The following is a 144,179-nucleotide window of genomic DNA, read 5'->3' as shown; positions in this document are numbered from 1 at the left end:
TCACGTTATTTCTAAACATTCAAAATAACAGTTCACATGTATACAAGAACATATCAAGATGCCGTTAATCTTACACATTTGAAAACATACATTAGTAGTACATTGTTAACTTCTATTCTTTTCAAAGCAAGTGCCAATTCTTTCTACATTGAAATAATACTACATTTCAAAAAGTCTTTCAGACTAAAACTTCTTTCTTGTTAGAATGTTTTAAATAAAATTTATACAATAACTTTTTACAATATTTAAGTCTTTATACAACGCTATTATACATCAACTTTAGTTTTACGCGCGAGTAATTGAAAAACATAATAAGAAAATCGGTCACAACTCATTTCTCGCCCTTTTGGCGATAAAGGTAGACCTCGCATGAGGTAAAACTTCTTCAAATCTGCCACTTGCAGTAAGAATGAAAGATTAACTTAAGTTTGTAAAGTAACACAAAATTTTACTTATCTTTGTAATATTCAGACATCCTTTTCTGGGCCCAGTCTTTAAAGGTGCTGCAGACCGTTGCTTGGTTGATCCTCCTTCTTGTACGGGCTCGCCCTTCAGTGCTTTCCTCTGGAAGCTTCCGTTTTTCACCACTACGGCCACCCTTGAACATCTTCCTTCTGTCCTCTGCTTGTGGTCTTGGCCGTTTGAAGGCAGCTGGTCTTGGTGGAACCGGGAAACTTCTGTCGTGATCCTGCTTGGACCTCGTTGTTGGCCGTTCCAATTTTTCTTGTACTTTTTCCTCCGCCGCTGATGGCCCTTCCGCAGTTCGGCGACTTTTGCTGCGGAGAGTTCTGTCGGATGAGTCAATCTTCCGTTTCACAGCCGGGTTATAGTTGCCGTCCTTTCTCCCGGTCTTTTCCACATACGTCGTCCTTCTCCCTTCTTCATTCTGGGGGTGTTCGTGAACTCTGTTTTTTGGACGGTGGAACGGCTTCTTTTTCTTTGTACCTTCAATTTTTCCGCGGGGCAATTTTCTTTTCACTTGCTTCTGTCTCTCATTGGCTTGCCCTTGTACTTGTCGTTTTCCCACCTCTGGAACTTGTACCTGCGGTGTCTGCCGTCCCGGATCCTGCAAAAGATCTGAAAAGATTTGCATTTTATTACGGTCATAGAATGGTTTTATCTGGTCAATGTTTGCGGAACAGGTTTCACCATTTCTTGCCTTTAATACTACAACAGCGTGAGTTATTTTTTCTATAACATATGGTCCTTCAAAGCGTGGGAAAAATTTGGCAGTTTTATCTTCTGGTGCTGAAGAAAGTGAATGCTTAATTTTTAGTACTTCATCCCCTACTTTATAAGTTACTCCCCGTCGTTTCAAGTCATAATACAATTTTTGTTTTCTTTGTGCTACTTCTGTATTCTTTTTTGCTTCTTTTATTAGTTTTTCTATATCACCCATTTTAAATTCTGGGGCTCTTTGTTGCACATAAAATAGTTTATCTAACGGTGTTATAATCTTTCTGCCTAGAAATAACTCAGCAGGAGTTTTTCCCGTTGTATCATGTTTTGCGGTCCTAAGGGCGAAAGCAAATTCATTGACATAGTTATCCCAGCTTTTATGAAAATTTTTAACATAACTACGGATAATTTTCACTATATTTCTGTTGACCCGTTCCGCTATATTTGATTGCGGCCGATACGGGACCATTTTTAAATGACGTATGCCCAGTTTTTGGCACATGTCTTCAAATATATTACTTACAAATTGAGGACCATTATCCGATATAACTTTTAGGGGCGCCCCGTATTTTAAAATATATTTATTTAAAATAGAATCGGTAACTAATTTCGCGGAGGCTCGTTTTAAGGGAACAATTTCGGTCCATTTACTAAAATGATCAACTATAACAAGGAGATAGCGACTTTTGTTTAACTGACTTTTTGGGAAAGGGCCCAATAAATCGATGCCGATTATTTCATTTGGAAATTCGGATTTAATACTATTTAGAAACCCGGCCGGGCGGAAATTAATATAATTAACGGCTTGACATGTTGGGCAGGACTGGACATACGCCCTTGTTAACTTTTGCAGTTCAGGAAAGTAGACTGCCTCGCGTACGCGTTGAGTAGTTTTTCGAATACCAGCATGAGAAGCTAAAGGGCTGTCATGGAGCTCTTGCAGGATATTTAATCTAAGACTAGCTGGGATAACAGGTCGAAATTCGTTGTTGGAATTCGTAGTTTTTGTATAAAATAATAGACCATCTATTAGTTCGTAATGGGCCGCCCTATTTCTTATCGCCACAATATCTTGGTGGCTAAAATTTTCAGGATCCTTCAAATACTCATAAATACTTCCAAACTCAGGATCCTTACCCAGTTCGGTTATTACAGTTTCTCGGGAATTTATTGTACACGCTGTCAGCATTGCAACTTTTACGGTATTACCCTGTTCGTCTAATTTAATTCGTGACAGGGCATCTGCTACGATATTTTCCTTTCCGGGGGTATGCTTGATTACCAGATTATATTCTTGCAGCTTGAGTGCCCATCTTATTAACCTTGGGGATAAATTTTTTCCAGAGTACAATCTAGTTACCGCCGCATGATCAGAATATACTGTTATCGGCGCCTTTCCAAAATAGACTCGGAACTTTTGCACTGCTAACAGAACTGCAAGTGCCTCTCTCTCGGTCGCGGAATAGTTTCTTTGTGTTTGATTTAAAGTTCGGCTAAAAAATGCTACTGGCTGCTGATTTTGCGAAAGTACCGCTCCTACCGCATAATCCGAAGCATCCGCTGAAATTTCTAAATTTTCATCCTTTTCAGGAAATTTCAACACAGGGGCTTGCGTTAATGCTTGTTTTAATTTTTCGAAAGCACTATTGGCTTCGGCCGTCCACGAGAATCTTGCCTTTTTCCTTTTTAATTTTAACAATGGCTCAGCGATAGCCGCAAAATCTTTTATAAAGGACCTATAATATGAACAAAGTCCTAGAAAAGAAGAGAGCTTCTTTGCCGTGTTTGGAGTCGGATACTTTTGTACAGCGATTATTTTTGATTCATCTGTCTCGATCCCTTTTTGCGATATTTTGTAACCTAAATATTTTAATTCAGGGGCTGCAAATTTGCATTTTTCGACATTAACTTTTAGACCGGCCTCATTTAATAAAGAAAACACCTGTCTTAAATCCTGTACATGTTGGTCTAGATTATCACTAGTAATAATGATATCGTCTAAATAGATAAATGTGGACTTTCCGAGAACAGGTCTTAACACAATGTCCATGCATCGCTGAAATGTTGCTGGGGCGCCTGAAAGGCCAAACGGCATTCGCAAAAATGCATAAGTGCCAGACTTGGTTATAAAAGCAGTCTTAGGCACGTCCTCAGGCCTGATCCCTATTTGAAAATAACCATTCGTTAAGTCTAAAGTTGTCATAAATTTGGTTGATTTTATGTTCCTTAAAATTTCTTCTATAATCGGTAACGGATATACCGGATATTTCGTTATGGAATTTAATTTACGGTAATCAATAGCGAATCTCCACCTTTTTGGATGCTCCAAAGGATAATCATTATTTTTCTTACATAAAACCACCGGACTAGCATAACTACTTGAGATAGGCGTTACGATCTTTTTACGTAGCATATCGGTAATATGCCATTCTATAATTTTTTCCTTATTCTTATCATACCGGTATGGTTTTTGACGGACCGGCAATGCATCTCCGGTGTCAATACTATGGTTAGTAACCTGGGTAAATCCTGGAATATCACTAAATAAGGAAGCAAATTCACTTACCACTTGTCGGATTCTATCTTGCTCGTCATTAGGCAGGTGGTCGAGATTTACCCTTGGCGGTTCAACCTTTTCTACACGCACTGGTTTCATCGTCAACTTAAGAGACGCTTCATTAAAATCCAGTGTAGCTTGTGCGTCTGAAAGAAAGTCTATTCCTAGTATTAAGTGTGCTTGCAAATTCTTTACTATAAAAAACATCACCTTTACTTGTTCGTCCTTGATACGGATGTACAAAGGTACTTTACCTACGCACTTACATTGTTCTCCTTGCGCCGCTAATACTGTTGTATTATCCGCATTATATATGCGGTATTTGCGAAAATACTTTCTAAAAAAGACTTCTGCCACACAGGAACACTGCGCGCCGGTATCCAGGAGTGCGGTGGCCGGGATATTATTTACCAAGACTTCAATCTTCGGAAGAGTTAAATTTTTCACCATTACTGTATTTAACTTGTAGGAAGAGGGGTTTTCGTGGCCTTCGGATTTCCGCACCCTCTCGTCAGCAGAAATCCGTTTTAGTTTAAATTATTTTTTCTTTCGGTGCTTTCCTTCTTTCTCCACTGGCCTTGAGACTTTTTTTCTGGGTTGCTATTGAACTGTCGACGTTCGCCGGCTGTTTTTGAATGCTCGGGTTTCCTTGCCCACTGATTCGCTTTTTCTCCGTAGCCATGTGCTTGAGTTTGCTGTAGTCTTGGCGTACCAAATTGGTTTCGCTGTTGATATTGGCGTCTTCTTTCGACGTCCGCCGTTCTTCTACTTTCAAACTGGATTGCTAGCTCAAATAATTTTTCCAGTGTAGTCGGATTTCTCAATTCAATAAAGTCTTGCACTTGGGGTAGTAACCTCGGCAAAATCACTTGAATTATTTCAGGATCCGGACGGTTTCCATACAAGAGCTTGAAAACGTGAATTTTTCTTAAAATAAAGCTCGAGAGGTTTTCGATTCTTTGTTGATATATACTGAAAAGTTCTGTTTCTAATTTCGCACGATCCCTTACAACAGGGAAGGCTTTTAGTAGGGCAGTCTTGAAATTTTCGTAGGTATAAGTGGGACTTCCTGCTTGACCCAAGAGACTTCTGCCGATACATTTGAACCAGTTAAGCGCTTGGCCCCTCAAAGCGCTGGTAGCTAAGGTAACTTTTTGAAACTCGTGCACGGGGTAGAGCATGAAGTGGTCATCCAATTTTTCCAAAAAACTGGTTACCTGTGAGTTTCCATTAAACGTTGCTTCTGGTTTCATCGAAGCGCGCATGGTCTGGACAATATACCCAAATCCTTCCAGGGCGGCAGCTGGCATTTCTGGATTCTGAGCTGTTTCTGCAGGCAGCACAGGTTCTTCTTGAAACTCGGCCATGGTTATTCTTCGTCGGGCGCCACTATCAGGTTCAATGTTTCTTCTAACCTTCTTCGGAAACATACAATGACCTGACTAGAACAGAGAGCTTACTAAAGCTATGTTCACTAATTGTAGTAAGTAGACAGGATACAGACGAAGGGTATACAAAACCCTTTATTTTTTCTTTATATACAATGACTTCCGTACTTCGGAATACAATGACCCTCCACTCGGGGTCTAACATAAAAGATATCAAAATAAAACTAAAACTCTAATTTAACTTTAGAATAAGATTGGCCTTATAATAACAGAAAGCGTATGTAGCACAGAGACTGTGAACACTACAATACGTTTAATTTATCAAGAGGATTAAAACCTCTGGCCTGGAAGGCAAAGTAGCAACTGCGTAACTTCTAAGGTAAGCGGCCTGCTTCGAACTCACGGCTTCCTCTCCTCTGCTTGGCAAAAAGGCCACACTTAAATACTTGGCGTTCGCCAGACAACTTTGCATAAACTCCTTCACGCTTATAATTCTGGCCGGAAGTAGAAAATAAGAAGTGATAGTAAAGATTTAAAATAAAATAAACGTTAGTAAAACTTAAGATCCTTACATCATGACAGTTTTTGTCTCGAGCCAAGATAGGATTTCCTTCAGGATCCGTGACGTATAATTTGTAATGAGGATGTTGGGGGTCGGTCGGGTATCGTTCTTTCCCCGATGCGTCTACTCGATAAACAGACATGCTTAGTTCTCGTCGCCTGCTCCTTCCTTCCTCCCACTCGAGACCCGTTGAGATGAAGGTATGAGGTTGATATCTATAAAATGGGTTGATCCTTTCAAACTATTCCATTGTTTAAAGACGCGTGGGTTAGGAAAAAAAAATATTAATAAAAGCAAATATCTGAACGGTTCAACACAACGGGTGAATGGAAAAAAGGAATAGTTCTCTCTATCCAGTCACAGGATGGTTTCTTCTTCTAGAACGGCTCACACTCAACTGAAGCGAAACTCGGAACTCGAAATGTTTAAATAGATCATAGAGTCCATTCCAGAAAGAATCCGGAGATGTCTTGTCCAGCCAAGTTGACTGGGAAAAAAATTTCTGAGTTCAAAAAAAAAAAAAAAACTTTTCGTTAATTTTTATCATGTCTTATAGACATGATAAAAATTAACTGTCCCCTCTTTTTGTCTGGGAATGTTGTCTCTCCGTTTCTAAAAATAGACCAGAACCCATTCTTGGAATTTTATTCTTTTTAGAAAGGATGAGTGATGGTCTATTTTTAGAAACGGTGAGACAACATTCCCAGACAAAAGGGGAAGGTAGTTAATTTTTATCATGTCTAAAGACATGATAAAAATTAACAAAAAGTTTTTTTTTTTTTTTCAGAGTTACAGAAATTTTTTCCAGCCCACTCGATCGACAAGACGTCCCCATTTTTTATTTAAGAATGGATTCTTGTTTATTTGTGTAAGCATTCCGAGTTTCGTTTTAGATGAGTCTATGTTGTTGAAGAGGAAACATGGGTACCCTCATTTTTTTTTCCTATCTGATTTCTAAGATGAATTCAGTGAGTTCACCTTGAACTTTTCAAATTTTGTTTGTTTACTTTTAGCCTAGAGGTCGACGGATAAATCATTCTGATTTTTTATATATTTTTTTTTTGTGTCCCTCTCTCTCTCTAAGAAACCTATCTCGTTCCAAGTCTTCTCGAAGTGCTATTGGTTCGTTTCGAGACGAGGTCATTTCACATCCCCCCTCCTCAAAAAGTATATGTATATAAATTAAAGGAAGTGATTTTCTATACACACACTTCACCTTTTTGAGTGGTGTTACGATGAGCCTATCCAGTAGAGAACGTCTTAGGGAAAGAATGCGTGAACAGAAACGACGCTGGCGAAGCAATTCAGCTAATCAAGAGCGAGAACGAATACTTCAAAGGGAACGTTATGCTGTTCTTAAAAAGAACTCCCGACCGCGAAAGAAACATCTTCCTCCCAAGCAGTGGGAAAGCTATACGAATTTGCAGTATAAGGATATGTGGTCCGAAGAAGCCTATCAAAAATGTATTCGACAATGTAATAAAGAGCAATACAATTTCCTGATCTACGTTCTCGTTCGTTTGTACACCTATTACGCGTTACCTGAATCGAAACGTCCCCCTCCTCTGGATATTATTGTGCAAGGATCTGCCGGAACGGGTAAATCTTTCCTGATCCAAGCTTTATACCAAACTCTGATTCGAACGCCTCTTTTTAGCGAAGCGTGCTCGGTTCTCAAACTCGCACTTAGTGCTCAAGGAGCGGTTTACATTACGGGAGATACTTTGCATCATGCCCTGCGTCTTCAAATGAACGGGACTTTTGTTCGACCTCTGACCCAAGAGACTTTAGACTATTACAGACCCCTGTATGCTCCTTTACGGATGGTGATTTTGGATGACGTTTCCACAATCGGATCCAATTTATTTTCGCGCCTCGACCAGCAACTTCGACAATTGTGTCATGTGCCGGATAAACCGTTCGGGAATGTGCATATGATTAAATTCGGAGATTTGCAGCAGCTCCAACCGATTCGCGACACGCCCATTTTTTATTCTGAAGGGTGGTGGACGCCTCAATCCACGCTCTACTATGAACTAGTCGAATGTATGCGATTCTCTCTGGATTACGAGGAGAGACTCGATCGTTTAACGAGAAATCACTTTTTAGAACCGGACGATGTGGCATTTTTCCAGTCCAGCGTTCGCAGTTTCGACGAAATTCCTCGCGAAGCTATTATTCTCTGTTTTTCGAGCAAGGATGCAGAGAAATATAATATGAAACGTCTCCAATCCCGAGGGACGTACTGTTCGTGTCTGGCTCGAGACGTGATTTATTCCGAGAGCGAAAAATTGCGGAAGAGGATGATGAAACGGAGTCAACATTTACATCGATCTCAGATGGCGAATCTCGAAACCCTCCTCCATTTACAAAGAGGAGCGCGATATCAATTGACTAAAACGTTCGACAGATCCAAAGGATGGATGAATGGAGCGATTGGAACACTACACCAAATAGACCAGGATGAAGACGGAGTTGTGACGCGAGTCTGGCTGCAATTTTCGAATAGTCTAGCTCCTATCGATCGCGTCTCCATTCGTATTGACACCTGTTCGACAAAACCACTCGCATTTTATCGCGAACAGTTTCCTTTCATGTTAGCCGAAGCGATTACGGCTCATAAAGTCCAAGGAGCCACCTTTCCGTCGATCGCAATTTACATGCACGGACCTTTTAATCGATTTCAGCAATATGTCGCTTTTTCTCGAGTGACTCAACCCCAGGGATTGTATATTCTGGACCAGTTTCGTCCCCGCATGAAATTGGCGAGCTAGCAAAAATACGAGGAGGAACTGGAGCGATTGCAAAACATGTCCCGGATTCCGTATGATATATCGGCTCGAGAAGAGAACCAAGATCCGTACGAGTTTCTCATGAACCTTCTTCAATGTGGGAATCGTCTTTCCTTCCATCTTTCCAATAGAAATATCTCCCAAGAAAAAGAAATCGTCAAACTAGAAGAAAAACCTTCTTTCCATGTAAAACCTGTTATAAAATGTCAATCTTAAATCTTTTTTAAAAAATTCAATAAAAAGAAATATTCTCCATCAAAAGCCCTCCATTCTTTCAAAGCTTCACAAAACGCTCAAGAATGTCCACACAATGGGAAGAGAAAAATCGATCTCAACGGTCCACACAACATGTTGACTCCTCAAAATATGTCTCTCCCAAGTGACAGGATGCTTCTTCTTCAACGGCTGACACTCATCTAAATCCAAACTGGGAATGCTTAAATAGATAAGCGAGAGTTTATTCTAAAAAAAAAATGGCGCTGTCTTGTCAATGGAGAATCGAGTCGGCTGGGAAAAAATTTTGAGAACCGGAAAAAAAAAAACTTTTGGTTAATTTTTATCATGTCTAAAGACATGATAAAAATTAACGAAAAGTTTTTTTTTTTTTTTTTTTTATAGAGTTAGAAAATTTTTTTTCCTGGCTCTCAAAATATTTTCCCAGCCGACTCGATTCTCCAATTGACGACAAAGCGTCATTTTTTTAAGAATGGATTCTCGTTTATCTATTTAAACATTTCGAGTGTCACTTCAGATGAATGTCAGACGTTGAGGAAGAAAAACACAGATTCCCATTTTCTCATTTCCTTCAGAGAGAGAAAGGCCTAGATTTTCGAGACTCGATGACTTTTCAAGCATTTTTTGTTTAAGCTATTCGACTTCATATTTGTCTGACGTTCAAGAGTATGATCTCTCGTGGATGGATCTCTTCCACCTCATTCTCTTTCCACTCGATTTAGAAGGGGAAGGGGAGATTTTTCTTCCTCATGGAGGATGTCTCCTGAATACCGTTCAAAGAGTCTATGGAGAAATTATATGGTCAGAGTCACGGATTTCCAGGCAATCTGCTTCTCAGCTAAAAAAAAGGATCTCTCTTTCCCAGTCTGTCTTCGATTGCCTCGTTAACTGTGAAACCCATCGCTTTTCCGATTTTATGGTTCTCCCAGTATAATCAGACAGTCGGTCACAAAAGTATTCGAACACCGGTACCTTATGAGAAAATGACAAGATGGCGTTTTTTTTTCTCTTTCTCTCTGTGTGTCGTGTTATTCCATCCTAGATTTTCTTCTCCCCCATCTTGGAAAAAACTGGAAAAAATTCGTTACGATCTCTTTTTGAATGGGGAGATGCCATTTTGAGAAAAAGCTGACGACCCTATCTTGGAGAATGAACATGACCGCTCTACACACCCTTTTACTCTCTCTCTCTCTCTTTTTGAATTGGGAAGCCATTTTGGGAAAAAGCAGACGACCCTATCTTGGAGAATGGAAATGAACGCCTCTCCCTCTCTCTTTGAAATGGGAAGCCATTTTGGGACCCTCTATTCTTGGGGAGGGAGAAAACTGAAGTCTGCATTTCGCTGTCTCTGAATGCGGAAAGCCCTTTTGGGAAAAGCGGACCCTCTTCTTCTGATCTTGGAGAACTGGAAATGAACGCTCTACACGATCTCTCTTTGAATTCAGAAGGTATTTTGGGACCTTCTAATGTTGGAAAACTGAAATGAACGCTCTACACCTTCTCTCTCTCTCTCTCTCTCTTTCTCTGAAATGAAATTTCAGAGAATGCCATTTGAAAACTCCCTAACTTTGGAAAAAAACAGAAATGAACGCTCTACACCATCTCTCTTTGAAAATGGGGGGGTGTCATTTTGAGACCTCCCTCCCCTAAACTTGAAAAAAAAAACTGAAATGAATGCTCTACACTTTCGCTCTTTGGACATGGGTAACCCTTTGGGGACCCTCTCCTCTTGGTAGGAAAAAAAAAGAACTGAAGTGAAGGCTCTACACAATCTCTCTTGGAATGGGATCCATATTTCGGGAAACGTGGATCACCTCATGCTGGAAAACTGAAGTTAACCACCAACATTGGACTCTATATAATATTTTATTTTTAAATTGACATCATGACGCTCCTCCAATTTGCTATTAAAAAAATTGTTTTTTTTGTTTTGGTTTTTATCCCATTTCCGATGTGATTTCAGAAATGCAATTCCATAACAGTTCAATTTCATTCGAGGTTAAATGATCTAAACAGTCTTTTACCCACCCATCCGTATGATTATTTTCTTCTCCTTCCTGTTGCACCAAATTTTGTAAGTCCATATAATCATTCCATACGGGAAGGGCTGGATCCTCACAAGGCTGTCTTGAAACACTTGGAGTCTCTTTGGGATGAGTGGAGGGATCTAGGATGTCTGGACCCGGCTGCAATTCTACCTCCATGATTTCTGGACCCGTTGGAACTTGTTTACCCGGCTGAAATTCTACCTCCATGATTTCTGGACCCGTTGGAACTTGTGAACCCGGCTGTGATTCTGCCTCCATGATTTCTGGACCTGTTGGAACTTGTGGACCCGGCTGACATTCTACCTCTACGATGTCGGGACTTTTTGAAGCTTGTGGACCCGTCTGACATTCTACCTCTACGATGTCGGGACAGGTTGGAGGAGAAGAAGAAGAAGAGGATACTAGAAGAGGTTCTGTCTGTGAGGAGTCCGAAAGAGGTTGCCTGTTTGAACAAGTCGGGGAAGAAGAAGAAGAAGAAGAAGCTTCTGGATTCTGAAGCGGATCTTGCACGCCAGGTAGGTTCCGGTAAGTCGACCGTTTTTTAAGAGGTAATTTTTTTTCTTCCTCCTCATCTTCAATTGTGATGACTTCAATTTCATTCCGTTGCCGGGTCGATTTTGTTTCGGGAAATAACGTTTTGGTCCAGCTCCTCTTATCATCTAAGGAAGGGATGGGTAAAGGTGGCGGAGGGTTTTCTTCTTCTTTTTCTTGAAACATCATCAGAGATTGGAAAGTAATCTCCTCTTTCAATTGTTTCCAAAGCGAGTACGAGCACCGATCGACGAGAAAGAGACTCTTCTGGGTTGTGACGATGAGATATTGCGTTTTCCGGGGAACGACATAGTTTTGAAAAGGTCTTAGAATATATTTCATCCTGTCGCTGACTTTAAAACTTCTTTCCTTCAGATTGGGGGACGATGATTCGTAATAGGCGAGAGGAGCGGCTGTGGTTTGAACAATATGAACTTCGTCCTCAGCCGTCGTTCTCACTCCAAACGTAAAATATCGTTTCGTGAGAAAAATATTCTTCCACCGAAAACTCGTGCGCGGATCTGTATATCGCCGGTCTGTTTGAATGGGCCGTCTCAAAGCTCGATCCATCCGATTCCAAGAGAAGGGAGATTCCTCTTTCGTTTGTTGCGATTCGAATAAATTTCTGTATATATTCTGAACGAGCAGGTTGGAGGATTCGACATCTTGGTTGAAAGAAACGATCGCTTGATGAGGTGGTAAATGCGAAATAAATGTCGCACAATGACACGCCAAAAAAATTTTCAAGTTGGAGATTTGCTTTAGCGTCTTCAAATCCTCCCCGTTCGAAATCCGTTGAGTTGGAAAAACGTCTAATAGCGACATGGCTCCCAATGGAAAAGAAATGATCTCGCCCAGTACTCTCGTCTTTTTATATATCTATATAGACACACACAGACACACATAGAGGCTCTATGACGTCCGTTCTATTTGTTTTTTTTTGTTTCTCTCTCTCTTCTTTCCAAGAAATCTTATCTCCATGACCTCTTTTTCTTTTCTTAAAAAGATGAATGTGTGTGGGAATGAGGAAGTGAAAGTAATAATTTAATAAACAAAAAATTATCCAACTATGACCTTCTTTTTTTTTCAAAGTCAACCTTTCCAATCCAAGGACGTCCAGAGATAGAGGAAGCAGGGAGAGAGGAGGAGGAGGGAAGGGAAGGTCACACTCTCTTTCTCTCTATAAATAAAAGGGGAGAGCCCCAAAGTCGTATTTTTGTCCAAGTGGATCATGAGGAGGCATCCCCAGCTCACTACGTGTATTCCTTTCAAATATAAATATGTTGATCTTTCCTTTTATATCATCCAAGGAGTCGTTTACCTGAAAGCCTCCGATTTTTCAAAATGTCCGGGTTATTATACCGTGGGGAGTTATCAAAAGATGCGGGACGAATTTTTGTCCGACGAAAACGTGTTGATGGCTCGTGACATTCCACCTTTGAATGCACAAATTTTGTTAATGAAACGAGCCAAATATTTTTACACGTCCCACTTTCTAACCGTCTCGCAAATGAATAGGATTATGGATCGTCTTGAGAAGACAAAAGGGATTCTCGTTCATTTTAGTGAATGGTTGCATAAATGTTTGCACGAACCTCTCTCGATCGAGAAGACTGGGAAGAATACCTATTATATTCTTCTCGAGGACTCTCCTCCTTCGTCTCATCATAGAGAGGCCTCGACTTTTGAAAAAATCTTCGAGCAAGAAAAAATAGAATGGTGGAACAACTACCCCATCCCTCTCCCCGAGCATCAAGAGGAGCCTGTTCAGAAGAAAAAGAAAAAACCTTTCCAAAAGCCTATCCTCATCCTCCTCGATAATGATGGGGATGAGGAGAAGCCTGTTCAGATTCCTCTCAGTTTGTCAAAACCCGTCGATGATGAAAAACCTCTCCCTTCCTCAAAACCCCTTGAGGAAGAGAGACCCCTCAAGAAGGAGAAATCTCTCCCATTGTCAAACCTCCTCGAAGATGAAAAACCTCTCCATTTATCAAGACCCCTCGAGAAGGAGGGACCTCTTCCTTTATCAAACCCCCTCGAAGATGAAAAACCTCTCCATTTTTCAAGACCCCTCGAAAATGAGGGACCTCTCGATTTGTCAAAACCGCTCGAGGATAAGCGAACCAAAACTTCTCTCTCTTTCGAAGAGGAGGGACCTCTCAATTTGTCAAGACCCCTCAAGAATAAGGGAACCGAAAATCCTCTCCCTTTCTCAAGACTTCTCGAGGAGGAGGAGGAGGAGGAGGAGGAGGAGAGACCGCTCCATGTCTCAAGACAGGACCCCCCTCTATCTCTTGAGGATCCGAGGGAAACGATTCCTATTGAAAAACCATCTATCGACGATCCCCAGAAAAGGGCTTCGGAGGAGATTAGACTTCCATGTAGAAAACGAATCTGCCACAATAATAATAATAATAATAATAATAATAATAATAATAATAATAATAATATACCCCCTTCTCAACAACAGAATCCTACAACATTTGCAGATAAATGCATTCAAACCAATCCCTTTATAGTAACCCTTTTGATTGGAGAACCCGTGCATTAGCCTCGAAAAATAAAATGAGATTCTAGACTGTTTCTATGACCAGAATGTTAAGCCAATAGAAAGGTCTAGCTCAGAATTTTTCTTTTTAAAAGAAAATAAATAAATAATCCAAAGACTATTCGTAAATATAAAGGGTAAAGTCTTGAGTCGGCTGGAAAAAAATTTTCAGAGCTGAAAAAAATTCTACAACTCAAAAAAAAAAAAAAAAAAAAAAAAAAAAAAAAAAAAAAACCTTTTTGTTAATTTTTATCATGTCTTAGACATGATAAAAATTAACGACCCCCTTCCCTTTTCGTCTGGGAATGTTGTCTCACTCTTTTGAAAAACAAATCGTGATTCATTCATGGAATGATTGCCATTAGAGAAAGGATGAGTCATGGTCTATTTTTAGAAAGGGTGAGACATCCTTCCCAGACAAAAAGGGAGGGTCATTAATTTTTATCATGTCTAAGACATGATAAAAATTAACCAAAAGTTTTTTTTTTTTTTTTTTTTTTTTTTTTTTTTCATTAGAGAATTTTTATCTCAGCTCTGAGAAATTTTTTTTCTCCCAGCCGATTCGAGACTTTACCCATTTGTTTTTAAGAATGATTTCTCCCTGATCTATTATTTCAAAATTCCAAGTTTCGCTTCAGAACCATCTGTGCTGTTGAAGAAGTAACATGATATATGTATTTTTTTTAATGAGTTCTGTCAAGATTGAATTGTGCAGGATCGACCTTGCGAATTTCTTCTCTGTGTCTTTAAATAATAATGATACCGAACCGCTTTTTGTAGAGCGCAATGGAAAAAACCTTTTGTATGGTTAGGACAATTCATGTGTTCGATCCCATTGTATTTGAGAATCTCTTGCGTCGATCCCGAAATGCAATAAATGGATCTTTGCAACCATTTCTCTAAAAACTGCCGTTTCATTTCTCCTCGCACCCAAATCATGGAAAAGGGTTCCGTCAACATCATTAACACCCATGGAAAATAACTGTACGGAATTTCTCCTTCGTACCACGACAAGCCGTGATAATAATCACTCGCCCACACAGCGGTTCGTTTTTCTTTCTCGGTGAGCATTTGCCATGGAAACGGGGGTTTAAAAACAAATACCCCTCGAGAAGTACCGTCCAATGTGACGTAAGCCAATTCTTTAACAATAAAGGCTCCTTGAGAATCGTAGAAACCTTCAAAGTCGAGCACGAGTTCCATGTTTTTTATTTCTTTTTCTTTCCAAGGTGACCTTTATTATTATGATGATGGATGTGTATTGAGATACGCACGATATTATTCAAAAAACAAATATATATACGAATGTGACCTTTCCCAGAATTCATACGACCTGTCACGTGCAACCTTCTCTCTCTCTCTCTCTCTATAAAAGAGGAGACGGCGAGAGAACGTTATCCATTTTTTCCTTCAGGACACACAGCGAGAGAGAGAGAGAATTTTGTTTTCTTTTTTTCCTCAATTGAAGAAGATGGACATTTTGAGTGCCAAACCTCTCAAAGATTCCTACATTGTTCTGGACATGGAATACTTTCACTGTTATGATCCAAAGACGGGAGATATATGTTTCATCTTGAAAGAACTGGGCTACATCACTTGCGATTTAACCTTATGCATATCCATGATTTTTCTCCCTCCTGTCCATTACGATGACTTATCGTCCCGCAATCAAGCTGTGGTCAACCAGACTACAAATAACCGACACGGCCTGCAATGGACCGAGGGTCGTCTTTCCTACGAGCATCTTCCTACGATCCTGAAAATACTGACCGAAAATGTGGAGGTGATCTACGTCAATGGATACGATAAAGCCGAATTTTTCAGCAAGCTCTGCCAGCGATCCGTTTACGAGTTTTACATCCCAGGGAAAACCGAGTGGCGGAACAAGTCGAAATGCACGCGACACCAATATTTCCAAAAGATGATTCATTGTGCCGAGAACAAGGTGAGAAATTTTCGATACCATTTGATGGAGGGTAGTTACGTTTTCCGGAAATTACATTTTTACCCCTCCGAAAGCAAAGCTGTCGAAGACGAAGAGGAGGCGGAAGAATCTCCCCAGGAGAACTCGTGCGACGATGAGGAGGAGGAGGATGAGGAGGAGGAGGATGAACTTTCTAATAATAATAATAAATGTCTAAGTTGGGATGCTTTAGAGACCCAAGAATATTGGTCTCAACCCTTATCTCACCTAGACCTGAAAGAGGATCCTCAAGTGTACTCTTTGTGGTCCTCTTCTAAAATTTGGTCTTGGAGAGAACCCTTGAATGTTCATCAATGAAATGGTATGTAAATCCCTAGAGAAAAAAAAATAGGAAAAAAAAGTTCCTTTTTTTTGTAATATGTTGATTTCTTTCCAATCCCATTTCTTTTCTATAACTCCAGCCCAATCGACGAGAAGAAGACGAATTACACAAGTTACACAAGACGAATATTCCAAGTTACACAAGACGTAGAAAGATTTCACAAGGATTTATAAATCACACGCTCCCACATGATATATGTATAGAGAGAAAAAGACCCTCTGTTCTCTAGCCAATACGTCAAGACTTCCCTAAACTAAGAGAGATGATGAGTACCGAGGAAACCTTAGCAGAGCAAGTGGAAAGACTTTCAAAGAGATTAGAAGAGTTAAGACGGGATAGATTTACAGTTCCGCCGACTAAAGAGGAAATTATCATCGATTTCAACAAACCGCTGTACTTTCATCCCCTACCCCAAAGAATGAGACGAGTGGACTCGCCGTTGAACAGTTCCAATGAGAAACAAAATGTCACTTATTTGAATAGCCAATTTCAACACATGAATATTTCATAAGTATTTTTTTTTGTTTTTTTTCCCTAAAGCGTAGGGAGATCGGATCAGTAGTTTTTCCCTTTTCATCGTCGAAAAAGATTGGGAGGAAAAATCTTTCTCAGCTCTCTCAGAAAAATTTTTCAGCCTTAAAGAAAAAAAAAAAACTTTTTGTTAATTTTTATCATGTCTTAGACATGATAAAAATTAACTCTACCCCCCTTTTGTCTGGGAATGTTGTCTCACACTTTCTAAAAATAGACCATCACTCCTCCTTTCCTAAAGAATAGAATTCCAAGAATGGGATCTGATCTATTTTTAGAAACGGTGAGACCCTATTTCCAGACAAAAGGCGGGTAGAGTTAATTTTTATCATGTCTAAAGTTCAGGGTCCATCCATCTTCTTATGTGAAACGGTGACCCTGACGAGATCGAGATAAACAAGTCCTGTGAGTTGTTTTGTAATCTTGACGTGATCCAAGAAAGACTTTTTATTATTTTTTTTGAAATAGGCGGGGGGTGGGGAGAGAAAATGTTCTCACGACCCTCAGATATCTTATCATAAATATATTTTTTATTAAAGTGTTTCTTTCATTCCGATCCTTTTAAGAGGTTGGAATGACCCTGACATTTAGATGGGGTCGCGATCCCGACAGATGTCGCGCGAGTATAAAAGTGTGTATCCTCCGCGAGATTTCTTCAGAGAACAGAAGAAGACGTGAACTGAGCTGGTAAGTCCCTTTGGTCCTATGAATATGGTTTAATCATAACTTCATTTAAAAACACCTTTGAAACTTTGAAACTTCTTAACCCTTTGAAAAGAAAAATGTCTCTTTCAAGACGACGACTCTAAAACGTTTTATTGTTTTTTCCCCCTTTCCAGATCTTCCCTGTTATACATATATACCTTTTCGATTCTCTTTTTTGCTCCTGTTTGTGGAAGACATCACCGTATTCATCGCCATGGCGTGTTCAGAAAACTTTATCGTGCTCGATCTAGAGGGTTTCCAGTCCTACAACCACAAGAAGGGTGAATTTACCTACGTTTTAAAAGAATTGGGCTATGCGACAAAAGATTTTTTGACCGTGGGATCGTTGACGTTTGCTCCTCCTCACCCCTTCCACCAACTGAATGAAAAAAACCAAAAGACGAATGCCTGGCTGACGAGAAACCGGCACGGACTTCGTTGGAACGAGGGTCATATTCCCTACAACCATTTAGGACGCATTCTCCAATCGCTCACTCACAGCTTCTCCACGATTTATGTGGTGGGATGTCAGAAAGCTAAATTCTTTGCTAAAGCCTTGGATTATCAAAAACCCGTGACGGAAATTTATGTGCCAGATGGAATCATTTGGAAGTATCGGGAAAAATGTGCCCGACATCATCAAAAGATGAAATATTTCCATTGTGCCGAAAACAAAGTGCGCAATTATCGATGGCATATTACGGAAGGAGATTTTCATATCAATCACGTCTATCCAGACGGAACGGAGAAAGAGGAGAGGATTCAGGAGGAAGCAGACAATCCTCTGCAAGCTTTTGATAAGGCCTACGATCAGTTAGAGAAGGATCCGTCCCCAAAAGCGTACGATAACCTCCTCCAGAAATGGGATAATCTGTCCTGTTTCCAAGTGATGGAACATCCGGATGAGCATACGCCTTTAAACTTGATGGGCTCTTCTTCTTTGTCGTCAACTTCCTCCAATAACTCGAGGAAGACGGAGGGTTGGGGAGACATACGTGAAAATATTCCCCATTACGATCCAGCAGCCTGTTGGGACAAACCTTCCAAAGAATCTCATGAGACCCCCAAAATATCTTCAGAGGATACAAAGACAAAATCCACTGAGTGTTGGGACAATGAACGGACGACTCATGCTCTAAAATCCACTAAGACTATGTCCACTGAGTGTTGGGACAATGAACAGACGACTCATGCTCCAAAATCTACTGAGACTATGTCCACTGAATGTTGGGACAATGAACGGACGACCCATGCTCCAAAATCGACTGAGACTATGTCCACTGAGTGTTGGGACGATGAAACCGAAAAGACGACAGAGAATTGGGATGACCGTTCTCAAAAGTATTTGAATTGATATATACATAAACTCAGGAGAAAAAAAATAAAGAAAAGATTTTTAGAAATAAGTAGGGAAAGGTTCTCCGCTTTCCCTATATTTATGGAAATGGACTGAGAAGAGAGAGAGAGAGACGAATCAGGAGACCAAAAAAAATGGGTCTTGGAAGGAATGAGTGCAAATGCATTCGACTCCTTCCGAGACCCATTTTTTTGGGTCCCTCTCTCATCCAATCTTGGAAAAGAACTTTGTCCTATTTTTCTAGGTCCCTTCAAAATAAAATGAATCTATCCATAAATTTTCTTAAAAGAAAAAAAAAACAAAAAGATCCATTACCTCTTGACGGTCCAAAGTCGAGAATCTTGGAAAAAGTTATCCACTCTCTCCATCCAGTCAAGCTTCTCTGTAGAAAATCAACAACAAAAATCAGCGTTAATTTACAAAATTTTCACAGGACTAGTTTCGATGCTTTTACCGAACCATCATCTTCAGCTGCAAAACCGCAAATGAACAAGATAGGAAATAATATTTAGATAAGATAAGAAAGCCTGGACAAGAATAAGCAAGTGGCGCCGTCTGTTGGCGAAACCAGAACTAAAACATAATTTCTCTAAAAGCCGAAGGCAAATTTGGATTGGAATTAGGATCGTTAACTAGAACAGAAAGATTTTTATGAATGTGAAATGCCTCTAGAAAATCCAGTTCTCCAATGGAAGATGTTTTTTGAATAATTTTGGCAGCAGAAAAATTGAAAGTGTGATTTTCGGACCAACAATGTTGAGCAACAGAAGACTTCTGTGTTTCCTTTTTTCTAACATATGCCTCATGTTCTTTGACGCGAAATTTTAAGGCTCTCTTAGTTTGGCCAATGTAAATTAAACCGCATTGGCAAGGAATCCTATAAATACCCCAGGAATTCATATCCGGAATGGGGTCCTTGAGTATAGAAGTTGGAATTTTATTGATGGGAGAGTAAACAACCCGAAAGTTAAATTTCTGCAAAATATGTGCAACTTTATAGCTAATTGATGGAAAGAAGGGAAGGACAACAGAATTTTTATAGACAACAGAATTTTTATAATCTCCTAAAATAAGAGTGTGGCTTTTAGTGTGTTGAGATGAGAATTTTTTAACTGCTTGATTAATAATGTTGGGTGAAAAGCCCCTGTCAATAGCTATTGCTTTTAAATAATTTAGTTCTTCATCAAGGACTAGTTTGGAGGAGCAAACTTGAAGAGCACGGAAAACATAGAAATAAAATGAAGCTAACTTTTGTTTAGTCGGATGACATGATTTAAAGTGTGGTGGAAGGCAAACCGATGAAGGTTTACGGTAAACTGTAGTAATGAAGTTGGATGTGTTACGTGTGACCAGAATGTCGAGAAACGGAAGAGAATTGCAAGTCTCAAGTTCAAAAGTGAACTGAATAGCAGGATCAATAGAATTCATTGTTGAAAGAACTCTATTTAAATCATCTTTATTACCTTCAAACAGTGTAAAAGTATCGTCTACGTAGCGGAACCATGCCGGGAAGTTTAATGTTTCAAACAATTTTGATTCATAATAATGCATGTAGATATCAGCCAGGATGGGACTGAGGGGGCTTCCCATGGCTAATCCCTCAGTTTGCTTGTAATATTTATTTTGGAAAACAAAATGTGTTTGTTTCAAACAGAGTTGAGTGAGAGAAATTAGCTCATCAATTTCGATGCAAGAGAAATGAAATTCGCGAAGTCTGGTTTCTAGACATCTTAATGCACCCTCCACTGGGACATTGGTGAATAATGATTTTACATCAAAAGAAACCATGAGTAAATTACGAGGAGAAATGTTTTTAACCTTTTTTACAAACTCTATTGAATTTTTTATGGTGTAAATGTTATTGTCTAATAGAGTGGAAAATCTAGAAACTAAATATTTAGCTAATGGATACGAGGCAGTACCTAAATTTGATACAATAGGGCGGAAAGGAATACCACTTTTTATGAATTTTGGGAAGAGCATATAATCATCTCTATTAGACAATAACATTTACACCATAAAAAATTCAATAGAGTTTGTAAAAAAGGTTAAAAACATTTCTCCTCGTAATTTACTCATGGTTTCTTTTGATGTAAAATCATTATTCACCAATGTCCCAGTGGAGGGTGCATTAAGATGTCTAGAAACCAGACTTCGCGAATTTCATTTCTCTTGCATCGAAATTGAGGAGCTAATTTCTCTCACTCAACTCTGTTTGAAACAAACACATTTTGTTTTCCAAAATAAATATTACAAGCAAACTGAGGGATTAGCCTTGGGAAGCACCCTCAGTCCCATCCTGGCTGATATCTACATGCATTATTATGAATCAAAATTGTTTGAAACTTTAAACTTCCCGGCATGGTTCCGCTACGTAGACGATACTTTTACCCTGTTTGAAGGTAATAAAGATGATTTAAATAGAGTTCTTTCAACAATGAATTCTATTGATCCTGCTATTCAGTTCACTTTTGAACTTGAGACTTGCAATTCTCTTCCGTTTCTCGACATTCTGGTCACACGTAACACATCCAACTTCATTACTACAGTTTACCGTAAACCTTCATCGGTTTGCCTTCCACCACACTTTAAATCATGTCATCCGACTAAACTATAACGTTGCGCGCCTCTAACTAGCACGCAACCAAGAGGTGACTGTGAAAGCTTGTATAAACCACAGAGTCTTATAAAGGGTTTAAGTCCCTTTTTATTCAACGTACTAATTTACAATTGCGTTCTCTTGACGCTTACAAACGGTGCCAACTCGGCAGTCAAAATAAAAATAAAAACCTGAAAAGAAATTAAAGACAATATTCTAACTACGAGGCTCTCTCAAATAACTAACTCACCGCGTTTTACAATACGGCTGCTAATTCAGCAGACTTGAAGCTCACTGGAACAATTGCAACTACTTCCCGCCAAGCACATAGGCCGCGAAGCGGGGTTTTTCAAATCTCTATAACTACCTCCGCGCTCGCTAAGTAAGAATAACTCTCTCTCACCGAACTTGTTTCCTTCTATATAAATCATACTACTTCCGCTGATAATTTGAATGCTTGCGCGTTCTACTCAAATTTACATATTCTGGCATTGGCAGTTCCAGGGGAAAGTAACGATTGACAGGAAAGATAGTTTAAACTTAAAATAAATGTTAGTTAAAATAAATATAAACCCTACATTTGCCGCTGCCAGAATTTGGAAAACTTGGAAGCAGGTCCTACAAACGACCTGTTGTAAGTTTATCTAATTCTGAACTAACTGGCGAAAGCCTCGTTTACACAAAAATAATCTTATGTAACAATTAAAATTCTGTTACTCTTTACAAAGGTTTCTTCTTACAGCAACTTTTTCTGCTCTTCATCAATCAATCTTGGTCTTTCCTTCCAGTATCTGGAAGGAATAAGTATCAGTATCTTTCTACATACATTATAATTTACACTTTCTTGACACAATAAATTTTTGTTTTTAACGTTTCGTTTTTCTTAGTTATTGCTTACTTCACATTCATTCAATTTTTCAAGCATTAATTTAACTTTACCCTGGCTCTCCACCGTGTGTGGTGTCAAACGGGAATATTCGTGTTTTAGTCTTACAACACTTCCCCTAACCATCATGATTTGTTAGAATTCAACAACCAAATAGACACACCTTACTCGACATTCTACAACTGAAAGAACTACTTTAATATTCTTAAAAATTCAAATGTAGGTGGAGAACCCTACAAAACACATTCATTCTAACTTCCCCCTCATTCATCTTTTAAACATGCAGGCTTTCGCTCTAAAGCATGACTTTACAGTTTAATACTTAAATTTTGACTTCATTGCTTTTAAGCATTCACTTTTAGCATCTACAATTTTATGCTTCTAGACTTACATAACATGCAAGTATTTACATACATTTACAAAAGTTTAATACATATGCTTTTTACAATTTACCATAAAATGAATAAGAGAAAATAAATTTTTACTTTACTCATCCTTCGCCAAGCTGGCGGCACTGAAACTAAAATTCTTATTAGTACAAGAATACGAAGTTATTTTTATCTCCGGCCAAATTTTGGCTTTAACATAACAGAATTAGTCTTTCGACCAACAGAAAATGCTTGTTTTTAGCTTTTACACTTAAAGAAAATAATACTTTTGCCTTAGCTAAATAAAGTAAAACAAAACTAAGTCTCAACCGAGACATATTGACTTTCGTCAAAACATAGAACTTCGTACTTATGCATAACATTTCGGAACAAAAGAGAAAAATATTTATAGAAGGTTTTAACTTATCTTTGAGTTTTCGATGCTTGAAACTCCGTCATCCGTTTTTGACAAAATTGATCCCAAGTTAGAGGTGTCATGGATGTCAATCTTCTCCTTGTTGATCTCCAATTGTCGTCCCCGTTGATCTTTCTTTTGCGTCCTCTACATGCTGGCCTCTTGACGGAGTAATCGTCTGGTTGTTGGCTTTTGCGTTTCTGCCTGGGACGGCTGGTCTTGACGTCCTCCGGTCTGGAGTCCTTGAATTTCTTCTGTTCCTCGTACTTCTGTGCTTCCTGTTGGCGTTTCAGTTTCCGGAACGGCGGCCTTGCTGGCACCTGACTCTGTGGCCGTGTGCGCGTTCTTCTTGATGTGTAATTCCTCCTGCCATCCTTTGTAGGTGGTGTTTTTCTTTTTACCACGGTTTCTTTACCCGGTTCATCTGTACTTTTGTTTTTCTTAAACGCCGGAGTTTGATAATCATTTTTTCTTTTTGATACCGACGTCCGGGTTGTAGAAGTGCTAGGTCTCTCTTCAGTTCTCCGTTTCTTGGGTGGTGGAATAGTTGTTGCAGTCTCTGGCCCTTCTATTTCGTTTAGACTTGAGTCCTGCAAGAAACTTTTAAGGATTTCAAAATCATTGGGATTATAGTATTTTTTCACCTGGTCGGGACTTGCTTTACAGATTTTCCCTCTCTCGTTTTTAAGATATAAAACTACTCCTTTGATTTCCTGAATTACATAGGGGCCTTCACACTTTGGAGCTAGCTTTGCCATAAAATTGTCTGGGGCACTTGATAAAGAAAATTTCCGTTTCAATACTTTATCACCAACTTTAAAATCTGCTTCACGGCGTTTTTTATCGTAATAAATTTTCTGCCTATTTCTTGCCGTATCCGAGGTTTTAAGCGCCTGATCAATTAGTTTTTGCACGTCCTTTTGTTTGAATTCCTGCTCTGTTTGTTGCACAAAGAATAATTTATCTAAAGGCGTAATTAACTTTCTGCCTAAAAATAATTCTGGAGTTTTTCCCGTAGTATCATGATGTGCCGTTCTTAAAGCATAAGCTAATTCATTTATGTAGCCATCCCAGCGCTTGTGATGTGTGCTAACGTAACTGCGAATTATTTTTACAATGTTTTTATTAACTATTTCTGCTATGTTAGCCTGTGGTCTATACGGAACCATTTTGATATGGCGTATATCAAGTCCATTGCATATGTTTTCAAATATTTGACTAATGAATTGTTTTCCGTTATCGCTAATGACTTTTATCGGTGCACCGTATTTTAAAATGTATCTGTGTAAGAATGCATCTGCGACTGTTTTGGCTGACGCGCGTTTAAGTGGAACAATTTCTATCCATTTTGAAAAATGATCTACTATTACTAAAAGAAAACGATTTTTAATTAACTCGCTCTGGGGGAAGGGACCAAGGAGATCTATGCCTAAAATTTCATTCGGAAATGTAGCGCGAATGCTATTTAAGTACCCGGCCGGGCTGTAATTAATATCATTTATTAACTGACATTGATTGCAGGACCTGACATACGCCGTTACTATTTTGTATAATTGCGGGAAATATACCGCCTCGCGTACCCTTTTTAAAGTCTTTCTGACCCCGAGGTGGCCCGCTGTTTTTTTTTCGTGCAACTCCCTCAAAATGCTTAATCGAAGCGAGGCTGGGATGACTGGCTTATACTCAAGATTTTCGTTCGTTGTTTCGTATAGAATAATAAATTATCTATTATTTCATAGTTTTTTGCTCTATTTCTTATCGCATCGATATCTGTATGTTCAAAGCCTTCGGGGTCTTTCAAATAAGCATAGATATTTCCAAATTCAGGATCAGCTTTCAGTTCAGTAATAACCGTATCTCTAGAATCTAAAATTTTTGAAGTCAACACAGCGCATTTAAGTTCATTACCTTCCTCGTCCAGTTTTATACGAGAAAGTGCGTCAGCTACATTGTTTTCCTTACCCGGTTTATATTTTATTGTGATATTATATTCTTGGAGTTTTAAAGCCCATCTTATTAACCTGGGCGTTAGGTTTTTTCCCGAGTAAAGTCTACCAACAGCCGCATGATCCGAAAAGACAGTTACTGGCGATTTGCCGAAATAAACTCGAAATTTGTGTACAGCTATTAATACGGCTAATGTTTCTCTTTCTGTAGCTGTATAATTCCTTTGTGTTTGATTCAATGTTTTACTAAAAAATGCCAGCGGATGGTTATTTTGCATAAGAACCGCACCCACCGCATAGTCTGATGCATCTGCCGCAATTTCCAGGTTTTCGTCCCCCTCAGGGAATTTTAAAACAGGGGCATTAATAAGCGCTTCTTTTAATCTTTCAAAAGCCGTGTTAGCTTCCGCTGTCCACGTAAATTTACTCTTTTTTCTTTTGATTACTAAGAGTGGTTCAACAATATTAGCGAAATCTTTTATGAAAGATCGATAGTAAGAACATAGTCCAAGGAAAGACGAAAGTTTCTTGGCGGTGTTGGGCGGTGGGAAATTCTTAATAGCTTTTATTTTTGAATCTTGCGTTTCTATACCCTTTTGCGAAATTTTATAACCGAGATATTTAAGTTCTTTAGTTGCGAACTTGCATTTTGAGGCGTTAATTGTAAGACCGGCCTCTTTTAATAATTTAAAAACTTGTTCGAGATCACTAATGTGTTGTTCCAACGTACTACTCGTTATAATTATATCATCTAGATAAATTAAAGTTGATTTTCCTAGGACAGGCTTTAGAACAATGTCCATAGCTCTCTGGAATGTTGACGGGGCCCCACACAACCCAAAAGGCATGCGTAAAAATGCACAAGTGCCCGATTTTGTTATAAACGCGGTTTTATGTATATCTTCGGGTCTCATAGTTATTTGATAGTAGCCAGACGTTAAGTCCAAAGTAGACATATATCTCGTCGATTTGATCTGTCTAATGATCTCGTCTATAACAGGCAAAGGGTAAACTGGGAATTTAGTTATGCTATTTAGTTTTCTATAATCGATAGCAAACCTCCAAGCCCTTTTATCCGAAGGAGGAAACTCGTTCTTTTTCCTACATAGTACGACTGGACTCGCGTATTCACTATTTATGGGCGTTATTATTTTATTCTTTAACATCTCCTGAATATGTTCTTCGATGATTACGTCTTTTTGTTTGTCATAGCGGTAAGGTTTAGTCCTACAAGGTTTTTCGGCATTTAATTGAATCTTGTGAGTTACAATCTGACAGTTTCCCGGCTTTTCTGAAAACAAATGAGAAAAATTACTCACCACTTGCTGTATTGCTTTACTTTCCTGGTCATTCAAATGACTAAGGTCCAATTCTGGTGTCTCCACCGGTTCCACCACCCTCTGGTCCATCTCCAGCACCACGGAACTATCTTGAAAATTTAATTTGGCCCTCGCGGCCCTTAAAAAGTCCATACCTAAAATAAGAGAGTGTTGGAGGTGTTTCACCACAAAAATTAATACTTTGAGATTTTCCTCTTTTACCTGTACGTTTAATGCTACTTTCCCGATGCAGTGACATGTTTTTCCTTGCGCCGCTATAATTTCCGTATTTCTGGTTTTAAAGAGTCTTATCCTATAAAAATTCTTTTTGAAGAACTTTTCACTCATGAAATTGCCTTCTGCCCCTGTATCGATGAGGGCTTCTACTGGTACATCGCCAACCAGGACTTGTATAATTGGTAGCTGTGAGTTTTTTACGATGACTGTATTTAGATGTCTATTTGAGGGTTTTTCTAAAACTTCCGGGGTCTGGACCCTCCCTTTCACAGGCCCCTCTAGTCGTTTAAGTCTTTCAATCTGTGTCTTCTGGGTACGCGGATGCTTATTTTCAAATTTTCTTTTTGGGCCTTGCCCTTCAAGTCTCGATGCGTTAGCTTGATAGTTCTTTCCCCCATATGAGCGATTTCCATTTCTTGATTCCTCCTTCCTTCTGGTACTTTGAGAATATGTTTCCCCTCTCGCTCTTTCCGCGATTCTGCGATTTTGAAACTTCACCGCCAATTCGAAAAGTTCCTGCAATGTGGTTGGGTTTCTAATTTCAAAGTAGTCTTGGACAGCGGGTAACAATCTTGGTAATATTATTTCAATAATCTCCGCATCGGGTTTTTTCCCATACAACATATCCGTTAGCTTGATTTTTCGTAAAATAAAGTCCGTCAATTGTGCTGTATCCCGTTGACAGAAACTATGTAGCTCGGCTTCCAGCCGTGCGCGATCTTTCACTATGGGGAAGGCCTTTACTAACGATTTTTTGAAATTTTCAAAAGTATACGTCGGGCTTCCAAATTCACCTAGAAGAAATTTGCCTATATTTTTCCACCATAGCGCGGCCTGTCCTCTTAGTGCTGATGTGGCGATAGCAACTTTTTGTCTTTCGGGCACAGGATAGAGCTGAAAGTGGTTTTCTATACCTTCTAAAAATACGGACACCGAATTTTTTCCGTCGAAATAGACGTTTGGCTTGATTGATGCTCTCAAAGTCTGGACCAGGTATCCAAATCCTTCTAACTGCGTTGTCATTTCTTGGTGTTGTCCAGCGGCTTCCATCCAGTTTTCGGCCATTTCAGTTCGATAAGTGTTCGGGCGCCAATATAACGTTGCGCGCCTCTAACTAGCACGCAACCAAGAGGTGACTGTGAAAACTTGTATAAACCACAGAGTCTTATAAAGGGTTTAAGTCCCTTTTTATTCAACGTACTAATTTACAATTGCGTTCTCTTGACGCTTACAAACGGTGCCAACTCGGCAGTCAAAATAAAAATAAAAACCTGAAAAGAAATTAAAGACAATATTCTAACTACGAGGCTCTCTCAAATAACTAACTCACCGCGTTTTACAATACGGCTGCTAATTCAGCAGACTTGAAGCTCACTGGAACAATTGCAACTACTTCCCGCCAAGCACATAGGCCGCAACGCGGGGTTTTTCAAATCTCTATAACTACCTCCGCGCTCGCTAAGTAAGAATAACTCTCTCTCACCGAACTTGTTTCCTTCTATTTAAATCATACTACTTCCGCTGATAATTTGAATGCTTGCGCGTTCTACTCAAATTTACATATTCTGGCATTGGCAGTTCCAGGGGAAAGTAAGGATTGACAGGAAAGATAGTTTAAACTTAAAATAAATGTTAGTTAAAATAAATATAAATCCTACAAAACAAAAGTTAGCTTCATTTTATTTCTATGTTTTCCGTGCTCTTCAAGTTTGCTCCTCCAAACTAGCCCTTGATGAAGAACTAAATTATTTAAAAGCAATAGCTATTGACAGGGGCTTTTCACCCAACATTATTAATCAAGCAGTTAAAAAATTCTCATCTCAACACACTAAAAGCCACACTCTTATTTTAGGAGATTATAAAAATTCTGTTGTCTATAAAAATTCTGTTGTCATTCCCTTCTTTCCATCAATTAGCTATAAAGTTGCACATATTTTGCAGAAATTTAACTTTCGGGTTGTTTACTCTCCCATCAATAAAATTCCAACTTCTATACTCAAGGACCCCATTCCGGATATGAATTCCTGGGGTATTTATAGGATTCCTTGCCAATGCGGTTTAATTTACATTGGCCAAATTAAGAGAGCCTTAAAATTTCGCGTCAAAGGACATGAGGCATATGTTAGAAAAAAGGAAACACAGAAGTCTTCTGTTGCTCAACATTGTTGGTCCGAAAATCACACTTTCAATTTTTCTGCTGCCAAAATTATTTAAAAAACATCTTCCATTGGAGAACTGGATTTTCTAGAGGCATTTCACATTCAAAAAAATCTTTCTGTTCTAGTTAACGATCCTAATTCCAATCCAAATTTGCCTTCGGCTTTTAGAGAAGTTATGTTTTAGTTCTGGTTTCGCCAACAGATGGCGCCACTTGCTTATTCTTGTCCAGGCTTTCTTATTTTATCTAAACATTATTTCCTATCTTGTTCATTTGCGGTTTTGCAGCTGAAGATGATGGTTCGGTAAAACCATTGAAACTAGTCCTGTGAAAATTTTGTAAATTAACGCTGATTTTCGTTGTTTGACTTCTGAATTAGTGATCCCATTCTTAAAGAAACGGGGATGTTTTATTCATCCAGTCGAGTGCGGAAAAATTTCTGAGAGCCGGAGAAAAATTTCTCTGGCTGAAAAAAAAAAAAAAAAAAAAAAAAAACCCTTTTAGTCTTTTTTCAAAAATTGAAGACATCAATTTTCAAATTTTCAGACTAAAAAGGGGGGTAATTTATTTTTCAGAAACTTTTCCCAGCCGACTCGATGTGAATAAAACTTTACTGTTTGTTAAGAATGTTATTTAATGGATCGATTTCAACCTATCGAGTTTCGCTTGAGTTCCGGCCGTGCTGTGGGCCCACCTGGATACAAGTTTTCGCCTTTTGAAATAGAATAAAACTTTACTGTTTTTTAAGAATGTTATTTAATGGATCGATTTCAACCTATCGAGTTTCGCTTGTGTTTTAGATGTGAATAAAACTTTACTGTTTTTTAAGAATGTTATTTAATGGATCGATTTCAACCTATCGAGTTTCGCTTGAGTTCCGGCCGTGCTGTGGGCCCACCTGGATACAAGATTTCCCCTTTTGGAATAGAATTTCCGTCAAGGTAGGCTACTTTTCCTCTTTTTGCATTTTTCATGTCATTTCATTTGTATTACAATATACTGAAAACGGGCGTTCGAAGTGATTTCTAGGCTATTTCTATACAAATGGAGCTCGATCCAAGAAAGAAATGATGTCTTTTTTTCTATTTTGTGGACTGCCAATTTGTATTGGAATATACTGAAAACGGGTGTTTGAGTCGGTTTTCAGTATATTTCAGTACAAATAGAGCTCGATCCAAGAAAGAGATGATGTCTTTTTTTTTATTTTGTGGACTGCCAATTTGTATTGGAATATACTGAAAACGGGTGTTTGAGTCGGTTTTCAGTATATTTAAATACAAATAGAGCTCGATCCAAGAAAGAAATGATGTCTTTTTTTTTTTATTTTGTGGACTGCCAATTTGTATTGGAATATACTGAAAACGGGTGTTTGAGTCGGTTTTCAGTATATTTCAATACAAATAGAGCTCGATCCAAGAAAGAAATGATGTCTTTTTTTTATTTTGTGGACTGCCAATTTGTATTGGAATATACTGAAAACGGGTGTTTGAGTCGGTTTTCAGTATATTTCAATACAAGTGGAGCTCGATCCAAGAAAAAAATGATGTCTTTTTTTTTATTTTGTGGACTGCCAATTTTGTATTGGAATATACTGAAAACGGGCGTTCACGTCGGTTTTCTGTATATTTCAATACAAATGGAGCTCGATCCAAGAATGAAATGATGCCTTTTTTTTATTTTGTGGACAACCAATTTTGTATTGGAATATACTGAAAACGGGCATTCACGTCGGTTTTCAGTATATTTCAATACAAATGGAGCTCGATCCAAGAAAAAAATGATATCTTTTTTTTATTTTGTGGACAGCCAATTTTGTATTGGAATATACTGAAAACGGGCGTTCACGTTGGTTTTCAGTATATTACAATACAAGTGGAGCTGGATCCAAGAAAAAAATGATGTCGTTTTTTTATTTTGTGGACTGCCAATTTTGTATTGGAATATACTGAAAACGGGCGTTCACGTCGGTTTTCAGTATATTACAATACAAGTGGAGCTGGATCCAAGAAAAAAATGATATCTTTTTTTTAATTTTGTGGACTGCCAATTTTGTATTGGAATATACTGAAAACGGGCGTTCACGTCGGTTTTCAGTATATTACAATACAAGTGGAGCTCGATCCAAGAATAAAATGATGTCTTTTTTTTTATTTTGTGGACTGCCAATTTCGTATTGGAATATACTGAAAACGGGCGTTCACGTCGGTTTTCAGTATATTACAATACAAGTGGTGCTCGATCCAAGAAAAAAATGATGTCTTTTTTTTATTTTGTGGACAGCCAATTTTGTATTTGAATATACTGAAAACGGGCGTTCACGTTGGTTTTCAGTATATTTCAATACAAATGGAGCTCCATCCAAGAAAAAAATGATGTCTTTTTTTTATGTTGTGGACAATCAATTTTGTATTGGAATATACTGAAAACGGGCGTTCGAGTCCTTTTTCCGACTATTTCTATACACATTCCACTATATTAAAATGACGTCATGGTTGAGTCCAAACAGAGTCGTCCCCGGACAGAGTCGTCTCCGGACAAAGTCGTCCCCGGACAATTTTATACTGAATTTGTATAGAAATATACTTAAAATGGGCTTGGAGGGGAGGACGCTTTCTAGTATATTCCTATATACATTCGGTTGCATTCAGAAACAAAAAGAATGTCTTTTTGAATGGACAGGATGATTATGGAAACCGGATCTCTCTCTCTCCCAAGATTGGATGAGAGAGTGCCTCCTATTTGTATTGCAATATACTGAAAACGGGCTTTCGAGTCAATTTCTAGACTATTTCTATACAAATGGAGCTCTATTTACGAAAAAAATGATGTCTTTTTTTTATTGTGTGGACAGCCCTATTTGTATTGCAATATACTGAAAACAAGCGTTCGAGTCGGTTTCTAAACTCTTCCTATACAAATTCCACCATCTATATAGAAATGATGTCATCGTTGAGTCTAAACAAAGTCGTCCCCGGACCTTCTTGATGACCAGACATATTGCCTTTTCAACAGCCCACATTATTCTGAACAAAAACGTGGAATACTTTTATAGAAAAGAGAAGAATTGAAAGTGAAAGTCAAAAAGCAAAATGGGATCGGCTGGGAAAAATTTCTGAGAGCCGAGAAAAAATTCTGAGTCAGAAAAAAAAAGAAAAAATATATAATATATATATTATATAATACATATATTATATAATATATATTATATAATACATATTATAAATACTTTTTGTTAATTTTTATCATGTCTACTAGACATGATAAAAATTAACTAATCCCTTTTGTCTAGGAATGTTGTCTCACCGTTTCTAAAAATAGACCATGACTCATTCTTTCTAAAGAATAGAATTCCAAGAAAAGAATGGGTTCTGGTCTATTTTTAGAAACGGTGAGACAACATTCCCAGACAAAAGGGGGTACATTGAGTCTGTGCTGTAGACCCTGAACAACCTATCGGTCACCGGTAATATATCTGGAAGGACCCAAAAAAGCTATCCACTGTCGTTGGAATTGTGTTCACTGGAGGCTATTTCTTTTTTTTCGCAATCTCGCTTTTAGTTTTCTCTGAGATTCTTTAGAAATGGGTGAAGATGGGTAGCGTGAAGCGGGGGACACCTGGATCAGGATTCCCGATTAGGGTAGAGAGGGAGGCGTGTTGCCTTTTCAACAGCCCACAGTGTTCTGAACAGGAACGTGGAATGCTTTTATAGAAAAGAGAAGAGTTGAAAGTGAAATTAACTCACCCCCTTTTGTCTGGGTATGTTGTCTCACCGTTTCTAAAAATAGACCAGAACCCAGTCTTTTCTTGGAATTCTATTCTTTAAAAGGATGAGTCATAGTCTATTTTTAGAAAGTGGGAGACAACATTCCCAGACAAAAGGAGGGGTGAGTTAATTTTTATCATGTCTAGAAGACATGATAAAAATTAACAAAAAGTTGTTTTTTTTTTTTTTACATCTCATAATTTTTTTCTGAGCTTTGAGAAATTTTTCCTTGCCGATCCCATTTCGTTTTTCGACTTTCACTTTCAATTCTTCACTTTTCCTATCCACTGTCGTTGGAATTGTGCTCACTGGAGGCTATTTCTTTTTTTGCAATCTCGCTTTTAGTCTTCTCTGAGATTCTTTAGAAATGGCTATACAAATTTCACCATCTATATAGAGATGATGTCCAAACAAAGTCGTCCCCGGACCATCTTGATGACCGAATATGTATAGAAATAGTGTGAAAATGGCCTTGAGGGCCGGTTTCTAGACGATTCCTCTACAAATTCGGCCGCATCCAGAAAAACAAGAATACATAGTTTCTTTTTGGGTGGACAGGAGATGATAAATTTCTTTTCTCTCTCTCTCTCTCTCCCAATATTGGAGGAGAGAGTGGCCCAAAAAAATGGGTCTCGGAAGGAATCGAATGCATTTTGAAATGCACTCATTCCTTCCAAGACCCATTTTTTGGTCTCCTGATTCAACTCTCCAGTCTATTCAATAGGGAAAGCGGAGAACGTTTCCCCTTCTTTAAGCGACTGGAGACCATATTGCATCATCATCATCATCATCACCATCACCATCGTCCTCTTTCTGATACTTTTCAACGAAGGCTTGATGTCTCTGGATGATTTTGGGGAGATGATGGATCCCGAATTGAGTGATGAAAAAGAGAGGATTCTTTTTCCTTTCTTGTTCGTCTTGCACAGTCTCTCGGAGGGTGATATACGTTTCCCCGTCCTCCTCAATTTTCGTCAGAGGTCTCATGAATATTTTACACATCCAAGGGAAGAGCGACTTGTTATGCAGGGATTTCGAAGCGACGAAGGCCGCTTCATTCGAAGTGAGGACAATCTGGTTCGGTTGACCCCATTCTTTGGAGTAGTTGTCCAAATCGCCTAGTCGAAGAAAATGGTGTCGATTAGGAAAAAAGACTTGGAGAACACTCGTCGTATGCGAGACGTTCGTAGGCAGGAGAGTCAAGATATCTTTGGCATTCCAGTACAGGAATCCTAGATCCACATACGCGTGCACGTAATAGTCATCGTTATATTCCAGTTTGAGCAGCATGGCTTTTGTATTTTTTTTTCCGTTCTCAAGGCGAAACACTCGTCTGATATGAACAAGAGCTCGCTGGCGATCCGTTTATATAGACTCCTCAGAGAGAGAGAGGGAGAGGGGAGGAGGAGGAACAAGGTTGGTGAATTCTAAAATAATAAAAATGATAACGAAATGAGATCGGCTGGCAAAATATTTTCAGAGCTCAGAAAAAAATTCTGAGATGTAAAAAAAAAAAAAAAAAAAAAAAAACTTTTTTTTAATTTTTATCATGTTTTCTAGACATGATAAAAATTAACTCACCCCCCTTTTGTCTGGGTATGTTGTCTCACCGTTTCTAAAAATAGACCAGAACCCAGTCTTTTCTTGGATTCTATTCTTTAAAAGGATGAGTCATGGTCTATTTTTAGAAAGTGGGAGACAACATTCCCAGACAAAAAGGGGGGGTGAGTTAATTTTTATCATGTCTAGAAGACATGATAAAATTAACAAAAAGTTTTTTTTTTTTTTTTTTTTTTTTTTTTTACATTTCAGAATTTTTTTCTGAGCTCTGAGAAATTTTTCCTAGCCGATCTCATTTCGTTTTTCGACTTTCACTTTCAACTCTTCACTTTTCTATAAAAGCATTCCACGTTTCTGTTCAGAACAGTGTCTCTCTCTACCCAAATCTGAAACCCTAGTCACGAGAGAATATGAGACTAGAAAAATAGTTTAGCTTATTGATCTAAAAAATGTCCCATGCTAGAACTCAGAATTATAATCAGAGCGGGGCTTTCCAGTATCCACTTCCAAGATTTTAGATTTGTCATGGGTGACATGTTCCCAAATTCATAAATTCTTCAATTATAGTCCCCTTCTTTGGCTAAGAAATTCTTAAAGAATATCATGATAAAGATTTAGCTATCTATATATAACATTATGTTTTCTTTTCAAAAAAAAATCCAGTCTTGTTCGAAATGGACTTTAGGCACAATTTATTGTATCCCCACCTTTCCAAGATTGGTTTGAAGAAGTGATCAAAAAAATGGGTCTGGAAGGAAAAGGGTGCATTTCGAGAAAAGAAAAGAGGACCCTCTTTTTCTCGCAATGCACCCGTTTCCTTCCAGACCCATTTCTTTTGCCTCCTCAGAACTCTCTTTCTTTTCTCCTCCCTCTCTCTCTTAAGAGGGATTGAAAGAAAGAGGCTAGATGGAAAAGTTTCTTTTTTTTTCTTTCGAGAAGATAAAAAAAAATTTGGAGGAGGAGCAAATTTTTTTTGGGTGGTGGTGGTTGATTTTTTTAGAAGGTGATAACTTTAGTGACATTTAAAGAGACCACCAGAGGATCCGTTTGAGTCTCGACGACCTTTTCTTGACGGGGGTCTGTCTGGCAATAAGCGCTGGCATATTGTTTAGGGTAAGTAGAAGAATCCGTCATGCCTGGATGAGGCGGTATGTAGCGCACTCCCAGATTAAAGAGGGTGATGAAGGGAAATTTCTCCCCCGGATAGAGCAGTCGGTAAACGGGTTGATTGGGTACAACTCGAACCAGCGGCTGAGTTAAAATGCTATACACCCAGGCCAGAAGCTGATTATTTTTAGGATTATTTTCGGCCAGATGTAACATTTCTTCGCTGGAGAGGACATATCCCTCTTGAGAACTGCCGAGACTCTCAAGATCTTTTATTTTCCTGAAGACGTGGTGTTCGTCGAAAAACACGGAGAGAATGTCCCAGGTTCTTTTACTGGAAGTATGAATCAGAGGCAAAATGTCCGTAGCGTTCCAAAACAATCTTCCGTCATCCACATAACAGCGAATGCTCACAAACTCATTATATAAGACGCGGATCATCATCTTGAGTAGAAATATGGATACGCACAGCAGTCTCTCTCTCTGGGAAATAGAGTCTGTCTTCCACTCGCCTCTCTATATATACGAGAAGACCACGTGATGGGCGACGTGACGGTTGACTTCTAGAAAAAAAAATCAACTTTGTCTACCTCTCTCTCTCTATGACCTTCTATTTTTTTCCTAAAGAACACCCCGTCACCTTTTCAAAGGTCATGGGATTGAGAGGAACGAAAGAAACAACCATCCTTTGTATACTACCTATGACCTTCTCCTAGAGACCCCTGTCATTTCTTTCTCGAAAGCTACGTGATGACAGCTTTTTTTTATTCTAGAGTTTATCAAATTTGTAGACACATGACCCCGTCACCTTCTCAAAGGCCATGTCGTATGGAATGGGACCCTTTTGGTTTTTTCTTTTGAGGAAATAAAAAATCAAACAACTTTATAATCATCTCTCTATGTCCTTTCACAAACACTCATGTTTTATCATTTTTTTTTAAATTTAGAATTCATCAACCTTGTTCCTCCTCCTCCCCTCTCCCTCTCTCTCTGAGGAGTCTATATAAACGGATCGCCAGCGAGCTCTTGTTCATATCAGACGAGTGTTTCGCCTTGAGAACGGAAAAAAAAATACAAAAGCCATGCTGCTCAAACTGGAATATAACGATGACTATTACGTGCACGCGTATGTGGATCTAGGATTCCTGTACTGGAATGCCAAAGATATCTTGACTCTCTTGCCTACGAACGTCTCGCATACGACGAGTGTTCTCCAAGTCTTTTTTCCTAATCGACACCATTTTCTTCGACTAGGCGATTTGGACAACTACTCCAAAGAATGGGGTCAACCGAACCAGATTGTCCTCACTTCGAATGAAGCGGCCTTCGTCGCTTCGAAATCCCTGCATAACAAGTCGCTCTTCCCTTGGATGTGTAAAATATTCATGAGACCTCTGACGAAAATTGAGGAGGACGGGGAAACGTATATCACCCTCCGAGAGACTGTGCAAGACGAACAAGAAAGGAAAAAGAGTCCTCTCTTTTTCATCACTCAATTCGGGATCCATCATCTCCCCAAAATCATCCAGAGACATCAAGCCTTCGTTGAAAAGTATCAGAAAGAGGACGATGGTGATGGTGATGATGATGATGATGATGCGATATGGTCTCCAGTCGCTTAAAGAAGGGGAAACGTTCTCCACTTTCCCTATTGAATAGACTGGAGAGTTGAATCAGGACACCAAAAAAATGGGTCTTGGAAGGAATGAGTGCATTTCAAAATGCATTCGATTCCTTCCGAGACCCATTTTTTTGGGCCACTCTCTCCTCCAATATTGGGAGAGAGAGAGAGAGAGAGAAAAGAAATTTATCATCTCCTGTCCACCCAAAATGAAACTATGTATTCTTGTTTTTCTGGATGCGGCCGAATTTGTAGAGGAATCGTCCAGAAACCGGCCCTCAAGCCCATTTTCACACTATTTCTATACATATTCGGTCATCAAGATGGTCCGGGGACGACTTTGTTTGGACATCATCTCTATATAGATGGTGAAATTTGTATAGCCATTTCTAAAAAATCTCAGAGAAGACTAAAAGCGAGATTGCAAAAAAAGAAATAGCCTCCAGTGAGCACAATTCCAACGACAGTGGATAGGAAAAGTGAAGAATTGAAAGTGAAAGTCGAAAAACGAAATGGGATCGGCAAGGAAAAATTTCTCAAAGCTCAGAAAAAAATTATGAGATGTAAAAAAAAAAAAAAAAAAAAAAAAAAAAAAAACTTTTTGTTAATTTTTATCATGTCTTCTAGACATGATAAAAACAACTTTTTGTTAATTTTTATCATGTCTTCTAGACATGATAAAAATTAACTCACCCCTCCTTTTGTCTGGGAATGTTGTCTCCCACTTTCTAAAAATAGACTATGACTCATCCTTTTAAAGAATAGAATTCCAAGAAAAGACTGGGTTCTGGTCTATTTTTAGAAACGGTGAGACAACATACCCAGACAAAAGGGGGTGAGTTAATTTCACTTTCAACTCTTCTCTTTTCTATAAAAGCATTCCACGTTTCTGTTCAGAACACTGTGGGCTGTTGAAAAGGCAAAACGCCTCCCTCTCTACCCTAATCGGGAATCCTGATCCAGGTGTCCCCCGCTTCACGCTACCCATCTTCACCCATTTCTAAAGAATCTCAGAGAAAACTAAAAGCGAGATTGCGAAAAAAAGAAATAGCCTCCAGTGAACACAATTCCAACGACAGTGGATAGCTTTTTGGTTTCCTTCCAGATATATTACCGGTGACCGATAGGGTGTTCAGAGTCTACAGCACAGACTCAATGTACCCCCTTTTGTCTGGGAATGTTGTCTCACCGTTTCTAAAAATAGACCAGAACCCATTCTTTTCTTGGAATTCTATTCTTTAGAAAGAATGAGTCATGGTCTATTTTTAGAAACGGTGAGACAACATTCCTAGACAAAAGGAATTAGTTAATTTTTATCATGTCTAGAAGACATGATAAAAATTAACAAAAAGTATTTATAATATATATTATATAATATATATTATATAATATATATATTATATATATTATATATTTTTTCTTTTTTTTCTGACTCAGAATTTTTTCTCGGCTCTCAGAAATTTTTCCCAGCCGATCCCATTTTGCTTTTTGACTTTCACTTTCAATTCTTCTCTTTTCTATAAAAGTAGTCCACGTTTTTGTTCAGAATAATGTGGGCTGTTGAAAAGGCAATATGTCTGGTCATCAAGATGGTCCGGGGACGACTTTGTTTAGACTCAACGATGACATCATTTCTATATAGATGGTGGAATTTGTATAGGAAGAGTTTAGAAACCGACTCGAACGCTTGTTTTCAGTATATTGCAATACAAATAGGGCTGTCCACACAATAAAAAAAAGACATCATTTTTTTCGTAAATAGAGCTCCATTTGTATAGAAATAGTCTAGAAATTGACTCGAAAGCCCGTTTTCAGTATATTGCAATACAAATAGGAGGCACTCTCTCATCCAATCTTGGGAGAGAGAGAGAGAGAGAGAGACAGAGATCCGGTTTCCATAATCATCCTGTCCATTCAAAAAGACATTCTTTTTGTTTCTGAATGCAACCGAATGTATATAGGAATATACTAGAAAGCGCCCTCCCCTCCAAGCCCATTTTAAGTATATTTCTATACAAATTCGGTATAAAATTGTCCGGGGACGACTTTGTCCGGAGACGACTCTGTCCGGGGACGACTCTGTTTGGACTCAACCATGACGTCATTTTAATATAGTGGAATGTGTATAGAAATAGTCGGAAAAAGGACTCGAACGCCCGTTTTCAGTATATTCCAATACAAAATTGATTGTCCACAACATAAAAAAGACATCATTTTTTTCTTGGATGGAGCTCCATTTGTATTGAAATATACTGAAAACCAACGTGAACGCCCGTTTTCAGTATATTCCAATACAAAATTGGCTGTCCACAAAGAAAAAAAAGACATCATTTTTTTCTTGGATGGAGCTCCATTTGTATTGAAATATACTGAAAACCAACGTGAACGCCCGTTTTCAGTATATTCCAATACAAAATTGGCTGTCCACAAAATAAAAAAAAGACATCATTTTTTTCTTGGATCGAGCTCCATTTGTATTGAAATATACTGAAAACCGACGTGAACGCCCGTTTTCAGTATATTCCAATACAAAATTGTCAGTCCACAAAATAAAAAAAAGACATCATTTCTTTCTTGGATCGAGCTCCACTTGTATTGTAATATACTGAAAACCGACTCAAACACCCGTTTTCAGTATATTCCAATACAAATTGGCTGTCCACAAAATAAAAAAAAAGACATCATTTCTTTCTTGGATCGAGCTCTATTTGTATTGAAATATACTGAAAACCGACTCAAACACCCGTTTTCAGTATATTCCAATATAAATTGGCAGTCCACAAAATAAAAAAAAGACATCATTTTTTTCTTGGATCGAGCTCTATTTGTATTGAAATATACTGAAAACCGACTCAAACACCCGTTTTCAGTATATTCCAATACAAATTGGCAGTCCACAAAAAAAAAAAAAGACATCATTTCTTTCTTGGATCGAGCTCTATTTGTATTGAAATATACTGAAACCCGACTCAAACACCCGTTTTCAGTATATTCCAATACAAATTGGCAGTCCACAAAATAAAAAAAAGACATCATTTCTTTCTTGGATCGAGCTCAATTTGTATTGAAATATACTGAAAACCGACTCAAACACCCGTTTTCAGTATATTCCAATACAAATTGGCAGTCCACAAAATAAAAAAAAGACATCATTTCTTTCTTGGATCGAGCTCCATTTGTATAGAAAATGCCTAGAAATCAGTTCGAACGCCCGTTTTCAGTATATTGTAATACAAATGAAATGACATGAAAAATGCAAAAAGAGGAAAAGTAGCCTACCTTGACGGAAATTCTATTCCAAAAGGGCAAAACTTGTATCCAGGTGGGCCCACAGCACGGCCGGAACTCAAGCGAAACTCGATAGGTTGAAATCGATCCATTAAATAACATTCTTAAAAAACAGTAAAGTTTTATTCACATCTAAAACTCAAGCGAAACTCGATAGGTTGAAATCGATCCATTAAATAACATTCTTAACAAACAGTAAAGTTTTATTCACATCGAGTCGGCTGGGAAAAGTTTCTGAAAAATAAATTACCCCCCTTTTTAGTCTGAAAATTTGAAAATTGATGTCTTCAATTTTTGAAAAATTGAAGACATCAATTTTCAGACTAAAAGGGTTTTTTTTTTTTTTTTTTTTTTTTTCAGCCAGAGAAATTTTTCTGCGGCTCTCAGAAATTTTTCCGCACTCGACTGGATGAATAAAACATCCCCGTTTCTTTAAGAATGGGATCACTGTTAACTATTTCAGCATTCGACGTTTCGCGTCCAATAATAACTGCCGGGTGTTCAAGAATGCAGATGCACCTACTAGATTTTCTGCAGAGAAGCTTGACTGGATGGAGAGAGTGGATAACGTTTTCCAAGATTCTCGACTTTGGACCGTCAAGAGGTAATGGATCTTTTTGTTTTTTTTTTCTTTTAAGAAAATTTATGGATAGATTCATTTCTTTTTGAATGGACCTAGAAAAATAGGACAAAGTTCTTTTCCAAGATTGGATGAGAGAGGGACCCAAATAAAATGGGTCTCGGAAGGAATCGAATGCATTTGCACTCATTCCTTCCAAGACCCATTTTTTTTTTGGTCTCCTGATTCGTCTCTCTCTCTCTCTTCTCAGTCCATTTCCATAAATATAGGGAAAGCGGAGAACCTTTCCCTACTTTTTCTAAAAATCTTTTCTTTATTTTTTTTTCTCCTGAGTTTATGTATATATCAATTCAAATACTTTTGAGAACGGTCATCCCAATTCTCTGTCGTCTTTTCGGTTTCATCGTCCCAACACTCAGTGGACATAGTCTCAGTCGATTTTGGAGCATGGGTCGTCCGTTCATTGTCCCAACATTCAGTGGACATAGTCTCAGTAGATTTTGGAGCATGAGTCGTCTGTTCATTGTCCTAACACTCAGTGGACATAGTCTTAGTGGATTTTAGAGCATGAGTCGTCCGTTCATTGTCCCAACACTCAGTGGATTTTGTCTTTGGATCCTCTGAAGATATTTTGGGGGTCTCATGAGATTCTTTGGAAGGTTCGTCCCAACAGGCTGCTGGATCGTAATGAGGAATATTTTCAGGTATGTCTCCCCAACCCTCCGTCTTCCTCGAGTTATTGGAGGAAGTTGACGACAAAGAAGAAGAGCCCATCAAGTTTAAAGGCGTATGCTCATCCGGATGTTCCATCACTTGGAAACAGGACAGATTATCCCATTTCTGGAGGAGGTTATCGTACGCTTTTGGGGACGGATCCATCTCTAACTGATCGTAGGCCTTATCAAAAGCTTGCAGAGGATTGTCTGCTTCCTCCTGAATCCTCTCCTCTTTCTCCGTTCCGTCTGGATAGACGTGATTGGTATGAAAATCTCCTTCCGTAATATGCCATCGATAATTGCGCACTTTGTTTTCGGCACAATGGAAATATTTCATCCTTTGATGATGTCGGGCACATTTTTCCCGATACTTCCAAATGATTCCATCTGGCACATAAATTTCCGTCACGGGTTTTTGATAATCCAAGGCTTTAGCAAAGAATTTAGCTTTCTGACATCCCACCACATAAATCGTGGAGAAGCTGTGAGTGAGCGATTGGAGAATGCGTCCTAAATGGTTGTAGGGAATTTGACCCTCGTTCCAACGAAGTCCGTGCCGGTTTCTCGTCAGCCAGGCATTCGTCTTTTGGTTTTTTTCATTCAGTTGGTGGAAGGGGTGAGGAGGAGCAAACGTCAACGATCCCACGGTCAAAAAATCTTTTGTCGCATAGCCCAATTCTTTTAAAACGTAGGTAAATTCACCCTTCTTGTGGTTGTAGGACTGGAAACCCTCTAGATCGAGCACGATAAAGTTTTCTGAACACGCCATGGCGATGAATACGGTGATGTCTTCCACAAACAGGAGCAAAAAAGAGAATCGAAAAGGTATATATGTATAACAGGGAAGATCTAGAAAGGGGGAAAAAAACAATAAAACGTTTTAGAGTCGTCGTCTTGAAAGAGACATTTTTCTTTTCAAAGGGTTAAGAAGTTTCAAAGTTTCAGAGGTCTTTTTAAATGAAGTTATGATTAAACCATATTCATAGGACCAAAGGGACTTACCAGCTCAGTTCACGTCTTCTTCTGTTCTCTGAAGAAATCTCGCGGAGGATACACACTTTTATACTCGCGCGACATCTGTCGGGATCGCGACCCCATCTAAATGTCAGGGTCATTCCAACCTCTTAAAAGGATCGGAATGAAAGAAACACTTTGATAAAAAATATATTTATGAAAAGATATCTGAGGGTCGTGAGAACATTTTCTCTCCCCACCCCCCGCCTATTTCAAAAAAAATAACAAAAAGTCTTTCTTGGATCGCGTCAAGATTACAAAACAAATCACAGGACTTGTTTATCTCGATCTCGTCAGGGTCACCGTTTCACATAAGAAGATGGATGGACCCTGAACTTTAGACATGATAAAAATTAACTCTACCCGCCTTTTGTCTGGAAATAGGGTCTCAACGTTTCTAAAAATAGACCAGATCCCATTCTTGGAATTCTATTCTTTAGGAAAGGAGGAGTGATGGTCTATTTTTAGAAAGTGTGAGACAACATTCCCAGACAAAAGGGGGGGTAGAGTTAATTTTTATCATGTCTAAGACATGATAAAAATTAACAAAAAGTTTTTTTTTTTTCTTTAAGGCTGAAAAATTTTTCTGAGAGAGCTGAGAAAGATTTTTCCTCCCAATCTTTTTCGACGATGAAAAGGGAAAAACTACTGATCCGATCTCCCTACGCTTTAGGGAAAAAAACAAAAAAATACTTATGAAATATTCATGTGTTGAAATTGGCTATTCAAATAAGTGACATTTTGTTTCTCATTGGAACTGTTCAACGGCGAGTCCACTCGTCTCATTCTTTGGGGTAGGGGATGAAAGTACAGCGGTTTGTTGAAATCGATGATAATTTCCTCTTTAGTCGGCGGAACTGTAAATCTATCCCGTCTTAACTCTTCTAATCTCTTTGAAAGTCTTTCCACTTGCTCTGCTAAGGTTTCCTCGGTACTCATCATCTCTCTTAGTTTAGGGAAGTCTTGACGTATTGGCTAGAGAACAGAGGGTCTTTTTCTCTCTATACATATATCATGTGGGAGCGTGTGATTTATAAATCCTTGTGAAATCTTTCTACGCCTTGTGTAACTTGGAAGATTCGTCTTGTGTAACTTGGAAAATTCGTCTTCTTCTCGTCGATTGGGCTGGAGTTATAGAAAAGAAATGGGATTGGAAAGAAATCAACATATTACAAAAAAAGGAACTTTTTTTTTCTATTTTTTTTTCTCTAGGGATTTACATACCATTTCATTCATGAACATTCAAGGGTTCTCTCCAAGACCAAATTTTAGAAGAGGACCACAAAGAGTACACTTGAGGATCCTCTTTCAGGTCTAGGTGAGATAAGGGTTGAGACCAATATTCTTGGGTCTCTAAAGCATCCCAACTTAGACATTTATTATTATTATTAGAAAGTTCATCCTCCTCCTCCTCATCCTCCTCATCGTCGCACGAGTTCTCCTGGGGAGATTCTTCCGCCTCCTCTTCGTCTTCGACAGCTTTGCTTTCGGAGGGGTAACAATGTAATTTCCGGAAAACGTAACTACCCTCCATCAAATGGTATGGAAAATTTCTCACCTTGTTCTCGGCACAATGAATCATCTTTTGGAAATATTGGTGTCGCTTGCATTTCGACTTGTTCCGCCACTCGGTTTTCCCTGGGATGTAAAACTCGTAAACGGATCGCTGGCAGAGCTTGCTGAAAAATTCGGCTTTATCGTATCCATTGACGTAGATCACCTCCACATTTTCGGTCAGTATTTTCAGGATCGTAGGAAGATGCTCGTAGGAAAGACGACCCTCGGTCCATTGCAGGCCGTGTCGGTTATTTGTAGTCTGGTTGACCACAGCTTGATTGCGGGACGATAAGTCATCGTAATGGACAGGAGGGAGAAAAATCATGGATCCGCATAAGGTCAAATCGCAAGTGATGTAGCCCAGTTCTTTCAAGATGAAACATATATCTCCCGTCTTTGGATCATAACAGTGAAAGTATTCCATGTCCAGAACAATGTAGGAATCTTTGAGAGGTTTGGCACTCAAAATGTCCATCTTCTTCAATTGAGGAAAAAAAGAAAACAAAATTCTCCCTCTCTCTCGCTGTGTGTCCTGAAGGAAAAAAAGGATAGCATTCTCTCGCCGTCTCCTCTTTTATAGAGAGAGAGAGAGAGAAGGTTGCACGTGACAGGTCGTATGAATTCTGGGAAAGGTCACATTCGTATATATATTTGTTTTTTGAATAATATCGTGCGTATCTCAATACACGTCCATCATCATAATAATAAAGGTCACCTTGGAAAGAAAAAGAAATATAAAACATGGAACTCGTGCTCGACTTTGAAGGTTTCTACGATTCTCAAGGAGCCTTTATTGTGAAAGAATTGGCTTACGTCACACTGGACGGTACTTCTCGAGGGGTATTTGTTTTTAAACCCCCGTTTCCATGGCAAATGCTCACCGAGAAAGAAAAACGAACCGCTGTGTGGGCGAGTGATTATTATCACGGCTTGTCGTGGTACGAAGGAGAAATTCCGTACAGTTATTTTCCATGGGTGTTAACGATGTTGACGGAACCCTTTTCCATGATTTGGGTGCGAGGAGAAATGAAACGGCAGTTTTTAGAGAAATGGTTGCAAAGATCCATTTATTGCATTTCGGGATCGACGCAAGAGATTCTCAAATACAATGGGATCGAACACATGAATTGTCCTAACCATACAAAAGGTTTTTTCCATTGCGCTCTACAAAAGGCGGTTCGGTATCATTATTATTTAAAGACACAGAGAAGAAATTCGCAAGGTCGATCCTGCACAATTCAATCTTGACAGAACTCATTAAAAAAAAATACATATATCATGTTACTTCTTCAACAGCACAGATGGTTCTGAAGCGAAACTTGGAATTTTTAAATAATAGATCAGGGAGAAATCATTCTTAAAAACAAATGGGTAAAGTCTCGAATCGGCTGGGAGAAAAAAAATTTCTCAGAGCTGAGATAAAAATTCTCTAATGAAAAAAAAAAAAAAAAAAAAAACTTTTGGTTAATTTTTATCATGTCTTAGACATGATAAAAATTAATGACCCTCCCTTTTTGTCTGGGAAGGATGTCTCACCCTTTCTAAAAATAGACCATGACTCATCCTTTCTCTAATGGCAATCATTCCATGAATGAATCACGATTTGTTTTTCAAAAGAGTGAGACAACATTCCCAGACGAAAAGGGAAGGGGGTCGTTAATTTTTATCATGTCTAAGACATGATAAAAATTAACAAAAAGGTGGTTTTTTTTTTTTTTTTTTTTTTTTTTTTTTTTTTTTTGAGTTGTAGAATTTTTCTCAGCTCTGAAAATTTTTTTCCAGCCGACTCAAGACTTTACCATTTATATTTACGAATAGTCTTTGGATTATTTATTTATTTTCTTTTAAAAAGAAAAATTCTGAGCTAGACCTATCTATTGGCTTAACATTCTGGTCATAGAAACAGTCTAGAATCTCATTTTATTTTTCGAGGCTAATGCACGGGTTCTCCAATCAAAAGGGTTACTATAAAGGGATTGGTTTGAATGCATTTATCTGCAAATGTTGTAGTATTCTGTTGTTGAGAAGGGGGTATATTATTATTATTATTATTACTATTATTATTATTATTATTATTATGATTGTGGCAGATTCGTTTTCTACATGGAAGTCTAATCTCCTCCGAAGACCTTTTCTGGGGATCGTCGATAGATGGTTTTTCAATAGGAATCGTTTCCCTCGGATCCTCAAGAGATAGAAGGGGGTCCTGTCTTGAGACATGGAGCGGTCTCTCCTCCTCCTCCTCCTCGAGAAGTCTTGAGAAAGGGAGAGGATTTTCGGTTCCCTTATTCTTGAGGGGTCTTGACAAATTGAGAGGTCCCTCCTCTTCGAAAGAGAGAGAAGTTTTGGTTCCCTTATCCTCGAGGGGTTTTGACAAATCGAGAGGTCCCTCATTTTCGAGGGGTCTTGATAAATGGAGAGGTTTTTCATCTTCGAGGGGGTTTGATAAAGGAAGAGGTCCCTCCTTCTCGAGGGATCTTGATAAATGGAGAGGTTTTTCATCTTCGAGGAGGTTTGACAATGGGAGAGATTTCTCCTTCTCGAGGGGTCTCTCTTCCTCAAGGGGTTTTGAGGAAGGGAGAGGTTTTTCATCCTCGACGGGTTTTGACAAACGGAGAGGAATCTGAACAGCCTTCTCCTCATCCCCATCATTATCGAGGAGGATGAGGATAGGCTTTTGGAAAGGTTTTTTTTCTTTTTCTTCTGAACAGGCTCCTCTTGATGCTCGGGGAGAGGGATGGGGTAGTTGTTCCACCATTCTATTTTTTCTTGCTCGAGGATTTTTTCAAAAGTCGTGGCCTCTCTATGATGAGACGAAGGAGGAGAGTGCTCGAGAAGAATATAATAGGTATTCTTCCCAGTCTTCTCGATCGAGAGAGGTTCGTGCAAACATTTATGCAACCATTCACTAAAATGAACGAGAATCCCTTTTGTCTTCTCAAGACGATCCATAATCCTATTCATTTGCGAGACGGTTAGAAAGTGGGACGTGTAAAAATATTTGGCTCGTTTCATTAACAAAATTTGTGCATCCAAAGGTGGAATGTCACGAGCCATCAACACGTTTTCGTCGGACAAAAATTCGTCCCGCATCTTTTGATAACTCCCCACGGTATAATAACCCGGACATTTTGAAAAATCGGAGGCTTTCAGGTAAACGACTCCTTGGATGATATAAAAGGAAAGATCAACATATTTATATTTGAAAGGAATACACGTAGTGAGCTGGGGATGCCTCCTCATGATCCACTTGGACAAAAATACGACTTTGGGGCTCTCCCCTTTTATTTATAGAGAGAAAAAGAGTGTGACCTTCCCTTCCCTCCTCCTCCTCTCTCCCTGCTTCCTCTATCTCTGGACGTCCTTGGATTGGAAAGGTTGACTTTGAAAAAAAAAAGAAGGTCATAGTTGGATAATTTTTTGTTTATTAAATTATTACTTTCACTTCCTCATTCCCACACACATTCATCTTTTTAAGAAAAGAAAAAGAGGTCATGGAGATAAGATTTCTTGGAAAGAAGAGAGAGAGAAACAAAAAAAAAACAAATAAAACGGACGTCATAGATCCTCTATGTGTGTCTGTGTGTGTCTATATAGATATATAAAAAGACGAGAGTACTGGGCGAGATCATTTCTTTTCCATTGGGAGCCATGTCGCTATTAGACGTTTTTCCAACTCAACGGATTTCGAACGGGGAGGATTTGAAGACGCTAAAGCAAATCTCCAACTTGAAAATTTTTTTGGCGTGTCATTGTGCGACATTTATTCCGCATTTACCACCTCATCAAGCGATCGTTTCTTTCAACCAAGATGTCGAATCCTCCAACCTGCTCGTTCAGAATATATACAGAAATTTATTCGAATCGCAACAAACGAAAGAGGAATCTCCCTTCTCTTGGAATCGGATGGATCGAGCTTTGAGACGGCCCATTCAAACAGACCGGCGATATACAGATCCGCGCACGAGTTTTCGGTGGAAGAATATTTTTCTCACGAAACGATATTTTACGTTTGGAGTGAGAACGACGGCTGAGGACGAAGTTCATATTGTTCAAACCACATCCGCTCCTCTCGCCTATTACGAATCATCGTCCCCCAATCTGAAGGAAAGAAGTTTTAAAGTCAGCGACAGGATGAAATATAAGAAATATATTCTAAGACCTTTTTTTTGAGTGTTTAACCTGTTGTTTATTGATAAGTACCACAATAAAAAATCAGAATCATAATTTAGATAACATCTTTGAAGGAATTCGAAGATATAAATTAAATTTTAAAACGACGCGGAAATGCACAAATTGTCAGTAACCAATCAGGGAGCTGATTACAGCTCGTTAATGCACAAATATTCTATAACCAATCAGAGAGCTTATTACATCACGGCTAGAATTAAAATTATTTAAAAATTCATACATAATAAAATCATTTAAAAAACGCAAAATTAAATTGTATTTTAATATTTAAGAGCCATAAATAATGTTTAAAACATTAGATTAAATTTATACATATTAAACATATTAAAACGAATTACTTTTAAAGTAAGGTGACGTCATTGATTACATCATCCACAACATAAAATTTCATAAAATATGATAAACAATAAAATTTTTATTTCAAATAAAAATGCAAAATTAAATTGATTTTTAATATTTAAAAGCCATAATTAATATTTTAAACACGGAATTTATGCACAATAAAACGCATTATTTTTTAAATAATATGACAACAAAGTATCGGTTACCATAAATAACATATCCAGCAATGGGTTTACCATAAGTTGTATTACTCGCCAAAGGAAAATCGCCAAAATCCGTGCAACCGTCTACCAAAGTAGCACCGAAATTAGAAAGCTTATGAAGTAAGCCAGCATGCCACACTCGATCGAAAGCTTTTTCAAAATCGAGGAAGCATGCCTCTACTCCGTTCTTCTTTCTTAATTCCTGGGCGATAAATTCAACTATATTTAGAATCTGATGTGTGATACTGTGTCCTTTGCGGAAACCAAATTGATGCTTGTCTATAAGATCAAGGAGTTCTAGATGACTAATTGAGCGGAGCACTAAGTACTCGCTTGAGCACCAAGTACTCGCTCGAGCACTAAGGACTCGCTTTCCCGAGTGCTTAACAAGTGTCTAGAGCCCAAACTCCCTTTTGCTCATCGCTCGGGTTTCTGAAAGACAGAGGGAAAAAGGGAATTTCGTTTAAGCCCTCACAAATGGATTTCATCCAAGCGATCACAATTGCTCATGTTCGAAGATCGCGTGCTTATGTTGCTATCGCTTGAAATGCTAACGAATATGTGCCAATGCCAATGATTTGAAAATTACGGAGTTCCTATGGTTCAAAACCATTTACCTCCTCATCAGAATTACTAAAAGCGAGCAGAAATGAGAAAAAATTTTGCATAAGTGAATTACCTGATGCACACTAGAGGGAGCCACTGGCTCAAGAAAGTTTAGGGATAGAGATGAGATAATAAAAACTTAAGAATCATAATACTTTTTAAAAGTTTTTAGGTTTTATAATTTTTTTTTTTTTTTGTATTTTATATTTTATACTTATTTTGGTTTTTATAAATTTTTTATACACAATACAACACTAAAGCAGAAAGCGGAGAGGAAAGATTTTAAGATTAATAGGCTCATTGGCATGTGGCTTGTGTAGGATAGTGCAAATAATAAATATGAACGCGTTGAAAATATTCATAGGCAGATTTTAAAAAATCTGCGGGAGATGTGACTCTATGCGAACAGATTGATAACTTTGCTTGAAGATCTTGGTTGCATGTAGAGATGGTAATAAGCAATTATATGGCAGCTCGCTGAAGAGACTTCCTTCCTTCATGGCGCGGGAGCTGGAACTGATGTTGAGAGGGCGTGTCTTGCCCTTTTAGATGGAGGGTAGATGCCGAACTCTCGGCCAATCACGGCTCTTGGTCTCTTCTGTGAGCTGCGAATAGTAGGATCATAGGCTGGCATCTGCTGAAGTGCTCGGTTATCAATCTGTTCAATTTTGAGAAATAAATTTTGACTATGTTTTTTGATAAGGTAATCAACTGGTTTAATATTAAGGTCCGAATGAATCACATCTGTACGGACGTACCAAGCTGCGTTTAGGGCCATACGTAAGGTTTTACTTTGAAAAGATTGAAGTTTTTTCACATGAGTTTTTGCAGCAGTACCCCAGATTGTACATGCATACATAAAGACAGGTCTTATTATGGAAGTATAGAGAAGGATTTTGTTTTTAATTGACAGATTGCTCTTTCGAGCTAAAAATGGGTAAAGTTGGGCTCTGGCACCTTTTGCTTTGTTGAGAACATTTTCAATGTGAAGGCGCCAGGTTAATTTTGAATCAAGTACAACTCCTAGGTACTTGTAAGAGTTTGACCAGGGAACATAGTCGTCAAAGAATTTAATATTAATGGAAGGGTACGGGAGGGGGCTACGTTTGAATATCATAGCAGCACATTTAGCAACATTAATTTTTATTTTCCAAGTGATGAGCCAGTGCTCAAGGCTAGAGAGATAACTCTGAATGTTTCGGACTAAGTTTTCCAGGCGTTTGTGTTGAGCTAGGATGGCCGTATCATCTGCATAAACGAATATGTGTTAGTGGTGCTATATTTACTTAGCTTAGTTTTCTTAAAAATAAAGTGGCTAATAACATTCAGTATAATGTGTAAGATTAATTTTGTGTAAAATTTCGTTTGTAAATTGTGCAAAAGTTTGTTTGAATTTAAATATTTCGCATATTTATATTATCTAATATGAGCAGGTGATCCCATTACAGCAGGTGACTGCATGTTGGCTAATTAATTGTTAATTACATTAATTTAAATCTTATCTCTATAATGGGTAAATGAGGGCATTATCGGACTTTTGTATTAGGAAAATAAAAAGTTTTGCTTTTCATTAGCAGCTTTGAATGTCAAAACCCTTCTTTGTATGAGATTGAAACTTTTTCAAAGCTATACAAGCATTTATTTTTATGTAATATTTTTCTTAACTTACGCTTGTTATCATCTAATTCATTCAACTAATTGACGACTGTGTAAATTGGCAAAAATTGTGTGACTAACTTTATGGCTCATAGGTAATGTTCTGTTCTTAAGTAAACAGGAAATTGAATGTGAGAAAAGAATAACCTTTATGGCTGTTATTTATATTTTTAGAGCAGGTAGGTACTTTCCTGCGAAACGACAGTTAAATAAAGCATGTTATTTAATTCCTGAAACACATGTGTGGTACATGCAAGCACGGACCAGCTGCTGTCGTCTTTATACACAAAAAAATGATTAAAAAATTGAAACTGTTTGTAAATAAGCAGATTTTGGGGTAACGTGCAGAATCGCCCACTTATTTGTTTAGCGCTTTTTACAAGAGTAAGAAGAATTGGATTTTTTCAATTTTCTTTGACTTTTTAAGTGAAAATAAGTCGATGTGTACATGGATAAAGTCAAGTGAGTGCGCAATGCCATTTTTGTGCAATTCTGGGATGTTTTTTTAGGTCGATGTGTACATGGATACCGAGTATGTGCAAGTAAGCTCTTCTGGGTAAGTGCTTGTCTGGGTAAAGTTCTGGGTTCTGTTTCATAGTAGCCCTTACCCAGAACCTTGGATGGAGTCGATCAGTTCTGCAAAATTCATAGACTTATTTTTTATATTTTTAAATATTAAGATATGTTTCATTACGGCACATGACATGAATGCTACGCTTATGTGCTCATAATGAATTTTTAATTGCTAGCTTTAATATGAAAAGAATATCACCCAAATTTTCAAGTACTATCATTCGTAGTAAACCCTCACAGCTGAAAACTTAGTTTTTTAGATCAAGCTAATGGCAATACACAAGTTTTAGTTTAACAATGGCGGTATTATTTGTAGTTAATGTGTTTTTGATAAGTTTATATGTTCATTTAACATTGAGTGATGTGCAAATTGATCCAAATGGCTATATATTGTATTGTCCCTGCATGGGTCAGTATTATAAAACTTTCATATAATAATAACTTCGCTTACCTTTTTAGTATTTCGTACGTTTGAGTGCCGGCTATTCCAGATTTTAATTTGTCATTCGAAATATAGTGAAGTTGTCGTAAAGCTATTAATTTACGAATATTTACGAACAAATGCCAGAAATTAGTGCGTAAGCCATTAGTTCACGGGCTCTACACTACTTTTTTTTAACAGTGTCCTTGTACCGAGAAAGTGCAATTCAATTATTTAAATATTCAAAAATCATAGGCTGATTGGAGTCACACAGAACACAGTTTGGGAAATCCACTACTCCAATTCTGTAGAGGTGGTCTTGCAAAGAGTCATCCAGTGAGAGTCTAAATTAACGACTATAGTACCTCACTAGTTACACATGCTTACGAAGCTTAAGCTAAAAATAATTTATTTTGGTAAATAATAAATGATAAATTGCATTTAAAATACAGTACCTCGCAAAAGTGATCGAGTACTTTTGTCATTTTTTAAATGTCAAACTATTTTAAATGCATTAATGAAAACTACATAACAGGATTTCTTAAGAAGTATATAATTTTCTTTTTGCTTTGAATATTTTCATGTTCCTATCACCTAATGAAAATTCAAATTGTAGATGAAGTAAGGCTTATGGAATTTTAGACTAGAGATTTTATATTGAAAACAATTGAAATATATGCAAACTTTAATTCTTCAAAGTTCTTGTTACAGAGGTTTGAAGTTAAGAGAATAAATACACTTTTTCAGTTTTCTCAAAAAATTTTAGACAGAATTAGAAACTATGTAAATGAATAAAAGGGCAGTAATGTTAGTGTCAAATGCATGATTACTCTCATACATATAAGTGGCACTACAGCAGTGGTAAGTATAAAAAGCAGTTTATTTATTTTTCTCTTTCCATTGTATTAGGATTTTATTCTACCTTCCATTTCATTATCTGATTAAGTCATTAACTTTGTTTTGGTTTTAAAAACTAAAAGAAAATGTTCTTCTCCTCTCCAACCTTTATTAGTTTCCTTTTAATCAATTCATGTGAAGCACCTTCAAGACACCAGTTTATTGAGTTGGAAACATTGCAAATTTTGTGATATTGCCACATAATGTGCCCTATTTCATTCAATTTTGCTTTGGTTATGCACATCAGCAATATTTAATATTTAGTGTATTTCATAAAACAGTGTAATGGAATGAGTAAATATCAGCACATAGATTATGAAACAAAATTGAAAATCTGTGGTAATAAGTGGCAAGGAAACCCTAAATTCTGATACTATCTTTCACAAATAAATATTCAAAACCTTCTCCTAAATCCTTATAAAATTTCCAGCCACCCGAAAAAATAGTTGTACCAGGCATGCGACTAAAATTTTGCCAACACATCTTTCACTGCATCATAAACCATTTCAAACCACCCACTACACAAACCAACCAGCAACTAAAACCAATACAGCAAAATCCTACGGGGAGCCATAGAAACCAATATTGCCCCCAAACTATCGCAGAACACGCAATCGCGCCAAAAAACCAGCACAGGACACATATCGCCACATTTGGTGACCTGACGTTTTATATAATAATAGTACCAAGATTTTAGTTGTTTCGTAGCATTGAATTAAGATTTTTAAGATTTATTGTATATTTTTATTTCAATTTTGGAAATATTGTAGCCATTCTGTAGTTTTTCTGATTCTGAATGGAAACGTTTTTAGGGCGATTTGGTAATCAGGCAGATCATTTCCTTGGAGCTCTAGGTTTTGCTCATGGGCTGAACAGAACTCTTGCACTTCCACCATGGGTAGAGTATAGGCCTGGATATTCAAAATCAGTATGTATGATTTGAAATATAATTATTTTTCCAGTTTTTGTAAGTATATTTTCCTATATTATTTTCTTTTTAAGTTAATCAGAAACCATCATTTTAATGTTTATTTATTAGAAAAAAACTAATATTTTTGTGAAGATAGCAAATCTATTTTGAAAACGATGAAAGTGGTTATGTGAGAAAGTTAGGAATCAAGATACATAAATTTTTCAGTAAAATTCTGGTTCTGTTCCTATAATTACTTTTCTAAATAGTTTCTTTTGGCAGTTTAACAGGGTTGCCATGCTACCTGGAAAATCGAGAAAAGTCAGGTAATTTGAAAATTGACCATTGCCCTTTCCATTGGACAATGGTCTAGAAAAGTTATTTTTGTGCCAATGTTGGAAGTGGATCATTTTCTTGGCCAATTATGTATTGCATGAGCATCATTCTAGGAGCTGGCCTAAAGCCAGTTTTCGCGGCTCAGTCAAATTGTCTTTCAGGAAGGCAAAGCATGTTTTCAGCATCTTTGTTTTCCAGTTACCTCTAGAATCCCGAGAGCATGACTCACATTTTCTTGCAAAGAACAAGAAATCTGTGCATGGTGAACGAAAGAATATTCTGGCTTTTGGTTTAGAGAGCATGTTTGTCTGGTGTCATCTCCAATTAAAAAATCTGGGAAGTGATTTTTTTAATCTTTAAAGCTTTAAAAAATCTTTTACACATTAATAAATAATTTTTTAAAGTGTATATTAACATTCTATCGCATTTGCTTGTTAAGGGGTGTTGGAACCCCCCCCCCCCAAAAAAAAATTGTAATTTCGAATTTTAGCATTTTCAAAGCAGATTTTGAGAAAAGGTACATCAAAAATGGCCAATTTAACATTGTCGGTATAGGGGTTTCTGATACCCCTTAAAATGGCAAATATTCATGTGGTGCACTTTTAAAGTTAAAAGAAATTTATAGATGCTTTTTGAATCATATTGTTGTACATTATTAAAAAAAATCAAATTTAACTATTAAGCTTTTCAGTATCATTGACAACGGCGATATATCATGGTTATTGGACTTAATTATGTAAGAAAATTGGATATTTTGTTTGGTATATACCAAAATGTTTATTTGTTCTGAATTTGATTTTTAGATAATCACATTTCAAATTTTATTTTCAAGAAACAAATATCAGGGGAACTCATGGCCAAATTCAGAAGCAAACATGTCAAGTATAATGTTTACCACCTTTTTTTACACATTTCGTGTAGTAAAAATAAGTAATCAATCATTCACCACCTTAAAATTTCTGATTTTGTTCAGCTGTTCCTCCCATTCTCGTACAAAACAAACTCATTTAATTTTTTTTTTTTTTCCTTTTTAATAAATGCCTTATTTGACATTTTGCAATAAAAATTAAGGAAGAATAATAATCAATCATCTGGGCTAACTATTTAATATATCTATATTCACCAAAATATTGTTGATTATTGTGCTTTTAATCTTTTTCATTCTGTGAGTAAATAAATAACTTTAATGTTATTCATGTCACTTGATGTGGCTTCTTCATTCTAAATTTATTTAGGTACTTTTTCATTTTGCCGGCGCAGGCGATAAAGTCGCCAGTAATGGTAAAACTGATGCCAAATGGAATATCCTTGCTGGTAACCTTTTACGCCTCATTTTCAAAACAAATCGCAGCCATTTCTTATTAGATTGATTGTTTCTTTCAATACTGGCAAACAATTACATAGAATTTTTACCAGATAGTTCAATTTTATGCCCTAAGGCTCTTCGAGGTAATTAAGTCAATTAGGATGCAATAACACCACTCACTCGAAGGTGAAAATATAGAAAAGGCAAAGTCAAGGGTTAAATTCATCAATTCTAATGAGAATGCACTAGCAAAGTAAAGCACTGTGGTTTTACGTAATTTCTGAGTAAGCTATTTGTACGAATTGAAATAATTCTTGCATTTAAACTTGTATTCCAAATTACGATTTAACCTGAAATTAATGTAGATAATTACTGCATTAGATTTTTGTAGCATAGTTTACGTGAGATGAAATCACTTGGGTTTGTGATATAAACCGGCGAATCAGGATGTTGGACCATGAAAGCATAGTAAATTCTTAGTGTTTTTACAAATTTATTGGCTTTTTACAAAATTAAAGTCTGCATGGCAATATTGGCGCAGTGAAACGGAAGAGTACCTTTATTTATTATTAGTTAAAAATATTTTAAAATTTCAAACGGTTTTCTCTGCTGTTGTATTCGTGAAACTAATTCTTGACGACATACCATCATGAAATTTAGTGCAAATATATTTTACTTACGTGTGCTGCTAAATAAATATAAAATACTTGAATTTATTTAAAAATATTCTTAAATAGATTTCTTTCTTTCCTTAGCTGTAGAATGTCTGCAAAAAAGACATTTTTTAATCCAAAGGGGGTACATTCTAATCTCAATTCTCAGTGGAATCAATGCTTACAACTTATTGAAGGAGCTCCTAGCATGGCACATTGCATATTTTGTCCAAAAAAAATGCTTATTAACATGGGAAGGAAAGCAACCACAAGCCATATAAAGAATAAAAAAAATCATTTCTATGAAGATGAGCTCTAAAATTTAAAAAAAAAAAAAAATTATACACATGAAAACAGTTCTAAACTGCAGCAATCTTGCCACCAGTTACTGTTTCTTTGTTCATGTGTTACTTTTAATGCTGTAAATGGTGCTGCTCTTCTGTTCCACAAAATGTATGATGCTTTTCTAATTAAATTGTAACTTCCATTCTAATGTGTAGAATGTAACTTTTCATGAAACTAAAATTACTCATACATATATCGTATGATTTATATTACTCATTAGTGCATGAGGCAGGTTGTGGGGGGGGGAACCACTGCAAGATATCACTTTATTATTATATAATTGAAGCTATGTTTTTTAATGAAACTAATAAACATCATGCACCTCTGGATTCTTGAGTTCATTAGTTACATTCGCATGGATATTATCATTAAACTAAACTAAATTTTTCAGTTCTTAAAGATCTATCATAATCTGGGCATTTTCAATGGAAACAGATTGCTCTTACATTCAGTTTGATATCTGATGAGGGATTTGGCAGATACAAATATTTTGCCAAGCACTGTGGCTGCATTTCTTGTTCCATGTAAATAATATAGCCTTTACTTCACATTAGAAACCTAGGATTGATTCTGGAATAGGAAAAAAGGGATGATGTAAAAATACATTTACAGTATATTCATTATATATTCATAATGAAATAAAATCAAGGTTTAAAAAGGTAAAAGACTGGGAGGGGCAGAGAAGTCAGTATATCAAATATCATGTGTATATGGCTTATATAGGGTGATTAAAAACTAGAGGAACAAACTTCTAGGAGGGCCTGGGTACATTTAGATGACTCAGAATCCCATACTAGTGCAGGGTTGAAAGTGCAATCCTGACAAGATAGGGGAGTTTTTAGATTTAGAGGCTGCCATAGGAAAACTGTTAACAGGCACCTGCAAAGGTATTAAGCTGAAAAATACGAACACATTGTGATCTCAAATTGATGTTTGAAGACTATAAACTTAAAGTAAGTCATGATTTTCCTGATAAAAATTGCCCGAGGTTTCAAAACTTTCGCACAGCATCTTGGACATTTCGAAATATGCCAAGCTAAATTCCTCATCATGACTGATCGAAATTCCCTAGTTTGGCTAAGAAATAATGTTAGTCTAAATCCACGACTTATGAGATGGGCACTAGTACTACAACCCTACAATTACACGGTCGTTCATCAAAGTGGTAAAAACCAAATGTAGACACATTAAGTCGTTCTCCGTGGCCTGATTAAATAGTTTATTTCCCTATATAGATAAAAAAATTTTTTTTGTTCTTTCCTTTCTTCCTTACTGTATATTATTGTATTATATGTAGTATAGTACAAAGTCTTTAATCCAGACTCATCGGGACTTCGGCGATTCCGGATTAGGGTTTTTTCCGGATTATAGATCATCAATTTAAATCTGGTAAGATTGCATGAAAAAATTATAAAATTAAAAATATGAAACTGTAATTTATGAAACAAAGAGCAATTATGATCTAAAGGGTATCAAAATTTACAAAAAAAAGCTTAATATTTATTTATTTACTTTATTAAACATTTCTTTCAATGTAAGTTGTTTAAGTTGCCTTTTTTTTTTTTTTTTTTTTTTTTGTGCTAATGCTTTTTCTTTAATTCTGTAAACAGACATAATTTCTTGTTCAGTTTCACTGTTCAAGTCCTGTAATTGCTGTGTCGAGAATACTGACTAACTTGTCAATCGAAATATTTTTGTTTTTAATGACCTCTCTGTCACTTTCTTCACTATCGGAAGCAGTACATCAAAACATGCTTTCGCTTTGTAGATCCTTTGGTAGCTCCAGAATCGGAAACTCTTTTTGACATAATCGAAAGTTCAAGCTTACTTTTTATAAAATTGCTCTAACAGTCTGCAAAAAATAATAAGCCGGATCCAATTGGAAGACTAAGGAACAACGCAATCTGTAACATTAACTGAAATAGATAATTTTAGCCTAGCTTATACCGTCCGTTATACATTAAACGCACATGCGTAAACATATTATGTGCATGCGTAAATGCATATGCGCATGCGCAGAAAGTTTGTAGCTTTGAGGTCCAGATTATAGATCATTCCAGATTATGGACATCTGGATTAAAGACTTTGTACTGTATTTCAATTATGTATTGTGTTGATATTCTGTTGTTTTGAAAAAAAAAAATATATATATATATATATATATATATAAACTTTAATTTATAAAGATATAAATTAAATTTTATCCGGAGGGGGAAGAGGTTATAATATGTTGTTATTTAACAAATAACTATATTTATTATTGAAGTGGCAACACCATATTTGTATGATGTAACCGTTGCTCAGCAATGTAAGAAATTGTTTAAAAATGAGAATTCTGAAGTTTGACCAGCTTGTAGATGTATGAAAAATTTTGCCACTAAAGAATTGTATTCAAATTATCTATCTCCGTAAACTAAAAATAAAATTTAAGTTTTACTAAGAAGATTATCTGTTATTTTGTCAACTACTGCAAAATGCATTACAGTATATTCAGTATGAAGATTAACTGTTTTGTGTAATTTTTTTTCAGATACAAGTTCCTTTTGATACATATTTTAAAGTAGAGCCATTGAATGAATATCATAGAGTAGTGACTATGGAGAATTTCATGAAGGAGATAGCACCAGTTATATGGCCTAAAGGGAAAAGAAAAGGTTTTTAGATCTTAACTGTCCTCTTCCTTGTTTCCTGTAATGTGTAAAAACTTGTAATTTTTAGCATTTGTTAATAATTTAAAATTTGATATTGTCTACTGAAATTTAATATTAGTTAAATTTCAAACAGTTAAGTGATTAGAAAATTCCTTCTTTTTATGTAAAAACGATTGTTTCAAAACCTGATGTTTGCACTGGATTTGGTAGGTATACGATTTTGCAGATAATTTGCAGTCAGCACTGCTTCTGCCGAATATTTGTGAGGTTGACTTGAATTTGCTAAAAGACAGGTCATTTCTATTAGAGATCTATTTTTGCATTCACTAGCTTCACTATCATGTCTAGCATGTACTAGACAATGCGGGACAACTAGCTAGTCTTCAAGTTCTTCACTGGTATATTCCCCACCGTTATCACTTCTTAGTGTTTTAATTTTCTTCCAAATTTATTGTTTGTAAGTGCAATAAATTGTTTCCGGTTTGAAATTTTTTTTTAATTATTTTTTTTTTTCTTTTTAAATCCACTGTAACTATCAAAAAATGTTACAAAGTATAGGTAACCACTGATGAACGGTGTTTGCACTGGTCTTAAAGCATCACTGTGAACAAGTTTGAGTGGTTTAGGTGCTCTAATATTCAATTCTTTAAGATATGGAAAATCAATTTATATTTTATACACTGAATACATGTGTTATCATGTGTACAGTTATCTAGTGTGATTTCTTCAGCAATTTCTTTGTTCACAAGTTGTTTAATCGCATCATTGTTTTTGTGATCAAGGCATCCATGCCAAAGTTTAATGCAGTTTTCAATTTTACATTAAAATACTTTGTAAGCTGATTGTTCTTCATTCTTTTCAAATGGTTTGATTCAATAAGGATCCTTAGTTGTATTGTATTCTAGAATAATTTGGTCTTCTTTTGCAATCACACATCTGTTTCCCTTAAACAGAATCAAGAGTCTTTTTTTCTCTTATTTCCTTAATGTAGATTAGATTGTTTATAATTTAGGTACATGCAATACTTTTGCTACACTTCAGTTAATTTTTATTTAGGATTTAGTATTTTGAAACAAACATTTTCTATTCCTGTAGATTTAAGACTTTATCCTTGGCACTGTCAAGAAGATATCATGATTGTGGGAAGATTTATAGATTCAAATTTCGCGAAATATTTCTTGTTATTCACCCCCTCTGTCAAAAGCAGAGCTCTCTGACAATTGGAAGTACGATGTCATTAGTAGACAGAGTAGCGAAACCACATCTGGAATCAATTTCTGGTGTTTTATTTTTTATTTCTTCTTGATTCCTTATGAAAAAAAATGCATTTTTTGCTTGGTGATTTTTCGAATCCCCATGTGTTTTCTTGGAAGACTTGTGCGGATTTAATTTTTTGATTTGTTTTGAGATGGAAACGTTATGATCTAAAATAGTTAGTTTTGTGAAAATATGACAAAATTGTACTGTCTTCGTTTTATTTTTGAAATGAGGCTTTAAATGTCTTTGATTCTGATGAATTATTTTCAACTCTTTTATTGAATTCAATTATTAATTTTCCCTTTGTAACTCTGCTATTAGTTTTGTTTCTGATTTCGCTTCAAGTGCAGTTATTACACTGTCATATGAGCTAGGCATTGAACAAACGAAAAGTGCTGAAATATGATCATCCTGTATGTTCTCATTTGTTGCTTGAAACTTATTGACTGACTCTAGTAGGCTATTTATATGAGTTTGCATATCATCATTTTCTGTTGCCTTCACATTGTAAAGTTTTTTTAAGGAAAATAATTTAGTTGAGAGTATCTGTAGTTTTTCTCATTTGAATTTAGTTGTAGTTTCATGTATAATAGGAATTATATGGCTATCTCGATAAATAAATTCATTATGGCTCAGCATTGCTGATCGTGTTTATTCAACTGCTGCGTAAAAGGGTTTGAAGGTACATTTTGCACACACACACAAAAAAGGACAATTCCATATCTCCTGTTCTACTGGACTGATTGTCGAAATTCAAATTGAGTTTTCTATGTCTCGAAAGTGCAACTTAGATATAGGTATATATTAGATTTATATATAGCATTGTTCTAACATAGGTATTTTGACACAAAATCAGACTTTTTCTGAAATAACATACCCATTTGTTTCCATATTTCGATTCTATGACTGAAATTATGCCAGAATGCGAAGTAGATTTAAAAAAATTAGCTACCAATATTTTAACTTCTTAACGTTAAATGGATTTGGTATATATTTAATAACATTCCTCTTTTTATTAAACTTATTTGTTTCTTCCTTTCACATTTCAAAATTTAGGTTTATTCCAAATAAAATTCGCCCATTTTTTATGATTTATTTTTAAAATTTGAATTTCAAAATAATTTTTATTTTTTTTTTGAAATTATAACGTATTAAATTTTTACTATCGTCTTAAAGCAGATGTATTTCTAAGCATGCCTGCAAAAAATAAGTTTTTTATTCAAAATTTCCTAAGATGTATGTGAATTTACATAGTGTGTTTTGAAATTTGGCATATTTTTGATAAGCGATAGTAACACCAAATGTGGTTTACGCACTTTGTTAAAATTATTTGAAAGTATGATTGTTGACCTTTTTTCCACTCAAGTTTGCCAAGTGAATTATTTTAATCGCAAACTGGGGAAAATGCACCAAGATAAATTTTTAAATTTCTCCATGAATTTTTCTATAAAATTTAATATCTAGGTATAATTCAAGTCATAGAATCGAAATATGGGAAAAAATGGTGTGTTATTTCAGAAAAAGTCAGATTTTGTGTCAAAATACCAATTTAGAATAATGCTATATATAAATCTAATATATATTTTAAGTCGCCCTTTTGAGACATGGAAAATGCGAGTTAAATTTCGACAATTGCTCTAGTAGAACAGGAGATATAGAACTGTCCCCCTTTTTTTTTTTTTTTTTTTTTTTTTTTTTTTTGTGTGTGTGTGTGTGTGTGTGTGTGTGTGTGTGTGTAAGACGTACACTGCTCAAAAAAAAATTGGGACAGTGCTATATCTCCCGTTCTACTGGGCCGACTGACAAAATTCAAACTGTGTTTTTCATGTCTCGAAAGCGCGACTTAGGATATATATTAGATTTATATATAGCATTATTCTAAATTGGTATTTTGACACAAAATCTGACTTTTTCTGAAATAACATACCAATTTTTTTCCATATTTCGATTCTACGGCTCAAATTATGCCAGAATACCAAGTTTTGTAAAAATCGTACGAGTAGTTTTTAAAATATTAGCTCTCAAAATTTTAGCTCCTCAATGTTAATTGAATTTGGCAAATATTTATTAATATCTCTTTTTTTACTAAACTTTTTTTATTTTTTCTCTCACATTTTGAAATTTAGGTTCATTCCAAATAAAATTTACCCATTTTTTGTGTTTTATTTTTAAAATTTCTATTTTTAAATAATTTTTATAAATTTTTCGAAAAAAATTTTGAATTATAACCTATAAAATTTTTACCATCATCATAAAGTAGGTGTATTTTTAAGCATATCTGCAAAAAATTAGACTTTTCTATTCAAAATTTTCTAAGATATACACGAATTTACATATTTTCGCGTTTTGAAATTTGGCATCTTTTTTTTGAGCGATAATAACGCCAAATGTGGTCTATGGATTTCTGTTACACTGAATTGCCACAGCTATTTTTAACCTTAAATTTCAAGTAAAATTTTACAGAGAATTAATTATATGAAATTTTTTCCCACAATAAGGCGTAATAAATATTTATTAATACTATATGAAAATGTATTTTTTAAATTATAGATGATATTATTCAAATTTTTAACAATTTTTTTTAAATTTCTCTTTTTCTTCCTTTTTTTTTAAAAAAATAAGAGTACGTTTTTCTAAGAGTAAATTTTTACCTTCGGCGTTTTATCGTCTGCTACTTTACTTCGTTTAAATCGAATTGACTAAAACTGAGAATTTTCGTTTAATGTGTATTTGAATTTAATGAAAATATTTTATGACATTAACTGCATAATTTATTTCTCAACAAACTGTTGCTTTTGAAGTGGCTGAAAGAGCGGCAGATACTATCATCCATATTTTTAAAGCATAGTATATTTTTATAGAAATATAAGATTTTGAATAATCATTTTTATAAAAGTCAAATTATGATATAAACATACAACCCTGTAGAGACTGAATTAATGGAAGTTCAGTGGTTATGTAGAAATGATCTGCAGCTACTTGATGGCTGGATAAGTCAGCAGATTCTGTGGACAAGCAAGAATAATTATATAAACGACACCCAACATTCTGTATTTTTGTATTTAATGCCAATTTAATCTGTAAAAATGTATTTTTGTGCGTAGCTTATTTTCATTATATCCTTAAAATTCTAATTTAGAATGTAATTGTCAACAACTGAATCCTAATCATCAGTAATATGATAAGTAATTATTATGGTTATTAATAAATCCTTCTTATAAAGTAATTGCAAATATTTCAAAAAACTTTGTCTGAATGCAAATATTTTTCTATGCAAAATTTTAAATTTATATTAATCAAGATTGCACTCGATATTATTTATTTGCACTTCAATTTTTACCGTCAGCTCTAGTAGAAGTTACAAATCAATTATATTTAATTAAGGATTGGATTGGATTATTTAATTATGGCAAAGCGCACGAGGGCTATCTGCCTAAAGGGAGGGATGCCTTCGTGGAGGACTTTCTAAGGTAAACTGGCTTGTATACACGTTACACATGGGGAAAACCACTAAAACGCCCATGCAGCCAGCCCGTTCGCGGGATTCAAACTTCCGACTGAACTACCAGTGCTCAGCGTCTTTACCGCTCAGCCGCTAGTGGGCTATTTAATTAAGGAATGACCATCTAAATTTAGAAACAGTGTACTGTAACAGCAATTCAATTATTGGCGCCGTATCTTTCATGTTACTCCTGATTGACAAGCTACATGATTTTTAATGAGTATTCGGGTTTTGCTAGTAACTTCATTTGGAAATCGTGCTTAAACTAGGTTAGTTGGTTATTTGAACATAGAAAGAATATAGGAGCTATTTGGTTAAGATGCTTTCATAGAGAACCTTTGTAAAGAGAACCTAGAAAACTACGAAAACCAACCAAGCAAAACCCTGGGTTAGACTTCGCAACAAACAGTTAGTATTTAACAATCTTCAAATGCTAAGCAACTGGTAGGCTCCAATTAAATCTCCAATTTAATATTTTATTTGTAAATATTTAAAATATTGTTGTATACTTAGACACAAAAAGCAGAACTACCAAGCCGTAGTGCAAATGAATATTCATTTTCTTTTGCAATAATTGTATTCACTTAATATTCTTGGAATATGAGCTAAAGATGGAACATTCTCGGAAGATTAAAGAAGTGTTTAAATCCAGTGATATAAGGTTTGTCTTAGAAGCTCAGGATCAAAACGATTCTGCAATTGCCCCATTAGTTGACTTGTAAATGGTTGTGAATTAAGCAGATGACTTTTAATCTTACGTTTTCAGTCAGACAACGTATTCCAAATGTTTTGTATTGCATGATAATGCATCTTTTCATTATTCAATAACCAGTCGGAGAACCGCTTGTGTTCCGAAAATAAGTATGTGTACTCAATCGTCCTACATGTTTTTCAAATTTGTCTTCTTGTGATTTTTTTTCTTTCACAAAAACTAAAGTTGCCTTCCAAAGGAAAGTTTTTTGATATTGAAGAGACAAAAGGAGTATGACATCTACTTTTAGAGGCATGTCAAAAACAGATCTCTACAAGCCTTCTCTTCCATTACATGTTATGCAGTCAGACAAAAAGTTGCATCAGCGTAAATTCTATAATCTATTTTTATTACACTCTGATTACTTTACTAACATACAGTGAATATATACTAAATCCTTTACTTCAGCTTAAGTAATTCGGAATTTTTGACGGAATTGTTGTCGAAACTAGGACTTAGAAGATAGGTCATATTGAATATTTCGATAACTCAATAAATTCAAGGTCGAAGTTTCAATATTTTATTTTCAGAGGGAGGGGAATTTTTTTCAGTTTTGTTCCATTATCCTAAGTATATTTGCTTTGATTCTTTATTTTTTCTATAAAAGCGGAAATCTTACGCATGGTATGCATATAACGCATAGCTTCAATTAAAATTTAATAATATACAGGGTGTTTATAATTAAAGTTCCACATTGAAATGGTCATAAAACAAAAACTACTGGATCAAATGATATCAAACCTGGTAATCGTGTAAAAGAGATCATAGGAATTTATTTTACGCGAAAAAAGGGAAGTTCCAAACCTCACCACCAGGGAGAAAATGGCGCTGTATGCAATATTTTTAAACGAAATATGGGTCGGAATCTAACTTAACCTTTTGTTACACGGGTTTAATATGTTGCATACCCTTAAGAAATTTTGAAGTAAGAAAATTACCATTTAAAGGCGTTAAATTCGATAAACGTCGAGTGCGCCATCCGTGTAAGTGAGAAATTCGTCCGTGAAAACCACGAATTAGCGATTAGAAATGTGAGATCGCAAATCACTCGCACAAGTGCGTACAATCTGGAAATCATTTTCTTACAGATCGCTAATTTGTAATTTTTGAAGCCTGAATTCGGCCCTAAAACATGAAGATACTGATTCAAAACGCTTTTAATCGATTTGGGCCAAAAAAATCCCTTATGTTATCTATCTAATTCCATTGCATTCTCCTACTGCATTCGATTGCATAGCAGTCATTCCACACCGTTTAGTGTTGAATCACAGCTAGTTTTATAACTGAACCATTTTTCTCTGAAGAACAGTCGACAGCTGGACTACCGTGATTGCAGCTCATTTAGAGTCAATGTTAAAATGTTTCGTGATACATGAACTGCAGTAACGTGGCATTTTAGATACTACGATTTTTATGCACGGCTGGGCCCCACCTCACGTGTGTCACACAGTTACTTAGGCAACATTTCACGAATGAACGTCTTATACACCAACACTTCCCCTCTTCCCACCAGACCTCAACCTCTGTGACTTTTAGCTATGGGGTTTTCTCAAAAGCACTGTTTATGGTGATAATCTAAACAATTTGGCAGAAATGAAAAATGTTAAACACTGACATGTCTATAACATTCCTCCCGATATGCTAAGAGCTGTTGTTGAGAATGCAGTAACAGGATTTAACTTGCTTTCGGAAAATGCTAGACACTACATTGAACATGCTTTGTAACACGTTTCGGAAAATATTAAACACATTTTAAGCAGATGTTTTCGTGTCTTATTTCATTTAAGAATCTTGTATACAGCGTCATTTTCCCCCTGGTGATGAGTTTTTTTAACTATTTTTTCCTCGCTGAAAATAAATTCTCATTACCTCCTTTACACGATTCCCAAGTTTGATAACATTTGGTACGGTAGTTTTCCTTTTATAACCATTTCAAATTGGAACTTTAATTATAACCACCATGTAAATTAAACTTTAAAAATTTTACAGTTTGGTTCAAGTCCCAGCTTTAAAAATATATATATAAATATAATCTTTTATATTAATTCTCTTAGAAAGAATGTTTTAAGAAGCTAATTTTTCTCTCGCGTTATAGATTGTATAAAAAACATGGTCTTTAATATGATTTAGATTGTTTCAGCCGATATAAGAATCGGGTCACTCGGTGGTACAGAATAAACCCTGTTGGACTGTTTTATTTCTTTGTCATTTAGTAAAAATCTTTTAATTAAAATATTTATCCTTTGGGCTTCGATTTAAACTTTACTTATAGTTAAAATTACTAGAAAATGAAAAGCTGTCTTCAGCTGATACGCAATTCATGTAATTGATATTTTAAAAAATTGACAAGAATGCAAAATTTATGGAAGTCTAGCAATCGAAAAATCTTAATTTTCTTGTGTGAGCACTGAAAATAACTGTAGAAGGAAAGAAGAAAATTAGGGAGAAAAGTAAGCAAAAATTTGCAGGGAAATTTGGCTGTCAGACATACCAAGATGTTTCAAAAAGTTGGACGCTTTTGAATATATTTTCAGGATACTTCAAAGAATTTAGGTGTTCAAAGAGAAAGTACTTGGACGTGTACACCAGCAAATACCATCAATTGAGCTTGTGGTTAACAAGACAAAAATGATATCATTGCAGATTAAAGTGAAGTGTGTGTGTGTGTGTGCAATTATGGCAAAGCCTCGAGGGTTATCTGCCTAATAGGAGGGATGCCTTCGTGGAGGACTTCCTAAGGGAAACTGGCTCGTATACACGTTACACATGGGGAAAACCACGAAAACGCCCATGCAGCCAGCCCGTTCGTGGGATTCGAACCTCGGACCGAACTACCAGTGTTCAGCGACTTTACCGCTCGGCCGCTGGTGGGCCGATTAAAGTGAAGAGCGACTGGTTTTAGACTATATGGTTGTATAAATTTAAATTACTTTATAGAACATCATATCGTATCATAAATGGAGAATCCCATGATTTTCTCAGTCGAATTATTTGAAGATTCAGGAGTTTATCCAGTGATGTATGTGGATTTCACCTAAACACGTTTTTTTTCCTCCTGATGAAACGGGCCGAACGGTAAAGTCGCTGAACACTGGTAGTTCGGTCCGAGGTTCGAATCCCGCGAACGGGTTGTCTGCATGGGCATTTTCGTGGTTTTCCCCATGTGAAACGTATATGCGAGCCAGTTTCCCTTAGAAAGTCCCTCCACGAAGGCATCCCTCCCCTTAGGCAGATAGCCCTAATGTGTTTTGTCATAATTAAATAAACCAAAACCTCTTGATGAAACCAGACTTTCCTTTCATCTCATACCTTCAAAATGACTGATAAAGCCTCTAAAGACTGATAAAGGCTCTGACCAAATACTTCGTGAAGAACTTTCTAAGAGAAACCAGGTGGCATACACGGTACACATGAGAAAATTCCACGAAAATGCCCATGCAACCAGCCCGTTTACCGGGATTCGAACCCCAGAGTGAACTACCAGTGTTCAACGATTCTCTACCGCTCTGCTGTTTGTGGGCCCTTTATGAAATGGAAGGCGATAACTTTATTTAAAATGATTGTCAGAAATACCAAGATATTTCGAAAAGTTGGATGCTTTTTAATACACTTGCAGAATGCCTAAAGAAAAAGAACAAAAATAAAGTAGAATGTCTGAAGAAAAAATAAATTTTTGCGTAAAATTTAGTATTTATATTTTTTTAAAATTTAAAACCTTTTAATCTTATGATATTTGATTCTTGCTATTTCAAAAATAAAATATTTCACTAAAATATCAATAACGTTTTAAGAAACCAAATGTAGGATAAAATTGGGTAAAGCAATGGGCACAATGATAAAACTGTTTAAAGCAGTTTATGCAAGTCATCCTAACTTAAAATGTCGGTTATACATATCTCTTATTTATATATATCTTTTCTCAACGGAACATTGAAAGGCGTGTTAACTGTGCTTTACTGTATTTTCTCTTTTAATATATGCAGTTTTCAAACGCATCATTGTCTGGGTTACAAAGTATTCTTCCAAAAGAAACGCAATTCCAATAAATAAAATCAAATTCTGGAAAATTTATATTGATAAATATATTTAAAATGCTCAGTTCGAAGGAATAAATAGAAAATTTTAAAACAATTATCTGAAGAGGCAATGCAACACAAACAATTAAAATAAAAATATAAAATTTAAAAACTTCCCAAAATAATAACTATGATAAAAAATATATATAAAGAAAACTATTTGAAAAAAAAAAAATAAAAATAAACACTGCACCTTTATTTACGCAGTTCGAATAGGTAAATAGAAATTTTTAAAACAGTTATTCGGAAAAAAAAAAAAAAAAAACCATGCAACTTAAACAATTAAAATGAAATTCGAAAAAGAAAAAAATACTTAAAATAATAACAGTTATAATAAAAAATATAATATAAAGAATATTATTTGGAAAAAAAGGAATCATGGTGACTTTTTTTCCTCTCACGGGAAAGGAAACTAGGTTGCCATATATTAAGAAGTTCGCCAAGTGAACTATTCTTGGCGCAAACTGAACAAAAAGTGCCAACATAAATTTGTGAATTTCTCCGTAAATTTCGCTCCAAATTTTACAAAATTTGATATTTAGGCGTAATTTGAGCTGTAGAATCGAAATATGTAAAAAAATTGGTATGTTATTTCAGAAAAAGTCCGATTTTGTGTCAAAATACCTATGTTAGAATAGTGCTATATATAAATCTAATATATATTTTAAGTCCCGCTTTCGAGACATGAAGAACGCAATTTGAATTTTGTCAATCGGCCCAGTAGAACTGGAGATATAGAACTGTCCCATTTTTTTTTTTTTTTGAGCAGTGTACATCTTTGATTATATAGTAAAAGTCCTCCTTTATCAATAACATTTGTATTTTGTCTTTCCATGCTGAATAATTATTGGAATTCAGATTTAATACTTGCATTTGACTTGAATGCAACATCTTTTATATCGTTGTAAATTTAACTTTGATTTTATGTATAAAAATAGCCTTAACTGTTTTCATTTTAGAGACTATGATTTTTCTTCATTGCTCATAATCTTTTGTTCTAAATATTTAAATGACAAGCTAATAAAATAAGGAAAATAAACAATTTTTCTTACCTTGTCTTCTTGATAGTGACAAGCATCATCATTGTCTTCTTTTCAGTAATCTGAAAAGAGATTGCACATGAAATGGTAAATGAAAATCCCTAATTTAATATATTAATGCATGTGTAATGTATAATATGAATAATTAGTTATTTCAGAATACACATGATTTTCAGTAGAAAGTTTTTTTATCATGCAAAAGTTAATTTTACACTGTTTTTTTCGCATCAATGTAAAGGAGCAAAGTGTGAGTGACACAATTCCTTTATTAAAGCACAACTAGAATAGAATGTTTATTGCTGTGTTGGTGGATAATGAAGCCTATTATTTTACACCAAAAAAATTTTATTAATTAAATGTCCACTAATATTATGTATGAAACTTGCATACCATGGCTATAATGGCAAAGTCTTTGAGTGCTGATAGTTTGACCTGGGTTCGATTCCAAGTGAATGGTGTGGCTGCATGGGCATTTTCATGGTTTTCTCTATATGTGATGAGTATGCAAGCCAGTTTCTCTCAGAACGTCTTAAAGGCAGCCTTCTTCTTAGGCAAGTAGCCTTTATGTACTTTGTCATAATCAAGTAAACCAAACAAATTATTTATGGAACTCTGTTTGTTTCTTTATGCACTTTGTGCATTATGATACAAAATTCAGAATACTTTCAACATTGTAGAATCTTATTGAAAATTTAAATCTTTTTACTATTGTTTTTCTTATAATGTATACTATGGTATTTACGATTTTTGTAAATTCGAGGAAAGCTGCAAAAATCTGTTCTAGACATTCAGAATATTAACTCTTATATTTTAGTCTTTGAAATCTAATTTTTCTTAATCATTTTCTCTCCTAAAATTTTAATGTTCATATCGTGTATCATCTTTTTCTCTATGAGATTGATGGAGTTATAATTTTTTATTAATTTTCTATTTAGTTTTCTGTTATTCTGCACGTGGTGAAGGAAACAGCTGCAATGCTAAAGATGGTAATCCATTTGGACCATTCTGGGATACATTTGATGTTGATTTTGATGACTCGGTGTTCTATCAGCCATTGCACTATGATGTTCATCATCACAATATAGGCATAAAATGGAACGAAAAGTAAGATAGCTTTTATGTATATGTTATTCATTTTATCTGTTTAAAACTGTAAACTGAAAATATGAAACTCTAAATTTGATAAAATATCAAGTAACTGTATTTTGATTAATATTAAATTAAAATGAATTGTTCATCTTTTCACATAGATAAATGTATTTCAAGTTGCCAGCAAGCAGATTACAGTTTCTAGAACAATTAGTATTTATAGTATAGCTATGTACTAATTAATTACCTCATGACAAAGATAATAATATAATATTATTGATTACATGTATATTAGCCAGATAGCATATGTTTAGGAAATTCCCAGTATGAAACATTTAATGTCTGTACACTGTGGAAAAAAAAAAAAAAAAATGGGACAGTTTTATATCTCTCCATTGACAAAATTCAAATTGCGTTTTTCATGTCTTGAAAGCACGACTTAGGATGTGTATTAGATTTTTATATATCATTGTTTTAATATAGGTATTTTGACACAAAATCAGACTTTTTCTGAAATGACATGCCAGTTGACTTCTATATTTCGATTCTACGACTTAAATTATGGCGAGCTGCCAAGTTTTGTAAAAATCGCAAGAGTAGTTTTTAAAAAATTAGCTCTCAAAATTTTAGCTCCTCAATGTTAATTGAATTTGGTGCATATTTAATAATCTCTTTTAAGTTTATTAATCTAAGTTTTGTAAAAATCGCAAGAGTAGTTTTTAAAAAATAACGCTCTCAAAATTTTAGCTCCTCAATGTTAATTGAATTTGGTGCATATTTAATAATCTCTCTTCTTTTTTATTAAACTTATTTGATTCTTCCTTTCACATTTCAAAAATCAGGTTCATTCGAAATAAAACTCGCCCATTGTTTATGATTTATTTTTAAAATTTGTGTTTTTAAATAATTTTTGTAAATTTTTTGAAAAACATTATTTATTATAATTCATAAAATTTTTAACATAATCTTAAAGTAGATGTATTTCTAGGCATACCTGCAAAAAATTAAAGTTTTTTTATTCAAAATTTTCTAAGATATACCTGAATTTACATATTTATGATTTTTGTAAATTCGATGGAAGCTGCAAATATCTGTTCTAGACATTCAGAATATTAACTCTTATATTTTAATCTTTGAAATCTAATTTTTCTTAATCATTTTCTCTCCTAAAATTTTAATGTTCATATCGTGTAACATCTTTTTCTCTAAAATTATAACTCCATCAATCTCACTGAGAAAAAGTTTTGAAATTTGGCATCTTCTTCTTCTTTTTTTTTTTTTTTTTTTTTTTTTTTTTAAGCGATAAAAATGCCAAATGTTGTTAATGCACCATGTTAAAATTAATTGAAAGTACCAAAAATGACATTTTTCCCACTCATCTACAATGAAAAAAAGGAATAGAAAATAGGTTGTTATAAATTAAGAAGTTCGCCAAGTGAATTATTCTTTGCACAAACTGAAAAAATTTGGCCAAGATAAATTTTTGAATTTCTCCATAAATTTCACACCCTATATTAAGAATAAGTTCACAAAAACAAAGGTAAGCGGACTGTAATATCACTTATTTATTTTACATAACACTTTGAAATAGAAGGAATGCCGTCTACGTGACGACACAGCACACTTCACTCTTAGCACTGCAGCAATTAAAAAATAAAATAGAATACAAATAAGTTATGAGTTGAAAGTTTGTTACCATAGCAACCAGAATTGAATCATCAGGCAGCAACGCAATCTATTGTTGCAAAGACACACTAGTAATTCGTTTGGTAACAAAAAATACTAAACATAGCCCCCAGCCTTGAAGCCTTCTAAGGGTTCAAAAAAGACAAATAGTTAAAGCATACATAATAACATTACCAAAAAAATTAATTGAAAATACAACTAAAATTAAAGTTCAATAATATGAAAAAAGTCAATAGTTCATAGTTCATATTAGTCATGATTGGGGATAAGACACAATATAGTAACAGCTCGTTTGAAATCACCAGCGGCTGTATGAATTGTAGCCACTCGAACTTTTTTATCACTACCTGGATGAATTAAGGCAATTCTTCCAATTTTCCATTGGTTTGGAGGCAGTTGTTCATTTTTGATCAGAACTAAATCACTACATTTTAGATTTGGAGACGGACGAAACCACTTAGCACGTTGTTGAAGTGTTGTTAAATATTCTGCACACCATTGTTTCCAAAAATGTTGCACAGTCTGTTGAATTAGAGACCAACGTTTAAGTTGTGAAGATTTCACATCACTCAAGTCAGATTCCGGAATGGCAAGCAAAGGGGCTCCAATCAGAAAATGACCTGGAGTCAATGCACTAAAGTCGTTTGGATCACTCGTTTGGAATTCATACACGCTTCCACTTGTGTAAGCACTGTTAAAAATTCCTTGTAAGTTAGAAGTGTGGATCCTAATACTCGTTTAAGATGAAATTTCATGGATTTCACATTAGATTCCCACAAGCCACCGTAGTGAAGAGATGTCAGAGGATTAAATAACCAAGTTATACCTTCTTAGGTAATGTAGTCACATAATTCACTGCTTTTCTCAATGCATGCTACATTTTTATAAATCTCCTTCAGTTCCTTACTAGCACCTTTGAAGTTAGTAGCACAGTCACTCGAAATTTTAGATGGTTTGCCTCGTTGGGTGGTAAATCTTTTTAGAGCTGCTAAAAACGTTGAAGTTGATAGATCACTGACTAACTCCAAGTGTACAGCTTTTGTTGAGAAACACACAAAAATGGATATGTAACACTTGAAAGTTTTTGTTCTTCTCCCAACTTGGGACTTAATAGAATATGGACCAGCATAATCAACACCGTTGACTGCAAAAGGTCTTGATGGTTGAACTCTGGGCGAGGGTAAATCACTCATTATCTGGGTCACAGTCTTGCCTCGATTTCTAATACAAGGAATACATTTGTGAATAATCTTTCTCACTATGTTTCTCACCGCAAGAATCCAAAACTGCATTCGTAAAGTGCTTAATAATAACTCTTGACTAGCGTGCAAATAATTGACATGGTAATGTGTTACGATGAGATTAGTGACATGTCCTTCCTTTGGAAGCAAAATAGGATGTTTGCTATTTTCAGGAATGTTTGCATTTTTTAATGCCTACTTGAATGACGCGTTGTTCATCAAGGAAGGGAGTTAATTGTATTACTCGGCTGCTCACATTTTTTAATTCTCTCGATGTTTTTAAATAAGAGAGCTCTTGAGGAAAATATGATTCTTGGACATTTTTTATCACTGTTTTTGTAGCTAATCGAAGCTCATCGGTTGTCAGAAAACCTCTCAAACGATTTTCGGAGGAGTTTCGACAGTTGTAAGTAAATCTTAGGCATAATGCAACTATACTATAGATGAATACCGTTTAAAAATGTCATTTCCCTTTACCACACAAGATACTGAAATGCAAGTTTTTCTTTCTTCTCTACGAACTCCTTCATAATCTACATCAGCAAGATGTTCACTGTCAGGACATGGTTCGTAATCTTGTGAATATAACCAAGTAGGTCCAATGAACCATCGCTCACACTTCAGAAATTCTGCTGGAAACATTCCTCTTGTTCGGTCCGAGGTTGGAATCCCGCGAACGGGCTGGCTGCATGGGCGTTTTCGTGGTTTTCCCCATGTGTAACGTGTGTACGAGCTAGTTTCCCTTAGAAAGTCCTCCACGAAGGCATCCCTCCCCTTAGGCAGATAGCCCTCGAGGCTTTGCCATAATCACACACACACACATTCCTCTTGTACCTGAATCAGCTCGGTTCCGCTTTCCATTGATATGATTCCACCTAACATTAGGAACTGTGTTATGCATTTTAGCAATGCAATTTGCAACAAAGAGAACCCAGCGGTATGGTTCTGCAGAAATCCAGGATAGTACAACAGTAGAATCTGTCCAGGCCAAAACTTTACATATAGGAAACTCTAAATGTTCTAACACTGATTTAAGCAAATTCACTAACAAAACTGCAGCGCATAACTCTAATCGAGGTAATGATTGCACTTTCAGAGGGGCAACTCTTGTTTTTGATGTTAAAGTGTTACTTTGATGTCCAAATTACATGACACTGAACGCAAATAAATTGCTGCACAGTAGCCTTTCTCGGCGGCATCACAAAAAGCACAGATATCAATATAGTTCACGTCAGGAATCAAAACAAATCTCTGTATTTTTAATTGTTGAATAAGATGTAAATCATTTCGGAAAATTTTCCATTTGTTAGCAATCTCATCACTAACAGGTTCATCCTACGATAAATGGAGTTTCCACATGTCTTGTATCAAGATTTTGACATAAATAATACAAGGAGCAAGCCAACCCAATGGGTCAAATATTTTCACTAAATCAGAAAGGATATCTCTTTTAGAGTATTTAAACTTTTCACCAGAAATGGATATGGAAAAGTTAAAGTAGTCTTCACGGGGGTTCCAATTAATTCCTGAAACTTTGATTGAACTATCGTCTTGAATTTTCATAGCCTCAGAATCATTTCTCAACTCTTGGGGTATATTCTCTAACACTGACAAGTCATTGGATGACTATTTACGCAGAAGAAATCCTCCACGTTCTAGCATTTGCAAGAGTTGATTTACTAGATTTTTGCACTTTTCAGTGTTTTGAGCACCTACCAAACAATCATCTACAAAAAATTTGTGAAGTACAGCCTTCGAAGCTAAAGGATAGTTATTCTGCTCAGTGTAGGCAAGTTGGTATAAAGTACGAGTAGCCAAATATGGAGCAGAGGCAGTGCCATATGTGACAGTATTAAGTCGAAATTCTTGAATAGGATCACTTGGACTGTCCCGCCAAAATATCCTTTGAAAGTTTCTATCCTCTTCATTAACTAGAATTTGTCTAAACATTTTCATGATATCAGCTGTGACAACTACTGTGTAACATCTGAATTTGACGAAAACTGGAAACAGCTCTTGTTGTATTCTGGGACCTGTCATCAATATGTTGTTAAGAGATAGTCCTGATGAAGACTTACTAGTAGCATTAAATACCACACGTATTTTACTCGTAGAGCTAGATTCCTTAATTACTGCATGATGTGGCATGTAATATGCCTGACTTGGGGACTCTGAACTACGGACTGGTTCCATGTGCCCGAGATCCAAGTATTCCTTCATGAAATGTTTATACATATGTATCAGGAGATCTTAAGAGATTTCTCTCTAAAGATTTAAATCTTTGTAAAGCAAGATCTTTAGAATTACCCAACCTTGAAGGGTTATCTTTAAATGAAAGTTTCACTACATAACGACCAGTTTGATCACGGAAGTGTGTTGTTTTAAAGAACTCTTCACATTTTTTATCTTCACTTGAAATACGTTTGACTTCAGGAATGGAGTCTAAAGACCAAAATCTTTCAACTAATTCATTTGTATTCAACTGAAGATTATTCACTGTAAAAGTTTTAGTTAGATTCGAATCATCAGTAATAGTGTTCCCGGAAATGATCCAACCCAACTGAGAACAAATTGCAAAGGGTAATGATTCTCCTCCCTTTATGATGTCTCCCTTAAGCATAGTAAAAAATACATTTACACCTAATAAAATGTCTATAAATTTTCTTTCATAGAACTTAGGATCAGCTAAGATTAGATCGTCAAAATGATTCACAATTTTAGAAGGAAGCGACACGTTAGGCACATCTGAAGTTATCCTTGGAATCATGAATGCATATGTTCGAAATTTAGAATTTGACTTAAAGTGTGGGGTAAAGATTAATTCCACTTTTCCACTTGTTACAGTGTTGAACGAACCAAGGCATGATACTTCAGTTTTTTTGTTAAATCTACCTATCTTTAGTTTATTGACACACTCTTCACTTATAAAGCTGGCTTCACTGCCACAGTCTAGTAAAGCCCTGCAAGGGATGGCTTTACCATTGTAATCACTAACTTTAATGAGAGCCGTACACAGTAATACACAATTTGATTCACCTTTAGAATAACTAAATTGTCCTGTACATGTTGTGGCATTTGTAACGACTTCATTCTTTGGTAAGAACACTTCGACTCTGGTGAAGAGTGAGGACGTTTGTTTTGGTTTCTCATTTTCACTAGTTTTGATATTTCAATCAAAATGAAACACAGTATGATGAGGTAACTTACACATCATACATTTATGTAAACTATGACAGTTTTGCACTAAATGAGGCTGAGAAGATAAACAATTAAAACAAAGTTTGTGTTTCTTAACAAATTTGATTATTTTTTGGACACTGAACAACTGTTTTTACTCGACACTAAAGAAGTTAATTTGGAATTAGAAAATTTTCTAAAATCTTTAGATTAGTTTCTACTATTCTGAAGGGTTCTAGCGTGGTCTTTTAGAAACTGGAGTAAATTATCTAAAGTACCTAATTCATCTTTTTTCAAAGTTCTTTCCCACTAAAATTTTATGTTTTTATCTAATTTCTCAATTATCAGATAAACAAAAAGAACATCAGAAACTTCTAGTTTAAGAGTTCTCAAAGAGCGTACACATTCATTCACTACATCAAAACAATGTAAAATAACTTGAGCTGAATCAGAAACATTTGGCAAATTAAATATTTTAGTTAATTCTCTTTCATTAGACTAACGTTCCTGTAAAAGTTGCAACGCTATATCATAATTAGCATCAGAAATAGGAATTGACTCAATAATAGACAGAGCCTGTTTTTTACAAAAAGCCTTTAAATATTGAAACTTTTGACATTTAGAAATATTCGGATTGTTATCTACACTAGCCTTTCATAGAAACTAATCCACTCATCTATATTTTCCCCTGTAAAGGTAGGAAGTTCTAATTTTGGTAATTGAACGTCAGACGAATTTACTTTTGCTACACTACTTGTTTCGATAACAGAGTCACTGGAAAGTTTCTGTAACATTTTATTTATAGTTATCCATAATTCATCTAAAGTTTCTCGTATTGTTTGTTGTTCCGTAATGAATGTATCACAATCTTTTTCAGGACACAACAAAAATATTTCCTCGTAAATAGAACAAAGCTCGCTGTTAAAAGCATTTAGTTTCGTTTCGAACAACTTTACCTATAAAATTTCTGCTTGTTCTAAATTCGAATTTACCTTGCCTTTAAATGTTGTTATATTGCTTTTTAGAACCTTCTTTTTAGTTAAAACTGGTTTCAAATCAGCCATTATGAACAACAATAAATATTATACTAACAACTCTAGCAAAAGAAGATGAAATATTGGAACGTACTCACCCCAATGTTGAGGTTTCTACGCTACACCATGCCACGGGAATATTCCACAAATCGAAACTGATTTAACCACAGATGCCACACGCATAATCCACAAATCGAATCAAAAGTACACTAAGCTGATTATTAATCCACAAATCCAAAGTGATTTTATTTGCTAACAGTTGAATAAATCACATCATATCCAAAGCTCGCTAACTCTTCTCTCCGGCTCAGCGGACCAAGAATGTTAAGAATAAGTTCACAAAAACAAAGGTAAGCGGACTGTAATATCACTTATTTATTTTACATAACACTTTTAAATAGAAGGAATGCCATCTACGTGACGACACAGCACACTTCACTCTTAGCACTGTAGCAATAAAAAAAAAAATAATAATAATAAAAAAAAAAAAATAGAATACAAATCACATAAGTTATGAGTTGAAAGTTCGTTACTATTGCAACCAGAATTGAATCATCAGGCAGCAATGCCATGTATTGTTGCAAAGACACACTAGTAATTCGTTTGGTAACAAAAAATACTAAACACCCTATTTTACAAAATTTAATATTTAGGCATTATTTGAGTCATAGAATCGAAATATGGAAAAAAATTCACATGTCATATCAGAAAAAGTCTGATTTTATGTTAAAATACCTATGTTAGATTAATACTATATATAAATTCCATATATACCCTAAGTCGTGCTTTCGAGACATGAAAAATGCAATTTGAATTTCATCAATCGGCACAGTAGAATGGGAGATATAGAACTGTCTCTTCGTTTTTGCAGTGTACATCAATTTAAAATTCAGAATCAAACAAAATTTAGTATTAGGTTAAGATTCTGGATTTCAAGGAAGACTGACACAGATTCCTCAGCTTGACAACGGCAGATGTGAGTGATAAAACTAATACCAATCTAGATTTAAATTTTGAATAATTTTTCACAGTGGTTAGATTTGTATAATATTCAACATGAACCTATGTCTTTATTTATTTCTGTAAAAGTAGGTTCAAAATGGATTAGTTCACTGTAAAAAGTATTTGTTCACTTTTAGAACATTCCACCAAGATAAGTATAGCTAAAAACATGTGTAACTGAATAGTTGCTGAAGGTCTCAAAATAAAGGTCGCCGAATTTGCAGCTGGCAAGTGGGATGTGATAACCTTGAAAATGTGTGCTTAATACTTTTCATGATTTATTTTCGTATTTTTTTTTATATATATATACTCTTGTCACTCTTTCTATTTCCAAGTATAAAATAAATTTCTATATTACATGATTTATGATGTAATAATTTATCATCATCACATAAAATGCTTTAGCAATAGGTTTGCAGTTGAAGCTTTTCATGTGAGATTTTCAAGAAGTATTTTGATTGTCACATGTGAGTCCAGAGAATTGTTGAAAATGTAAGCTATGCATAACATTATGCATAATGCTTGATTTATCTAATAGTAAAATAACTGTTTTACCTTTTGAATTTTATCATTTCATTCTGTAGTTTTTAACAATTTGCCATAAAATATGCTTAATAAGGAGCCTTTTTCTACTTTTAAAAAAAAATTAGTTTATATTGTAGTATAAGTGGGAATACAAGTGCATAAAGGAGTGTTCATAGGATGATCTAACCATTATTATTATTAGAGCACTAAGGCCTAAAATCCATTAACTCTGTTCACACTTGTGGAACAGGGCTTAAGCCAGTGGTCTCAAACTCAAATTGCATGTGGGCCAAATTCACTATTTGAAAGCAGCTGAGGGACCAGAACTTTTTTTAATAAAATTTTTAAAAACTTTTAAAACAATTAACAGTTGTATTTGTCTAAACAAAAATAAACAACAACAATAATAGCACAAATGAAAAAAAAAATAAATAAAAGTTTTAAATCTAATGGCTACCTGCAAGAAGTTTCTAATGGTTGTACATTGTAATTCAAACACCTCAGATATGCTGCTTTTAGGGTGAAATTGTTGCCAAGCAGATAAAATGGATGGAATATTTTCCAATTAAATAACTGTAAAGTAAAATACTAACAATGATCATTTTAACTCTGGTAAAAGCACATTTTCCCATTTGTTTGTCATTCTGTGCTAGTCTTTCTCTGCCATTTTATTTTGTTTGAAAGATGATTGGGAAGAGAAACTGATATATGCCACACTTCAAGCTATACATGATTGCATTTGATGAAAATTCTAACTATAATATGGCTGCTCGGCATTTCTCCATAAATGAAAAAAAGGTTCGAGAATGGAGAAAAAATATCACCAATAATAACAGTTTTGAAAATAAAACAACTCATTTTCATATACAAATTACTCAGATAATTTAAAATTAATTTTTTTCAGACTTAAGAAATATAAACTAAGTGCTATGTTGGCAATTTATCACTTGCACCCAATTTAATAGAAAATTACCCATGTTTTTTGTGAGATTAGTAAATCTGTATTAACTGGCACCCATAATTTAGCTTTAGAAAATGTTCTAAAATTTCTTCGCTTATACATGGAAATATACAGTATTTGCTGAAAATAGTGGGTCATTAGCAAGATAGAGAAAGCATTGTTTATTGAAAAAAATAAATTATTCTTAATAATAAAAATTAAAAGATCCTATTATATTTGCAGTATAAAGAAATGGGATGATTATTATTCTACCCTTATTTTCATTTGTTACATTTTTTAAATCTGTGCTTGTTAAAATTCTATGTGTTGTTATTTACACTGCTTCATAAATTAAAAGGATCAAATAATGTTTTTGTTTGGTATGCTTATTAGTGAAACCAGTTGTTATGTTGTTGGGTTTGGGTACAAATCCTGTAGAAGGCATGGATGTCTGTTGTTGTCTATTTCCCCTTAGTGTGCATGTAATATTGATCTATCCCTTGTGGTGTACTCTGAGCAATGTTTTCAGTGATGAGGCAGTTAAATAACTAATGCTTATTATTAACATTATTTTTTTAAAAAGAAGTAGCTTAAAGTTTGGGAGCTCTGTAGACACTTCAATGATTCATTTCATTTTTTAAAACTTTTTTTTTTTTTAATAACATCATGCATTTATAGGGACACAGAGAAATTTTGATTTTTGAAAGTTGTATATTTGAAGCAAAAAGAATATTTTCATAACAATGTTGTAGAAATGAGCCTCAATATGGAATATTTTCTTCACTTGCAAATATCAGCTTAGCATCTTTTTTTCTGTTCTTTTCTTTTTTTAAATCTTAGGGGCTAGGCGACTGCTAAATTTAACAATATCTTGGAATTTAAGTAAAATTTATATATATATGCCATAGTCTCTCAGCCACAGGAATCATTTAGTAATTAATAAGCAGATACTGTTCTTCAAGTATAGGTTTAAAATTTGCCTTCATTTTGTGTGAAACAGGGGAATGTATTTTATTTGCTAGGTATAATTATCTTCTTAATTCTTAACTTTTCTTATGCTGTTGAGTAATTTTCAATGTAATCAGTGTTATGACATTTTTACTTAGATTTCCACCTGACAAATATCCAGTGTTAGCATTTACTGGAGCTCCAGCAACTTTTCCTGTTCAAGATGTGAATAGAGATCTACAACAGTATTTAATATGGAGTGACACAATCTTGAAAAAAGCAAAAGATTTTATTATGACCATGGAACCTAAAGGGCCTTTTGTGGGCATTCATTTGCGTAATGGTGCAGATTGGGTAAGTAATTGTTAATTTGGAGGTTTTTATAATGTAATAAATTTGAATTTTGTAATACATCCAGAATACATGCAAGGGCTTTCTGCACCCCTCATCTAAAAGTCATGAACTCATTGATGACTTAGCATTCGTGAACTCATTGCCGACTGAGTTTCATCAAAGTAATGCATGAAAGGTAACAGCTATATTCAAAATGGTGACAAGATAAGAATTATATACTAGAGCAATCATTGAATAAAATTAAAAAAGTAAAAATCATTAGTAATAAAACATTTTCTTTTTTCAAGAAATTTTTCTTTTTTGGACTGTTGTTCCCAAGTACACAGGGATCTATGTTTACTTAAAAAAAAAAAGAGAGAGAGAGAGAAGAAATTTACAAAATTGGCTTCACACAGCTTCTGCTTTTTGCACCATTCAAAATAAACATGTGCTATGTACATATCTGGATTGCCACATAAATACAGTAATAACTCCTGGTAGAGTCCCCCCCCCTGTCTGAGGGGCTATTTTCTTGGTCCCTCTCCCTTTCAGTTGACAACTTAATATATTTACCTCTTATTAAAGAACACTGAAAAAAAGTTAAAAAATAAGGTAGGGAAATAAATAAAAATAAAAGTACTCTTTGTTGGTAATCTTTTTGAGGTTTCAAAGGCAAATTTATGCTCAATGAAAGATACTTGAAAAAAGACTAATGAAAGAAAGGGAACAATAAAATGAAAAGTAATCAATCTCTTTCGAGAATTGCTTTACAACAGGAAAAAGAGGCACAATACTTTGGGAAAAAGCATTTTGTGGTGCGATCAAAAGGATATTTCACACTCATAGAATTCAAAATCCAGTTATTCTTGCTACAGCTCTCAGTAAAGGGAAGAAAGCAGTGTTAGAAAGTTGTAAGGCAATTCAAGACAGAGATCAATGGGAAAGAGAAGATGTTAAGATGACTAGACCATCTGCCGAGGCACAGGGATCTCACAACATGGATAAAATGAAAACTTCTTTCATTCTTATTTCTTACTAGAACTGGTAAGCAAAAGAAGTATAATTTTGTTGTTGTGTGTTGTTTTTACATAGGTTATCTGCCTGGCTTTGAAGAGGAAGCGATTAATATTAAAACAGTAAGTTGATGTAATTCATGGAGCAGAAATTGAAAAGCTTAGTTTGAGAGATTTAGGGCAGAAATTAGGTATAAGTAAATACCTAGTAAGTTGTATTTAAAGGGTAGAGAAAAAAAATAAAAACATCATAGATAACTAATTCAAATAAACATTCCAAGGCTGTAAAATTTAGAAAAACTGAAGCATGTGAAACTAATACAGTAGTATTCAGTTGGTTTTGCTCTGTAAGAACAAACAATATTCTTATAAGTGGAGTATTTTTGCAAGAAAAGGCTCAGTGCCTACAGAATTTCAAATCGTCAAATGGTTGGTTTGACAAATTTAAGCAAAGACATAATATTACTTTCAAGATTATTTGTGGTGAAGAAAAGTCAGTAACTATGCAACATGTAACAGACTGATATACAGCATGCAACAGATTGGATGAAAAAGTGAATTGAAATTAGTGAAGGATATGATACTATAAATATCTACAGTGTAGATGAAAATTAATTATTTTGTCAAATTTTGTCTTATAAAACTCTATTCATCAAAGGAAAAAAGTGCTCTGGTGATAAAAGGTTCAAGGAATATACCACTATGCTGCTTTGTTGTGGAAGGAGGTTTTGAACAACAATTTGTAATTGGAAAGGCCAAACAACCAAGGTCAAATGAAGAAGTAAAAACTTTCAAACAAAGAAAGCCAAAAGCTTTATCGGTCCATTAGCATTATAACAAAAAGTCAAGTGTGATGCAAAGCATAATTTCAGAATGGTTGATTGCTCTTGATGAAACAATGACTGCAAATAGTAGGTTCTGCTCTTCCTTGACAATTCATCTGCCCACTCACCATATATAAAATTGAAATCAGTAAAATTAGTGCTTTTCCCACCTAATGTAACATTGGTAGTACTGCAGGTATAATTAGAAGCTTCCAAAGTTCATTACAGAAAATTGTTTTTATGGCAGTTCTTTGACAAACTGCGTGCAGAAACAGCAATCAGCTTGCAAAATATGTCAATGCATTTACTGTTGGTATGCAGTGATGAACAGCCAGCAATAAGGGGATAGACAATACCATGATGGTGCGCTAGTGACTCACTCTTCCTTCTTCTCACTCCTTCATGTAAGGACAGTGTTAAAACTCTCTCACAATGATTAATTATTGCTGTCTTGATATATATTATGAAAATTATAATGAATCTTTTTCTATTATTATGTGTAAAATAAATGTGTTCGTTTGCAATTCTCATGCGCAACCTTCGTATGGATTAACTATAATGACACTGGGCACTACTGAGAAGACAAGGTAAGCAAAAATTGTTCTTTTCCCTTTGGTAATGTGTTGTCGAAATATTTTACATTTACAGTCATTTGATGAATAACAATGGCTGTTATTCATTAAATCGGCACTGTTTTAAGAAACACTTAAATAAGCACAGTTTTAAGAAAGTAGGCTTTGAAATTCCAGTTTCGGGTGCCCTCAGTGAAAATAGTACTGATAAAAAAGAACTGTTTAATCTTTTTAAAATCAGTGGCAGAGCACAAATACAAAAATATTAAGAAATCAATGAAAACTTGTATACTGAAGACATCTGTGGCAACATAAAATCTTTTATTTCAATTGTAATTGATGGTGTGAACTTTTACAAAAATAACTTGGAAAGCAGTGAGGAAGAGGAATAAGTACCAGATGAAATGTTGACATAAAAAACTATACAGATGCCTTAAAAACGCCCTCCAATTAAAATAATTTATGTTAACCGTTGCTGACAGTGAAGGACTTAAGATCATCAGTGAATTTAACATCTGTGTTAAAAAAAAGTGCTTGCAGTACACTTTCAATAAATTTCTATAAATACAGAATGTTGTTCATTTCATGCATTTTTGCAATAATTAAACTTTTTAAAAATAAGACAACCTATTTTATTAACTTCAAGTTCAAATAAATACCCGTGACCATGCTACTTATTTGTATATCATTTATTTAAAGTTTGATACAATCTGGATTTCTAATTAAATTACATTATTTTAGTGTATGTACACTCTGAAGAAGGGACTCCTCTATTTAATGGAAAAATTATCTGGTCTGGTGGATGTCCCTTATTGGGAGGTACTACTGTACCTTTTGGTAGCATCATGGGTTACAACATAACTATTTTGGGAACATACAGGTTTGTCTTGAATACTTCTCCGCAACTTTTTGGCAGGGTACAAATAAGTAATTGTTAAAGTTTTCTGTGAGTGCAGGAGTGTGTTGTGCTGAAAATTTAGTAAATGTATATATATATTTTCCTTGTGGTATTTTTATAAGTCAGGTATAATAATTGAGAGGAATTTTCAAGTTTTATATCCCCTTTTTAATACTTTAAAATTTAGTATTGATGTTATTTTTGTACTAATTCTATTGAATGTTAAAAGTATTATTGGAATTTAATATTTTTGCAATATTGAACTAGGGTAATAAAAATGGTGACTAACTTCTCATAGGTTAGAGCCTGTCAACATATTGAGCACAGTCCTCTGTTATTTGCTGCTCCCCAGTGCCTTGGATACAGAAATGAATTTGGTCATGCAACTCAGGAATTGTGCTTTCCTTCAAAAGAAACTATTTTGATGCAACTGAGAAGAGTTGTCAAAGCTCTTAGAGCACGATCAGTATTTGTTGCTTCTGATAATGACCATATGATTAAAGACATTGAAAAGCATTTGAAGGATTTAAAGGTAAGCTTTTCTCATGCCTTTGAATGAATGTGAAACATTTGTATGTTTGTGAAACTTATGTAACTTGGAAAATCGTAACATTAGAATATGTGGTAGGCCTCTCCTTTCTTGGTATGCGTTTTATTTACTTATTTTGAACACATACAGTCTACCCATGACCACAAATGGGCAACATGGGGCTTGCAAGAGTAATTTAATTAAAATGTTAAACATTATTATATGTGTTAATAAAACAAACAAAAACAGAGTCCAGCAGTTTAGACTTCACAACAATAGATAAGTTCACTGGCCAAGTCCTATTCAGCATTTTAAAATTATTTTGCAGGTGTAATCTAGGATCATCGAAAGTGGGACAGAAAAAAATTAAATGTGTCTACATCTTTAGGTCCTTTTTCTGAACACTCACAGAAGTTACTTGATCTAAGATTGAAATGAAACTGGTAACTTGTATATTTAGTGTGACCAGATAAAAACTGAGATGGTTAAAAATTGGTAAAGGAGAAAGACTTGGAATGGTGTCTATGGTTAATAGAAGGAAAGAATATTTCGGTGCACCCGTCGTTACAAGATGAAATATATTCTTCATTCTGCTTAGATGAAAGCTTTTCATAATAAAAGGATTTTTGATACGCTTTGGAATACTAATATTGATGTTGATGGGTAAATCAGAAGTATCTTGAATCAAGAAGTCATCTTTTTCATTCCCATAAATTCCATGATGACTATGCATATAAGCAATGCAAATACAAATTTCCATATTTCTAAGTGTGCTGATGCTAGGAGAGTTTTGATTACTAGTTTGTTGTTGCTGGTAATGTTGTATAAAAGGTGGGAAGAAGAAAGAGATTCAGAACATAAGGTACCTTGAGGATGTAGTCCCATTATCCTTCATCCACTTAATGGCAAGATAAATGCAGAGAAGTTCTGCTTGAAAAGTGGTGCATTCATTTCGAACACAATGCTTAAAATAGCAGTTTTTAGATTGGTTTTCAGAAAGAACAAATGCTTGACCAACCTTATTGTTCATTTTACTGCTATCTGTAAAGCAAACCATATAAAAACAATTATCTCTTATAATTTGCAGAAATATATGAGCTCTAAAGCAGCTGGAGGAGGATTAGCAGGAACGACTATAATTTTAATTATGCAGTCTTCCAAAGTATCAATTGACAATACCTCTAAAATACAGCCTCTAAAATACACATAATATACTGCCTCTAAAATACAGGGTGTCCAAGTCAAATGTATCAAATGTTCTCTGGTATGCAGAACACAAATCCGTAGTAAAAGTGCAAAGAATGTTTCAGACAGTTTATAAAAAAAAAAAAAAAAAAAAAAAAAAAAAAATCCACCCGGACTAAGAGCGTAAAAAAGTGGCACAAAATGTTTCTCGAAACAAGAAGTGTAGGGAAAAGATCCGTAGGTGATCGGCGTTCACATCCTGATTCATGTGCGGAAGATGTGTGACAAGCTGTCATTCAGAGTCCTCGTCAGTCAATCAGGCAGGTAGCCTCTGAATTATCTGTACCCAATCCACTATTCATGATGACTGGTCGAACTTCCTGTACTGCCATTAGAAGCCTAACAGAGTTTAGAAGAGCTATTTAATTAAAGAAACATTGAGATCTAAAACAAGGCCTAAATCAGGCCCATTAAACAGTAGAAATACCACCATACTACCTGAAATAACTTTAAATAGAATAAACAATTAAAATATGAACTTAAAGTATAGGAGCTGGTGAAATTTACCATTACGTACTTTGTAAATTACATACTTTGTAAATTATAACACATGTTACTTACATTCATAAAAATATGTTACGTACATATACAAAGAAATAAAATAACAGGATATCATAAACATCCTAGTTTTTCTTAAAACAGATAGGGAAATTTTAAACACAATCAATATATAAATTCATTTCATTTACAGATACATATTTTTATGAAATTTGACAATTTCAAATTAGTCACTGTATTTTTACTTAGATCCTTTACAGTATTAAATTTAGCAATATCTGGAATAAATCTTAGAACAATATTTTTCATAGAAGAGCATCTAAACAACAGGTGCTCAATATCGACATTACTCATGCCACATGGACAGGCACACACTGTTCATGATGAGCTGCAACGAAAACTAAGGATGCATGCATATAAAATGCAGATTGTGCAGAAACTGCAACCAAATGATAGGCTGCAGCATGCAGCATTTGCTGTGGAGATGTCATCTCGCATCGAAAATGAACATGATTTTCTAAACTGCATCGTTTTTTCAGATAAAGCCACATTTCATGTTAGCAACAATGTTAATAAGCACAATAAATCAATGTCTGGTGAGCTCTATCATATGATACAGGCATAGGACCATTTTTCTTTACTGAGACGTCTGTGACAGCAAACGTTTACCTGGACATATTATAAATTTACGTAATGCCCCAAATGCAGCATTTACAAACCACTGTAACAAGAGGGAGCCCCTCTTCACTGGGGAAAGCATGTTCGTGCATTTTTAAATACGACTTTCTTTAACTGATGGATAGAATGTGGTAGCCCAGTTGCCTGGTCACCAAGACCTCCCGACGTGACTCCTTTTGATTTCTTCTTTTGGGGCTATGTGATAAGATCAGTGATATTGAAGACTTTTGTGCCTCTGTAATCGCAGCTATTGCTGCTGTGACTCCGGCAATGCTGCATCCGACATGGCTGAATCTGGACTACCAGCTGGACATTCTCAGGGCTACTAAGAAAGCTCACGTGCAATTGTACTGATTGTTTAATAAAAACTTTATGAGTAGTGGTATCTAATTTTACAGTTTTCTTATGCTTTTAAACTCTGTGTTAAGTAGAGCAACCTCTCCAAATTAGGTACATTTGATTTGGACACCCTGTATTATTCCTATATTCAGTTTCAAAATCAGTCAGTGGAAATGCTGCAAGAAAAAAGTAGCCTCATTACTTAGGTTCTATAATCATTATTTATGCAAAGAAGAATTTTTGATTCAGTCTTTCTCAGATTTGGTATGCATTTGAATTAAAAAAGCCTTCAGATTTAAAATTTAAAAAAAATCCGTGCTTTTTGAAATTCTATGCATCTGCTGATACTTAATATGCACTTGGTGCCTGTCTTGCTTCAATTTGTATGGTTCAACTGCCTCATCAGTGACCATGAGCACAAACACGCATGCACCATTTGAACTAAATTATTCTCAAAATAGGGTAGAAGGATAGGGAATTTCTTTCCCTCAAGCATATACATTCTCTCTTTCCTGAGGTCTTCATGTGACCTTTCTCATCGCAGCAAGTATTAACGCTCCTTTTGGACGAATTTATGTGTTTTGGGAGAATGCCAACCAAGGTTGCATTGGAGACGGTCGAACTATATTTGTGTACAAGTAATTGCATTTACTCCTAAATACCATGTTGTTATATCAAACAACATTCATGCTCTTTAATAATATAAGTATTGTATTACTTAATGTTAAACAGGATTCTGTAATGTTTGTATAAATAACAGATAAGCATTCTAAATTTAAATATTTTTCAAATTTACATTTATTTCTTTTTAAATTCTAAATTAAGTTCTATTATTAAATAAATTTGACTGCAGATTTATACTATTTCAGGATTTAAATTTTATGATTAAGATTAAACAATTGTTTGGCTTAAGTAAAATGTAAGGTTTTATTTTAATTCTAAATCTGCATCAATTTTCTATCTGAATTCTGTATTCAATTTTAATTCTGTATTGAAATGTCTAGATATATGAATGTGTTTTAAGGATTTAAATCTAATGCTTTAGAATAAAAAAATATGGGTTTGTTTTAGGTAATATGCAGGAACTTTAAAAAAAATCCTTTTTAATTTATATTAAATGGTATAAAATATTTTATAATTTGTGGTGGAAAAAAAAAACTTCTTGAAAAGAATTTATGTGAATCACAGTTAAAGTTAGAAAAGCTCATTTTAAAAATATGATGCATATTTCTGAAATTTTCCAGCCTGATATACCTTCAAAGGAAATGGAAATAAAATTAAAAAAAAAAAAAAAAATGTTTATCAGTATGACCTTATACCTCAGTATACTTTTTTCATCATTTAATGAATGACTGCCCTTGAAAATGTAGTCTGGAAGTTTGTCCATCAAAGATTCCATAACTGCTCTTTTTCAATTCCATTCTTGTTATTAAATCTCCTTCAGTAAAGGTGGGATTTCAATTTGGAGAACAGATAATATGGAGGTAAATAGGGGCTGTAAGAGGTGTGTGGTCAAGTTCCTTAAACCCAAATTACTGTTTTTGAATTGCACTGACATGTTGCTGTTTTAGATGTGTTGAAAGAACTTAAAAGATGAAGGAAAATTTTTATTAAATGTAATTTTATCAGTAAAATTTAAAAAGACCATCTTTGACTTTCAGCTTTAAATTTGATTGGGGCATTTAATTTGTGAGTATGAAAACTATAATAGCACTTAAAGTGAGTATAGTGGTATGCAAGAAATGAGTTTTTTTAAAATAAATTGATGACAAAGAGCATTTGTTTTTATGTAAAGAATTTCATAAATTAAACCATTTTTTTTTTTAAAGGATGGATTTGAATATGTTAAAGCTTTTATCTGTTGAAGTAGGAAAAGAAGATGAAGAAGAATTGTATTTTTTATTTTCTTTGATGCAGATCTTTCTGGCAGAGTTTTTTAAAATGTATTTTAATTTGCATTTCAGGTGAAAGCTTACAAGCTTCCAGATTCTGAACCACATACTGATTTGGCTATATTAGGTCTTTCAAACCACTTCATTGGAAACTGTATCTCGTCATTTTCTGCTTTTGCTAAAAGAGAACGTGATGTGAACAATTTGCAGTCTTCATTTTGGGCTTTTCCGTTATCTAAGAATGTGAATGATGACAAGAAATTTTCTGTTAATCATGATGAATTTTAACTGTTTTTTTTTCCTTTTTTGGCAATATATTCCTAAATGAATGTGATATTTTATTGCAGGTGAAAACAATTAACTGTTTTGCAGGATTTTATTAACAAAACTGATGGTTAACTTTTATATCAGTATTAATTATGAATTATTATTATTTTTTTATTTATTTATTTCAATATTAATTATGAATTATATTATTATTATAACTGTGAAATTTTACTTTTATTTGATGAAATTTTGTTCCTCATCAGTTGATTTAATGACTTTAATTTCTATCAAAAATTCAGAAAAATTCTGTGATAAATATTTTTTAAATTAAAACGGTAAATTTTTACTTGCTTGTATAAAGTAAAGGAAATATTGTAATTGCAAAAATTTTCAGTTGTCATATTTCAACGAAAATATCCATATTGACCGCTACTGAATGCAATTTAATGATGCATACATACGTATGTATCTGGCAAAAATAAAAAATGAGTAGCCTCAGAATGTTGAAATTTTTTATCCTAAGAGACTGCTAAAACATATACTTGTGCACCTCCCTTTTTGGGTGCAATCTGCTGCACCAGAAGTATATATATATATATATATATCCACTCTGTCACTCAGCTCCGTGAGCTCAGTCTTTTTTTATTCTTTTATGCTGGCAAATTGTGCATTTTTTGCTTTAAAAATGATTGAATTATGTTGTTCTTGTCTTTATTAATTTTTCTGTAACCAAAGTAAATGGTTGTATTTAAAACATTTGTGAGAATACTGGCTACTTACGTATTTTTACATCAGCCGCTAAAGTTGAAGGGGTTTTCGTCTAATTTACGCCAGTCGTTGTGGTGGGCATTTGAAGAAAAAGTATGCAGTTTTTATTTAGATAATCAACGAATACAAGTTATGGATATAGCATATAAATAACTGAAATAAATAATGAGCTCAAACTTGAATTATTATTGAATCAAAGATTATCTTGCAAACAAAATCATTAAAACATGCCCCAGTCATTGAGGGCTCAAATCTTTTTAATGGCAACTAAGAACTATCTTTTTTTATGAACAAGATGCAATAAAAATTCTCTTAAATGCAATGCATGAGGTGTCATGCACTTGTGCCTCGTTTTATTTATTTTTTTCACTGCTGCATTTTGATGAACACAGTTTCTTTAAATGTATTGAGTGTGTGCACATATTTAACCAGTTCTGTAATTCTGAAAATACTTTATCATTTGTTGTTCTGTAAAAAGCAGGACAAAAATTTTAACCATCCTTTTTACTTCCTTGTACGAAGTAAAAAGGAAGTATTGTAATCGCGAAAAGCTTCAGGCAGCATATTTCAAAGAAAATATCCACTTTGACCACTTTCGAATGCAATTTAACGATGTTTTTGCATGATATCTGTATGTAAGGACAGAATAAAATAGTCTTTTCCTCCCAAAAAATTATGAAACTACTTTAAAACGAATTCTGAAGAGAATTTCTTGTGGCGTCTGTACGAACGTATGTACGTACGTATCTCGCATAACTCAAAAACGAGTAGCCTCAGAACGTTGAAATTTTGTATATAAGACTACTATAACATGTAGATGTGCACCTCATATTTTGGTTTCAATCGGCCCCACCAAACATATATAAATATATTTATAAATATATCCACTCTGTTACCGGGCTCAGTGATCTCAGTCTCTTTACTCTTATATGTTTGTAAATTGTACATTTTTTGCTTTAAAAATGACTGAATTATGTTTTTTTATCTTCCAGTTAAGGGTTTTATGCCCTTAGTAAATCTGTATGCAATATTTTTAGAATTATCAACAATTTTAAAATTGTTTAAGTGCCGCTAAGCCGAATTTGATGGCCGCCATTGCTCTTGTTTACATTTGAAACAGCTGAGTAGCGGATTTGTTGCCAATCTAGAGATACTTAGCTTCGCAACAACAACGATAACGTCATAATTTATTATTTAAATCATGCTTAATCCTTTCTGGAATTTTTTCGAGGAAATAAGCGTTTAAGATTTACTTCGTAATTTTTAATACAGATATTTTGAGTTTTATGTATTTTTGCCTTGTCGCGAAGTGAAAACTGAATTAATTGAATGAGATATACTCAATCGTCTGTGAAAAACTGTTTCTTTTTTGTTTTGTTTGCTTAATTTCTTTTATACATAGTTCTAGCTTTATTATAGTATTTGAATAGAACATGTGGCAATGATTATATAATTCTTTAAATGATATAAATTTTGTGCATTCTGAGTTATAATATGAACGAAATATAATACTGTTAAGTAAACCTAGTGCCAGAGTGTCGCTATGGTAAACAAAGTGAATTTTAAAGAATGCATTTATTCTGTTGTGGTTTATGCGCTGCCGATGAAGTAGGTTTAATTCAATCTAATAAGTTTAAATAAAATGCAAGAAAAAATGCGTATAATTTAATATTCCATATAAGGAAGTCATGTGGTGTACACATCAGATTTTTTATAATGCAAGAGAAAAACAGAGAAATAACAGTTAATTTTCGTCCTTCTTTATAAAAACTAAACAGGCTTATTGAGTATCATGTTACATAAAACCAAAACTAATATTTTATGATTGTACTGTGATTTATCCATTATGAATGCGAAATCACAAAGCTTAGGATGGTTTTATTTATCAAAAATGGTCAAGGGAAAAATATGTAAGTATTGGTATTCATGGCTAATTGCACTAGAATTTAATAATTCAAAAAGTAACGTGGAGGCTATGTTAATAATTTTGCATCTTATATATAAATTACTTTGAAATAACTATTGGTGAATCATTGGTGAAAATTTCATTTTGAGTTTTGATATGCAAGTCGTAGTTTAATAATAAGTAACAATAATTTAAAAATTTGTGTGTCTTTAGTACATGTTTTTATTTTTAATTACAGATTTCTTCATTGTTAAGAGCACTCAGCTATTTAGTTTGTATATGCTATATGGCACACTTGACATATTTTTTATATCAGCTGTCATTTCAGTTTTTTTTTGGGGGGGGTTGTTACATTGAAATCTTCAATGTTCTATCATTTGCTATGTTGAAAATTCATTCACAAATTATAACCTCAGATTTAATATGCTTCAGGCTGGCAAACTTAATAATTTAGGTTTTGGTTTTAATAATAGCTGAGCATTGTGTTTTTGGCATGACATATTTATATTCCTTAAACTGAATCCAGAATGTCATCATTTATGTGATATAGAATAAGTCATGTTTATTTAAAAGAAACGAATAGTGAAATATAAATTAATGGCACAGCATTTATTAAACTCTTACAGTGGCTGACATTTGTTTTCTGATTCTTGTGTTTTTCAGTTTTATTATCAAATACTAGTTACTAAATGTTAGTGAAATGACTTTATTTTTCTTCCTCATATATTATTATTATTCATTTTTAAAACCTTTTTTTAAAAAAAAATGTTTTTGAAAAAAAAAAAAAAAAAAAGATATAATCTATTCATAAAGTTCTGAAAATTAACTCACATAAGTATTTGGACACTTTGAGCAGACTTGAACTATGTATTAAAAACGTGAAAATAATGGGGCATTCATTCTTTTGTCAGATATCTTTTAGCTAAATTATGGTTTTCGTGCACTTTTGGCATGAATTCATTCATTCCATGCACCCCTTTCATTGCTAGAAGATCACCCCCCTCACTTTTACAAAACTAAAAAAATGTGTTCATTTAAATTAAGGTTACTTTTTAACATGAAATTATAAATCTTTATTTTATTCAGAAAAAGAATTGTGAGGTAACAGGAAACCTGTTTATATAAAACACTTCATATTGCATGAAATATAATTATCCTGATTACTTTTCAATGAGTAAAACCAAATTAAAATGTACTACAGTAATATGAACAAAAGTACAGACCTAATATGTATATCAACTAAAAAAAAAAATGATTTCAGTTAGCTTACACAAATATACGTTAAAAACAAAAATTTCATTGTATGTAAAAATTCTGTGATAAAAGCAGCTTTCAGTCTCTACTCAGGAATTTCTTAATATAAAAATATAAGAAATTCAAAAGAAATTAGCCAAAGAACAAATAATTTAAATTATCTAATTAAATATTTATGTACTTTGTAATAGAATCATATTACAGTACAAAGTCTGAAATCCGGACCTCAAAACCACCAACAACGTTTTCCTCGTAAGCTGTATGTATGCACATTTGATTCTCCCTCTGCGCACAATAAAATATCTGGAGAGTCCTGATTCTTAATTTCACTTCGACATTAAATAAAATACCTTGTTATTGAAGAAACAATCATTTTAGCATAAATTTGTACGATCAGTAATTTGGCTCCTGTGCTGCGTATCTTCTTGGCACACATCTCAAACCGAAATATTCCACATAGATACATCATTGATCTGACGCCAAACTGGCGAATCATTATTTATTATACTTTCCTTTCATCACCGCTTGTTTATCAAAACATGATAATGTGAGTAATGACTCATGTAGCAATGCCTAAACAATTTTTTTATGTTAGTGATTGAATAATAAAAGAGTATGGTAACCTTTTATGTTGTCATTAAGCTTGGCAATGATTAGAGATGTTAAATGAGCTAAAAAGTGTTGACGAGGAAAAATTTACCAAAAATTTTTTTCCATATGCTAAAAATAGATTTTGTTGATGATACTCATAGATCCAAAGATTACATTTACTGCTATTTGAATTAAGAATAACTGATTTGTTATTGACATAAACCCAGAACCAGCATCAGGGCTCTTACTGCCGCACTAAGTCGCAGAATTTAGGACCCACAGAGACTGCATCAGGCTGTAAGATATCGCGCCGGTCCTCAATAAAGCTTAAGTGCATGTGGGAATTTATTTATTCAGAACTATGATAAGCCTTAAGCATGTGCAAGAAATAGGCATAAGTATAATAAATAATTAAACTAATACAATTCGGGCTTAATTGTCACAGTGCACAATAGAAGCAAGATAAAATTGAACAGAACAGCCTGTTGTTAGTCGCCAAGCTCATGAGGCATAGCCAAATATGTATATGCATGTATAGTGAACAATAGTTAAATTTGATGATGATAGCCACAAATGTTAAAGGTTTTTGGATATTGCAAAACAAAGGTGAAGTTTTCCAATTAATGGATTTTATAAAGAAATGTGGAGAAGAGGTGATAAATGAGGATGATATAAAAGATGTTTTTCACTGTGATGACATTGCTTCTCAATCATCAATCAATTAATGAATGATGAAATCTGTAGTATGGTTCTAGATCTAGAAAATACCACTATTGACAGTGAAGTTACTGAAAATGAGAAAATTTCAATTGACAAGTTAGTTGGAATTCTTGAAACAACAGCTACAGGACTTCAACAGTGTAACTGAAAAAGAGATCGTCTGTCTACAGAACTAAAGAAAAAGTATTAGCACAAAAAACGAAGCAACTTAAACAGCTTACATTGAAAGAAATGTTTAATAAAGTAAACAAATATATATTAAGCTTGTTTTTGTAAATTTTGATACCCTTTAGATCATTAATACTTCATTATTTCATGAATCACAATTTCATATTTTTAATTTTATAATTTCTACATGCCATCTTACTGGATTTAAAATGATGATCTAATATCTGGAAGAATCCCAAGTCCGGAATCGACGAAGTCCAGAGTAGTCCAGATTTTGGACATTGTACTGTATAAATAATTTAGTAACCTGAATCATGCAATTTAAAGTAAACTTAAGTTACTTTGTAGTTCTTTTGAAATGGTATTGCTGAGTAGTGCCAAAACCTCTTGGAAACTTCAGGTTTTGCAAGAACCTCCTGGTGTTTCATATTTCAAGCATGGCAGCTATGAAATAATTATATGTGATCATGGTCATTGGGAGAAATCAACATTATTATTGATAAAAACATAATTGTTGTTGTTTTTTATAAATGCTATTTTTATATCATTCTATCTTTAATCTATTTGTAATTATATTTATATCATATAATTATCTCCATTAGAAGAGCCTTTATAGAGAAATACATTCCTTTAGGAACTAATTTATTTCAAGGAATAATTTGCAAGTGGCATTTCATGAAGCACCAGGTAATTGCTTTGCATTTGTTGTAAAAATTGGGACAGTTTTCAGTTAAAAAAATTAACTCAATTTTTTTTAAAGATAATAACAAGGTCCTATAAAGTTGGAATATGTGAAGTCAGATTTGAGCGTAATTACTGTTAACACCAAAAATCCACGCAACTTAGGGATTTTGGATTCATGCAAATTTCAAGTCATAAATGAAAAGTCATTCGAATAGAAATTAAAAAAAATTAAAAAGCAGGATTTAAAAAAAAAAGTTGAGAAATAAATATGTATTAAATCTATTTCATATAAAATGAAAATTAGTTTAAAAAAAAAAAAAAAAAAAACATATAATTTTTTTTTTTTTTTTTGTCCATAATTTATTCAGGATGCTCTAATTTGAGCCTGCTTGTTCAAATTACACAGTGTCATTACTTCTTAATCAGTCATGCAGTTTTTGCTATTCAAAATTAACTTTTCTGTATTCTGGCCATTTTCATGGTTTTCCCCATGTGTAATGTGTATATGAGCCAGTTTCTCTTAGAAAGTCCTCCACATAGGTATCCCTTCCCTTAGGCAGGTAGCCCTAGTATGCTTTGCCGTTAATCTCAATAAACCAAACCAAACCATGAGTTTATTTAAAAATTGCCATTTTATTATAATAAACAGTTTGATTTTTAGTTCTAATCATAAAAATTAAAGAACTCAATATTTTTCTGATAGAAGGGTATCATTCATTATCACGTGCTAATGGACCAATAAAATCTAGCTTAAATAGTTTTGACAATTTTAATAATTTATTCTGAATAACTTTCACTCTGAATAACTTTTTTTTCCTGAAAGAATTCAATATGGCATATTCTTTATCATTTGGCAACTTCCAAATTATGAAATTCACCTGAATTCTTTTGTTGAAATCTTGCAGTAAAAATGTATCTTGATCAAAACATATTGAGACCCAACTTTGGGTACAGTTTTGCAATAAGTTTACTATCTTTGGTGTACTTGTGCACATTTGGGCTGTTGCCCTGTTAACAAGAAATTATTAAACTTTAAAAACTGAAAATCGCCATCTTACTCATTTAAAATAACAATCCTCAGTAATGGATATAACTGAGGCCAGAATTATCAGAAAATATTTGATATATATTGTTACGAAATGTCCAGTCACGATAAGATAGCTTCCCCGCAAAGCAGTTTTAGGGTTGCCATAAAATGGCAAGGGAAGGCAGGGTTGCCACATTTGACGACATACTATGGGTGGATGGAGAACCTTCTGGAATGTGTTCATACCAGTTTAGCACAGAATGTTCTGGAACCCCTATCTGAAAGCTATATAAACCCTGCTGGTCCGCAGTCAGTCAGTGGTTGTCTCTCATCAAGTGTGTGTCTCATCTAGCGAGTCAGTCCCTGTGGAGTAGATCGAGTTGACAGCTGGGCAGCGAGTGCCGAGACTGAACCGAAGAGTCGGGAGCTGTGCTCATGTGTCGTTAAGAGCATCGCGAGTTGTTGCGTGGAGAGTCTCGTGAGTACGTGAAGTTCTGAGAACGACCAAGCAGAGTCGGGAGCTTTGCAGTGAAGCTGTCTCCACCGTTATTGCCTAACAGTGTGAAGGCTATGTCACTGATTGTTCCAGCATGTTTAGAGTAGATCTTTGATGACTGTAAAAAGTGTTATTGGAGCTGTCCTGATTAATATTGGCTAAATAAAGTGTGTTTTGATACTTCATCAAGTGTCGTCGTTATTCACTCCAAATATACGAACCCCGTACGAACGTGAAGGAAGAATATAACGTAGCAACTGGTGTCAGAAGTGGGATAGAACGCAGCAATATATACCTAGAAAGTATCTAAAATATCTGGATATAACTGATGCCATCTAGAATATCTAGAAAATCACCATCTTACTCATTTAAAGTAATAATCCTCAGTTATGGATATAAATTTAGTAACTGTGAATGATATTTATTTAGTGACAGTTGTAAAAGCAGTAATCAATGAAATATTGTAGCTTAGTTCAATACTGAATGAAGAAACTGTTAGCAATAATTTTCAAATATAGCAACAATTCACAGGAAAGTCACTTAGGCCGCCCTTCAAACTTCATTGTTAATGCCTGAGAGGCTAAATTGATTTAAAATGTTGGCACACTTTTGGATTAAGATATGGCTAATAATTTTGTGTTAAGATATGCACTGTAATTTCATGTAAAGATATAGCAGTAATTTCCGTGTATCTTAAAATCATATCAAAGTGGCATTTATCAGTTTTCAGTAAAAAGAATGAATTACTATATATATTTGTAATCTGTATGTTTACAAATACATCTCAGCAGGAGAAACCTTTTTAATTGTTTGAAAGGTTTAAATAAGATTTGAACATTGTATGAAATTTGTGAGTGCTAAAATTAATTTTTGACATAAGAATCTGTTCTCAGATATTAAAAATAATATTAAATTATAAAGGAGCCACAGCATTTTTAGAAATGGCTTTCTCTTAAATTTAAAGAAAATATAACTGAATTTTGATAAGACAAAATTTAAATTGCAAGAGGAAAAAAAAGTTTATAATCATTGAAAATTAACTAAACTTTCGATAAAACTGTGCTTGTAAAACATCTATGAACTGTAAGTAAATATTCATATAAATTTACCCAAAATGATTCATATTGAGAAATTTTGGGGTTTCAGCTTCCAAAAGTGTGTTTCGTCAAGACAATTATTTCATGTAATACGAAATAAAATATAATTAATTTTAATTATTTTAACTTATGGTAGATTTTTATGTAATATATTTTGTTCATAACTTTCATAGCATGTGAAAGAAAAAATTTCCTGCTTAGAGCATTTTAATAACATGTTATTAAGACACAATAACACGCCGAATAAATACTAATTCAGAAGTCAAACAACAAAAATCAGCATTATATTTACAAAATTTTCACAGTTATTAACATGTTATTATATAACAGTTATTAACATGTTATTAAATAACATGTTATTATTTAGGGAATTGAAACATTTTGTAGGAGAGGTAATTCAAGTATAAAAGCTATGCATTTGGTAGGTTAGTAAATAGTGTTCATTAAGCACTGAACTAAGCACAATATTCCCATCAGGGAGATATTGTGCTTAGTTCAGTGGCAGAACTGATATTGTGCTTAAGATCTATGTCTGATAAAATTCTCTTCATCTGAGTGTGTATAATTTGTATATGCCTAACAAGTTATGCAATTCAAAAGAATATCATTTAAAAAAAATTAAGTTAAATTGCAATCCGTCAGTGCATTGGAAATATAAAAAATAGCAATTTAATATTGTAGTAGAAGGAAAACACTGCAATCAGCTGTTTGGACAACCCTAATAAAATATGTATGCATTTCACAAAAGAGAATAATGTTCTTCTCTTTATGAAAAGTATCCATGAAAGCTATGCATATTTTTATGTATATAAGATAAAACTGTTAAAAATAATTGTGTATCATGTATAATAATATGTACAGAAAAATATTGTAATTTTATTTATAAGATGTATTTTTAATAAAAATAGTTATAAACTTTTGCCTTCATCATTTTGTTTAATTATTTCATTCTTCAGTTTCATTATTTCATTTTCAAAAAGCGAATATTTTAGTTTTCATCTGCTGTTAGCATAGACAAAAATTGGTGAAGAATAGAAATTATGCTTTGAAGAATGTTTAATAACTGGATGATTGAAAATTGCCATTTTTTAAGACAGTGCTTCTCAGTCCGTGATCTATGATCCATATCGGTTCATGAATTAGTTTCAAAATAAATTTACATATTTATTTAATATCATTATTGAAAATTGTAAGACCATGCAAAGTAGAGAGATCAGCATAGTGCATATCGCATGAAAGAGGACCTTTCTATTCTATTGTTCCAGGATAATTTAAATTTTACTTTTAAATTTGTTTGAATCCACCTATGGTCAGTGGATAAGACTGCTAAGTCATAGTCTTGGGTTCCATTGCCAGTGAACAGGATGGTTGCATGGGGTTTTCTCCTTAAGTATGTTAAATATAAGTCTATTTTCTTTGGAAAGTCCTTCACAAAAACATTCCTCATCAGACGGATAACTGTGATTTGTTTTTCCATAAGCAGTTAACCATCTACAATTATTTGATGATTGATAATCAATAACTGCAGTTTCCTTTCTGTAGGATTTATTATTTATTTTGTAAATATATTTCATGTAATATTTTTATTTTGATGAAAACTGTAACCAGTTACAGATTTTTTTATCCGTATATTCTGTTGTTCATTTTTTTCAATTTCATTTAAATTAAAATATTTTAAAATTAATACCACTTTGAGATTTGCAGTAAGTAAAATATTTTAACTTTATTTTTCAGTATTTTTATGGCATAATTTTCTTATAAAATTATTTTTATCGTGAATTACTACTATTTAACAGCGTGATATTAAAATAATTGATTGTTTCTTTCTCTTAATGAAATGAATAATTTACTAAATAGGTTAAATTTCAATCCGTTTCCTTTATTATGATTAATTCTCAATAACATGATCTTAGTTAATCTTAATTTTCTTAAGCAAATTATTTTTTCTTTCTCCTGATGCCTTTTTTTCAGGCATTATTTAATAAAAATCTGCGAACTTGTGTGTATTTCTTATCAAATAGAAATTTATTACCATATTTTTTAATTGATGTTATGAAACTGAAATTTCTTTGCATGATTAATAATATGCTGAACATATGATTATGTGTACTAATTAATGCACATATATGTATTGGTAATTTAAAAATAGGTATTTAAAAATGTATTTAATGCATGTGTATCCTAAGGAGTGAACTCTTCACAGTTCACAGATATTTAGAGTGCTATTTAAAATAACATTGAATTACAAATAAACTTTTAAAAAATTCACTTTTTCATTTCATTTTTCTGTTATATATACAGAACCATGATGCCATTCTTTTAGTTAATATGGCAAGCACTGAACAAAGCTATGATATTGTTAAATACGAACTCAGTTATTCACTTCTGTTAAGGCTGAGTGTTAGTCTGTGTATTGCAGTGTTCGATCAACACTACATTGCCATTTTATTTTTAATCATTGTAGCCGTTTTTTTGGCTGCTATTGATCCCTGCATAAAAAGTGCCCTGATCTAATAACATTTTTTGGTATCTTTCTGTAGCACATTTCTGTAATTTCAACAAAACTTAGCTTGCTGCACCTACCTTTAGAATCTTCATACTATATGATTTCAAGGATTATTATAATTTTTTTCCAAGTCATAAATTAGAGGTAAGCATTTAATTCCACCCCAAATTTTAGCTTTCACATAGATGCAGAAACCAGTAACTTCCAGACTTGGCCGTTTCTAAACACAACTTTTCCATGATAAATTATATCAGCTCTTTTTTGGTAGACAAGGAATTTATCCAATCATATTTAAGTATGTTAATTTTTATGTATAATGATCTTAAAAGTGCAACATAAGCATTTAAGACAGGACAGCATAAGCAGCACAGAGTTGTTTGCAGGGTAGAAGTTAGGGAAAGAAAAGATGACATGGTTATTTGCAAGCAGTATTTAAACTGAGTATTTGCAGAAAGTGCTCTAAGCTGGATTAATTTTAGGTTGTTATGTAACATATATATATTAAAAAAAAAAGATGGAATAATGTATGGATAATCAACAAGATGAATGATAAGCCATTCAAAGTACATCCAATTTGAAAACTTTAACCTTTATATGTGAATTTGAAGAAGCTGGTATTATAATAATTTTTTAAGAAATATTTAAGTTTGCATCTTCTTAAGAATAAAGGAATTTTAGATCATTATTTATTTCATTAAAAGTATCTCATTATGTGAAAAGAAAAAATTTTTGCTCTGATATTTAAGTAGAAGCTTTTGTAAGACTCATATTTTCAATTTTTATGCTTTTCATTTTGGAAACTTAAATTCAGATATGCTTAAATAGTATATTTTCAGCTGTGCTTAACATTATCTTGATTGGTTAGCCCATGGAGATATATATATTTGGCAATTTAAGAAGTGTATGATTGTTTAAAAAGTGTATTCTGTGTATAACTGAGATAAAGTTTATAATTGAAAAACTGATTAAAATGCCAAGAAGGTATTTGATTATCATGATTAATTAAATCTTTGAGTACTGTAATATGTTAAAATCTAATGCAATTTAAATTATTTTTATTTTTAATTATTTGGTAATGAGCATAAATGAAATGTTAACTATGATAGTTATTGGCTACATATTGTGAAAATAGAAAATATTCATAAATTAATCAAAACTGTTAGAATACAGGACTGTTGCAACTAATCGATAAAAATCATTTCTAATTTGTAACATTTCTTTTTAAATTATTGATCATACGGTGATAACTAGTGCTCCTCTTTATAATGCAACACACATCCATTGCTGCAAGTTCATTGCTGCAAGTCAGGTTCAAAGCTGCTATGGTCAACATTGAACCTGAAGGAAATGGACGTACAAGATAGCAGCATTGAAACATGATAGAAATGGTCAGCCTAGCAACACTGAATTTGAGCTTTTACCAATGTTAATGGCAATGAGGATGTGTATAAAAATGAAAATGTAGTAGCTTCAAAGGAAGAAGTTATGTTGTATTAGGTCAAGACCTAAAGGCTAAGTTTAAGAGATATTGAAAGAAATGGATTTCTGCTTTGATTTGTTTTGCATAATAAGCAGAGCACATGTAGAATGTGTAAAGCGTATGAAGAAAACTTGGTGATTTTCTGGTTCTTTTGATGTATCACAATGATTCTCAACCTTTTTTTGCTAGTGTGCTGATTCTCATAAATATTAGGAAATAAGCAGAGTATTTTTCAATTTTTATGTTTGCGCAGAATTTATTGACGAGCAATCTGAACTGCTGTGTAAAAAAATCTGTATAGTTTTCATCAAAGTTTATAATTATATTTAGAAATAACATTTTTCTTTTCCCACCTAGGAATAAAAAGCTTATTGCATTCGTTTTTTTTTTTTTTTTTTTTCTATTATTTGTTGTGCTAATCCATATTTTGAGAAGCAAGGCTGTCTTTTTTTTTTACCTTATTTCTTTAAAGTTATTGCCTCTATGGCGTATATTACCTTGGGGAAACTGTATGCATGTTGTGTTTCAAATAATCCATTACCTGAACATTAGAATAAAAATGCAGCATTTCAAGAGGTAAAAATGTTAAAAGACTTAAAATTTTTGGCTCTTGAGAAATAACTGCTTTTAATGTGTTGCATAATATCTTATTTACATTTATGATATTAGGCATTTCTATTGAACCCAAAGAAAAAAGTTATTATTCCTTTAAATTTTTTAATTGCAGACATAATTTCAGAATTAATTTTTAGAGCTTCAGTGATCACAAACATACAGGCAACAAGTCATAAAATATGAGCAATAGTTCCATGCTTTTGTTTATGCATGTATGGTTGAAATTTCTTCTGCATTAAATCGTATGATAACACTAAGTGCAAGTAGTGCTACTGCAGTTTTATGAGAGAAGCAACCATCTGAAAATAACAAATAAAATTTGTTACATGTCAATGTTAGTTCCATATATAATGATTTAAAAGATGGTCTGAAGAACAGTAAATTGGTTTCATGCTATGTTAAGGCTCAAGATTATAAAATTTAGTTCTAAATTTCATGTTCATAAATTTAAAATATTTTAAGTAAGCTAGTATTTACAGTTTGTAACATGTATTGTTATAATAATATTTGCATTATAATATTTCAATACATAACTTAGTTAATAATATAGGGTATCTGAATCAAATGTACCTATATAAGCATGATCCTCAGTTTTCGATGCAGAACATCATGAATAGTTGATCGTGGCATAGATGATTCAGAAGCTGCTGGCCTGATCGACTGACGAGGGTTCTGAACGAAAGCTTTCTGAACATCTTTTGCACGTGAATCTGAATATGAACATCGATCACCTACGGATCTTTTCTGTATGCTTCTCGTTTGGAGAAACGTTTTGTGAAACTTTTTTATGCTCTTAGCTTGAGGCGGATTTCTTTTACAAACTGTTTGAAACATTCTTTGCCACTTTTACTACGGATTTGTGTTCTGCATACTAGAGAACAATTTGTGCCTTCTCTTGCGGTGACGCCACCGTTTGTCGGCTGAGCAAAAGCACAGGTGCGTCAAACACGAGAAAAAATATTAACGCCAAATGAATTCAGCTCCCACATGTAGCCAATAGCGCCTTCGTAGCACTAAAACTTTGTTTTTAATCGATTGTTCAATAGGTGCATTTGATTCGGACACCCTGTATATTTACAGTTTCTAGTAATTAATATTTATAAGTCAAATTTGACTTTGGATAAAATTGCAACGCTGTTAGTGAATTTATTTCTCCCATACACAAATGTTCGTAAGTTTTTTATGATTATGATTTTTTTAATTATTAAAATTTCATCTTTTATCATACTGCAAATCATTAAAAAAGGTTTTGCACTTTGTCTTTCTTCCTTTGTAGAAAGCATCATAACTGACATAGAAGTGAGATGTTATACTACATAATTAAATGACAGTTTCTTTATTAAGAGCTATGGTTAGTGGATTATGGCAGAGCACATTAGTTCTTTCTGTATGACATTGAGAATGTTTCTCCTTGTGGTACTGTATTTATGTTGCACATAGTAGAAAAACCATGAAATCTCATGCAGTCACCTGGAAGGGAACCTTGGGGGGGGAACAGCAACTTTAGCTGGTCATTAAATAGTAAGTCTAGGGAGTGTAGAGTATTTATTTTATTTCCTATTTTGGATGATTGATTCTTTGTATTAAAATTATGTTTTCGTAAGAAAACTGAGCAAATCTAAAATTTAATTGAAGTTATCAGGTGGTACAGTTTTGTGCCATAATTATATAACAAAGCCATTTATTCTTATTTTGATAATTTATTTAATTATAATGCAATTAGAACAATTACTAATACACTCTGATATGCCAAAAGTCATGAGGTAGGAGCTCAAGAGAGGGTTGGGCCTCCAGTGCCTTGATACATCATGGCTTGGCATGAAGTGGCAAACCATTTAGCAGGAATGGCTGCTCTATATCCTGCAGTGCATTCCATTATTGTATTACATTAAATACTACTGGTTGTTCATAAGCTAGTTCCCAAAGTATACCATAATTGCTCCAAAGAGTTTATATTGTGGGGCTAATAAAAATCAGATCATAGTGATGAAGTCAATGGAATATTTTTGTAACCACATAGTAGTAACACAGATAGTACACTGACTACCAATAAGTATTTGAACACCTGTGATAGAAAAGAAAATATTCAAAATCAACAGTTGGTAGAGCCTCCACGAGAGGTAATTACGGCGTGGACCCTCCGGGGCATACTTTCCACAAGTCTTTGTATGACAGCTAGTGGTATTTTCTTCCGCTCGGCTTGGAGAAAACATAGAAGTTCATTCACTGATTTTGCACGGGTAGTGCACCCCTGAATTCGGCGATGCAACTCGTCCCAGAGGTTCTCGATAGGGTTCAGGTCTGGACTCTGCGCAGGCCAGTCCATTCGATGAACTCCATTGGCCCCATACCAAGCCTTGGTTAACGTTGAAACATGACAACTGGCATTGTCGTCCTGAATGTAACAGGGGTCCAACCCGTAAAACTGCCACAACGTAGGAAGCACATTGTCATCCAAAATAGTGCAGTAGGCATCGGAGTTGAGCTTACCATGAATGGGGACCAAGAGCCCCAGCCCATACCAGGAGAAACACCCCCAGACCATAATTCCACCTCCGCCGAACTTGACTGTTGGCACAATGCATTCTGGCAGGAGACGTTCTTCAGGTAGACGCCAGACCCAGACCCTGCCATCCGAACGGTAAAGGGTGAACCTTGATTCGTCACTCCAAAGAACCCGTTTCCGCTGATCTCTACGGTCCAATTTCGATGTGCTTTGCATCACATTAACCGAGCAGCGCGGTGACTTTGTGATCAAAGGCTTATGGGCAGCAACACGACCATGAAAACCAAGCAGATATGCTTCCTTACGGATGGTATTCATTGAAACAATACTCCTGGATGCCTGTTAAAGCTCCTCGCGGATGAGGGACAACGGATGGGTGCGTTCTTCCGAATTTCTCTGGACAGCACTAGTCGGTCTCTATCTCCCAGTTTCGTTGGTCTGCTGACTCGGGGCACATTTCGACAATCATCGCTCACCTTCCACTTCTTAATCACATAGGCCACTGTCGATTTTGGGTACTTCAGATCGCTAGATATGTCCTTTAAGGATCTGCCACATTTGTGATACCCGATAATTATACCTTTCTCGAAATCAGAAAGCCCCGAACTGCGAGGCATCTTGCTTGCGACTAAAGCTGATGCTGTTTCCTACACGACATATATCGGCGGAGACCGTGACGTACCTTAGGACCGCAGATATCGTCATTTGCATAGGTGTCCAAATACTTATTGGTAGTCAGTGTAGTAGTATATTACTTTGTCCTGCTGAAATTTTCACTTCCGCCAAGAAATTGGATAAAGGAGGGCAGGTAATTTAATAGGAATTTCATGTAACTTAAATGGGTCAAAATGAGGATAATACAGATTAACGCATCATGCGGTGAAGAGAGAGGAGGGGAAAAAAATTTTTTTTTGGCAGGGATTAGCTATTTTTAGGGTTCGCCAATACTAAGGCCAGAAGTGGTAGTCATTTGATTTTGGAGGCATCTAATAGGTGGCCACCGTTACGAAGTAGACAATTTACATCCTTGCCTTCTCCGGAACATGGATAAGCCCGAATTCCGGCTCTTCTGTATCGTAGTCGGCTTCCCTAACCACTATACTATATAAAGAAAAAATTAACAATAACAAAAAAAAAAAAAAGTTGCAATTAAAATCTATTCCAATTGATCATCAAATAATTGACATGTACGATTTCATTTTTAAATAAAAATATAAGGTTGTAAGTTTCTTTCCCTGGCCTCCCTTTTCTTTTTATTTCAACAATGTTCATATTTCATTGCTTAATTTCTAAATTAAAGTTGCTAGAAATGATGAGACAATATATTCTTCAGTGGTTGCAAATTCTTTCTACCACATCTAGTGTTTGTTCTCAGCTTAGTCTGATCGCTAGTATAGTCATGCGTAAGTACGCTGTAACAAAAGATGGGTACTCGTGTGACTGATTTCAGTGGTTTGCGTACAAAAATGGAACGGGTGGAATGGAATTTACGGGTGAGAAGAGATGAAAATATCGTTTACAGAATTTCATAATGGACCGAATTAAGAAATTAGAAGGGCCGCATTTGGTCCGTAAGACGGTTTTTGCCCATACCTGCTCTGTACGAATTATTATAATGCTCATCCATTTGGCACTATACGGAGAGAGAGGGATGCTTTATGGAGAACGTTGTAAGGGAAATTGGCTGGTAACCACGTTACACGTGGCGAAAACCACAAAAACGCGCCCGTTCGCCGGTACATGAACCCCCGAATTGAAACTACTCATAGTATTCAGCGGCTTTTACGGCTCGACCGCTGGTGGGCGCTCTCTATGAATTAGAAGATTTAATTCTTGTATATCGTAGATTTATCATTCCTTTCGACTTTTAAAGGGCTTTGACTTGAAAGTCTATGGACAATCTATAAGAAGTCCGAAACTAACGTAACGTCTTCAGAACAACTAAATGCAGGGTCTCAGAAAAGAAAAGATATTTAGCATGCATAAGTTCCTAGATCTATTGGACTTGAAGAGGTAAAGTAATTAATGCCGAGTATCTTATCTTGCTAGAATTAAAGCACTGTTGGAAAAAAAAAATATATATATATATATCTTTCAAACAGAAAATACAACACTAAAAATAAAATACGCTTAAGTAGCAAAAGTGCAGCTAAGCGCTCGGCTAGTAATGATTAGTGATTCAAATACTTGAAAATAAAGTAAAGGAAAAGAAGGCTCCTTGATTAAATACAAAAACTGGAGTAAATGCTATATAACACTATTTACACAGACGGCAATCAAATGAATCTATCTCTTGGTATTGTGATGGATTGTTAATTTGTAACGCTGATCAATAATAAAATCATAGTTTCCAAGTTTTTTAAGAATTTCTGCATGGTGAGCTTCACAATTCTTGTATGCGCGAGAATTTCGTGATTGATAAGCTTAATTTTTAAATCGTTGTGGGTGATAGAGTCTCTGACATACCATGAGGTATTCAACATTATTTTGAGGGTTTTAGTTTGGAAAGTTTGAAGGATATTTCTATTATTTTTTACAGTAGCTGCCCATGTCGATACACCATAGAGAAGAACTGGGTGGGGGGAAATGCCTGCAGACAGAGAGTTCTTTAGCATTATAATAGAGCTATTAGAATTCCTGCCTATAATAAGATAAATACTAATAAGAGCTCTGTAAGCTTTATCTCTCATGTTTAAAAAATGGGAACTGAAGTTCATCCGCTTATCTTATATTTGATTTTAATATCACATAGACAATTCCACCATTCATTTAGATTTCACTGATGTTAATTCCTAAAGGATTTTTTCGAAAATAGATAACTGAGCTCTTTTGAGCGTTAATTAAAAATTTCCTTGCTAAGAACCATTGTACATTATAGTTGATATAACTTTGTAATTTATCTTTAGCATGTGTAGAACTAAGCGATGGTAAAAATAGCCGTGTCATTGGCGTAACATGTGAGAAGAGTATTTTCATTACTTGTCATATCGTTGATAAATAAGTTAAAATCAGAGGTCAGATTATTGGATCACATAGGACACCGCTTTTGATTCACAAGTCGTAGCATAACTGTCTGTAATTTTTACCTGAAAAGTTCTTTAATGACAAAACTGTGAATAAGGATAATCAAATCGCACGGGAGGGGAGTGGAGATAAGTTTGACGAGTATGCTATACTTTATCAAAGGCATTTTTCATGTCTAAAAATAAATCAGCAACGATTTCTTATTAAAACTTTCCCGTATATATTCTAGGGCTCGCATAATTTGATGATCCCATATATATTCTACGACGCATGATTTGAAAAATCCTTTCCTGAAGCAGGATTGATGATTATATAAAATTTACCTATTAATATAATAAGCATGCTCTTTCTTGAAGCCCATTTGATGATTATATAAAACTTATACGATAATAAGCATGTAAAGTGTAGGGAAAGGGGAAAAATCATCTTGCAAATTCCTTGAACAAAAAGGCCATCGAAATGGTGACTAAGCAATAGGGAAGTACAAATCAAATGGTGCCGTAAGTGCATTATATACAGATAATTCAGAAAAGTACACGATAACAGCTTAATGACACATATACGTACAGATTTTACACAATTATTTAGGTAGGGCCATTGGCCTTTTGATATGTGAGTTACGAAAATATTAGTTACAAATTTTTATTTCAGAATTATTGATTTGTCCCTGGCTTTCGTGAAAACGTTTAGCTCGTTGACAAAAGTAATAAGTCCATAGCTGGAATACTTTTAGCTCTTCATGTACCTTTTTGTTACGAATATATAAGATCAGTGGGGAATCTTTAATTTGCATCAGTGTACGTTTCCTGTCAGTCTGAAATTGGTTTCTGTTTGTTTTGCAAGAATATGCCCGGACTGGACAGGTTTTAACACAGCATGGGACTCAGAATGGATATATAAATCAGTAGCTTATCAATAGATTGAATTCTGTTTCGAGCAGTTAGAGTCTAACTATACAAGCCTGAAACTTCTCAATAATAATAATAGATGTAATGTGTGTGATCCATAAGAGAAAATTTGTAAGGATCACCCTAATACACACATATCGTATTTTATTCTCGAGTGTCAAGATGTAGAAACATCTTTTTACTCGACTTCTGATAAGAATCTGGGAGGAGGAGAAAGAGTAGTGGGAGACTGAAAAAGAGAATCAGGTCCGCGCTAGCGATCATCCTAATATAAGCGAATTTGCTTGTATTAGGATGGGGGGGGGAGATTAGTTCCATAAATTTGGAATTATCATTAATATTATTTTATTTGCAAACAAGATAGCCACCGTTTTGTCGATGTTGATTTGGTTTTAGCCAGGTCTCCACTGCCTGTAGGTGATTTTGTAAATTTTGGATGACTGGACTAAGCAGTGCACTTTGAGCAAAGATCATCAGCATACTTTTTAAGTATGGTGCTGGTAGTGTGCGGAATGTCGTTCACATGAATATTGAATAGGGTAGGCTCTAATAGGGACCCTTGTAGCACACCGGTTAAAACAGCGCGGCGGATTAAAAATGTACCAGAGATGTGAACGATAATGTGTCTACCAGTCAGGTAGGATTTAATTATGTTGGCAATGTAATGTAGGAGACCCAGATTATGTATTTGATAGATGACTGCATCCAGACAGACACGAATGTAACCCTTGGTTGGGTCGAGAAAAAAGTCATCCGTGACTTTCTTCGTTTGCATACCTCCGAAACCATTTCACCTACTTCGCATAACTGACTAGGTAGGTAGATTTCTCCAGAATCCAAAGAAATGTGGTATATAATATTTGCTTCCAGATGATCGTGGATTCCTCTGAGTTTTCATGATTTTATTCATGGAGGGTAGAAGACTTATAACGTGGTATGATTCAGACGTCTTGGGTGGTTTTTTTAGGTTTAAGAATTGTAGCCTTCTTCCATGCTTCAGGAAAACATTGCCATCCCAGGATTATATTAAAAATATTCGTGAGCTTGAACACTAGTTTGAGAGAAAATAACTTGATAATTCTGCTAGAGATGAGGACTGGAACGATGTTGGTTTGTGGATTTGATGTATGATTGGAAAGAAAATCAGAGATTAAATGTTCTCTTGTAGTGTCATATATGTTGTTTATGCAACACTGAGATCCTAGATGCTGGGATAAGAGCTCTACTCTTTAGTTTCTGTGTAATGTATCTTTTGATGACCTTTAAGGGGAGGAATTTTACTATAGCATTTCTTATATATGGAGATAGTTCTTCAAATGGAGTTATTGTTCGCAGAGAGCAAATTTAGGTAACTAGTCTAGTCGAGTTGTGTCTAATTAGTAGAGACATAACAGCGTCATTCAGTCGATTTAATCGTTGTTTGTCTGATAGATGCTTGGGACCGTAAAATTAACGCCTAGCTGCGTTGCTTTCTTTAACTAGTTTTTGCAATTATTTCCTTCTTTTGGGTTTTCGATCCTTTTGTTGGCACTTTTATGCGCATTCATGATAAATTCAGTGAATTCCTTAATCAAACTATCAATGTCACTCCTTGAATCTATTGTTGGCTAAGTGTAGTGAATGTTGTTTAGAACTTATTTACAAAATAATACATTCTATTTTCCTCCCTTTGGGTTATGTTATTTCAAGTAATTTTTTATTACAATTCTTCTGTGTAGAGTTCTTGCTTCAATTTTTTTAATAAAACCCCTTCAAAAATTGCCTATTTTTTCATTTCATATTTGAAATCTATATACCAATTCGCAAACTTTACGCAAAAAATATGAAATTTGGAGGGGCAGTCAATCCCATCTGTTGAAAAAAAAAAAAAAAAAAAAAAAGTTACTTTTTTTTTAAAAAAAAAAGGTAAGTCTAAACACTGCATAAATTGTATTACTAACGGTTAAACATTGAAAGAACGTGATACGCTTTTAAAATAGAGGAAAGAAGAGAAGTCCACTTTCAATAGAGGGAAAAAAAGGCCCATATTGCGGGATGAGATATGTATTTGTTGTAGGGTACTACGTAGAAACCTCTTTCGCAAGAAAGAAGAGGAAAAAGAGCTGTTCGGAGGAGCTTATTCAATTAGGGAAAGAATTTCATGTCTGATAAATTCATGTTTATATTCTATAGTGGGTAAAGTTAAACTTCACACTTTAATCAGCAGATCTGTCTCAGCTTTCGTACGTATAAGTGTGTCTTTGCGTTCAAAATGAATTTCTCCTTTCTAAGGAATTCGGGTATTCGGGTAGTTTCTGTGCATTTTTCTGCGCAATTTTCACAACTACTCACAATATTGTACTGCCATCACATTCTTTTGACATAGAATTTTTATTTTTCATGATGAGGATCAGAAGATGTTGTGTTAAGAGCCATTTTCAGACATATGAAGTTACGCACTATTTCTCCAGATAAATAGTCCACAGGTCATAATCCCCCAGCAACCAGCTTGAAGGTCTATCATGGTAAGATGGAGCCAAGAATTCATTATGATGTTTGCATCATATTTTGATCTTATCATATATATGATGAAGCAAAATGCGAGATTCATCGGACTAAACAATTTTTTATTAATCAAAGATTTATTTTTGCCACTTCTGGGCACACAGAACCGTGATTTCTTAATTATTAGTAATAATATAGGCATCCTTGTCAGTTTCCTGTCGTTAAATTCTAGCTAAATGCTATTTTTGATATGTAAATTAATTTTTAGACCTTAAAATAATTTTTGAAATGCATTCTGCGAGGCAGAGAGAGGAGGAAAAATCATTTGTTATTTTATCAAAAATTAAATTAAGTGCGATATTCTTTGAGTATTGTAATTACTTTACATTTATTATCATGCTTATTTTAACTGCTTTTTAATGTTCTGACTGAATTACTTAGTAAGAGTTCTTAGAATTATTTTTCTGTTTTAACGTTAAATGTTTAGAAACGAAGTTCAGTAATTTTTATATTGATTGTTTGGTTAACTAAAGATATGGCATACAAAGGCTTGCTTAAGAAGAAGGGAACCTTTATGGAAAATGTTCTAGAGGAACTATCTCATATTCATGTTACACATGGAGAAAGCAACGAAAATTATATAAAGCCAGCCCATTTGGAAATAAGTTAAAAAAAAACATATTGTTACAAAATGCCCAGTTGCGGTTAGATAGCTTCCTGCAAAACGGGTTTAGGGTTACCAGAAAATTGCAAGGAAAGGCAGGGTTTCCAGATTTGGCTCAAAAGCGTCTATTTGGTGCCAGACTTGCCTATTGAGCCATAAACCGAGCGAGAACATTCTAGAACGAATTATTATCGGTTCGTCCCAGAATATTCACGAAAGCAAACTATAAATGGCCTGTCCGTACGCGGATTAGCAGTTTAGCGTGAGTAGTATCTAGAGTATGTTGAGTTTAGTAACAGTGTTTTGTGCTCAGAGATTAGCTTGAGTGCGACCGAACCGATTCGGGAGCTGTACTGTAGGGCTTTGCCGTGAAGCTGTCTTCATCGTTATAGCCTTGTATCCTGAAGGCTGTGTTGCTGATTCTTTCAGCATGTTTAAAGTAATGTTTTCGACGACTGTAAACTTGTTTTTGAAACTGTCCTGAGTAATGCAGGCGAATGAATTGTATTTTGATTCTTCATCAAGTGTTATCATCCACGAACCCGTAAAATGCAACAATATTTAGTAATCCTGTGTATTATAGTTGTCCAGTCGTTTTTCATTGAAATCAACCAAACAACTTAGAACATTTTGCCCGGCACAATGAAATACCAAGACTATTGTATGTTTATGTTAAAGGGAAAATAATTAGCTTATAAAATCGTACATAAAAATTAATGGTTCAGAATTGTTAAATTAGTTGAATGCGAATAAAATTTATACTTTCTTAAAATTTTTATAAAACTTTATGTGAGAACTGTATACTACTTTTCAATGGGCTCTTTCTTAATATTCTCTGATTCGTAAGAACATCGTATAAAGATGCCATTATGCGTATGAATTAGAAACAGTAAAATCAAATATGAATGTTTCAATTTGTCATTTTTCAGTATCTGAAATAATTAAAAGTGACAAATTCAGACATAAATATTGGAACAAACGGAAATATTTGAAAAATGTTGAGCAAATTTACGTGCCTTTGGCTTGATAATTTTTCTCTATGTTATTTTCAGGATATATTGATGCAATGTACTGAAATAGAAAACTGCTATGTATCCATAATGAAATCAACAGTATACTGATTGATATCACAGATGATGAACAAACAATACATATAGTAAAACAAATGTAAAAAGAAGGAATTAGTTTATTACCTTTCAGTAGTTGTTCCCTTCTTTTAAATCTTAATTTAGTCTGTGTGTGGTTGTCTAGAAAGAAAGTACATGTCAGTAAGACAGTTAAATTATAAAAATTCTTGATTAATTTATTTTATAATATGAGTTAATGCAAAAAAAGTAATATTTTACTTTACAAATTAAATACCTTCAGTTTTATAGAATAAAAATCATTGATCGATTTATATTTCTAATCAAAAGATAGAATTACGGTTTACATGAAATCAAAAAAAGGTCACATTCTTCCGTAATGTGTTCCAAAATGCAGCTTCCTATAACCCTTGTAAATATTTAGTATTTCCGTAAATAGTGTTTTTTTACTGTACATTTCTCAGACACAATGCGATCGAATATTTAGATTTAAAGAGAAAAATGAGTGATGGAATGTTATGTATTAAAAAGAAAGATATAGAATATGCATAACGCATCATAAACAGCATCGACAAATTAAAAATAAATACAAATATTATTTTTATATAATATAAAAATACCTGGAATAGTCATTTAAATATAATACAAATTTTTTTAAACCGAAGTGCTGATTTCAGAAAAAATAGACAAATAGAGGTTTTAGATATTTAGTTTCCCACAATGATTCTAAAAAAACTGAAGTTTATATACCGTATATTCCGGCGTACAACGCGCTTTTTTAATACAAAAAAATAAGAACAAAATTTACTGGTGCGCATTATACGCCGGGTATAAAAATGAGAGAATAAAAATAAGGAAAAAAATAAGAGTAAAAAAATTAGGTTTTTACATGTACCTAAATGCTGTTTGTTTAATAGAAGTGACATACTTTATGAACTTAAAAATTTTCATAATCGAATAATACGAAAATTCATCTTTATCATTGTGTTACTGTGATCCATAAGTAAATAAATAATCATCATTCATTCCATCTTTTACCAAATATCCTTGTACCAAATATTCTCATTTTACCAAATATTTTACCAAATATTCTCATTTTCTTTCGAAAAACTCAACGACTTTGCATTTGAAACGAGCACTGTGTTGTTTCGTTTGGCAGGAGCCATAATTTTACGAATTTTGGATTTAGACAGGTCATTTTAGTAGAATTATAATTAAAATTGCTGTATTTCCCCGTGCAATGCAGCGCGAGACAAATTTTAAGAGTAAGCTACGCCGGAAAAGTAAAAATGCAGGAATACCTGGCATTTAACATTGAATAAATGGGTATCAAGGTAATTTGCATTGAAGTTGAATAAATGTAATTGACCGCTATGTTAGCTGTAACTATCATTATTTTCTCTCTCTCTCTCTTTTTCTTCTTACCCCCTTCCCTAACTTCGTGTGAAGGGAAAAAAGGTGTAAGGATTTAGTAATTATCACATAAGGATTGCGCATCTACTTATTCATATCTGAATTTTAATAGGAACAATAACAGAAAGATAATGTACCTGAACAAAACCAGCGAGCTTGACGATCATAGCAGCCTGAAAGACTCTGCCACTCTAGAATATTTTCCACCCATTTTCGTTTGTAGAAGTCTTTAAATCCCCACAGGCCGCACAGACCAACTGAAAAAATAAATTTTAAAAATAAATAATTAAAAAATGAGTAATTAATGAGTGTTTAGAAGGATAGTACATTTAGGAATATATAGTATTCTGTGATGTTATCTTTTAACCCTTTGTGGCTTCTCTAATTATTTTTAACTTGAAATAATAAACAAAAGAAATTTATTCTTTCCAAGCAATAATCAATTTATAAATGTTTTCTTTTTTACCAAATCATGAAACAAAAACTTTTGACACTTTAAGTCAATAAGTATGACATCATGATTTAAATTTAATGTAATATAAGAACTTTTTCTGAAAATAAACAAAACATGGAAGTTAGAATAGTTAGAATATCGTTATAATAGTTAGAATATCTGTAGTGTTTCTAAGCTTGTTGAGACTGTGGTTTTAAATACTGTTCTAAAGCCATTACCGATAGGACTTCAAATTCAATTTAACAATATTTGTCATTATTTTATTTACTTACTTTTATTGCGAATATAATAACTTAGTAGGGCTACCACAATATCATAAGAAATTTGCTTTCGTGTGAGAAAAGTTTGGCATATGAAGCCTTAGTGGAGAAGAGCAAAATTTATTTACCTCAGTATCATATAAAACTATTTCTCATTAAACTAGTTATTAAATCTATATACGAACAGGAGGGGGTTTCGAAAAATTTCTTGACACAAATGATTTTAGGTCGGTTCCCTTAAAATAGGAAATGATAGTAGAAAATAAATTTCATATTTGTATGCAGGTGTGTAAATAGTATACGAAATGCATGAAAAATCTGCAGGCAAGGAAAAATAAGTGTAAACCAATATTATGTACGGATATAAGGAATATGATCGTAATTCCTTAATTTCATTATTTTGATTGCCCAAGCAAATAAATGTGTAAGGAATAGTTTCGTTTCTTACTGCGAGCCTTCGAGATATCATTGGAAGCATGTCTAGTTAACAGTGTAGAGGTATAGAGTTCGAATCTCGTCGAGGGCATAGCTGATTCTTCATGCTTTTCGGCTTTAAAATAATTCTAAATATATTCTAGAAGTGGCATCCGAACGAAAATATGGTAGACGATAATTCGTCACCACCTGGATTTGATAATTGTGTCTCCTTTCTCCCCGTTGTTCTTTAAGCAAAGGAGAATGTAAGGAATTTTTCTCTTCCGTACTTCCCGTAACTTCAAGGTGTAATTCGGAGTTCGAATCCTAGCAAGGGACTGCTGATTTTGCATGCTTCTTGTTTCGAAATAATCTAATGGCAGAAGTATGCGGAATTCAATATTACATTTACATTTGCTTGATCAATAAAGAAGTTGGATTTAAATGCGGCTTCTAAGACTGAGGTGCAGTTAAATGCGAAAGTCGTCTAATTTTTTTTTCGCTCAGAAAAGGGGTCATGTAAAAGAGTGACAATAATTTTAAAAGACATGACCATTCGCTAAGGTTGTGAGAGCCAAATGGTAGAATCTCCCAGTTTACAAAACTCCGCAGCTACAGCTACTTCATCTACATAAAACGGGTATGTCTTTGGGCTTGCATTTTCAAGGTGGTCTTCAAGCCCTATTAATTAGATCTAGTTTATGATTATCACAGATGAAATCACTCACATTTTTAATACGTTTAAAACTGTTGACGATAAGTGAATAATTAAAAACGTACAAAGTTTGGTAAAAAGAAAACTTTTGTTAATGTAGAGAAGTGTTAAAATTATTTTTAAAATTTTCTGTGTCAAATTGCATTTGAAAAAAAATATTTTCTGTGCTCAGGACACATGTAGAGAATTAGGTTTTCACGAAGCAGAAGATGAGAATAATCAGGGATACCTTTCTTGGATTTGAGCCATGGTTTTAACAATACATTGAATACATTTCGATACTTTCAGATACAATGAATATAAGTTTCTTGAAAAATTCTTAAAACGGAAGTAAAGGAAATTTCTAACTTCGTTAGAGCAGTTAGCAAAATATTAGGCCAAAGATCGAAAAAGTGGCGAATTTAATTAAACATTGGCTTTGGCTAGGCTGGCTGACCGAATCGTAAAGTGCCTGGCCTATTCGCGAAATGGCCGCACTTAAATTGCTGACAGTAACTTATACATGCATAAACAGTACAAGATAAGTGCAGTAAAATAAAAAAAGAATCCTTACTTTGTTCCATAAAGAGGTCTTGATGACTTAATGGAAAATTATTCTTGGAAATTTCCTCAGCATCTCTCATAATGTTGGTGCAGAATTTAGTTTGTATAGGTTCCAACAGTTGAATTGTCTTGTTATCTAAGCAGTTTTTCTGCAATAGTACATTGGTTAAAGTAATATATATCGTTTATAGCATATCATGTTTACAATAGACTGCTTTTTATCCAGTCTGCCCTTAGCCGTCCATATTTTCGTCAAAAATACGTTTCCTTGAAAAATTTTCATTATTAATGCTATGAAAACATATGTGCATTATATTCCAAAGAAATGTATTTTTTTTATAAAATAAGCGAAAGTAAAGGATCAGTGTTAACCATGCCATGTGGTAATAAGAGCAGCCCCTATTTTGAAATTGGGAATTACAAATTTGAAACTGTTAAGCAAATTTAAATATTTAAGATCAGAAATTAATACTCTCAATGATTTAATTCTGAAAGCTTCAGTTAGTGGTTATTTGTGTCGTGATTTTACTCCAAAACGAGGAGTGAAATTTAAGAAAAATCACTAGTTTTTTTTAACAAAATAAATAAATGTTTATACTCATATTCTTGTTACTCGAATCTACAAATTGAAAATATTATTTTATATGCTTTTTAGGACTAATCGGGAATTTGTTCATTTGGCCTAAAGCTTGGTCAAACCGAAGAAGGTTAATCTGGAATCTGTTGTATGCACAATACGCTAGGAATTATACAGAAGCATTTTTAAAAAATAACTGCTCTGCTTGTATGATTTTATTTTTCTCCAAAAGATAACAGCTAGCTATCTGTTTAAAGCTTATTTTTAAAATATTTGATTTCTCTCACATATTGCAGCCAGTTTTCACATGCGAGCCAGTTCTCATATGCAAGTCAGTTGTACTGACTTGCATATGAGAACTGGCCCGGGATGGGCCCTTGTCTTCCTCAGAGCCGAATTCCAAGCTCTTCTATCCTTGCCCTTGGACATCCAGTTAGCTATTTTTAAAATTCCTTAATCTGTTTACAAATAGTCGAACCACCTAAGTTTGGATTTTCCTCTTTCCGGGTGCCTAAATGATCTGGCCGAGAATATCTTTTTAGTTACACGATTTTCATCCATTCTGCACAGGTGTTCCGCCCATTTAATTCTCTGAATCCTTATAGCCTATTTTACTATATCTAGTTCTTTAAAAGATTTATAGAGTTCAGAGTTAGTTCTTCTTCTCCAGATATTGTTACATTTTATGCCACCAAAAATACTTCTCAACAATTTTCTTTCAAAGACAGAAATGATACTTTTAGCTTTTTCTGTCATTGCCCAGGTCTCAGCAGAGTAAGTAAGAATGGGTCTGATTAAGCTTTTGTAAATTAAAATCTTCGTTTTTCTGCTAGTGAAGTTAGACTCGGTTAGCATCGGTTAGCATCTGTGACTCTACTACTGATCTCAAGCATTACATCATTGAGATTATTAATTTCTGATCCTAAATATTTAAATTTGCTTAACAGTTTCAAATTTGTAATTCCAAATTTCAAAATAGGGGATGTTGTTATTACCACATGGCATGTACTTAGTTTTATTTTGGTTGATAGCTGGCTACAGCCTCTCTAAGTGACTCGGGAGTGTGTGCGACTATGGTAATATCGTCAGTAAATGCAAAAATCTGAACAGATTTCTTAAAGATAGTTCCAAGAGTATTAATGTTGGAGTCTTTTATGATTTTTTGGAAATTGTAGCATGAGTTAGTAAATTTTAGGGCTCACACTTCTGAGTGCTTAAAGTGTAGAATATTCATTTATTTTTATTAAAAAATTATTTTGTGTTAATGATCTTTACTGCCTTTCCTACTTTCCAGAGGCGTAGGTAAGGTTTTCAGCGCCCGAGGACACCTAAAGATTTTGCGCCCCTTTATGTATTCCAAGAATGGAAAACATTTCATTCTGATATGTGTACTATCAATCTGGCGCTCTCTGGATGCCCCCCTTTGCCCCCCCCTATAGCTACACCGTTGCTACTTTTCGTTCTCCTGCTAGAATGCTAATTTCTAGTTTCCGCGTACTGAAATGAGGCAGAAAAATATAGTACTTAAATGAAGGTTTTAAATGGTATAATCAGAGCGTATTCCGCATGCTGAAGGCCACGTTACTGGTGGAATATCTTGAGAGCTGTTTATCAGCAGCATTGAGTTATTATCGCCATTAAGCTTGTCACGCCGTTATTAGATTTGAACCAATTTCCGCGCATTCTTTTTGTGTAGCCATTGGCTTACGTACAAGTTACTTAAGTAAGTTCAATTCGTTGCTTTTGATTTACGCCGTAAATGTTTTCTGGTTCTGTAAGTATAAGTTGTGCCTCTTGTTAATTTATTTCAGCTAATGAAAGGGTCTTTTACACCCTTTTATAAGTCTCTTTGTAATTTCCAAGACAGAGTGAGAAGTCACTTAAATCTTCTGAATTCTCGCTCAAGTGATTTTACCAAAGAAGGTGAGACTCTATAAAGTTACCTCGATAACTGTAACTGTAATGTACGGTAAGCTATAAAAATACGTGCGCTATTATAAAATTTCCTTTTCCTTACTATTTACCAACAAAACATTTTAAAAATATATTATTAGAAAGGTATTTTTATTGATTACTGATGAATGTTGACTACATGACATAAAAAATCTGTATGCCTTGATAATTAAGATTTGGATATTAAATTGGCGAACAGACAAGAAACAATAAGCGTTCATAGTGATTTAATTACACCATCATGCGATATTTGGTCACGAAACCACATGCATGCAGCCAGCCCGTTTGCCACCAAAGTTACCATGAAAAAAAGTAAACAGGGTAATTTGTTGCCATTTGACGTAGCATAAAAGCTTTATATTTCAAAATGGAATTAAGAGCTTAATTTTTGAAATAATTACACGACTTACATTTTTATTATTTCTAATTAATGCTATTCATGACACATACAATTCATGCAATTTGTAATATATATGACATATTAAATATTTTTCTAACACCATATATTATGTATGTACTTTGACAAATAAAAACAATTAAAAAAAACGCAGAAAAATTAAACACCTAAATTTGAGAACGTATTACGGCAATTTGAACATTGGAAAAGTAACATTAAGAATCATCTTCGTAATTTTTTTTCTCCTGGAACATTCTTTTGAAATCCGCGCATTGCGAAGTCTGATGAATTTCCGCCTTCAAAAGAAATTGTAAAGTTTTTAGAAGCTGTTATTTTTAATGTATTTCGAACTGTTCGTTTTCAAGGAATTATTTGCTGCATTTTATTTTTGCGTAATTTCGTATTAGTACACTTCTGAGAATTCTTAAAACCAAACGTGGCTTGAATATCTAATGGACTTCCGAATGCTCTGAACTTTCATAAATTGAGCGATGCTGATGGAAGCCATGTTAGCAAAAGCCGTCTTGCTTTAAAAATAATGGAATACTGCTTTAACTTACAGTGCAGGAGGTAAGCCATTGTTTTACGATTAGACAATACCTGAAACAGATGCGTTCATTAAACATGTACTAACAGCAAAGAAACATACAAGTTTGTGACATTTTTACAACGCAGAATTCCCGTGGTCGTTAGGCTCATAGATTACCTGAAGGTAAGTTGCCATCATAAGAGGTCTGTCAGTCAACTATATACAGGACGTACAGTAAATAAATAATAGAGAAATAGACATTTCCGTCTGTTTTTTAAAGTATATGCCACACACAAAACAGAACACAGAAATATAATCTCTTGGAAACCTGAAAATCGAAACTAAATACCTAAGGAAAAGACGTGGTACAGCTTAATGTTTGCATTGTCAGAAATTTCATAATAGCTCGTGTTACTGTGTACGCAGTCCATTGTACATCAGGCGTAAAGACTATTTTTCAAGTCAGTGTAAGTCACTTAAAGATTAACAAACGAAATGGACTAACTTTTGTGCATATAGCCCGACAATTTATACAGAATATCCTCATTATCCACATCAGAATAATTCAGCTCCAACAATCACTACGTCAGACAGCTTTATTACCACAAATCCTTGAACAGGAACATTATTAAGTCATCTTTCGTTGACTAAGTAAACAGGGTATTTTTGATAAAATAGACTTTATTGCAGATTTCCTAGAAAATATATCTAAGCATGTGTGATTTCCTTAAATATAGGAAGAACAGAATTATGTCTATTATTTCATGGAATGTAAATAGTCTCTTAGGCGAGGAAAAAGTACACAAGAGATATTATCTTTAGATGACAACCAGCAATAATATTGATAATGTAGAACAGACTGATCTTTTGAAAATAAATTTATGCAGTATCATTGGCTGAGATTTCAATGCCAAACATCCTAGCTGAATCCAGATCGTTCTAATCGCAGATATAAAGAAATTTTTCATGCAATCTAAATATTGCACTGCAATAACACCAAATCAACCTAATCATTGCCATTATAATAACACTCTACAGTAACTGAATTTTCTCTCATGAAAATATTTCATAATTATTCGATTGAATACCTTTAACTTTTTCATCTGATAATAATCCAGTTTGCCTTTATATTGAACCAAAGGAACTAACATCTCAAACTAGAATATTTCACAAATATATGAATTCATTTTCAGATCTTAAAAAATCGTAAAGATTCAGACCTGCTAACTTGCTATTGTCCAGTAAGTCTTCTCCCTGCCTTAGATAATGTCCTGGACAGAGTTGTTTTCTAAAGACTAAGCTATTATTCACTCTTAGCTAGGCTCATAAATCTTTTACAGTTTGGCTTCTGAATACGACAGCCTGCCCTAAAAGAACTTAAGAATTTCCGAACAACCATCAGAGATGCAGATTTGTATTCGGTGGTTATTTCGCTGAATATACAGGGTGGATTTGATTTTCTTTGTTGAGTAGATGTAATCAACAGTCTTATAACCACTGCCTGCCCCGGAGCGATCACTGATTTGATTCGAGAGACAGAAGAGCCCTTCAAGTCAGAAGAACCCAGGTCACACTAGATGGTATTACTATAGTGAACAAAGAAGTCATCATGTAGATGTCCACAGGGTCATGAGAATCCACACTATAGAATCTCATTTCTGCCTAACTGTTTGAAGAAATGGAAGACACAAAACTCATAGCCTACGCAGACGACTCCTAGTTGTGGCTAGCAGAGATTATCTGGAACGCACAGAATAGATGCGATTCGATGCTTTCGTTGAATGGGCCAGACAGCAGGAACTTATGATTTCAGCAGTTAAAACACAAGCTCTAATAATAAGTTTCAAAAACAAAAAAATAAAAAACACTTAGCTGAAACCCCAGCCTTAAGCTCTTTGTTTTCCCCTTGTGTCGCTCAACTCAAATAATTCGGCATAACGATTAGATAACCGGCTATCAGGAATGTCAAATATCCCTCACATTAAGCAGCGTATCATCAATTGGCTAATACAATGCAAAGGAAAGGCACCCAGCAACTAGGCCATTTCATGCCTTCTAAAAATTAGGTCAAGCTCTTCAGAAAGCTTTTCACATAAGCCACATGAAGCTTCGACTTTCACCATCGAGTCAATAGGAATAGAAATAGAAATGTAGGAATAGAAAATGTACTCGTAGTGGACACAAATTGCAATAAAATTTAAGAGATTATTGTAGTTTATTCTTCCATACACCGTAAAACTGCATCTCTTCCTATCGAAATTTAGGTCATTCAGTGTAATGCACCATCTTCACTTCACTACTTTTAAGCTTTTCAGTGCATTTGCTTCCTTTTCAGTTTTAAAAAAGTATACTTACACACCACGCGTGTTGTTTTTATCCTTATGGGCCAGTTTACTTTGCCCGACATTATTCGTTTTATATTATATTAGGTTTCAATAGTTGGTTTGATTTCATAGATTTAAGACCTAAGCATCAGTTTTTACTTAGATTAGGAAAATTCAGAAGAAATGCAAGAACATATTTTCTGTTTGGAATGAAATAACAATGGATAACTTTATCATTGAAATATATATCCTTGTTTACGAATGATTTAAAATAAATTTTCCTACAATAACATGAGCTTTTTATAATTGTTGGGGGTTCACTGTATAAAAACATCCATGTAATAGTTTTGAATATTGTCCAGTTTTGGAAAACTCCACCACGAATGTGCATATTAAGTAAATCACGTCTGTAGAGAGTTCTTTACATTAAGTCTATACATGTATATTTATATTTTTATTACTTTTGGTTGTATTTAAATAAAAAAAAACATTTAATGGGTACTTTCACTAGCATACAATTAATTTCTAGTAGATGATTTTGGTCGTTATCAATTTTACTTAAGTTGCGCATTTTCTATTAAACATTTTGTATATCAATTTTTAATGTTATCTCAGATGACAAAAGAGAAATGTAATTTTACCTTTTCTAATATTTCCAGATACAGTACTTGATGAGTTATATAGTAACCGCTATGTCCAGGTGTTGTCATCATATGTAGGCATCTGGGGCTGATTTTACAGTGAAACGGTCTGTACCAAGAAAGCATTAGGAATGAAATTAATTTCGTTGCAGAAATACATTTTTAACATGAATACACTATAAAGATTGCTAGCCAACTTGTTAATCGCGAGCTACCGAATGATAGTGAGTTGTTCATCTATTACTATGGTAGATTATTATTTTATATGGGAGATCATAACGTCCTCTGTATGAAAAAATAGTAGCTCACGCTCACGAAAATATTGAGTAAATCTACTCTAAATAAACAATATCTAAATTTTACACAATTTTGTGTAATCTGCATTGAGAAAAAAAAAGATCAGACAAAGCCTGGTAAGTTTTGAAACTTTTCCAAGTTGTATCTAGTCTTCATATTATTCATCGCAGTTCTTTCTGCATTTATGTACCGATCCCAGAGCTGGCAATCTAAATGAAATGCTTTATGGAAATCACAACCGAAGTCGTCAAGATCCTTGGAAAAAAAAAACTGAAAAAAATTAAAGGTTCTTGCTGATTGCAGTTCTCTTTGAGCTCAGTCCAACGTTATTGAAGAGTCTCCAGTCAGTCCGAGGTCAGTCCAACATAACTGAAGAGTCTCCAATCAGTCCGACCTCAGTCCAACATTATTATTTTTATACAACGTTGAGCATAGCTTTTGTTGAACGTAGTTTATGTTATGTTATTTTCCTTTGTTTACTAGTAAATTATGCAAAGATATTTTCTAACAACATTTTAACAACGTTGGCTTGAGTTTCAATAAAACTACAGTTAAATTTAGAGTGAACAGGCAGTGAGAAATTTTACTCTGATATTTTGAGAATGAAAGAGCACATTTTTCTAAATAGAAATTACATTTATAACGATGGGAACTCATTGATTCACCTTGAAAGCGCTTTATGTTACAACTACCTGACGAAGCAATATTTCAGATAACGCAAAGCTCGAGCGTCATTCTTCTGTTTATTCGCCTCATGTCTTAAATCTTCTTTATGTCTAATGTTAAATTAGCGAGTAAAGGGTCGCCATTTTGGCTCCAAGAGAGCAGGTAGAGGTTGAAACATAGCCGTGCTAACTGTCATGTTACAAACCACTTTTGATGGAAAACGCCCGGACGGCGGTACGAGGGTCTTCCACTCCTCTTTCCGAACCACCAACCATTCGACTTTCGGCTTTGTGCCCTCCTGCCGCACAAAGCCGAAGCCTACAAACAACCATGTTTTCTCTGGGATTTTAATCGGTACGGTAGTCAGTGTCATTTACTATAACATCTGGGCGTTACTCCATGCAACATTAGTATTAAACTGCAAAAGCTAGACACATTTTAAATAAAAGATTTCTAGAAAGAATTTTAATAAATGTGTAAATCACAGACATCGGCGTATCAAATGCAGAAGGGACTACATTGTAGGTGATGAAGACCAGATTTCAAATTAGGTTAAGTTTTTAAAATTAGATCGGTTTTGACTGGTTTTTTTTTTTTTTTTTTTTTTTTTTTTTGATCAGCTTAAGGAGCATTATATTGCAAAAGATGGATAAATTTTATTGCGTTGCAAGTGTTTAATAACTGGTTATTTATTTAGAGAATAATGTTAAATGTTATATTGTAGGGTTTATATTTATTTTAACTAACATTTATTTTAAGTTTAAACTATCTTTTCTGTCAAGCCTTACTTTCCCCTGGAATTGGCAATGCCAGAGTATGTAAATTTTAGTAGAACGCGCAAGGATTCAAATTGTCAGCGGAAGTAATTCTGAGTTAAATAGAAAGGAAACGAGTTCGAAGGTGTGCTTTCTTGCTTCACGAGCGTGGAGGTGGCTAGTTAGAAATTGAAGAACCACGCGTTTCGGCCTGTGTGCTTGCCTCGGCAGTTTGTTAATCTTTCAACGTAATATTCAGAAGTTTGCTGAATTTCAAGAGCACGCATTTGTAATTTCTAAAGTTGAATAAAAAGGGATTTAAACCCTTCTCAAGACTTTGTCTACTTCCCAGTTCTTAGCAGTCACCACTATTGTTGCGTGCAGGTTGGAAGCGCGCAACGTTACAATATTAAAAAAGAAATGTGGAATAAAATTTTCAAATGCTTGTCTTACCGAGATTCAGTCACCTCTTTCAGACAAAAATCTGATTCTGATTCATTAAATATCGAAGAATTACAAGGCAATGGATCCTCCTTTAGGGCAGAATTGGTAATTCTGCTTTGGTACCAAATGAGTTTTTCACTTTTCTTCAGCAGTCCACCTGTAGCTGAAAATGAAATTTGAATAAAATAATAATAATAAAAAAAAACTATCTCTTTATTTTTTTATATCAGGGCTTTTTAAAATATTAGACATTGATATTCAGTATTTATGCTGAAATTATTATATTGTATATCCTGGATGCGAAAAGTGGTTACTGATTAGTGACCCCGATTGCCATACCGTAGGGTCCGAGAAGGCATGGGTGAAATGTCCCAATCACATTATGTTTCAGCTACGAGCTACTACTGCACGTCAAAAGGGAAAATACTCAGAACCCGCACATTTCCAGGAAACCCACGTAGCTAGGATAACATTTTCACTTACTAGTAAGACTTGAACTCCAAAGAGTAATGGATTATCGCTCAGATTGGGATCACGTGATCCTCCAGAAGCAGAACTTTCGTCTGATTGGTTGATCTCTACCCGGGACAGAGCTCCAGCCGAGGCATTTTCGGTAATGTTTGAAAAAAATCCCGCGCTACATCGTTTCCGTAACTGAGCGGGACTTCGCTTCCAGCGGAACTCTTTTTTTTTTCTAGGAGTCCTCCCGTTTAAACCAATGCTACCAGAATCTCGTTTCTCATAAAAGTCCCATCTAACAGGGACTGTAGCTGGAAGTGATAACCTCTTAAATTGCCTTTCCCTTCATAGGAAGTAACGATAGACACTTTTTGTGTCTCCATAATAAAATTATCATCGCCTTTGGCTTTAATAGTACCTGCATTAAAAAAATTCTTTATGCAAGGAGCCAAGAAATTAATTAATTAATTAATTAATTAATTAAATTTTTGCCGATAGATGGCGTTGCATCTTCGTGCATGATACTACCGGAGGGTATAAAAAGCCGTTACAGTGGTTGCTTTCCTATTCTAGTAATTTCGTTCTCCTGATGAGGAGGGGCATGTAGCTGCCTTCGAAATTGATTGAGTGTTTTAATAAATGTACACGAAATACAAGGTTGTTATTGCGATTTTGATTGTCACATTGGCGTGTTTCTCTTTCTAGAAAATAAGATGTTCAATGTAACAAACACATCGCTTTTCATGGGCTATACCTACTATTATGCTGAAGAAATGTCTAAGTGAATTTACTTCGGAATGGACACTTACTTCAAGACAGAAGTTCAGAACTCTTTTATTTAATATGCTACTGAAAAAAAAATATTTAAGTAGCAGTATTCTAAGAGGATTATTTAATTTATTTAAGAATATTATCAATTTATTTAAAGGTCCATATTCTTTAAGAGTTAGGTTCGTAGGACTTATTATACAAAGTTACGGCTTAAATTTTTCTCTATAGCGAATAAAGTTTAAATTTTAAGTACTTGAATTTTAACTACAGAAATGAGCCTAATTTAAAATTCGTTTTCGAGAATCGACAGCATATGTATGTATGTTGCTTTATACTTACTAAAATAATAATGAGGATCATTCAGTCGTACATGATTAACGGCTCTATCAGCAACATCCTCGGCTTTCTTTTGTAACAGCTCTACTTCAGAACGAAAGTATTCACCTTGGATCCGAAAAATTTCAGGACTGAAGTCTAGAAAAGCTCGAAGTTGCTCTGGAAAAATAAATCAATAAAATAAAAATTTAAAAAATACAACAACTATATATAAATATGTATACAAAAATATTGTATTTTATTTCTATTTATATACATGCGGTGTGTCGTGGTTAGGGGAGTAGTTGGGTGCATCCAGATGACTCGGGTTTGCATAACAAAGCAAAGTTGGAAATGCTTTTCTTTTGCGGCAAATAACGTTTGGCCATGCTTCTTTGCAGGGAAGCATCATTTCAGACATCAGCGCAAAGGTAATAAGACATATTCATGTTGAACAAACAGAAAGCTGTTACAGAAAGCTTAAACTGTATCCCGAAACAAATCTGTGGTATATTCGGAACAACAAAATTAATGAAGAATTGAGTATTCCTCAGCTATGTACTATCTGTCATCAACTTGCTCACAACTTTCATAAATTTCTCAGAGAAAATAGCCATTCCGTTTTTCCAATTTATAATTATGCTTACTGCTGGCCAGATAATGGCAAACGGCTAGTGGCCATAGTAAGCAATATTATGCTACTTTCTCGCAAATGACATTATGTTTCTGTATTTTGTATTTATTATTCTATATTTTGTATATCAGTGCATCCTAATATATATCTTCTGTATTAAGATTGCCTATAATTATCTCACTTATTCTATGTACTTGTGTGTCATGTAGTAAGACCATTTTGACTCTGTGAATGCCTTGCAGAGCCATTAGGTTAATTTGAAGCAAGAAACGGGAAAAATATATAGTGTCCTTGGTGGGACTCCAACCCTGGGCCTCTCGACTACGTGTCGAGTATGCTTCCAATTAAACCATGGAGGCATGCGGAAAGGAGGAAGAAAATACCTCATATACTTCCCTCTTAAAGGTTTTTATAAATAACGCCACTTCTGCCATTTTCATATTTTTAGGAAAGTGCTGGTATTTCCAGCAAGCTGAAATAACCGCGAAGAGTAATTTGGGGAATTTCCGGTGTATCTCTCTAATGATGATATTATCAATACCATCCGGGCATGGAGCTTTTTTCGGTGCCAGAGTACGTATGATGCCATTCAATTCAGTTCCTGGTTGTGAAGAATTGTCTTCCACTACCTTTTAGTTTTGACGCCATTTCTAGAGTCATTTAGGTTATTTTGAAGCAGGAGACGTGAAAAATGTGCAGTGCTCTTGCCAAGACTCGAACCCAGGACCTTTCCAATACGCGTTGAGTATGCTTCCTGCTACACCACGAATGGAAAGGAGGAAGAAATTACCTTACAGCCTCATGTGAATTCTATTCCATAACTTTTAGACTGTGATATCTCACCGTCTCTGAGTTCTTATTTATATCCGTCGCTAACTCGTTCCCCCCCTTTTTACATCCTATGTTGCGTTCATATCCTTCATTTTCGTTACTTATTGATAAGACTTCTTTATTACAAATTCATTTCAGACCATTTTACAATTCGAAATTCAAATCAGTTTCGACGCAAGTTGCACTCAGTTTTGGTACTCCTATGTTTTTACCATTCTTCCTGAGGTATCGGGTATTAAAATGGGTGATTCGCAGAGTTAACTGATATGAATTTGCTAAACGGGGCCACTTGGATGCTACAATTGGCCAACAGTGGTTTGGATATGATGGTTCAGTGAACTGGCGTACTTAATCTTCCAAAATGACAGCACCCCATGTATATATAACAAAAAGTCAACTGTGCTATGTATCTCAGCTAAATGTATGATATATCAGTATTATGTATATATCAGTATCGCGTATAGTGTATATAATATATCAGTATAATGTATATAGCAGTATAGTATATAATCAGTATAGTGTATAATGTACTAGTATAGTGTATAATGTATCAGTATAGTGTGTATAATGTATGCATAATTTACATGTCATAAGTTCTGGTGTAAGACGTAAGACATACGAACCAATGCAACACGATATTGCCTTTGGATCACATGTAAATCTTGATATAATTTCCTATATCTGAAATATTCCCCTGCACATAATCAAATTAATGTTAAGTAATATGCATATTTTAAATGTATTTGTCTTTGTATATGTATGATTATGTACTAAGTACCTTATTTGTAATATGCCATCATACGTAATATGTGCCTCAATTGTAACATGCTGTATGAACCAAACTATTATTGTATGGCAATGTACTATCTGCCAAGTCCCTTGTATGGCACTGTATTTTAAATCGGCGACTGGTGTCAGGGGTCCTCACCCTTCCCCATAACATCTTGCGATGCTCTAGACAAGGGGGACGCGGCTTTATACCAATTAATCGCTATGGTAGAGGGGTGGTGCTCGCGTCCTCCGTCACTTGTCACTTATATGACAGCACCGAGGAACTGGTTGCATGCATTGCAGTAGCTGTTGGCGGAAGTCCGGGACATGCTTGGGATCTCATAATTTAATAATGTAATGGCAAGCAAAGTAGTCTAAATCTTCCAGAATATTTCGACTGCTTTGCTTGCCATTACATTATTGAAACACTACATACGCTTTCTCTTTTCTCCGCCCACTACTTTCGATATAAAACATTTATCGCTTCTTCCAGTTTAGCAATTTTTTTTCTTTTTACTTTTGGTTTCTGAAGAAGAGGAACTTGTATTTGATCGTTCTCGAAGTCGTCAGGATTTTGTTAAAAATCTAAGCGAACGTAAGATTGCTTTTCGCCTAAATTAAAATTTTGCATTGCATGTTTCTCTTCCAATTTAATATTCGTCTGTTTCTTGTTTTGCAAAATTTACTTTTTCTTAAAAAATTGCGGTGCAGTTTAAGAATGAATAGCCAACTGTATACGAAATATGAGAAATTAGCATTTCACTTTCGTTTCTTTTATTTTTAGATCTAACTGAAACGAATTAATGCATCAGCAAAAAATAAATAAAAAATATCTCATATCCTTCTGAGATAAACAATAATAAGTACATATATATTAAAGAAGCTTGCACTCCTCCGGATGTATATGAAAGAATTCTAATTTAAACGAAAATACTTTAAAGTTTTCATAAAACCCATTAAGCAATAAAGGATATATTCGGAGTTTGTTCAGAGATCTGAAGAGTTTTAATTTATCCTGAGTAAGCAAAGCATAATCTTTGTACTGGAGTTGTAAACAAAATCATTTATTGATGCTCTCGAAAACCTCCTTTTACCTTAAATCCCTATTGCTTCAGCTAAACCCATCTTTGATTGCTCTGGGAATTCAATGAATGCAAAAGGATTTGTATACAAAATTGAACGCGATATCCCGAGACTGAGATGATAACGCTGGTAAATACTGGATATTTATTCTTAGAAATCTACTTCTTTGGCCAAGGAGATTTTGATTTAATACAGTAAAATAAATGAAAGAACGAGTTAAATATTTTAAATGTAAATGTAAAAGATTTTTTTCGCCTCAGCTCTCGATTCTAAATTTTCCTTTCGCATATTTCTTTTTTCAAAATTTGCATTTATTTATCTAAAAGAAATTTTATAATAATTTTTTTTTTCAGTTTTTAATTCCTTGTACCAAGTAAATCAAGTATTGTAATCACGAAAAATTTCGGGTGTCATATTTCAAAGAAAATATAAATTTTGGGCCTCTCACGAATCCACATGACAGATGTTTTTGCTTGACATCTGTAAATACGAACATTTAAAAAAGGATTATTTTTTACTAAACATAAAGGACTATTTTTTTCTAAACGGATTGTAAAATGGATTACAAATGGATTCAGAAGTGATTTTTTCGTGACATGTCTATCGCATGTATATTGCATGACTCAAAAAACGAGTAATCGTAGAACTTTAAATTTTGTACATGGGAGTGCTATAATATGTAGTTGTGCATCGCTCTTTTTCATTGTTATCAACCCCACCAAATGTACACATATATTTTATTAATTAATTAATTAATTTTTTTTATTCTTATATGTTGGTAAATCGTGCATTTTTTGCTTTAAAAGTGATTGAATTATGTTAGTCTTTTGTTCCAGTTAAGGTTTTTATGCCTTTAATTAATATGCAAGGAACAGTTGTAGAATTATCAACAATTTAAAAGTGACGCTAGGTTTAACAAGGCTGCCATTTGCTTACATTTGAAACTCTTAGTAGGATCGACAATCAAGTCAGTTTGTGCACCAACTTCAGTGTCTTTTTGCACAGTGGGAGAGAAAGTTAACTTTCATTTTTGTGCGCAGAAATTTTATCTTTTTGCCCACTAGCTAAAATACTTGTTTTTGCGCAGAAAACTCTAATTTTAGTTGTAAAAAATTTTTTTTTAAACTGTTTTTAACTGTATTTGGTGTTTTAGATTTTTATGCGTTTTACAATTTTTAATGTAGGTGTTTTTTCAGTTTTTATGTATTTTCGATTTGCCGAGAATTGAATTAATTGAATGCGATTTATATCTCTAATGAAATTCAAAGAGATACGTTTAAATCAAATGCAGCTAAAAGTGTATTTAATTTAATAGGCCGTACAAGGAAATCATCTGGTGTTAACGTAAGATATTTAATTAGAAATAATAATGCGTTTCGTAGTAAATGAATATTAAAACATATTGTAGACATTAACCTATGAAATAGGTTTTCCTTCTGTCTGTCGAAGAATCTAATATAAAATATTTTGATATGTTTTCTATCAATATGTTTAAATAATCTAGGATACGGCAAAGGTGTATTTTAAATTCATTGTCAAACCGCAACACGTTGCTTTTTTGCTGTACTATTGTTGACGGGTATTTGGAGTCTGCTATGGCGTAAATTGCTGACAGGCAATATGAGGTAGTATTACATTAGGAGATATTGTTGGAACTGATAGTTCCTTGATAGAAATTACTCTAAGAGTGCATCTGGCCTTAGAGTAATTTATTTACCCTCTGGCCTCTAAGGGTGCCGGGCTACCATATCGCTGTCATACAATAAGGTAGCACAAGGAAGCTACTTATTTCGTTTATCGAATTTTGAGCCATCTGTATTCGCAGCTAGTACATAGGAATTTGGTATTTTGATTTCTTTCGCACAGATCGTAATGCTTAACAGTGAAACCTTGGGTAATGAACTTAATTCGTGTCTGAAGATAGTTCGCCATCCAAAATTTTCGTAAAATGAAATGATTTCCCGCATAGAAACTAATGTAAAATAATTCATTTTACATTAGTTTCTATGCGGTTTTATTTTACATTAGTTTCACTTTACATTAGTTTCTATATATTCATCCTTTTTCAAGTCCCAAATGATTGCTTAGAAAAGAAGACTTTGTATGTAAATTTGTAATGCAATTCATTAAATATAACACATGTACAACATTAATATGCACACGATAAACACAATACTAATAATATAAAAATAGTAAAACTTAAATTAAATTTTAAAACGTCTCTACGGAGGAAAGCTGGAGGCGTAAGTGAAGTTCGAATTCCGGCGAACGAGATAGCTTCGCGTTTTCCTTGTGTTCCCCATGTGTAACGTGTATACGAACCATTTACCCTTAGAAAGTCCTCCACAAAGGCATCCCTCCGCTTAGGCAGATAGTGCTCTTCCTTAAAAAATATGCTGTTGTCTTTTCGTTTATTCTTTTTCTTCTCTCTTTCTCTTAACACCACTGCCAAATTTGAGAATGGCTGAACCTTTGTTCTATTAAAAAATTGCCTATTGTGATTTATTTCTTTCTATATTTTAAAATGTTCATTAATCAAGACGTAGCAATTTCATTGCAAATATTTATGCTTTGGCTTACTACTGTTTTATCAGAATAATGTTTTATGAATCTTTACACCTCACCCCATTTAGCACAAATTTCACAGATCAAATAATTATGAACATCTTATCTTCCGTCTTCTTCTTCTTAAGATATTTTCTCCTCTCCATTAGCTGCATTATGGAGTATCATTTGCTGCCTGCTTATTTGTTCGTATCATTAGATATCGCTCACTATCCAAGATATTTTTCGTTTGCAAAATTTAGTTGGGAACCGATCTGTTCGGGACCCAAAGCGTCTGTGAACCAAGATTCCACTTGTGGCTGAATGATGGAGGTACAATGTTTCTGAATCCTGATACTTGACGGGAAAGTGTATCATGGAATCTTATTTCTTCCTGCAGTTAAAATAAACTTAGCCTTTATCCGCTGTTGCGGTTAAATGAAGGGGTGGAATACTTAACAACCCAAAAAGAGATTTCGATGCTCCGTATGTTTATTGTTTTACATTTAGAAGAAAAAGACATTAGATGAAGCGGGATTTACGTTTCTTTTACAACGATTTCCATGTTAACGATCTGTAAGTAACTATTATTTCAATCATTGCTTTGAAGAATATATGTTGAAAGTGGGCACTAAGTCCCAAGCGTTAGCCTTGCAATGTAATCAGAGATCTGGAGACGTTTATTGCTTTATCTCTTCTACGCTGACTTCCAAAAGCTGGGCATACGATGGTAAAATCAACAAAAATGGGAAAGTAAAACTTTGATTAACACCAAGTTAGAAATGAAGGTAGGAAATGTGGAAATGTGTTTGTGCATGAAAGATAACAAGCATCATATACAATGATGAAAACAATATTTAATTTGCGTAAGTTATGTGGTGACGTCACGTATGGACCATTAACAAATTTATGCTAAAAGCTTAAAAAGAAAACTTAATATGTGTCCGCAACGGAACAGCAGCTGCCCATGCTTTCAACCAGCTGATAAACCACCTCAAATGCTAAAAATGGCCGTTCTTCCGTTACAGCAATTTCCAACAGAACAGCAACTGCCCATGCTTTCAACCAGCTGATAAACCACCTCAAATGCTAAAAATGGCCGTTCTTCCGTTACAGCAATTTCCAACAGAACAGCAACTGCCCATGCTTTCAACCAGCTGATGAATCACCTTAAATGCTAAAAATTGCCATTCTTCCGTTACGACAATTTTCAACTGTCTAAACTCTTATAGGATGTAAAGAGGTAAATGTGGAAAGTCAGCACGATTGAGGATGGCAAAAAGATTTTCAATGAGATTAAGGTCGGGGAAAAACGGCGGCAATTTCGTATGATGAATGTCTTCACTCTATAGGTACTTGCTAACGATGTTGGCTCGACGAGAATGGGCATTGTCATCCATAAGGAGCAAATTAGGACCATATGCTGCCTCGTAGTTTCATAAAATCGGGTGTAAGACCTCATCCCGACACCACGAAGCTGTCGCAGAACTGTCTTTAGAGGTGGGCAGCTGGTGAAAAATCCCTTTAAAAGTTTATTCCATATCATGATACTTTACTTCTAAATGCGTGATGTTCGACGACATTCTGTGTCTAATTCCGTGTGCCTCATTCTATCCAGACCCTTTCTTAACAACTCTTTCCATAGCAAATCTGGATTCATCCATAAAGGAACGTAGCGCTAATCTGAGAAGTTTGACGACACCACTTTAACCTTATCTCTCTGGACTGGACGGTTAGTGGAAACCAACTACGCGGGTATACATTCCCCTAATGTGAAGCCTTTGGCACGCAATACTGGCAAATATTATCATAGCAAGTGACGCTGTAACTATGGATGTAACAGTTATGGAAGTCCCTTTACTATTTCGCTTGCAATTTTAACCATCTAGCGATTTCATAAGGGGTGGTAAGCTTTAGTTGACTGGACACATGTCTCCGAACAGCTGTTTGACTTACTTGGAATGGGTTCCACATTCGAGAACTTACCGAATGATTTACGCTAAGGAAAATAGATATATCTTTGATTAATTGTCCTGCTTCAATGCATCCTACAGCACAACAGCGCTATCTTCCATTAGTCTTCTGTCAGCACAGAAACACGAATATCGAAAAATTCTGAGTACTTCATATCAGCATTTAAATGACCCTCCTCAATACCTTCTGAATGCTTAGTTAGCATATATTCAGACAGTCAGTCGTGATTGGCTGTAACATACAATATTTACATATTGCCATCTGCATCCGTAGCAATTTTCAGCCGCTCAAATTCAACTACACTTTCGAAAATTGCTAACTTGCTTGACTTTTGGAAGCCAGTGTATATTCTAGATGAGGGATTCAGGTGAATTTTTGTCAATTTGAGGGCCTAAAAATTTAATTTTAATATATTTGTCCTCTACTAAAAAAACCGGCATTTCTGAATCGACTGGGAAGGCTTGTGAGACACAATAACTTTGGATTTCTCTTGCAAAAAGTCAAGGTATACTCTCCATATTCGAGAAAGTTTCGAGAGTTTCATATATGCGTCCGGCATATTTCTGACTGGATGTACTGACTGGATGTAAGAGGTAATGCATGAACCCGATTGAGCGGAAGCGGGATGTCTTAGGGTGCCGGATTTGAATGCGCCAAATTCCTTCCCAAATCCCCCAGGAGCTGAAAAGTGTCCTTTTAGAACATTGGCATGCAATCCCCAAGACTTGATCAACACTTTGGTAAAGTCTATGAAGTCAAGATGTGAAGTATGTTTATCTGTCCGAGGTGATCAAATACCATATTAACCGTTTGCGGCACAGTGTGTCCGGTCTGGACACGCCTAAAAATTTCCTTCTGTACGCACAGAAAAATTGAATGAAAAAGGATTTACAGGTTACTATAGGTTAACTCTGAACCTTCTTTATTTATAGTACATGGCAGCTGAACACAAATCAGTTCATATATTTTAGCCATGTTTACTTTTTTAAAACCCTCATTTTTCAAATAAATCTTCCAGATTTTTTTAGGGTATAAAAGGAATTGTTTGAAAAAAAATTCTGTGTTTTTTTTTTGGCTGTATGATAATCTCTTTATTCTATATTAGTTTTAAATTTTTACCTTGAAATCTTGCTTAAAATCAAACGGCGAACCCTAGGTGTGCCCAGACCGGGCTCACCGATAATCTGGGACAACTGAGAGTCTGTATTCTTTGTTTCGCCGCATCTCATCGGTCAGTTCATTGACAACAATGCTCGTTTCAGCACTCTTTTCGAAGCTCTATTCAATCAGTGTGCCATTTTGGGTACACCCACAGAATTAAAACGATAAGTGCTATCTTCACAAAATTTTACTTGTGTACTCCTCTAGGACTAATTACACTGCCTACCTTTTTTTTTAACCAAAACTCCGACTTTAAAAGGTAGCGTGCCGGAAAGGGTTAATAATGTTTCATGAAGTATGAGTTACTTTTTATTTCTGCCTTTATCCTTTAATTTTGATTGCCAATGTACAAATGTAAAGTTCTCATTAAATATAATTTTAAGCAGATACCTGCATTTCATAGAAACATATGTACAAATCCCTGGTGAGATTTTTATTTCCTCAGACTTAACTTTCAATTTTGATAGAAATTTTCCAAAGAAAATGTTCTCGTGCATTCATATATCATCAGCAAAAGTAATATTGCAACTTTATCATAGGAATACAATATCTTTACTGAGTGCTCTTTTCATAATTTATATGGAGGAAAAAATATATTTTAATAAAGATATAAATCATATTCTTGTTACATTTAAATAAATTTAACAATTATTTTCCTGATTCACAATCGGGTTATTTAACAAAATCTATTTAAAAAACACATAAACATATGGCTTTAAAATAGTATTTATAAAAGAAAGCGAAGTAAGTTATGATTTTTTAGTGTTAAAAACATTTAATTAGCGTTATGCATTTTTAAATTTAAATTATTTTTTATAAACTTACCCTCAATAAGCCTGCAGCCAAATGCTCCATCTAAATTTATTTCTGAGACGTGATCTTCCATGTACTGTAAACCGCGAAACAGTGCATTCATCACATCACCTAATAAATCTTTTTCTTCACTAACTGCTAACACCGAATAGAATAGAAACAGAATTAACGCCAGCACTCTTCTAGGAGACATGATTCGCAATGCATTTAATACGAATGTTACTTAATAACGATTCAGTGTCAGAATCGAAAAAAACATCGCCTTGACGATGATTGGCTGAAAAAGTAACAGTATCAAATGAGACACGCGCAGTTCGAAATTCAAATGAAAATGTTTTCGCTATAGCTATGGAGAGCTTAGCATTTCCGTTCATAACGGGATCTTATTTGAATAACTTGTCTAAATGTGAAAGGAATTTTCGAAATAAAAACAGAGTACGAAATTTCTAATTTCTGGTTAATTTGCAATCAGGCTATTTAAAAGACATTTTTAACGGAAAAGTAGTGATTTTTGTTTAATTTTTTAAATTAAAATGCCTGAGTATAATCTTTTAACTCTTGTTTAGTTTGATAGATCTCCAATTATCTGGAATGCTGATTGTTTTTAAGGCAAGCAAATTAAGTTTCATTTTAATTTATCTAGATTATTTTAGAATTTTGAGCCCAAGGGAGTAATTTGCCCAGAAGGGCTATAAATTTCGTTTTGGCATTCTGCGTTGGTTCATTATTAACGGCGTTTCACTTTTCAAATTGTTGCCACCAAATATTAGAGCACTGCATTATATTTAAAGATATTGAATAATGGAGAATCTGCATGAATGTATGTATGTTTCTTGCCCTGTTATAAAACAACGGGATCTAGAAACATCAAATTCTGAATAACGTAGTTCTCCACTCGAATTTGGGCAACTGGAAGCCCAGATTTGGAATTTGATTTATTACCTATTTCATATTTTGTTAACCTTTAATGAATTTTTGATTAACACACTCAACGCGACTACTTACGCTAAGACTTACCGTAAAATTTACGCTGAGACTGAAACTTCCACAATGATGTTTTGGCATAAAAGTGCTGTCACCGCTATGCCACGATATAACTATGAACACGTTGTAAGAATTATGTTAATTTTATTAACAGTTAAATTTTAAGTTCCTTTCCTGTCAAATTCTTAATTTACTACTTCCGGCTAGAACGTAGTTTTGGAATCTTTCTGTATACTTAATGAGGAGGAGTGGTATTTAAACCGCGAAGTTACTTACAGAGTGAGAGAGAATCAAAGTTTCTGATTTGCGCGCGTCTGCCTTTTGGCTACTCTCTCTCTCAAAGCTGTTATTACGGTCGGCCGTACACAGGCCCTTGATAAGCTTCGTAGTCAAATAGAGTTAAGGGGCCGACTCGATTAGAATCTTGATAGCTTCTGCTATATCTCTTTAGTTAATCTTAGTTTTAGTTTAACTTTTAGTCTCTTAAGTTCAAGCCCAAGTGTCGGCTTTGACTGTACACTCCAAGAGAGTTTTGTTAAATCTTATTGGAATAATAAAGGGTTAGTTACCCTTCCATCTTGTTGTTTCTTGTTACACGAACTTAAGCGATTATTCGCTAATTAGTTCTTAAGATTCGTCACTTTCTACAGTAACTGGAAATACAAAGTGAGAATCTGGCAACGTTACGGATACCTCTGTGCGGTGCATAGAAAAAAATTACCATTTCATTAAATGTTATAAAAGTTATTGGATTTATTACAACTCATTTTGTGACAAACGTGTACATTCATGAAATGTGCTCTTATTTTATTTTCTCAAAGTAGGTGAAAGTACAGCTACTTTGAGGAAGACATCCCAACTAAAATTTCCAGCACTTTTTACTTTCTCATGGTTGATAATTCCTCAGTTAATAAATAATTCATTTCTCAAGATTTCCTTCTGAAAGATCTAAAACACCTTTTTTTTTTTCTTCCCCTTCAAAAAAAAAAAAAAAAAAAAAAAAAAAAAGGTCAGTATGAAAACAGAAAATGCTGATTTATTTTGTTCTTTGTATTTCATGATTTTTACCATTATTACGTATTTCTCTCGCCTTCTTAGCATGCCTTCGTGGTGTAATGGCCAGCACACTCGGCGCGTATTCGAGAACTCCGAGGTTCGAGTCCCGGCGAGGTCATTGCTCAACTTTCATGTCTCCTGCTTCGAAATAACGTAATGACTATAAGGGTGTGATAACCTAATGACAGTGGCGCTCGAACTAAAAGGGTGGTAAATGATGATTCTCCACCACCAGGATATGGCGATTGGGTCCCCTAATTCCCACTCGCCCTTAAAATGGAGAGTGTATAAGGTATTTCTCCAGCCTTCTTCCCACGCCTTCGTGGTGTAGTAGTCAGCAAACTCAACGCGTATTCGAGGGGTGCGTGTTTCGAGTCCCGGCGAAGGCAGTGCTCATTTTTCACGTCTTCTGTTTCCAAAATACGTAATATCTGTACACCATGAGAAACGTTTTTAGCAGTATCTTTCCAGAAATTTTGAACTGCAACATTATGGCTACATTACGCTACAAAGTACTTCTCATGCACTGCTTTGTCAAATTTGTAACGGCAACAACGTGCTCTAAAATGATCATCTGTGTCCATGGACTTTCGGTGTCCATCGACTTCATTTCATTTTAAGAATTTACCTAATCTAAAAGAATTTAAATTTACTGCACTGTCCCCCCCCCCGAATTTACGTGCAGACTACGAATAACAGACCATAAGTATCCATGTAGATCATCGATGCCAACTATACTGTTTTTTCTAAAAACTAATTTAAATTTACTCTAAAACTAATACTTTACCCTTCTAAAAATTAATTTACATTAAAAAGATTAATCAGTGATAGCCAACCTGTAGTTAACAGAATCAATAGCCTTAACGGGTAACAGTGGTAACGGTGTCCTTCATTTTTGCTTTAATTTCAACGTCTAAATTTGCTGCACTGCTCCATACTAATGACCCATTAGCTATTGGTGTGCGGCACTGACCGCCAACCTGCAGATCATCCGTTACAAATCTGCTGTGCGAGCACCTGTAAAATTCTTTTTAATTTTAAAATATGTCAGAATTTGCTAAACTGCCCCAAACTAATGACCATTGGTTGATTCGAAGTGATTTTGATCCTGTATGTTAATTATGTCGTGCATGGGCATGCTTTGTTAGCCTAATAGCGTTAGCATTTTGCGTTGATTCATGATAAATGTCGGTTCACTTTTCTGACTGTTGCCACCAAATATTACAGCCCTGTATTATATTTAAAGAAATTAAATAATGAAGAATCTGCATAAATGTATATATGTTTCTCGCATTGTGATAAAACAACGGTACCTAGAGCCATCCAATTTTGAATGACGTAATCTTCTGCGAATATGGGCATCTGAAAGCCCAAATTTGAAATCTGTTTTATTATCTATTTCATATTTTGTATAACTTTAACGAATTTTTTATTAACAAACTCAACTATTTCGAAGAGAGCAATGGTAACAATTTAGGAAAGTAAAACATTTTTATCTCCAGCGCGCGAGACTAGGTATCGGAAGTTCTAAAGATATGTTCATTTTAAAATTATCTTGTGATATTGATGTTGAACTGAATTTTATGGTTTGAGTGTGGAGAACATGATGTTTAATAAATAAAGGTTACACAAAATATATTAGAAAAACGCCATTTGGACGTAATCTAAAATCTAAAAGCTTTCAGACTTCTTTAAATATATTTTTTAAAATGTAAATTTAAATGTCTCTTTAAATTTACGGTACTGATGCACACAAATGCCTACGCTCGACCTTAAGTGAATGCCAACCTCTAAGTTAGCAGTGACAAAAAAAAAAAGGGGGCGGACAATCAGAATGTTTAATTTTAATTAAAAATTTTTCTTAAATAATGATAAATTAATTTTGCCTAACTGATGATATAGTTCATCCCTTAGTTTTTTAATTACAAGCACAGCTTTGCACTAGTAGCAATACTTGAACATAGTTCAACTTGTAAACGAGGGAATATGTCTTTACAATGATTTTGTGCAATTTGTACTTATCCTTTTGTCCCGTAATAAAACTATAGTTTGATTACAAAAACAGTCTTAATTTTAATAACTAGTTATACATGTACAATTTTATTGCATTAATACATATTTTTAAGAACTATGAATAATTGCATGCTTTCATTAAGAATGTTTATGCTAAATAATATTTATTGCATATTTTTTATATAAGCAAAAATTTAATTACTATCTACATATAATATTGATCTGCGGGAGTTATTCTGATGAAAATTGTTTAAACTCCCTTTTTAAAAACAGAAGAATCAGTTGGAGTTTATTATAGATATACATTCTTAGACAAAAAAAAAAAAAAAAAAAAAAAAAAAAAAAAAAAAAACGACGCACCAAGAAGGGGTTATTCGAATGGGACGAAAATCGGTAGAAGTGATGTACGTGTACAGAAAAACAAATGATTACAGTTTGAGAAAAATTGGATGATTTATTGAAGTGATTGAGCTTCACAAAATGAAAAAGTCAGTAAGGCGTTTGTCCACCTCTGGCCCTTATGCAAGCAGTTTTTCGGCTTGGCATCGATTGATAGAGGTTGCGGATGTCCTCCTGAGAGATATCGTGCCAAATTCTGTCCAACTGGCGCGTTAGATCGTCAACATCCCGAGCTGGTTGGAGAGCCCTGCCCAGCGACCTTGCTGGTCAAGGTTATTTTCAGCAAGCACTAAGGCAAGCACGTGCACCACGTGCACCAGAAACCGAACCTTCGGCCCGGAGTTTCCATACAAAGTTTAGTTGAGCGGGCTCTGGAAGGGACTCATCAGTGGCGGCGCAGATCCCACAGTCCCGGCCCGGCTTTATACAATGCCTCAGCAAGGTGAAAATCTAATAACGAAGTCAAAAAAGATACGAAGTCACCTTCGCCTCGGGGCACCACTTTCTTGGCTACGGATTATTCAGAATCGGTGCCTTGCTTTACTTTGTCAGTCCCAGCCACAGGGACTATGAGGGCCAAACCCCATCGAAGAGACCCGCTTACCATCTACATATAAGCTCCACAAGAGCCGAGGGAACGGACACGACAGTACCAGTACGGTCCCTGCCAAGCCCGAACCTACCTGAGTACAATACTCGGGTTCTAGTCCTGTGAAGAGTGTTTATGTACCCCCGTGGTTGAGACTGCCTAGGTACAGATCCTAACCAGTACTTCCCAGAACGTCTCCTGAGTCAACCCCCGGCGGGAACTAAGGCAAGCAGTAGAAACATGTGCAGTGTGGGGGCTGCAATGTAAGCCCAGGGTGGCGGGACATGAAGGGTAACACAACGGGCCATAGAACTTCGCCGATGTACCGCTGTGCTGTAAGGTTGCGACGGATGACAACCAAAGGGGTCGTACTATGAAATGAAATGGCACCCCAGACCATCTCTCCTGGTTGTCGGCCTGTCTGCCGGAAGACAGTCAAGTTGGTATCACACTGCTGTCCGGGGCGTCTCTAGACTCGCTTTCGCTGGTCATCGGGGCTCAGTTCAAAGCGGGACTCCTCATTGAAGACTATTCTACTCCAGTCAGTGACATTCCAGGGCGAATGAGCCCGACACCACTGCAATCGGGCTTGACGTAGTACAGAGGTCAATGGTAGTCGGCGCAAGGGGGGCGCTGATTTCAGCCCCTTTCTGGGAGGCGTCTATGAATGGTCCTTGCGGTCACTGAAGCACTAGTTGCGCGTGCAATCGATGATAATGATACATCTGGGGCTGTGAGGGCCGCTCTGACGATTGCTCGGTCTCCACGTTCTGTCGTTTCTCTAGGACTACCGCTTCCTTCTTGACGCTATGTGCGGCCATGTTCAACCATTCCTGCCAACATCGTCTAATAGTGCATTGCTCCTGCTCAAATGACGAGCTATTCGCCGATAAGTCTAACCGGCTTATTTGAGTCCAACTATACGACCTCTTTCAAATTCTGACATCAGCGCATATCGTTCGCGCACCTGTATGCGAGGCATAGTTACTGTCTACCAGAGTACACGGAATGAAATTCTTGAAGAATTTATGACCTGGAATCGTAATTTCTCCTCCTAAATATACTGCCAGTTGCGCAGATCAGATGCGCTGTAGCGAC

General features: G+C 34.7%; 2 protein-coding genes across 3 annotated transcripts; one reads left to right on the top strand and one right to left on the bottom strand.

The window, feature by feature from the left end:
- The first annotated feature begins 51,720 nt into the window (after positions 1–51,720).
- O-fut1 (O-fucosyltransferase 1) lies at positions 51,721–99,957 on the top strand. 2 transcript variants are annotated; one of them, XM_085825861.1, is made up of 7 exons: positions 51,721–51,853; positions 53,575–53,690; positions 58,843–58,966; positions 70,525–70,693; positions 81,390–81,585; positions 85,170–85,403; positions 90,125–99,957. In XM_085825861.1, the coding sequence occupies exons 1-7, from the start codon at positions 51,742–51,744 to the stop codon at positions 90,338–90,340; spliced, it is 1,167 nt and encodes a 388-aa protein (XP_085681987.1). In that variant the 5' UTR covers positions 51,721–51,741; the 3' UTR covers positions 90,341–99,957. The 2 variants fall into 2 exon arrangements, with proteins under 2 accessions (XP_085681987.1, XP_085681988.1); XM_085825862.1 differs by lacking the exon at positions 51,721–51,853 and adding an exon at positions 52,509–52,726.
- A 3,508-nt stretch (positions 99,958–103,465) lies between these two features.
- Positions 103,466–138,234, bottom strand: LOC118193035 (UPF0764 protein C16orf89 homolog). Its single transcript, XM_035364070.2, has 8 exons — positions 138,053–138,234; positions 128,254–128,409; positions 126,694–126,847; positions 124,523–124,631; positions 118,112–118,250; positions 115,853–115,972; positions 114,411–114,464; positions 103,466–103,930 (listed from the first exon to the last, which is right to left on the bottom strand). Exons 1-8 carry the CDS (start codon positions 138,231–138,233, stop codon positions 103,836–103,838), a joined length of 1,008 nt encoding a protein of 335 aa, XP_035219961.2. The 5' UTR covers position 138,234; the 3' UTR covers positions 103,466–103,835.
- Positions 138,235–144,179: the final 5,945 nt, after the last annotated feature.

The sequence above is a fragment of the Stegodyphus dumicola genome, chromosome 10 (genome assembly GCF_044657685.1).
Source record: "Stegodyphus dumicola isolate Sdum_Otavi_A_Nest chromosome 10, ASM4465768v1".
Lineage (NCBI taxonomy): Eukaryota > Metazoa > Arthropoda > Arachnida > Araneae > Eresidae > Stegodyphus > Stegodyphus dumicola.
The sequence above is the reverse complement of the archived record's forward strand: the minus strand, read 5'-3'. Positions and strand labels throughout refer to the sequence as shown.

What these genes read in the sequence shown, in the direction of transcription:
- O-fut1 (XM_085825861.1), top strand. Translation starts at nt 51,742, where the DNA reads ATGGCGGTATTATTTGTAGTTAATGTGTTTTTGATAAGTTTATATGTT. An exon ending in GGCCTGGATATTCAAAATCA is followed by an intron (nt 53,691 to 58,842) that starts GTATGTATGATT and finishes ATTTTTTTTCAG; the next exon opens with ATACAAGTTCCTTTTGATAC. An exon ending in TGCGTAATGGTGCAGATTGG is followed by an intron (nt 81,586 to 85,169) that starts GTAAGTAATTGT and finishes AACTTCTCATAG; the next exon opens with GTTAGAGCCTGTCAACATAT.
- LOC118193035 (XM_035364070.2), bottom strand. Translation starts at nt 138,233, where the DNA reads ATGTCTCCTAGAAGAGTGCTGGCGTTAATTCTGTTTCTATTCTATTCG. An exon ending in TGATCCTCATTATTATTTTA is followed by an intron (nt 126,848 to 128,253) that starts GTAAGTATAAAG and finishes TTTCATTTTCAG; the next exon opens with CTACAGGTGGACTGCTGAAG. An exon ending in AGACCTCTTTATGGAACAAA is followed by an intron (nt 115,973 to 118,111) that starts GTAAGGATTCTT and finishes TTATTTTTTCAG; the next exon opens with TTGGTCTGTGCGGCCTGTGG.